This window comes from Ahaetulla prasina, chromosome 4, assembly GCF_028640845.1.
Source record: "Ahaetulla prasina isolate Xishuangbanna chromosome 4, ASM2864084v1, whole genome shotgun sequence".
NCBI classification, from domain to species: Eukaryota; Metazoa; Chordata; class Lepidosauria; order Squamata; family Colubridae; genus Ahaetulla; species Ahaetulla prasina.
The window spans coordinates 126,143,701-126,287,879 of record NC_080542.1 but is presented as its reverse complement, the minus strand read 5'-3'; the positions used below and the strand labels follow the sequence as shown (position 1 = coordinate 126,287,879).

Below are 144,179 nucleotides of genomic sequence, written 5' to 3'. Positions count from 1 at the left end.
AAGAACTAATGAAAGAATAACTCTTTACCCATATAATTTGGAACATCTTTCATTATGTTATCAGGTCCTTATACCCAGTTCTATTATGGATCATATTATATTGCATATCTGTTGCTGGTAGGTCAAAAAAAGTCAACATGTGGCCATAGCCATAAGATGGAATCCTTATCTGTTTTTGTGACCATTGTGCATGTAAAGCAGATGAGTGCAGGCAAAGCACATGAGATGCTCAGGGGAAGGTTGAAAATTCAGTCCTAGGCAGTAACAAATATTTCTTTCTTGGGGTGCAAAGAAAAAATATCTGCTGCGAACTCCATGTGATGTGAGGAAGGGCATCCAGCCAGTAAATGCTCAGCTCCATACAGTTGCCCTGACTCTACCCCAAATTAAAGGATTTTAGGGTAGTAAAAAAGTTGTTTAAAAAGGGAGTGGCTTTGACTGAATATTCACAGCCACTAACCTGATATTTGGGACAGCCCTTCCCACTGCTACGAAAATCATCAGTTCATTTCTTTTGATTACACTTTCCTAAACTAGTATCTTTAGATAACTTGGACTATAATTTACACCAAGAGCAGCTGAGAAGTTGAGAAGGTCTGTAATGCATTCATCCAGACCAGGATTCTCTTAACTTCAGAGAGGGACTTAGCAGATACATTTACATAACATAATTACATAATGATTTCCAGAGCTTGGGGTATGAACTTAATAGCATAGGTTGTAGGCTTAACTTTTCAGAGGTTTTACCAGTACATAAGGAACAAAAAGGTAAAGGCCAGCGTGTAGTGGAATTTAATGTGTGGCTAAAGGAGTGGTGTAAATGGGAAGGCTTTGGTTTTATTAGTCATGATGTCTGCAACTGGTCCAATGAAAAATTGTACAAAAGAGATGGATTGCATCCATCAAAGAAAGGGACTGAGTTACTTAGCAATACATTCACAGATTTTCTGGATAAACATTTAAACTGAACAGTGGGGACAGAGAATTAACTGATACAAAAAATTTCTGTCCCCAGCAATCGAAAACTAAAAGGGTTATAAGTGCATGTAACATAGATGTCTGTATGGGTAAGACTAACAGCCCTGCTATCAAGCAAAACCAAGCATTTAACAGTGAGTGCCATACCATGTGCACTAAACCAACAGGTGGCAAGAAAGTAGGGGCAGTCAACACAGGTTATGTAGACAGTAAACACAAGGTCAATCCAAATGGACTCAAATGTCTATACACCAATGCACAGAGTATGAGGAATAAACAGGGTGAATTAGAAATCCAAGTAAATGAGGGCAGATATGATATTGTTGCCATTACGGAAACTTGGTGGGATGAAACTGACAAATGGAACATACAGCTAGAGGGATATAAATTATTTAAAAGAAATAGACCAAATAAAAGAGGAGGTGGAGTTGCACTATATATAAGAAATAACTACATCTCTACAGAAATAGAGCACAACAATGATGAAAATCATCTTGAATGTATTTGGGTCAATATAAAAGGGGTAAAAAACGATATTGCCATAGGTCTATACTATAGGCCACCCAACCAAACAGAGGAAGTAGATGAACTTTTTGCTAGTCAGCTAACTAAGGTATGTAGGAAGCACATCACAGTAGTAATGGGGGATTTTAACTACCCTGACATCAACTGGGAAACAAACTCTGCACCAAGTGGAAGATCCAACAGGTTCCTAACAAACCTAGCAGACAACTTTGTTTCCCAAAAATAGAGAAGGCGACAAGGGGATCAGCCATACTGGACTTAATTCTCACTAACAGAGACGAAATGATAGAAGGTGTTGAAGCTACAGGAACCTTGGGGCAAGTGACCACTAATATTGGAATTCAACATTAAGCAAATACAAGTAGTAGAACAAAGTCAAACTAGAGTCTTGGACTTTAAGAGAGCTAATTTCAATAAACTTAGAGAGAGCTTGAGAAGGATTCAATGGATGAGAATCCTCAGAGGGAAAACAACTCAAGAAGCTTGGGAAATTTTGAAAAGTGAGATTATAAAAGCGCAGTCTAGCACAATACCAATGAAGAAGAAAAATAATAGATCTCAAAAGAAACCAGCATGGATGCATAAAGAACTATCTGACAAATTGAAAGACAAAAAGGACAAATATAAAAAGTGGAAAGGGGGGCAAATAACTAAGGCAGAATTTCAGCAAATAGCCCGAGCCTGTAAAGATGAAGTGAGGAAAGCTAAGGCTCACAATGAACAAAGGCTAGCGACAAAAGTAAAAAATAACAAAAAAAGCTTCTTCCAACATGTTAAAAACAAGAAAAAAGTCAAGGAAACAATTGGCCCATTGCTGGGAGAAAGTGGCAAGAAGATGACAAGCAACAGGGAGAAAGCAGATCTACTTAACTCATATTTTGCATCTGTCTTTACACAAAAGGAAAAAAACAGTCCAACCTATCAAAAACAGCACTACAAAAAACAGATTAGAAACACAAGTTAAAATAGGGAAGAAAATGGTAAGTGAACACCTGTCTACCCTAGATGAGTTCAAATCACCAGGACCGGATGGATTACACCCCAAGGTTCTGAAGGAACTGGCAGACGTGATCTCAGAACCACTGAACTATATCTTTCAAAGATCCTGGAGCACAGGGGACCTGGCAGAGGACTGGAAAAGAGCTGATGTAGTTCCCATCTTCAAAAAAGGAAAAAAAACAGACCCAGGAAACTACAGACCTATCAGCCTGACCTCAATACCGGGGAAGATTCTAGAAAAGAAATCAACAAATCACCAAACACCTAGAAGCAAACAAAGTAATAACCAAAAGCCAACATGGGTTTGTCAAAAACAGATCATGCCAGACTAATCTTATCGCATTCTTTGACAAAATGACAAAATTAGTAGACCAGAGGAATGCTGTCGATATAATTTACTTGGACTTCAGTAAAGCATTTGATAAAGTAGACCATAACCTACTATTAGATAAAGTAGAAAAATGTGGGTTAGACAGCACCACCACCAGATGGATTCGTAACTGGCTGACCAACCGCACTCAACGTGTAGTCCTCAACGGAACTACATCCACATGGAGGGAAGTATGCAGTGGAGTACCCCAAGGCTCTGTTTTAGGCCCAGTACTCTTCAACATCTTCATCAATGACTTGGACGAGGGGATAGATGGGGAACTCATCAAATTTGCAGATGACACCAAGCTGGCAGGAATAGCCAACACTCCAGAAGATAGGCTCAAGTTACAGAAAGATCTTGACAGACTTGAACATTGGGCGCTATCTAACAAAATGAAATTCAACAGTGAAAAAGTAAGGTTCTACATTTAGGCCAAAAACAAAATGCACCAGTACCGTATATGTGGTACCTTGCTCAATAGTAGTACCTGTGAGAGGGATCTTGGAGTCCTAGTGGATAACCATTTAGATATGAGCCAGCAGTGTGCAGCAGCTGTTAAAAAGCCAACACAGTTCTGGGCTGCATAAACAGAGGATAGAATCAAGATCACGTGAAGTGTTAGTACCACTTTATAATGCCTTGGTAAGGCCACACTTGGAATATTGCATCCAGTTTTGGTCTCCACGATGTAAAAAAGATGTTGAGACTCTAGAAAGAGTGCAGAGAAGAGCAACAAAGATGATTAGGGACTGGAGGATAAAACATATGAAGAACGGTTGCAGGAACTGGGTATGTCTAGTTTAACAAAGAATGACTAGGGGAGACATGATAGCTGTGTTCCAATATCTCAGGGGCTGCCACAAAGAAGAGGGAGTCGGGCTGTTCTCCAAAGCACCTGAGGGTAGAACAAGAAGCAATGGGTGGAAACTGATCAAAGAAAGAAGCAACTTAGAACTAAGGAGAAATTTCCTGACAGTTAGAACAATTAATAAGTGGAACGACTTGCCTGCAGAAGTTGTGAATGCTCCAACACTGGAAATTTTTAAGAAAATGTTGGATAACCATCTGACTGAGATGGTGTAGGGTTCCTGCCTAGGCAGGGGGTTGGACTAGAAGGCCTCCAAGGTCCCTTCCAACTCTGTTGTTATGTTATGTTTATGTTTATGTTTATGTTTATGTTTATGTTTATGTTTATGGTTATGTTATGTTATGTTATGTTATGTTATGATGTTATGTTATGTTATGTTATGTTATGTTATGTTATGTTAACAATAATAATCAGTTTTGGCCAAATTCTAGATACTAAAAAATCTTAAATTCCACTTGAGGCTTGTCAAAGAATTTTATATTCTGAGTTTCTCAGGTTTTCTCCAAAACACTTTTTTAAAATTTCTAAAAACATTAATTTTAATTAATTGATTTAACATTTCTAAAACTAAACACTAGCACATTGAAATTAAATCATGGAGGCAAAGTTTGATTGTTGCCCTCTTCTACTTTTCCCCACTACAAGAGCCAAATGTGTGCACAATTATGCCTATAATTGTAAAAATTGTGCTCTGAAAAAAGAGTAACCCAGGAGATGTAAGATGCCCACTGCCTTGTCATTGACTTTGCATTTGTCATCAAGAATAAAGTTATAAGAAATATGAGCAGATGAGTCTATTGAAAATCCTATGCAAGTTGAACCAGCAGGATCATAAATACAGAGTCAAGATGCACATTCCAGGGCATGAAACTATGTGCACTCTTAGTTACAGATACAATAGTGAAAGTAATCCATTCCGCAGCAGGGAAATAAAAGTCTTACTCAACAGCTAATCAGATAAGTTAGTAACACGGTTGTTAAGTAAATCTGGCTTTCCCATTTACTTTGCTTGTTAAAAGGTTGCAAAAGGTGATCGATCACATGATCCCAGGACACTACAATTTTCATAAATATGAGTCATTTGCCAATTTTTATCACCTGATCATGGGGCTGTTACAAAGGCCGTAAATGTGAAAAATGGTCATAAGTCACTTTTTTCAGTCCTGTTGTAACTTTGAACGGTCACTAAATGAATAGTTGTAAGTTGAGGACTATCTGTATTCTACCTATTTGTATAAGCAAACCTTGCACCTGTGCGAAAAACATTAGGAGGTGGAGGTGAAGGATTCTGCCTATTTGCAAGACCTTACTACATTCTTATTTTATTATTATTTTTTACAATTTGTCCAGGAAATTCATTGGATATTATTAGCATACCGATATTAGGAAGATAGGAAGCAAGCAGAAAAGGAAAGAAGCAGATTGTTATACATCTTCCAATCATATGGTTGGTTGCTTCTGGCTGTGTTATTTTTGGTCTGGTAATCTATTGCTACTTCAATCCACAATAAATTATTCTTTTATTATTTAATAGTGACAAAGCAGGAAGAAATTGGCAAATTAATCTCTACCAGCTAAGCCTAAGCAGTATACAAAGAACCAACATAAATTCAAGGGAAAAGAGATTGCTATTTTTAGTAGGAATGTTATTAATTTAGGCTTCCTATATATTCAAAAGCTCATACTTTGCATTTGAATCTTGTACAGGTAGTCCTCAATTTACAACCACAATTGAGTCCAAAATGTATGTTGCTAAGTGAGAAATTTGTTAAGTGAGCTTTGCCCTATTTTACGATTTTTCCTGCCACTGTTGTTAAGTGAATCACTGCAGTTAGTAATCTGGTTGTTAAGTGAATCTGGCTTCCCCATTGCCTTGACAGAAGGTTGCAAAAGAGGATTACATGATCCAGAAAACTGTGACCGTAATAAATGTGAGTCAGTTGTCAAGCATCCAGATGTAAATAATGTGGCCATAGGAATGCTGAAACGGTCATAAGTGTGAAAAAATGTTATAACTCACTTTTTTCAGTGCCTTTGTAACTTCGAACCGTCACTAAGTGAACTGTTGTAAGTGGAGGCCTACCTGTACTAAATAACCAAACTGCATGATTCAAGTACAAGTTATTCATTGGACAATATGAAAACCCAGTGAAGGAAGGATATTTTCCGTTCTTGTTCAATGGCAAAGTTCAACCTCAATGCGTCTTCTCTTTGCTAAAATCGAAGATAATTCTCTTACATGTGCAATACTCACAGGCAATCACACATAAATCTAGTACTTGTCTTCATTTATTTGTATCTTGCTTTTAGTTCCAGCAGCTCGGTGAAAGCCGCCCGAGTGAGTTGCAGTCTTTGTACCGAGATGGAAGGGCGCGAAGTAGCCCTCGGTGCTCAGCTTCTGCACAGAAAAGCCATGAGCGTCGTCAATGCGCCTGCAGGAAGCGCCGATCCTTCTTGGCCGGGACCCTGCTAGACGCGAATTGCCTCTCGAAGTCATTATCTACACGGAAGAGCAGAAACATGGTTGCCAGAACGCCCGAAAGCAGCAAAGGCACCGGATGGAAAAGATCGAAATCCCACGGAGATGTCCAAAGCGCGGGGCGCACATAACAAAAGACGGCGCACGCCATTGGTATGGGGACCACAAGGCAGCATCTCCTCCTCTCTCCCAGGGCGCGTCTCTGGGCTGCTTCCGGAGCTTCCCATCTCTTTCTAGAGACGGGACGCTCTCCGTTGCCTAGCGGACCTTCTTCGTTTGTTCCTCCGCCGAGAGGCGAACCCGCCGAGAGGCGAACCCGCCTCCTCGGGCAAATCACGCAGCGCAGCTTTTCTCTCACTTTCCTATCGCTCCATGATCCCGGCCGCTCGAAAAGATCGCCATCCTTTCCTACCTATTCGGGCCTCGTGCTTGTCCGCTTTGTGATCCATCCAGTTGTGAGGTTGCTGTCTCAGATGGAGGCATCGCACTCTCGCTCTTCTCTTAAAGTTTTCGCTGACCAAAATAAAAAGACCAGCCCGCCGAAGAAAACCCACTTTTTATAAAAAGTGAGGTTAAAGTGAGCAGAATCACAAAAGTAAAACTTTGGGATCCAGTTTTAGGCTCTGTTTAAAAGCAAGCTTGTGAGCTTATCCCTACATTATGTGGCCTTGCGCTTTGGAAAGGACCTGCATTCACCCTATCACCTTTTTTGCCAAATCCCATTTAATATGGACTAATGATTAAAACATTTCTTAAAAACACCATTCCCAGCCTGTTTGTGTGTTTATGTGTGTTTGTGTGTGCGTGCGCGCGCGCACACACATACACAATAGTGAGAAGTTTCAGGATGCAATACTTTTTTCTTAGCTCAGTCTCAGAAGAGAAGACACACAGATAGGTCATTTTCTCTCTCCAGTATAAGATTTTGTTAAGTACTCATTATCTTGAAGTGGGGGGGGGGCACTAGAGGGGCTCTGAACAACTATATAGTTTTTTTCTTCCCCCTTTTAAAATGCAATTGATACTTCCTTTCCTCAATTTCCCCTAAGTGACAGTAAAACCAGAGGAGGGAATTACCAACAGATCCAGACCAAAGAAGCTCTACTCAATTTCCACTTCCAGTGTTGCAATTTCAAATCTAGAGCCCACAGATTTGGGAATTATGGGAGGGGTTTCCCATCCTGACAGGCAGAAGCCTGTTGGCCTTAGCTTTCCTCCTTATTGTGTGACATTCCCATGATTTCAAAAGGAAGAGGTACCAAAGATTTTGTCTGAAAATAGAAATAAAATGCTGTCTTGATTCTTTTCGGGAAAGGAAAACCTGGCAGACTTTCATGATTCCATTATATGTTATACCATACAAAAATAAAGTAGTTTTTCTAGAATTCTTGCAGGCCTCATCTGGCCTGCCTTGAAGGGCAGAGGAAGCACATTTTCAATTCCTTCCAAGTAAAAGAAAGGAAGAAAACACATCAGCATAGCTTGATAAAGAACCCAATGAATATTCCAAGTGATTTTGTTTATTTGAATGAATTCCCAATTTATTATTTTTTATTATCACAGAACCATAGAAAACCGACAGCAGAAAAGGACCTCGTGATCCATTGTGTCTACGCTTTGAGCTTGTGGCTGTTGTTTTTGTTTTCTGTTTAATTAATTTATTGTTTTAATTATTTTTAACTTATTTTATTTTTAATTTTTGTTGGATGAAGGACGTGCTTACTCCAAGTATGTTCAAACTAGATTATTGATAATTTACCCACTACCTCCATTGGTAATTGGTTTTTAAGTTTTCACTACTTTCTCGCAGATTCAACATTCCCAAGTCAGAAACACATCACAGTATCTTTTGAACAGAAAAGCCCCTACATCTTAGTGAACTTCTAAACAGATTGAACATCTTCAATGTGTGACAGAGGTTTTTTTAATATGAAAGACAATTAGAAAGGAGAAGGTAAAACTTGAACTTTTTTCAAAAAATGCTTGGCTAGATACAATTCTATACTCATTTCCTGCTGTAAAAAATGAAATATACCTTCTGTATCTTTTTTTCTGCTAAAACCTTCAAAATTGTATTTTTCCCTGCACAATGCGTAAGACTCATTATGTGTTTGAAAAAAGCCACCTTGCAAAGGTATAGTGTTTTATCTCCACTCTTTCTGAATAAAAGTAATTTTGACAACAGAAATATTTATACCAATATTTCTTAACTTTTCTTTCTTTAATATGGTGTTTTTTTTAAAGGTTTACCACATTAAAAATTAAAATGGATGCATTTGATGCCACTTCTCAAAATTGATTGATTATATTTTTATGTTATATTATTTTGCAACAGACTGGAAAATCAATTTAATTTCACAGACTCCTGAAAAAGGATGTCGAGATACCCACACTTCTTAGGGCACATTTTAAGAAACACATGGAGATTCTGACCCATCCAGGTCCTGGTTGTCCCAAAGGTACTTTTTTTCCCCCCTCAAGAGGCACCTGGACTTTCTGGCTTTTCTTTGAAGACTTTTCGCTTCTCATCCAAAAAGCTTCTTCTTGGATGAGAAGTGAAATGTCTTCAAAGAAAAATCAGAAAGTCCAGGTGCCTCTTGAGGGGGGGGGGAGCATCTTTGGGACTGCTTTATACTGCAGCCAAGGCAAAACATTATTCTTAATTGTGATTGTCCTATAATTAGTGTCACTGAAGTATGAATTTTTCCAGAGGAGCAGAAGTTAAGATTCCCTTGCCTGGGCAATTAAAACCTACACGGTAGTTGTACAAGAACCGCCTAAGCAGGGAGCAGAGAGGGGCTACAGGCTCCTGCTCTCTCCAAAGGGTCTCAGCTCAGGAACCTGCCCCGCGTATTCACGAGCGCGAGGGCAACTGCGCCAAATGGAATGCGCTCAGGTCCCGCGAATAACGGTCGCTCAGCCAGAATTCGATCGCGGCCGGGCCCTGTGACGAGAAGACCGAGGTGGCGATGGCGATTCGTTTCTACCGCACCGACTGCCTCCAGGAGCCCCTCTCGCGAGCGGTCCGCGCCTTAGGTGCCTCCGTGGGCACCCACCCGTGGCCTTATCTCCTGATGCCTTTGGTGCTTTCGGCCGCCCTCTCAATCGGATTCATCTTCTTACCCAGCCGCCAACCGAACGACCTGGAAGAGCAATTCACGCCCATCGAAGGCCCCGCCAAAGTCGAGCGAAGTTTCGTGCAGAAGTACTTCCACACCGACGACGCCAATCACTTCTCCGCTGAAAGACTGAGCACCGAGGGCGCTTATGCCACTTTAATCGCCGTGGCTGCCCGACATGACGACTCGGTGCTGACAAAGGCGGCTTTCGCCGAGCTGATGGTGCTAGACCGGGCGGTGCGCGGCATCCAGGCGGCGGGGCTCTCCTTCGACCGACTTTGCGCGCGCAACTACGGCAACTGCCTCAGCCCCAACCCTATCCTGAGCCTCGTGCACGACAACCCGGCCCACATCGAGGTGTTACTGCCCAATTTAACCTTCCCGCTTTTCCGCGACCGGGTGTTCCTGGGCTTCTCCTTGGGGGGCGTCACGCTGGGCCGGGGCGATGACCCTGCGCGCCAACTTCTCGAGGCCCGAGCGGTGCGCCTCATCTACTTCCTTCAGGAGGACAACTCCACGAAACGGGAAGCCAGCACCCTCTGGCTGGAGGCCTTTCTGGAGCGTATCCCCCTAATGCTGGACGCCCTGAACCTTACCGTCCTGAAGGTAGGCTTCGATTAGGAAATACTATTTTCAAAATTTCCCCCTTTCTTACATTTCAAAGGAAACCTACCTATTTTTTTTTTTTTAGTATAGGCAGGTTATGAAAAACACCAACAATTCCTAAGCAATATTCTCGCAAAGCTCCCTTGCCTACAGCATCACTTTCATACAAAAATTCTGTAAACTTCTCACCTCAGTCTCTTGCAAACTTTCTTGTCCTTTCCAGCCATTCACTTGACTTGCTTTGGCCTAGTCACTTTTTCTTCATGTTCTTTTTTATAATTCTATTCCATTTATTGTCCCTATATAATTAAATTATCTCAGCATCCATTTCTTTAAAGCTAGTTGCTTGGAGAGCAACTTCTCATACTGATAGGAATGTTGCTTACCAAATAGTAAAGAGATGTAAAGTAATAGTAAAGAGAATGTTGTTTATCCAAATAGTAAAGAGATCTAGACTGCTTCTCCTTCAAAAAACAGATTTCCACTCCTGCATACCTGATCAATATATGAAACTTTATCAAAGCATTCCTGATAGAGTATACCTACTCCTGAATATATTCAACAGCAACATCCTTGTTATATTCTCTGCTTAATGTCATATATTCACTAGTCCATGTAATCCTAAACACTCTATTAATTTGAAATTTAATTCAATGCCTTATTTTTATAATTCCAGCATTCAGAGACCAAACAACATTCTATTTATACAAGTGTTGGAAACATAGAATATCATAGTTGGAAGGGACTTTGGAGGTCACCTAGTCTAATCCTCTGCTCAAGCAGATCATATATTATTTCATAGACATGACTGTCCAGTCTTCTTAAAAGCCTCCACTGATGGAGCACCCATAATTCCAGAAGGCAAGCCATTCTACTGGTTACTTGTTCTCCCTGTCAGAAAATTTCTTCTTAGTTCTTGGATCTTTCTTTAATTAGTTTCCATCCCTTGTTTCTTTTCTTGCTTTGGGATATATTGAAATAGATTGGAAATTGATTGATTCCCTTTTCTTTTTGATAGGCCTTCAAATATTGGAACACTACTATCATGTCACCCTAGTCCTTCCTTTCACTAGACTAGACAAATTTCAAGCGTGGTCTCACTAAGGATTTATAAAGTAGTACTAGTACTTCACGTGAACTTGATTCTATTCCTCTGTTAATGCATTGTAGGATCCTAGAGCTGAAGAAGCTTCTTGGATGAAGCAAAACGTCTTTAAAGAAAAACAAGGAAGTCCAGTTGCCTCTTGAAAAAAACACCTTTGGGACATTCTAGGATTGCATTGGTTTTTTGGTTGTTGCTGTCACTGCTACCTCATATTTAAATGACTGTCCACTAAGACTCCAAGATCCCTCTTGCAGTTACTGCTATTGATTCCCTCATCTAAATTACCGTATTTTTCAGTGTATAAGATGCACCAGAGTATAAGATGCACCTTAATTTTGGGAGAGGAAAACAAGAAAAAAAGAATTCTGCCTAGCAGAGCCATACTAGTCTACTTGCCTTTTTTTGGAGCACACCAGTCTACCTTCTTTAAAAATAGAGGCACCTGTCTGCTAATTGCCTTTTTTTAGGAGCGCACCGATCTACCTTCTTTAAAAGTAGAGGCACGGTCTACTAGCCACCTACAGTGCTGATCAGCTGTAGTGCGGCCCTTTGAAGGGCCCAGCAAATGCAAGACCATTTTCATGAGGATGCATGGCTGTGCAACACACAGAAGCCGACAACCTCTGAAGGGTGGGGGGTGGCAGGTGGGTTGGGCTACATTCGGTGTATAAGACGCACCCAGATTTTCACCCTCTTTTTGGGGGTAAAAAGGTGCGTCTTATACACTGAAAAATACGGTATTTATGAAGATATTGAAGAGCACTGAACCTAAAACAGAACCTTGGGGTACTCCACTGCTTACTTTCCTCTATGTAGATATAATTCCAGTATGGAATACATGTTGAGTATGATGTTATTGGTGATGCTGTTTATCCCACATTTTTCTAGCTTACCAAGAAGGAGCTTTGGTCTATTTCATCAAATACCTAACTGAAATCCAAGTATACTATGTCCACTACATTTTGCTGGTCCACTAATTTAGTCACTTCGTCAAATAATGAAATAAGATGTATTTGGCAAACTCATGTGAGCTTTTGGTTATAATTTGATTGCTTCTAGGTTTTCACAGATCTGTTGCTTGATTATCTTTTCCAGGTATTAATGTCAGGCTGATTGGTCTGTAGTTTCATGGGTCTGGTTTTTCCCTCTTTTTGAATGTTCCATCATTCAATCTAAATATGCTTCATCTAAACTTTCTCACATTCATATATTTCTCAATGAGCTCCTAAAAGCCAAAATCTGTATATCTCTTGACTGACCTAATGTTATAGTGCAGGGGTATCAAACTGGCAGCCCACAGGACAGATGTGTCACGTGCAAGCCACGGCCACACCAGCTCCGCAAATGGGAAAAGCATTGTGAGATGTCATGTGAGGGCAATGTGACATGGCGAGTTTGACACCTGTACTATAGAGGGACGATAAGAGCACTCTTTCAATTGCCAGGTACAGATGTAGTCTTTACACAGCTACTTTATCAAGAGCCACAATCAAGACAAAAAGAAAATAGGTCAGTAACTTCAGGCTAGCCATTTTCTCTTAGCCTAAACTGCCTCATTGGATTGTTGATGCAGAGAAAAATAAGACTGAGTGCTATGTATGCCATCTTGAACTCCTGAATAAAAGAAGGATGTGTATGCATGAAAACTCATGCAGATAGTCCTCAAATTATGACTGTGATTATGACAAAGGTTTGAAGTTATAACGGATTTGGAAAAAGTGACTTAGGACTTATTGTCAAACCTATATTGGTCACATCACACACACACATAATCATGTGATCGCAATTCAGGTACTTTCAACCAACTTGAATTTACAATGGTTGCAGCATCTTGTGGTCACATAATTGCAATTTGCAGCCATCCAACAAAGCTGGATTCACTTAATGACTTTGTGATTCACTTAACCACTGTGGTAATTTATTTACAAGAAAATGGTCATAAAATTAAATCCACTCATCTGATGACTCACTTAATAACTACAACACTTAGCACTACCAACTCCAGTCCAAATTGTGGTCATAAATTGAGGACTACCTGTATGCTTAAACCATTTTTCCAAATGAGCTTTTTTTCTATGCAGATAATTTACTAATTACCATCCTCATTCATTCTTAGATTTCCAAATGGCCCAGTCATTTCTTTTGTGTTTTCTTTCCTTCATCAATGCCATTTAAGAGAATACAATTTCTCCCAATACGTTAACTCTGAGTGTCATCCAGGATTTACTAATGTTCACTCCAAATCCTTTCATTTTCACTATTTGCCAGAGCATAAATGTAACTGTCATCTGTCTGTGCACAGTAATCTGGATGACATCAATTCACACTTCATGATTTAAAAAGTTCTTTTATTCATAATTAAATTTATATCATCATTTCTATATCTACACTAACTTCTATCTACAGCAACTTCATTCATCAGCTTCATTTTGCAGGATTAAACTATCCTCATTTATCTGTTATATCCACCTCTGTCTTGGTTTCACAAACGTATATATTACTTTTCTTACTATTGTTTCATTGTTAATTCACAGATATATTTATTCAAGGGCGTATTTATTTACCTTACATCCCAAATTGCAATATTTCATATGTCATGGCCATTACCAAATACACTTATGGATATTGACTTCTACTGTCCATCTTTGCTTGAGCCATTCAGACAATATTTTTTAGTATTATGGAGAGGGCATAGAGTAGTTCACCACTATTATTCACACCTGTGCTACATGTAACCAGTCCCTACTAATGGAATGTAAATTACTAGTCAATTATTATCATATTTTAGCCATTATATCTTTAGCTCTGCCAAATCCAGTTTTTTCTCAAGTATGTTCATATTTTATGCAAGCTAGGAACTCTAATTTAGAGACTATTTTGTGATTCAGCATTCATGCCACTTACTAAAAAACATACTCAGGAAATTAGGCAATATCAGAACAACTTACAGTATACAGAATGTTTTAAATATTATAATATTACAGGCATTTTTTGCTTGAGAATTATATGGGTAGACCTTAATTTAATGATCACTTTTTCAGCAACCATTTAAAGTTAAAATGGAGATAAAGAAGTGGTGGATTCTGACACTCCCACAATCAGGTGATTGTGATCTTACTACCAGTTGCAGTGTTCTACAATCACATGATTGTTACTTGTGACCTTCCCTTCTGGCTTCTCTAGAAAATCAATGGGAAGAGGACTGGGAAGTAGTTTATTAAGGCTTTCCCATTACACAGCCTTCCCAATTCTTCTGCCACTATGCCACATTGGCTCATTGGACACCCTTGTGCAACCTTGCCGTTCCTTCCTTTCAGACTCCTCAATTCTTGCCGTGCCACCCTTGGGCACCCTCTCTAACTCTAGCCTTGTCTTCTATACACCTTGCACACCCTCCTGGAGACTTGCCACACCTCCCTCACATCTTCACTTATTTCCTACACACCTTCCCCAAATCTTGTCACATCTCCCTTGTATACTTTCTCTGACCCTTGCTGTTCTTCCCACTAATCTTTCCCAGCCTCATTGCATGCTCGTTTCACTCTTGCACAATGTTCCCAAGCTTTGCTGCATCTCTCTTGCATTCTCATGTGTTCACTCCAGCCCTTCTTGTGCCCTCTCAATACTCTAATGCCGTGATGGCGAACCTATGGCACGTGTGCTAGAAGTGGCACGCAGAGCAATTTCTCTGGGCATGTGGAGCCATGGCCTGTTGCTCTTCCGGGTTCCGGTGCATCGGCCAGCCTGCCGAAAACTAGAAGAGCAGCTACCCATTGCACATGCGCGCTCCAGGAAGATGATCCTTCTGTTTCCAGAGTGCACATGCGCTCCGGCCAACTGGTCTGGTTTGTGGCACAAAGACGAGCAACAGGCGTGTGTGCCAAAACATGCAGAGAGAGATCCCGACTGTCGCTTCCTAAGGGAGCAGAGCAACGTAAGCCAGGGCTTCCCTCCCTCCGCGGGCTTCTTGTGCGGTTCCAGGTGGTCCGGAGCACCAGTGGACCAGCATCCAGTGAGGGCGGGATGGTGGTGGTGGGCTGCCTGCGCAGATGACCCCATGGCCTGGATTCCTCCCTGCTGGAAGCTGTCATTCTCTGGTTGGCAGCAGCACTCTCGGACCCGCCACCTTGGCAGCACCATGCACCAGCTGGAGAAGCTCAGACCATGCTGGCTTGCCTGAGCTCCTCTCCCCTGGGATTCACAGGCTGTCGTGTCCCACTCCTCCGCTGACGGCTGGGTCCGGGAAATCCGAATCAGGCTTGCCTCTGCAGCTCTGCCCAAAGTCCTAGCAAAGTCCTCAGAGCAGGCAGGAGACCAGTAAGTGACTTCAGCAAGATAAGTTTGACTTTTGCCTGACTCAGAGACTGCCAGAAAGTAGATCCTTTATATAGGCCATGGGGTGTGGCTCCATGACTCAGCACTCATTAAGGCCTGCCCTCCTTCCTTCTGTTGCCTCCGCCTCTCCAATCTTCTGATGCGAGGGTCACTCCAATCAGCTGTTCTTGGGAGTAAACCCTCCTCAGGCTCACCTGCTGTGGAGGAGGGGGAGGGGTCTAGCTGCTCCGTTTGCCTGGGCATGGAGTCAGGGCTGGGGCAGGGAGATGCTCCTTCTTCTGCAGTTTGTGGGGGCATGGAGCCAGGACTGGGACCGGGAGGCATACATTCCTCAGTGTGCGGGAGCAGGTAAGAAGGCCCCGGCTGCTCTGAGGGCGGGCAAGACACAACACAGGCTGAGCAGGTGTGGCTGGCAGGGCTTTGGCAGCCAGTGAGGGTGAGGTGGTGGTGGGCTGCCTGCACAGATGATCCTATGGCTGCCATCAAAGCAGGGCCGAAACGCTCCTCTTGGCTCACTCAATCAGCCACGTGGGCCGCCTGGGCTCCGTTCCTCCTGCGCAGCTGTACTGCCCCAGAAGAGCAACAGCAGTGGCAGCTGCAGGGGGAAGGGAAGAGCAACCAGCCGGCTCAGGCGCATGGGGCAGCATTTGCTGACAGGGCAGGCAGCTGCCCCGCCTCTGGCTCCTTCCCCGGCGTACGGCCAGAGAGCCTGGCTTGGATGGTAGCGCAGCAGCTGGGGTCGAGTGCGGATTGGGCCCGTCACCAAGTCCCCGCCATGCCCAATGCCACCCCAAAACAATTACAATTCTTGCTTGCCGCGGCTGCGAATACCAAGGCATAGCTAGAATTGGAAGAAAAGTCTGCATGGCTATGGCAGAAAGAACTAGAGCAACACCCGGCAGCTTGGATGTGAAGGCATCCAAGCTGCTGTCACCGGTAACTGAGCCCACCACGCCAACTTGCGGGCTCAGTTACCAATGAGAGCAGCCGCTGCCTTGCTCGTGGGTGCAAGGTGATGCTTCGCTCTGAGGCCAGTTTGGATAGGGACCTGAGAGCTGCGCAAGGACGGCTCGCCTGAAAGAACTATGACAGAGCCTTGCAGCTTTTATCTGCCGCCTTGCCTCTGGGTAAGCCCCCTCCTCCTCCTCTCCCCTTCCCCTTCCAGCAGTGTACTTTTGCGGCTTGCATAAACCGATCACTCCCCTTTCATAATAGCCACCCAGGACTTCCCTCAGGTGCCTAGGGCCGGCAAGCAGCTCTTCTTCTGAGAAGCATGTGTTGGGCGGGAGTAGAGGCAGGTGTGCCGGCGGAGACGGGTTTTGATTGTTTGTTCTCCTGCGACCTTGAACTCCTCCCCGCTGGGTGCCAGGCTTCCCCGGATAAGGCACAGAAGAAAGGAGAAAGCTAGGACTCGATAGGGGCAAAGGCAGGAGAAAGCTAGGACTTGATGGGGATGGGGGAAGTGTTTCACTTGTGACAGGTAGCAGGGCTACAATCCTCTCCCCAAATTTCAAAAGCAGATCTAGCCAGGAGGAAAGAGAAAGTGAGTCTGCAGAGAAGGAGGAGGAGGATGCCCAGCTCTGCAATATGTATTTCCAGGGAGGGAAGTTTTCTCCTGCCTTCCCTGCCTTCTTCGATCTCCACACTTCCCCCACCCCCATCAAGTCCTAGCTTTCTCCTGCCTCCTCCCCCATCGAGTCCTAGCTTTCTCCTGCCTTCTCCCCCTTCGAGTCCTAGCTTTCTCCTGCCTTCTGTGCCTTCTCCAGGGAAGCCTGTGGGGAGGAGTTCAGGGTCGCAGCAGAACAAACAACTAAATCCAGTCTCCGCCGGCGTACCTGCATCTACCCCCCCAACAAACGCTTCTCAGAAGAAGAGCTGCTTGCCGGCCCTAGGCACCTGAGGGAAGTGCTGGGTGGCTATTTTGAAAGGAGAGGGAGCAGTTTATGCAAGCCACAGGATTCAGCCTGAGCCTCCTCTATCAGGGTGCCTCCCTGGGAATTGCTGCCCGGCCTGGCCCGGGGGTTTGGAAAAACAGTACATTGCTGGAAGGGGAAGGGGAGAGGAGGAGGAGGGGGCTTACCCAGAGGCAAGGCAGCAGATAAAAGCTGCAAGGTTGTCATAGTACTTTCAGGCGAGCTGTCCTCACGCGGCTCTCAGGTCCCTATCCAAACTGGCCTCAAAGCGGCCAGTTTGCACCCACGAGCAAGGCGGTGGCTGCTCTCATAGGTAACTAGCCCGCAAGTTAGCATGGTGGGCTCAGTTACAGGTGAGAGCAGCTGCTGCCTCGCTCGGGCCTTCTCATCCAAGCTGCCAGATGTTTCTCCGGTTCTTTCCGCCATAGCCATGCAGCCTTTTCTTCCAATTCTAGCTATGCCTTTGCACTCGCGGCAGGCCAGAATTTTAGTTCCTCTCACTCCAACCAGCAGCCTCTACTTGCGTAAAGGAAACAGCAGCCGGGCAGGAGGAGGACAAGGATGGGCACAAGGTGACACCCTGCTTCCAGCCCAGTCCGGCTGGCGGGTGGATGAGCAGGCAGCCCTAAGAGAAGAGCGCTGCACTGGGTGACACATCTCACGGTTGCAGGCTGCATGCAAGGCCCGAGGTAGAGGGGTGATCTTCCCCAGCTGGCGCATGGCGCTGCCGAGGTGGTGGGGCTGAGAAAGCTGCTGCGGAACAGCTGTCACGCCAGGGAATGGGCCAGTTGTCTTCCGTTATGAGGCATACCGGCCCTCTTAGAAAAAGTGGGGCGCGCACATGCGCAGTGCGGGGCGCATGTGCCCAGGGAGTGTGGTGGGCAGTCATGCGCGCATGCGCAAATGGGGACGCCCATTGCATTATGTGTGCTGGCACACGGGAGTGCGAGAGCGCTCGCGTGCTCGGACTTTTGGCACGCAACACCAAAAAGGTTTGCCATCACTACCCTAATGCAACTTCCCCCAATTTTGTCATACCTTCCTTGCACCTCCCCTGAGCCTTTTCCACATGCAGCCCTTACTTCACTGCAAGCTACTTGGGACTTGCAACTTCCTGCCAGTTTCTCCCCTTTGACTTGATTTGGTGCCCCCTGCCACCTAATAGGATTCAGTTAACAACAGCAACCAAGATGCTTTATAATCTCATCACTTTGAGATGAAAATTCAATTCCAGTTGTTGTTGTAAATCAAGGACTACTTGTAAAAATTTCCATTAACTTGTCTTTGTAATATGTTAAAGCATACAAAAACTGGATAATAATGAAATATATTTTTATCTCAGCTTATTTTTAAATAGATAATTAAAATACATTTTAAGGTAAAATAATTGAAAGATTATCTTCTTCCTTCTCTCTCTCTCTCCTTCCCCCTTTAACCTGGCAGGTAGCCTATTTTACCTCACTGTCAAGACAGAATGAATTTGAAAAACTTGCTAAGGGTGTGATCCCATTGGTCTCCCTCGCATATCTTTTAACGATAGTATTCTCAATTATTTCATGTACAAGGTAAATTTTCCCTCTCACCCATTTTTATTATCTAACTTTATATATTTTTCTTATAGAATAAAAAGTTTTCATATTCCAAAAAGTATATCTACATACCAACATGCACATGTGGCAAGATAGGCAGCAAATAAATGTAACAAATAAGTATATATATAAATCAAATTTTATTACTGTAGGTAATCAGTTATATTAAAAAAAGGAAATGTAAAAACTGTCAAACTCTACTTGCTTGGGAGAAAAGAACACACTTTCCATTAAAATTTTTCAATAGGAGAAATAGATCTCGACTTACAATAATAATTGAGCCTGGAATTATGGACATAAATTGAGGCATCACATGAAGAAACCCAATTCTTTTTGACATTTTTTGCTGCAGTCACTAAGTGAACACCATGTTTGTAAAGTGAACATGTTAGTTGTTAAGCAAATGCTGCAGTTATTAAGCAAATCAGTTTTCTCCAGTGAGTGATTTTTTGCCAGAAACTGGAAATAAACATTGGAAACCAGAAAAATGTATCATAAATTGCAGTCACATGACTGCGGGATGTTATAAACAACCATAAGGGTGAGCTGTTGCTAAGCTTCCAAAATGCAGTCACTTAACTGTAGGGGAGGGAGGATGCACCACCATAATTTTAAAACAGATCAAAAGGACTTTTTGGAGGTCCCTTGTAACTTTAAATGGTCATTTAAATGTTATAAGTCAGGAACTACCTGTATGGCTAATAAAAAATGTCCTGCTAGTACAGTCTAAAATGCTGCACGACTACTTTGAAATAAAGTCAGTCAGAAATAGAATTCAATATGCAGGTAGTTCTAAACTTAAAACCACAATTGAGCCGAAAATTTATGTTGCTAAGTGAGAAATTTGTTAAATGAGTTTTGTCCTATTTTATAACTTTTCTTGCCACATTTGTTAAGTGAATCATTGTAGTTGTTAAATTAGTAACACTGTTATTAAGTGAATTTGATTTCCCATTGACTTTGCTTGTCAGAAGGTTGCAAAAGTAAATCATATGACCCCGGGACACTGCAACTGTCCTAAATGTAAGTCAATTGTCAAGCATCCGAATGTAAATCATGTGACCATGGGGATGCGGCAACGATCATAAGTGTGAAAAACTTTCATAAGTGACTTCTTTTAAGTGTCGTAGCTTCAAAAGGTCACTAAGTGTAAGTTGAGGATTACCTGTAACTTACTCCCAAGGAACTACACAGGATGCAATCTTAACAGTACGTAATTCTCTTTCCTCTAAAAATTTAGAGTATTCCCCAGTAATGTCTATAATTATAAACAAAAGGACTGCATCGATTGGTGCAATTACTGACCTAGCTCAGGGATGTCAAACTCATGGCCCGCGGTCCAGATGCAACACGCGCTAGCTATGGTCACACCAAGTTTAGTGAAGAGGGGGAAAGTTGTGATACATCACGTGACGATGCCGTGACGATGCAAGTTTGAGACGCCTGACCTAGCTTGTCGGTTAAATAGCAGGTGGTGCTTGTTAAAAATAGGCAGAGAAATTATGCATAGGCAGATAATTGTCAGCCCTACTAGGTAGAATAAACCAAGAAATAGAGTGAAGATAAAAATTACATTTATGATGAAGGTAAAAAGTATGTTTGCTACTGTTATTGCTATAATAACAGAAAGTTGCAAATCTGATTGCAAACACAGTTTATATTTATTTTTGTTTCTGTTTACACAGTGTCCTTAAAAAAGAATGTGTTTCCCAAAACATGTCATGCCATTTACACTTATTTACTGGTCTTTTGGATTCTTCCTTCTTTTATTTAATGTGAGTCAAGGGAAGAATTTCCAGTTCATCTTTTGGAACAAAAATGTAATTTTTTTACATTTCTCCACAAGAATTTACTTTTGGAACTGTTACAGATGGGTGAAATATGTATTGTTAGTACGATTCTACATAGATATGTTTAAAAGTTGGTCCCATTGAAATTAATGTTGTTTGGTTCCAAATGCACAGCCATATTTTTTGATGTAGTCAGCCGATACCTCTTCTTATCAAGAGATCAGTGGATCTCTTTACCATAAACCTATGTGAGATTGTGTGAATTCTGTGCATGGAAATAATGTCAGAAATACGGTATCTGTGAATTCTTACATGATCTGGATTGCAAATGCTTACTATACACACTAAAGGTAAAGGTTCTCCTAGCACATATGTGCTAGTCATTCCTAACTCTAGGAGTTTCAAAGCCGAAGAGCCAATGTTGTCCGAAGACGTTTCTGTGGTCATGTGGCCGGCATGACTAAACACCAAAGGCGCACGGAACACTGTTACTTTCCCACCAAAGGTGGTCCCTATTGTTCTACTTGCATTTTTTATGTGCTTTCGAACTGCTAGGTTGGCAGAAACTGGGACAAATAATGGGAGCTCACCCCGTTATGCAGTGCTAGGAATTTGAACTTTGATTGACAAGCTCAGCATCTTAGCCACTGAGCCACCGCTTCCATCTCTAGACACTACACTATACACACTATACACACTAGGGGCTACAAATAATTTTGTGAAATACTTTCATTACTTTAAGCAGTTTGATACATTTTTAATACAAGTTTCCATTTCTAAAATTAAGTATATTTCTGCTTATACAAGTTCTGCAATTTTCTTTATTATATAATACCTGCATGTGTGTTCTTTGTTCAATTTTGAAGACATTAGAAATGCAAAATGAAATTCACAATCTATAGTACTCAATTGTTCTTCATCCTTTTTATAGGCTAGATTGTGTCCGAACAAAACTCTGGGTTGCATTTTTTGGAGTTTTTTCAGCAGGCTTATCTGTCATCAGCAGTTTTGGATTATTGCTGCTTTATGGGGTGCCATTTGTCATCACAGCTGCAAATTCACCGTTTCTTATACTTGGTAGGTAATAAATATATATCTTCCTTTGAGCTTTCAAAGGAATACTGTACGTATGAGCTAAAAGTTCCATCTCTCCCAGTTATATTTCTCCTTAGTTCTGAAGGTATTCTAAATTTCTCTGTAGCTCTTTCTAAGATTGCCTAAAGTTACAGTCTTATATATGAAATATTTTTCCCTGACATGATATAATCCCTTTTGAGCTCACTGTACACACTTCTCACTCAGCGTGAGATTACTGTTAATCACTGGTGAGTTCTTATTTTTTTATTTGCCTACCACAAAGTCTGGCAAACTGGTCTTTTTCTCTTTTATACCATTAATCCAAATTTTCCTTTTTACTTACTGTTCACTATTGAAATAGATTTTTTTCTTCAATATCAAATTGTATTCAGATTAGTTATATATGTTGATTGTCATCTATTCAAATTTAAATTCAAAAGAACCTTAAAATTTTACAATACTATGCATATCCAGGTGTAATTTGCAATTTTTTTAGAACTTCAGTAAAATAAAGGCAGACAGACATAAGTGCATGATCCAGGATAAAAATAAATTGTATTTCATTTGTATTTAATTATATCACTTAAATATAGTTATATAATTACTCTGTATATGTTTATTAATTCCAATAGTTTCTTATGTCATCTCAAAAATTACAAGTCAGTGATAGCTAGAGAGAGAAACAGAAGCCTCACCTAAGTCTGATCAGTAGTATGCATTAATAGAACTGCAGATTACGTACACATCTTTCTGATTTTTTGCAAAATATAGAACAATAATTATTTTGCCTTTATTTATTGCTAAATAAATAAAGTATTGCTTTGAAAGCTAGGTATAAATAAAATTAAATATTTATTCGTTTCTCTGATATTTTTCTGTTTCACACAAATGAACTGACTCTATTTTACTATTCTCAAATTTATTTCATCACATATTTATCCTGCTATCATCTTAGTAACACTAAAATTGTTTGGAATCACAGTATCTGAGGAGTCTTGCTGCCTGTTTATACAGGTAGTCCTCGACTTACAACATTTAGTGACTATTCAAAAGTTACAATGGCACTTTAAAAAGTGACTTATAACCATTTTTCACACTTAACGACTATTGCAGCATTCCCATAGTCACATGATCAAAATTCAGACACTTGGCAACTGACTCATATTTATGACAGTTGCAGTGTCCCAGAGTCATGTGATCACCTTTTGTGACTTTCTGATAAAATAAATCAATGGGGAATCGAGATTTACTTAACAACTGTGTTACCAACTTAAATGTGATTCACTTAACAACTGTGGCAAGGAAGGTCATAAAATAGAGCAAATGTCTCCCTTAGCAACTGAAATTTTGGACTCAGTTCTTTTTGTAAGTCGAGGACTATATGTACCACATGACAGAGCATACAAATGTGAGACAGGACCTTCTTGGGTATGAAATGTTTTCTTCCCTATAATTAGATAACTATTCAGGTTGCTTTCTTTCCTGCACCAAGTGAAAAAACTGGAGCTGTTGAATTGATCTCAAACAGGTTGATGTATCTCAGGATTTGTTATCTTAAAAAGAGATGAGTTGCTGATCATGTTCCTTGTGTAATTTGTTCTTTTTATGTCATGTGAAAACTGACTCCTCTTTCTACCATTATCCAGGAATTGGTGTTGATGATATGTTCATCCTGGTATCCTGTTGGCAGCATACAAAAGTAAAGGATAGTGTCAAAGACCGGATGGCTAACACTTATTCAGAAGCAGCTGTATCAGTTACTATCACAACTATGACAGATGTTTTAGCTTTCTACATTGGAATTGCAACTTCCTTTCCATCAATTAGATCATTCTGTATCTATACAGGAACAGCTTTCATTTTTTGCTATATATACAACCTGACATTTCTTGGGGCTGTTTTAGCTCTAAATGGTAGAAGAGAAAAAAGTAACAGGCATTGGCTGACATTCATGAAAGTGTTTTCGGAGCCCCAAGATTCCCGGGGCCCTATGTATAACCGATGTTGCACAGGAGGACTTTATGATGAAATTACTGGAACTGAGATTGAACATCCCATGAATTTTTTCTTCAGAAAGTATTATGGTCCCTTCCTTATGCACAACTGGACTAAAGTGTTTGTGGTAGTGCTATATTTAACATATCTAGCAACTAGTGTATTGGGATGCTTTGCACTTCAAGAGGGCATAGATCTTCGAAACGTAGCAACAGATGATTCTTATATCATTCCATACTACAACCTTGAAGATCAATATCTTTCAACATATGGTCCAAGGGTTATGGTAATAGTTACTAAAAGTATAGCGTATTGGAATGAATCTGTTCGTGTAGATCTTGAGAACTGTATGGGTATTTTAGAACATTCATACTATGTGGAAAAGAATTTTTCAGAGTCGTGGCTAAGAATTTATGAAAATATTGCTAAAAGCATGTCTCTAGATTTAAATGATCATGATGTATTCATTACAAATTTACCTGCTCTATTCAGAGTAGATCCCAATTCTCAGTGGAATATTAATATCAGTGCAAAAGAAATAATAGCTTCTCGGTTCTTTATACAAACCATAAATATTAGAAATTCAATGGACGAGAAAAACCTTTTAACACAGCTAAGACGTTTTGCTGACTTCTGTAGGATACCACTAATGGTTTATCATCCAGCTTTTATACACTTTGATCAGTATCTTGTTATAAATCAAAATACCATTCAAAATGTTCTGATTGCAGCTGGGGCTATGTTAATTATTTCTTTGCTGCTGATTCCCAGTCCTGTTTGCTCTTTGTGGGTTACTTTTACTATTGGCTCTGTGATTGTAGGTGTGTCTGGTTACATGGCCTTCTGGCATGTGAATCTTGATTCCATATCTATGATCAATCTTGTTATTTGCATAGGATTTTCTGTAGACTATTCTGCTCACATATCTTATGCCTATGTTTCCAATAGTAAAATCAGTGCACGTGAAAAGGCAATAGATGCTCTTTTCCACCTGGGTTACCCAGTTGTGCAGGCATCTGCCTCCACCCTTGTAGGAATTTCCGTTCTCTCTATGGCAGCCACCTATGTCTTTAGGACTTGCTTTAAGATAATGTTTCTTGTTATTACATTTGGGACTCTTCATGGTCTCATGTTCATCCCTGTGTTTTTAACATTTTTTAGCTATTGTACTTGATTCTCAAATAGATAACAAACAAAACAATGGCCAATGCTATGGAAATACTCAGTGTAATAAGAAACTTGCTTTAAATGAAAACATGGGACTGCTAACTACTAATAGAAAAAAAAGTAAGCTAAATTTTCCCCCATGTCAGGAAGATCAAATTGCTCATAATGTTCTAATGAATTGTTGAAGGTTAATCAGAAGAAATGAACAGATGAAGCCTGTTTTATAATAAGCTATTCAAGATTTATTAGAACAATTCTTATGGTGTATTTATTTAGGCATTCATGATTAATGTAAAATGGGATCAGGATTGTTCAGATGCTGATAAAATGAAACCATTCTATTTAATGCCATGTAGTGGTGATTGCCACAAAGTACATGTGGAAGAATGCAATTAAGTACAAAAAGAAGTGTGGAATCGCTGGCAGTATCATGATCATAAGGCATGGCAAATCAGATTTGTAAAGAATCTTGACTCATTTGATATTGAGGTAAGGCTTTATAAATAGAGGGAGTTTTCTCAGTTCATATTTCATGCCCATCAGTAATGGGAAGAGGACAAGCAGGCTATATTGTAGCAACAAAGCAAGCCTAACTTTAACGCAAATATTACTAACAGCTGCAAACTACCCATATGCTGTATTATAGTTTCCAGACAATCAAAACGTCTGGATCATCTAAAGTGAATCGATCCATTCTTTTACATTTCTCTTTGCAGTTTATCTTGGCTGAAAGAAGCATTGTACCATATTTAGGTAATGTAACTCCAAATGAATTACAAATTGATAATTTATGGCTACAGAAATTGCAAGTTGGACTTTCAGGTGCATTTATATGTAATTCTATTGTATACAGACTTGTTATATTTTCCCAATATGTTCTCTGGACAAAATGGCTGTTAGCAATATTGGCAAGCATCATAGATTTGATTCCTTATATGTTGGAAATACTACCCTATGCAAAATAGAGCCTAATATCTATAAAATAAAATTTTACAAAAATCTGAAAGCTGAGATAAATTATTCAGATCATCATAATAAAATTCATTTATTTATTTATTTCACTGATACTTAGATTTTCCTTCCCTTTTTTCAAAGGTGAACATTGGCTATCTAAATGGAAATATCACTAAATTGTACTGTGGGATAAAGATTTAATTGGAGCAAAGGAATTAATCTTTAGCTGATTTTTAGCTTCCCCCCACCCCTCAGCATTACATGTGCCCACACTTCCTATTTAAATAGGATTTTGATAATGGAGGTCTGCCTCTTCATTACCAAAATATTTTACACACTGTAATAATGATTCCGCTTCAGCAAAAATTGCAACAGCTTTTGTATAGGTTTTGGAGGATGGGAAGAAATGAATCTTGATGCATTGTGGTTTCTATTAGATGCCTTACACGGTAATGTTGCTTCGTTATCCCCACAATAGAACCTTATGATTTAGATTGTAGTAAGAGTATGATTGGTTCAAAGTCACTCTGTAAATTTCCCTGATGAAAGATGGGTTTGAACTTGGGTCTCTGAGTCCTAGCTCCAAACTGTAACCAGTATACCGTGCTGACTATCACCATTTATCAGTATTTGTTGCCTGACAAATACAAAAGAAAAATTAACGAACTTATATAGTTCTTGAACATATAGCCCATAATAAACTGGTCACGCACTCACAAAATAAGAGGCTTCAGCTAAATGTTAAGTAGGACAAGTAAGCCCTGTGGTATCACTCAAGTGTGGGCCCTGATCCATTTCAGCTAGCACATCTACAGGATTTACATGTTCAGAAAAGAGAAGAATCACTGAAAACAACTCAAAATGCTTATCTTTTGCAGATTTCTTAATTTAAGTCAGGAATTGTTTTGCTTTATATCCCCAAAATTGGCAATTAGACTTGCTGATTTCATTTATTTTTTCCATAAAATTTTTAAAAGTTAATAATTACTTTAAAAAATAAGAATGAGATTGTAAAATAATTAACTTTTGCTTCCTGTAAGACAATTCTTCTATACAGTAAATATATCTGCAAATAAATGGTGCTCAATTCTTGTGGTTTAAAAGTAATTAGCAGAGGGATTAGAATGCATAGTTTTCTGAAGCTTCTCTACAGAAAAATCTTCCGTTTTATTTATTTATTTAGTTATTTTTATTTGTCAAGAACTTATTAGGTAATAAGTATAAACATGGATTGGATACATAAAATAGATACAAATAGAGGAAACATTAGGACAGGGACAGTTTTGATTACATAATCAATATTTTCAAACTCAAAAAATCTTGTGTTTCTCTTACTTTCTTCTTAGTTCACTCCGAATCTTCTATTCAAGTCTAGTGAAATCTCATTATACTGAAATATTTAAACAATTTGACTCCATTTGTTCTCCAGGATAAATTTGAGCAAATTTTGAAAAGCTGTTCCTTTTTCAGAACTTGTTCAACTTATTTAATTAACATTAGATAAGTTTATCAGCAAACATTTTGCCTCCATAAAATGTTGGCTGAAAGTTAGGACAGTTAGAACTTTCATTAGCAGGGAGTAGAAAGCACCATACAGAAGGCTCCTCCCAAGAGACAAACATCTGCTGAGCAAGGGTTGCTGCCACAGGCCCAAGAAAGCTCATTACCTGGGACAGGAAAGGTTTATGTTGGTGCTCTGATGTGCTTCCCATATCTTCCTTCACAGAAGTGGCAACAACACCATTCATCCTCCAACTGGCCATCTACAGCTCTATAGAGAACTGCCCCTGGGTACAAAGAATCAGCTACTCCGGTTAGGAAACTGGGAAAAGAGAGCATAAAGTACTTGGCCTAATGCAACATTCATCCAGGTCCACCATTGAAAGCTGTTTTATTTTACAAAATGATAAGATCAGCCTCCTGTAGAGCTTAAAGCTTAGGCAGAATCATAAGAAACCATGATCTAAAAACAACTTCATAAATGAGAATCAACTGTAAGCTTTGCCTGTTAAAAAAACCCCAGACATTAGTCAAGCTAAGTTGCATGTCTAATTTAGCCATGACATAACTAGGACATCTATTGCCATGAGTGCGTATGACATTTCTGGAAATATACCAGTTAGCACACTAGCCTTTGCTGTATGATGCAGGCTTAAAGCTTGAGAAGACTTCTCTGGCACTGTACATATGTGTCTGTCATTTAGGGATGGTTGCATAGGTCTTTTTATACGTCACCAAATTTTAATGTTCTGACTAAGAAATCCTAAAACAGCAAAGCACAGAACAGGAAGTTGGATCAACCAATCAGCATGCAAGACATGCACCTCCACACAATAGGCAATTGAGATTTGGGAAGTGTTTGCATTGGCCTGTCTGCAATCTTCTGCAACATTTTATTTTTATTTTATTTATTTATTTTGCCACAACAGTATATTTAAATATAAGCATGAAATAACTATACAATGTATAAGCATATATATATAAGCATAAGTATGTAATAACTATATTAATTGGCTATAATGAAAGGAAACAATAGGACAGGAACGGTAGGCACTCTTGTGCTCTTATGCACACCCCTTACAGACCTCTTAGGAATGGGGTGAGGTCAGTGGTAGACAGTTTTTGGTTAAAGCTTCGGGGATTTTGGGAAGAGACCACAGAGTCAGGTAGTGTGTTACAAGTATTAACAACTCTGTTACTGAAGTCATATTTTCTGCAATCAACATAACATAACATAACATAAAGCAACGCTCACCCATCACAGCATAGTTATGCAGCAATGGCTATGGACAACTATGGGCAAGTCTAAATCAGTCTTTATTCAGCATCAATGAATTCAGACTAAGCTGAATCTAATAATATCTTCCAATTATGAACATGACTCTTACAGAAAAGGGGCACATACTAATGACCGCTACAGCACAGATTCCTTGATTTGATTTCTGGCTTACAAGAAGCATTCTTGTCTTACATTCATTTAGCTTCACATAATGTATATAACATTAATTGAATTACAATGGAATCTCAAACCTAGAAAACAAATGATCTCTCCGTCCTTTATGCCTGACTACAGTGAAATGCCATGTCAAGTGGTATTTGTATTCTGCCATGGTACAGAAAAAACAGATGGATGTGAAGGAATAATTTTCTCTGCCACATGCTTCTCTATACACAGTAGCCAAGTGAGTTCCTATCTGTATTCTAAAGTTAAAAAATGTCGAGAAACAACTTTTCTAGTTTAATAAGCACCACAAGGACTGAAAAAACAGAAAGCATCAGTTTTTAAAGTTAGTTTTTCCAAGTCTAAATGGCTAGGAGAGGTACTGATTAACCTAAACAGGGCCAGAAAGGAAGATGAAATTTAGAGAAGATTACATTGTTGTTGTTAGTTGTGAAGTTGTGTCATACCAGGGGTGGTATTCACTTACCTTCACTACCAGTTCGCGCACCTTTTCCACACATGCGCAGAGCCTTTTGCACATTCACAGAGGGTCAAAACCAAGACATGATGACATCCGGGTGGGTGGGTGGAGCCTCCTGCCGCTGGTGCTACAGAATCATGCGATCCGGATAGAGCCGGCTGAATTTCACCACAGTGTCTGACCTATCATGATTCCATGGACAATGTTTCTCCAGGGCTTCCTGTCCTCTACTATCCCCCGTAGTCCATTTAAGTTCATGCTGACTGCTTCAGTGACTCCATCCAGCCACCTCATTCTCTATCATCCCGTTCTTCTTTTGCCCATCTTTGAGGGAAAAAGATTACATTAGATAAATATAAAAGGAATATTAAGTACAATTTCACTATAGGAATTGGTCTTCCTCGTAGGGTGTCAGCCAATTCTGTCTGGAATTATATTCCCATTAAAAGAACATAATCATCGCTTGGAAACACTCTTTAAAGTAAAGGAAGCCATGCTGTTTCTCTGGCAGATATTGTGCAAGAAGGCCTGATGTACTGCGGCATCCTGATATTAACAGCATCTGATAACATATTGTCTATTTCAGTTAAGGCTTCCAAATGGGGAAAAAATAGTCCTTTTAACTAGAGTAAAAATGCAATTTCGTTTTGGATTTCCTGGGAAATTTCCTCAGGAAAGTTAATTCCACCAAAGGTGAAGGAGAAATTTCCCCAAATGAACAGTGAATTAGTTCAACTTCAGCTCCCTCTTCCCCATTTCTGACACATCTACAGACTACTAATTGAGTAATTCCCCAAAGATGAAGATAAGGCTCAAACCAGCAGCCTAGTTGGATTTTCCTTTGCCTATCACACAGCTCTGGGCTGTTTCATGATTATAGACAGCAGGTTGCTTCCTCCACCACAGCCGGTAGATGAAAATAAACCTCACCCGGGTATTTATTCTTGAAAAGCTACTTGATCTTCATTCAACTGTGTCCATGTTAATTTTGTTCTTGAAAGAAAATTTACACAAAATAATTTTTAGTGCAGGTGAAGATATTGATGCTGGAACTTGGTTATAAGAATTCTTTTCCTGGGCCATTTTTTATAAATTAATTGAGCTATGGCTAAATTAATGTTTTGTCAATTGCTTAAATTTAAACCTCAAGAATATCTTGATTGTGACTTCCGGTTGACGTTGCAGCAGGAACGGACTGAAAAATAGCAGGTTCTGATGAGCCGCATGAAATCCAGCCAGATAAACTGCTGCTGGGAGGCTTTCGAGCCATAGCCATCTTGCAGGGGCAATGAAGAAAGGAAACGCATTTCGTGGACCATGAGGAATTCACAATTTCCTCACTGGAACAGAAACAGCTCTCCTGAAGTGGCAGCGAGGGCACAACCATCTTATGGTAACCATCTTGAAGCTGGGACAACCGGACCAAAGAATTGTGCAGGAGTGGTGATTGGACAGAGTGCTAGAACTAGGTGAGATAAATGCCAATTTATACTTAAAAACAAGTGGAAATTGAAGTTTTAAAAGCTTTCCCGAGCTTGGACTAGTGGCTATCAGGCTTTTGAGGGGGGGAAAAACATACACACACACACACACACACACACACACACACACACACACACACGGAAACAAAAGAAGGCGTGGATGGTGCTATAAAGAAGCTAAGACAAATTTGGTGGATTATGCAAAATATCTTGAAAAAGAAGATAAAGTTTACTCCGCAGTTGTTTTTACTGGGTATAATTACGGATTGTATGGCAACAGAGAGTAAACTGATTTTAAATTTAATATCAGCAGCTAGATTATTGGTAGCACAATATTGGAAGAAGGAACAATTGGCTACTATTGATGAATGGACATTAAAAGTAGCAAACTTAGCAGAGATGGCAAAAATTTCAGCGTTTTTTTTTTGTTGTTGTTGTTTTTGTTTTGTTTTTACATTTATATCCCGTCCTTCTCCGAAGACTCAGGGCGGCTTACATTGTGTAAGGCAATAGTCTCATTCTATTTGTATATTTATATACAAAGTCAACTTATTGCCCCCCCAACAATCTGGGTCCTCATTTTACCTACCTTATAAAGGATGGAAGGCTGAGACAACCTTGGGCCTGGTGGGACTAGAACCTGCAGTAATTGCAGGCAGCTGTGTTTAATAACAGGCTTCTTACAGCTTGAGCCACACCGCGGCCCATATTTGAAAGACTACTCACGAAAGATACATATTGAAATGGAGAAGATGGATTGATTATATTCAAAATAAGTATCAGACTAAGAAGTATCAAATAGCTTATGAATGAATAGAATGTAAGAATTGTACTGGATTTAAAATGGCTTTTGCAATATACAAAGGAAGGTGAAACTATAAAAGGACAAAGGAAGAGAAGAACATAACAAGCTACTTTTTAAATGGAATGAATAAGAACTGTTAATGATTTTTTTTTCTTTTTACCTTTTTCTTTATCACAATGTTTAAGAAGAAAAGTTTATTGAATTTTTTTTTCTCTTTTTGGTAGATTTTACAGTTTAAGAATGGCTATTAATATATATATATATTAATCATATTTTTATACTGCACCATCTCCCGTAGAACTCAGGGCGGTTCACAGGCATATTAAAACAATATAATAAATAAGCATTAAAAACCCAATTAAAACTAAATATTATCATAGCCAAATCACTAAAAACGGTAAAAACCCATTAAAAACCCTTAAAATTTAGTTAAAACATTTTATTCTTAGGCTAGTCCAGCACGCTGAAATAATAAAGTCTTCAGTTCACGTCTGAAGGTCCGGAGGTCGGGGAGTTGTCGTAATCCCGGAGGAAGCTCGTTCCACAGGGCTGGTGCTGCCCCAGAGAAGGCCTTCCCCCTGGGGGTCGCCAACCTACATTGTTTGGTCGACGGCACCCTGAGGAGGTGTTTATAGGGTTTAATTTTTACAACTGACTTTTTTTTGGTATAAGGTGTTACTATTTGATATATGTGAGGTATAAAAGAATGGGAAGATGGAATATTGTTTAACTTTTGGAGGACAGATAGAAAAATTTATGGATGTAATGTTGGTATTTGGTTAAATAGAATTTAATTGTTATAATTGATATATTTTGGATATAAGTTATAATTTTAATAATGTTATTTGACAGATGTAAATTGAAGAAATATTAATATTAGCAATGTTATTTGATTTATGTAAGTGATATTAAAGATATGAGAAGATAGAATATTGTTTATTTTTGGAGATTGGATAAAATTTAAGAATTTAAGCTGGAAATATGAATTATATTTGGGAGACTGTTTAAGGAAGAAAGGTATATTATAAAAGAATTTCTGATGAATACTGGAAGATGGAATATCGTCTTGGTCTTGATCGATGAAGATTGGATATTAAAAACTATAATATTCTGAAGACTTCAGGAGTGGAATGGATTGATATATATTTGGTGTTAATTGATGAAGATTGGATATTAAAAACTATGTATTTTATTGATGAACTGGAAATACTAATTTAATTGGAAGATTCTGAAGATTTTAGGAGTGGAATGGACTGATATATAATGGACTGGAAGAAGAATGTACTTTTTGTTTCTGGAAGGGAGTTAAGGTCTTAGAGAGGAGTGACTATGGATTATGACTTATGTTGTATTTTAATTTATGATTGTTAATCTTATACCCTGTACTTTGTTCTGGGAAGTCTTGGGGGTGGGACGGGGAGGAGGGAAGGGGAGAGGAGGAGATGAAGGATCAATGTAAAGGAATGATTGAAGATATGTAATTAAGAAATAGAAATAATTTGAAATGAAATCGGGCTGCTCAGCTGCCATTTCAGAAGGAATGGAAAGGAGAGGAGAGAGTGAAGGAAGAAAGTAGGTAGGAAGAGAGAGGTAGAAAAGGGGGAAAGGAGAGGAAGATGAAAGGGGAAAGAGAGAGGGTTAGAAAGGGTGGAAGAGAAGAGTAGGGAAGGAGGAGAGGATGTAGAAAAGCGAAGGAGAGGAAGGATGAAGAAAGTAGAAAAAGGTAGAGAAGGGAGGAGGAAAGGTTTGTTAAGGAAGGAAGTGGTAGCTGGGCAGGTCCGAATAAGTAACAAATGAAAGTTAATGACTAATGTTGAATAAGAGACTGTATATTGAATAGGTTGTTGGAAAATGGAAATAAAACTTTTTTACTAAAAAAAAAAAGGAAAATTGGGAAAAGCAAAGATTGTTAAAAGAAAAGAATATGATTTTCGGAAGAAAATAAAAATTTTTAAGAGAACTTTGGAAAAATTATCAGACATTTTGACAAACAAATGGATAAAAGAATCAGCTTTGTAACCGAGTAGAAACAGAGAGTGTCATCTGCTGGAGTGAAGAAAAAGCTTTGTAACATCCTATTTAAATAGACAAAACAGAAGAAATAAAGCAGGAAATTTTGACCTTGGACGTATAGAAGAAAGGTGTGGATACCGTGTGAAAAATTAAGGAGTGACTGTGTTTTACATCTGGGTGGTTGTTTTTACTTTCCTTCTCTTTTGGATGATAGCTTTATATTTGGATTTGACTGTTGCTGAATTGGGACAATAATTAATAATCGAGAAGAATATTCTGGCTGTAAAAAATAAAGGAATAATTGAAGCAGAAAAGAAGAGGAGAAATAAGAAAATTAAATAGACTTAAAATTTGGACTAAGTGTATAGAGATATAATTGGAAGGAGGTATTAGTAATATTTCAAATTGTAATAAAATGGAATATGAAGAGTTATTCTTGATGCTTAAAAATGTGCATGAATCTCTAATAGGCAAAAAAGAAATGGAAAATTCATCTAAATATATAGAAAAAGAAAATGAAGAGAAGCTGGAAGAGGGAAATTTGAATGAGAAACAAGAAACTAATAATGGTGAAGAGAAAATATTAAAAATAGAAATAAGACAGTGAACATGATAGAAGTGGATGGGAATACAAAAAGAGTAGAGAGGAAAGGAGGAAAACTCCTCCTAAAAAAGAAACAGGAAAAAGGAAAGAAGGGGAAAATCTGGAAGAAATGAGGGAAAGCTTTGGGGAAGAAGGTTCAAACAACAAAAAAAGATAAATAGAAGCCAGAAGATAAAATGTAACATATTTTTAAAAATGAAAAAGAGAACTGAGAAGTTAGAGTGAGATAAAGGGCCGTGCAAAAAATTATTAGTAAAGAAGATACTAAAAAGATTTAGAGATGATGGCTAAAGATGAAGAATGATGGGGTAAAATAGCAAATATAGACAATATAATAATAATAGTATTTTTGATAATTTGTTAAATTAGAATGAAATTTTAATTGTTATAGTATTGGTAAGAGAGAAGAATTCTAGGAAATACTGTGATATGAACTAGATGAAAATATTGAAAATGAAATAATGAAATATGCAAGAATAATATGGTAGAAGTGGAAAAAATAAGATATGAATATGAATGAATAGAGTTTGTCTATGTTAAATTTTAATAGAAATGTGAAAATAAGTAATTTGATAATATTGTGATATCAACATAAAAAATGTTAATTGTAAAAGAAAAAAAGGGCTAAAATCATGAAAGTGACTATTTATGCCAAAAAAGAAGAAATAGAATTATGACAAACCGCAGCAGATGGGAAAGTGAAAATAAGTAATATAAAAATATTATTAATTCTGATAATTATATAATTAAGATGAATATTTTATTGCTCATGATTGGGAAGGGAAGTAGAGAGACATTTCCGGAAATGAAGGAATAATGTAAACAGCTGGAGTGATTGTAAGAGAGAAGAAGCACAAAGCATAAAGATATATTATTTAAAAATAAAATTGAACAGAATAAAAATGATGTAAAGAAAATAAAATGGCAGAGGTTGAAATAAGAAGAGATGGAGAAAAATGATAAATGCGTGATAAAGGATGTATAAAAGAGATAAATATTGAAAAAATGGGAAGATAAAGATATATTATAAGGATGATTTTGACTATATACAAAATGTGTAAGATGTAACCTGGTCAGCACTCTGTTCATAAAATATGTATGATGAAAAGAAAAAAATCAATAAAACTTGGTTTTTTTTAAAAAAAAATCTTGATTGTCATGCAAATGGTTACTGGAGTGGAAATAAACCTCTGTGCATGATAAAATCATATAAATAGGGATAAAACCCAAGCTCAAACCAAGGACCAGTCTTCCTATAAAGTCAAGTCCCTAGACCCCTTTTCTATGTACTCTACTCCCGAAAAGCAAATCTTTGTATTCTTGGGAATAAACAAATCTCCTTTTTCACAGTTTGTCTGGATTTCATTTTTTTTATTTGTTCTGGCATACCACAGCCAATGGAAAGAAATTATTCTTCTAAAAGATTTAAAAAACAAAACCCTCTACATTATAACCCCTGACCAAGGATATTTGAAAAAGCTCTTTTGACAAACAATATATGCAGTTTATCTTCAAATAAAGCTAAATTCGAATAGGGGAATTGTAAAAAATGTGTGCCAATTATTAACTTTAAGAGCAAAGTTTTATTTAGTGTTTTATTTTGCTTATTATGGTTAATATATTGGTTCTAAGGTTGGGGTGGAATCCCACTGAGGTTAAAGAAGACAGGCCCTTCCAAGGTCATTAGCCAAATCAGGGTCTTTCATTCTTTTTTTTTTTAATAAAAAAGTTTTATTTTTAAACCTCTTTCATTCTGAAGGTGTTGAAAGAGATTCCTTCCAAGATGTTAAGAGATAGGAAGGAATTTGTTTTTTTTACACAAGAACTTAAAAAACATCAGATTCAATTCAGATGGGAGGTGCCAGTTGGACTGACAGTATTTTATCAAGGAAGGAGATACAGAATTGACACTGTTTTAAAGGCAAAAGATTTTCTTTCTACAGTTTTGAAAGTTGAAACAGAAGTTATAGAAAAACTTCAAGAGATTCAAGAAGGCGTGGTGATCCAAGAGCCTTTATTGCTGCCAGCATTAGAGGAACCACAAGAGCAAAGGGTGACAAGAGGAGCTCTTAAACGTAAAGAAGAGCAACAGTCTCAAAGTAAAAGTCAGGACCCCAGTATGGAATTTGGCTGAGATGGCTAAAATCTCAGCTTTTTTAAAAGACAATACGCAGGAAAGATAGTTAATTGAATGGAAAAAATGGATTGATTATATACAAAACAGATATCAGATTAAGAAATATCAGATTGCCTTTGAATAATTAGAAAGTTATTTTATGTAATGGGGAGGGGGTTGGGAGATGAAAAGCTTTGGATGAGGTTAATTGGATTGGAAGGGAAAATTTTATTCTATGTTTGGTTTATGTATAACAATACCTTGTGATTGACCCGGGAAGCCGGGGGGGGGGAAGGGAGGGGGGAAGGGGGTTTTTTGGGGAGGGAGGGGGGAAAAAGGGGGGGGAAATGTCTTTGTTTTTTTTTTAAACTTTTTCAATAAAAAAAAAATTATCATAAAATATTTTATGACTTAATAAAAAGGTCATAAAACAAATCCACAGGTGTTGTTTGATTGTGCTATACAATTCAATATGGATTTCTTTCAAGGCAGATAAATCTCTGGAAATTTTCCTCTATTTAAGAATTTATCCAGAACACTAGAACATCTGCCATTGCTGAAGACATTGAAGAATCTGGCAAGAAAACAAGTCTGAAATGATGAGTCAAGAATTGTCTAGTACAGTAATAAAAATAAACAAGAGTTTAAATAATTAAAGCATTTAGGGATCTTGTTTTTAAACCACGCCAGCAGTAGCTACAGCTGGCCAAACCTGCCTTGTATTGGAAGTTAAACAGGATTGGACATAATTAATTGAACATAATTAATATTAAATGAGATTCCTCCATAAAATAATACAGGTAGTGCACCTGCTAAGTTACCATCAAACTTATGATGGTTTAGAGGAGCAGTATTTACAATATTTCTCTATATTGTGCCCATCACAGCATCTTCTCAGTCATGTGATCATGATTCAGCTACTTGACCACTGACTTGTAATTAAAATGTTGTAGCATTCTGCAGTCATATTTACAATATTCACTACCAAACTCAGTGTGGAAGCTGGCAAGAGGCTATAGCGATAGCAATAGCACGTAGACTTATATTCTGCTTTTTTTGGGGTTTTTTTTGTTTACATTTATACCCCGCCCTTCTCCGAAGACTCAGGGCGGCTTACAATGTATAAGGCAATAGTCTCATTCTATTTGTATATTTTTTACAAAGTCAACTTATTGCCCCCCCAACAATCTGGGTCCTCATTTTACCTACCTTATAAAGGGTGGAAGGCTGAGTCAACCTTGGGCCGGGCTCGAACCTGCAGTAATTGCAGGCTTTGTGTTCTAATAAGAGGGCTTCTCTATTGCCTGAGCTATCCCGGCTTCACAGTGCTTTACAGCCCTCTCTTAAGTGGTCTATAGAATCAGCCTATTGCCCCCAACAATCTGACTCCTCATTTTACCCACCTCGGAAGGATGGAAGGCTGAGTCAACCTTGAACCTGGTGAGAATCAAACTGCCCAATTGCACAGCAGCTAGCAGAAGTAGCCTGCAGTACTGCATTCTAACCACTGCGCCACTGTGGATTACTAGAAAGAGTGATCACTTGACTACAGGATGCTATGACCACAATAAAAGCTGGCAAGCGCATTGCATAGCAACAGAGTTCCTGTTCCCAAATACTGTTAGTAAGTAATGAGTACAATGGTCGAAGTCCTTTGATACTTGGATCTGACCTTAACTCAGCTTGAGTATAATTCCCACAAAACAGTACATAAGACTATGCAATAGTATTTAAATCAAGATGTTATGATCTCCCAACAGTGACACATGCATTATGATATCTAACTGGTAGCGGAAATTTTGAGTAGTTTGGAAAACCGGTAGTAAAAATTCTGACTGGCCCCGCCCCCATCTATTCTCTGCCTCCCAAGTCCCAGCTGATTGGGAAGAAATGGGGATTTTGCAGTAACCTTCCCCTGGAGTGGAGTGGGAATGCAGATTTTACAGTATCCTTCCCCTGGCGCGGGGTGGGAATGGAAATTTTACAGTATCCTTCCCCTGGAGCGGGGTGGGAATGGAAATTTTTCAGTATCCTTCCCCTGCCACGCCCACCAAGCCATACCCACCAAACCATGCTATACCCACCAAGCTGCATCTACAGAACCAGTAATAAAATTTTTTGAAACCCATTATTGATCATTATGCAAAGAATGCTACTTAGTATTTATAACACATTGTTCAAAATGAGTATACCATATATGTTGCATCATTTGCAACATAATGCACCATTTGCCAGCTTTTATTCCCACTTTCCCTTTGCAAAAACTAATTACAGAAACTAAGATACATTCTAAACATGGAATACTGAAAGTATTCATTTATTTCTGTAAAGCCTATCAGGGAATAATGTGAACTAATTAATATTGTTTTGTGTTACAGAAGCAGATTGGTAGAGCATAAAAGGGACTGTTAAAGATCAAATAGCTGTTTTTTTCCTTGAGCAGAAAACACCACAAATTGTGATCACCATTATTATTATTATTACAACTATACAATATTCCAGCATTATTGATACATGATAAGCATTTGCTCAGATTAAAGTCATTATTGTCTGGTTTATATTGCATTCCTCTTGATTTTATCATAGGAAAAGGGAATTTTCTTGTATACGGTACAACGTGGCCATCGACAGTTAGAAGGTTATTTCCATCTATAAAAATTCCTACTCCTTGGTGTCATTACGGCTATTAATTGGAGTAATGATATTGATTGTTGTTGTTAGTTGCAAAGTTGTGTCCAACCCATCACGATCCTCCAGGCTTTCCTATCCTCTACCATCCTCTGGAGTTCATTTAAGGCCACTCCAACTGCTTCAGTGACTCCATCCAGCCACCTCATTGTCTGTCGTCCCCTTCTTCTTTTGCCCTCAATCTTTCCCAGCATTAGGCTCTTCTCCAGTGAGTCCTTCTTTCTCATTAGGTGATCAAAGTATTTCAGTTTCATCTTCAGGATCTGGCCTTCTAAAGAGCAGTCAGGGTTGATCTCCTCTAGGACTGACCAGTTTGATCACCTTGGAGTCCAAGGGACTCGCAGGAGTCTTCTCCAGCATCAGAGTTAAAAGTCATTTTTTTAGCACTAAGCCTTTCTTATGGTCCAACTTTCACAGCCACACATTGCAACTGGGAAAAGCCTTCACTATGCGCACTTTTCTTGGCAGGGGGATGTCTCTGCTTTTTAGTACACTATCTAGATTATGATCTTGATTAAATAATTACAAATTTAACCCTGGATTCATTAAGAATATTTTGCTATAGTTAAAATTGCAGAAATTGTTTGAGGTAACCTCATTCTGAGGTCAACTGAAGATTTAATAAACAGATGCAAATTTCAGGTTTTAAAATTTATTCTATGACTTTTTAGCAGCTTCTTAAAAATATTTCTTCAATATTTATTTGGATTCTAACCACCACCACCACTTACTGCTCCAAATGGTAAGGTTTATTTTTATGTAAATTACAGGTTACATAAAAATCTATCTATCTGCTAGACAAAGAATTTATTATAAGAATCAATCTGCACAATGAGATCACAGCAGTTCAGGAATGCAGTGGATCAGCTTGGCAATAATAGGAAAGGAGGGTAACCTTCATTTTGGTGTAATTCATAGGGCCTCTTCTTATCCTACTGATTAACAATTACAGTGTAATTAAATTGGGAATTCTGTCAATTCTCAGGTTTTAACGATAATTTTACAGGAACCTAAGAGTTTTCAGCCCAATGATTCATCACCATCAGAATTCTGTTTCAAACCATGAGAACCTGATGCTTCTAGGTAATTTACAAACAAGATGTTTATTAAAGACAGACTTTGGATTTAAATTATAATCACAACGTATTCTGACTACTTTTTTCTTTACTTTACTCGGCAGTGGGGGGGCATTTGACATCGTGGACCCCCTGGACTCCTGCCTTGATGGTGGAAGACTCAGGCATTTGGAAGATGGGTGACTTGGAGCTGGGCGTCTTCGGGGGCAATGGGAGGAGCCCCGGAGGGGCTGCGCCCCAATGGAGATCTGGAGGGCCGCCCGGGCTTCCGTCAGCCTCTTTGATCTCCCGGTGGCGGCGGCGGCGGCCTGGTTTTCCTTCGTTGGGCGTTGGCGCCGGTGGAACCCCGGGACTGCTGGCAGGACTTGACGACTGGTGTCCCTTCCCGGATGGTGGGGATTTCGGTGGCCTTCTTGCGGTGGCGATGGGGCTTTTCCGGCGGCGATGGCCGGGCGGAGGTGGCAGGCGGTGGCGGCCTGCCCCGGTGCTTTGAGGCGGCGGATGGCCCGATAGGCCCAACGTGGTTGTGGCCTTACCCTAGCGGGTGGCGTGGATACCTGGTGGTGCCTTGAGGAAGGCCCATGGGCCCAGCGGATACCCCTCCAATATTTAACATCTTTAAATAACATCTTTATCATCGTTCCTCCCCCCTTCTTCCATAGTCCACCCCTGGTTGTTTGTATGGGGTGGCGAATTGACTGAGTTAGCGGTTTGGTCATCTACCGCACAAGGATTACCACTAACTGTTTCCCATCAGGATAGACTGGTCGTGGTCATTTTATCATCTGTTTTATCATCTGCTATCATCTTGACCAGCCCAGGATGGGCCTTTTGCCGGACCTTCTCTGTGATGCGAACATTTACCGCGGCTGACCTACTTGCCCTGCGAGATGCCCCTCTCTCGCGGGTTTGGCCCTCCAGATTATCGAGGGCCCACCTTGAGGACGGGCTTTGGAGCCCCAAGAGATGGCATGCGAAAAATAGGAGGCTTAGGGGTTTTTTAATTAGTTGTTTTAATAGATTTTTTAAGGGGAGTTTTAGAGGGGATTTTAAGGGTTGGGAGGGGGGAGGGATTTGACGGGTAGGGGAGAGAACCCGTCGGGGAGGGATCCAGCCCCTGTGCTTGTTCGCGACATTATTACATCTGGTCTGAAGGCAGGGGGGGAGGGTTCTGTTCCAGGACTAGAGGCTCGTTCAATCTGTACGGTAAGTGAGAGAGGCAGATATGGCGGAGGGGGAGGGCGTATCGAGAGTTGGGAGCACGTGCTCGATGTTTGAAGGCGATCACGTGCTCCGGCCCCTCAGTCCCTACCCGTTCCTCGGGCGGCCATGATCCTCAGAGCTTGGATCTTCGGTTGATGTTATGTAATGCTCGGTCCGTGGCTAATAAAGCTCCCCTGATTTGCGATCTTATTCAGGGGGAGTCCGCGGACTTTATGGGCATTACGGAGACCTGGTTGGGTCCAGAGGGGGGGGTTCCCCTTGTTGAGCTGTGCCCTCCAGGTTTCCAAGCATTTCATCAGCCGAGGGCCCAAGGTAGGGGTGGGGGGGGTGGCGGTTGTCATTAAGGAAGATCTAGAGCCGAGGGAGGCCACTGTTCCTCAGATTGCCGGCTGTGAATCCCTCTATGTGAGGTGGGGCCATAGGAATCAGTTGGGCTTGTTGATCGCGTACCTGGCTCCTTGCTGCGTGACCACAGCCCTGCCCGAGCTGTTGGAGGTACTTGCCTCTGTGGCGGTTGAGACCCCCCAGACTCATAGTCATGGGGGATTTCAACCTGCCGTCAGCTGGGTTGTTATCGACTACAGCTCGGGAGTTCCAGGCTTCCATGACGGCCTTGGACCTGATTCGGGTAAATGATGGCCCCACGCACATGGGGGGAGGCACGCTGGACCTGATTTATATCTCTGGACAGTGGTTAAATGATCTGGAACTAGATGATTTAGTAACAGAACCGATGTCATGGTCCGATCATTTTCTCCTTCGCCTGGACTTCCGAACCGCCATTTCCACCGACTTCCGAACCGCCATTTCCACAGTCATGAGAAGGGAGGCCATATAAATTTAATGAATAAATAAAATAAAAAATATTGTGTAGGGAATAGTTATGCAACAAAATATGAAGCAAAATATTCTATCCAATTTTAATTCTTTGCTTTTGCAGGAACACACATATGAAACTTGCTAGCAAGTTATTCTCACCATCTCAAAGCTTAACAAGGTTTCATGAAAGAGAAAAATGCATTAGAAGTTACAGGATTCCATAGAATCTAAATACTGACAATGTGAAATTTATTTAACAATTCAATTTTAAATTGTAAAGTCTCCATATTATGTTATGAACAAGTAGAGTAGCAGCAACAAAGTAGCAGAAATTCTCACAAAAAAAGGATTTATGGAAATTCAAGCTATTAAAAAATTACACATTTTGCTTAACTCTCAAATTTATTTACAGATTTAAAATGTTTTATACACCTCAATTTACATATGAGGGCAACCAGATAAAAGCAGTTTTACAATAAGAGGAAAACTTTAAAAAGCACTTTGCGTAATTAAAATATATGATTTCCCAAATGTGCTAAACATGCTGCATTTGCACATCTTTTACTGTTTATTGCTAAAAAAGTATATATTTGTAATGGAACAGCATAGCAGTTTGGAATTCCAATAATGAAATGAACTTGAGGTTCTTCCAAGTTTACTATATGGAAAAAGCAGAAAAGAGTTCCATTGAAATACTGGGATTGCTGAAAGAAAATGAATTATCTACAAATTCAAATGAAATTGGACTATCAACAAAGCACCAAAATGCCTTATAAGTCCTAATTCAAAATCCAATTATTTGCTAAACTTGTTTTATTTTTTCACTGACAGAACTTTCTCTCCTTTTAAAAATTAGTGGAGGACTTAAATTTGTGGAGAGCCGTCTATTAAACACTTAATCCTCCCCTGCAAAACAGTGTAATTGTGTAGCTATTCTAAATTGCTAGTCAATCCCATCCTAATCTCAGTTTTTTAGAACATGTCTTAATCATCATTTAATATCTGAATGGCATGTGCTTATAAAATATGTTAAAATTTTGAAATTAAAAAAATGTATTTTATTTTAAAAAGGGCCAGCCAAGTACACAATGACGGACCCAACTTTCCATAACTATTCTCCATTTAAAAAGGGGCACTAAAATCACACCTCCATAAAATAGATTTCCCCAACACTAGAGGTGACAATGCAATTTTTCCAGTTGTAACAAATATGATGAACTCACTTGTTCACTTACTCTTAAGTTCTATCCAGTGGTGAGATTCAAGTAATTTAACAATTGGTTCTCTGCCCTAATGATTTCTTCCAACAACCAGTTCACCAAATTGCTCAGAAATTTAACAACCGGTTCTCCCGAAGTGGTGGGAACTGGCTGAATCCCACCACTGGTTCTATCTCCCAAAGAACACTATTATTGTTGTGCCCATTAGAGTTCAAACTCCTTATCACTGAAGGTCAACTGGAGGATAGAGCACTATTACTATAGTGCCTGCCCTTAAGTGCCTGTACTATGACAAATAATGAATAAAGGCTTTATAAAACTTTGGTTTAGAAACAGAAAGGTTACTTTCCTGTATGTTCTGCACTTTCAAATGCCCCAATTCTCAGAGTAACATCAGCAGCTATCAGTTCTTTTTCCTATCCACTGGAACAAGTTAGCAGTGAAATATATCAATTCAGTCTTTTGTTTCTTTAGAACCCTTGACAAATTACTTTTATAACCTTGCTTCTAAGAAAAAACAAAATTAAATATAGGTAATCCTTGCTTACTGACTGCCTTGTTTAGCAACTACTTGAAATTACAGTTTCAAGTAGCTGGAAGAAAAATAGCTTTGCAACTAATCCTTGCATTTACAACTGTTGCAGTATCACATGATCATGTGGCCACATTTTGCAAGCTTCACAATCGACTTTTAACCAGCAGAATTAATGGAGAACATAGAAGTGAAATTGCAATACCCAATCAATCACATGATGCCTCGCTTAATAAAAGCAGTGAATGTCAGGCACGAAGAATCATGATTATTCATAAAGTTGCAGCATAGAGGATTTAGTCCAACCTATAGAATAGAATCTGGTCAACTAATGATCAATACTAAATTAGTGCTACATAAAGATCAATAGAATTCAAGAAGGGCTGGACTTGGATCTCTTGTTGCAAAGCATGAATTTTAAACTGATGACATGTTTAACTCCACCTCCCAGGCCTGCCTTTTCCTCTCCTACATTGTTTACAACCAAAAATGGAAGTCATCATAAATCATAAATCTGACACAGTCATATGATTTTTCACATAGTGCACTTAGCAACAGAGTTGTTGGTCTCAACTGTAATCAGTAAGCAAGGACTACTTGTAAGGGGAACAAAAGCTCACAAGACAAGTTGTTTATCTTCAAGAAATATGATTATAATGCACACATACATCCAGCAGGAAAGAAAGTTACACCATATAAAGTGGCCACTACTTTGACTGACAGCTTGAGAAGAAGTTATCTCACTTCAAGTTTTTTCCCTTCTAAAACAATCTGAATTTCTTTGGCATCCAAGGTCTCGTAGGTTAATAAAGCTTCTGCTAAATTCTTGTGTTCTTTTGCATGGGCCTTCAAGATACTCTTTGCCCGTTCATATGATTCCTAGCACAAAAAAGGTAAATTAAAAAAGATAGCAACAAAACACTGGAAATGAAAAAAAAGCTAAGATTATCCACTAACATTATTTATAATTAATCTAAAATCATTTGTAGCTTATTCAAATACACTTCATACAAATACATCAGATCCTCTTAACGTATATTTCAGCAGAACCAAGAAATACAAGAAATGGAATAAAAAGTATAAAGATCCATAAAAATAATTTTAAAACTAGCAGAGAAACAAGCAAGTTCAATAATTATGTAATTTTTGAACTTACATAAATAGAATCTCAACTTTACTTAAATAATTTATAATTTAATTTAATTTATAAGCAATAAATTAAAGAAGCAACAGCCACATAACATACTGTATTAGATCCTTAGCTGATTAATTTTTATAGCAAATCATATTAATACATTCAACAAAATTAAGGATCTAGAAAGTATCCATTTTTTGAATCAGAGAATTAAAATTTTTACCTTTAAAAGAGTTCTTATTTCTTGTTCAATTGCTGATTGGGTTTCAGGGCTGAAATTTGTTGCCTCTCTGTAGGTCATAACACCAAGCTTATGGAAAAAGGAAATGATTTGAGAAGAAAAAGAAAATGCTTATTTGTTTAGCAAAAAAATAAATTTGACTTTCAAAAAATGTCAAATGCAGCATTAATTGTTAGATAATTTGATCACCTCACATCTTGTAAGAAGTATAATTTTATCACCGTGAGTTCTGAAAAATCTGACCACTGGGTCTTATTCATATTTGACAGCAACACATCATTTCAAAACTGACTTGTTAATTTGAACAAACACCCTCCCCACCACCACCAATACTGCAGTTCCATATTTATGTAATAGTGTATCTGTGGGACTTTTCTCTTTTGTGTGACTAGAATTGCACAATGATGGTGGTTATTTGATTAACAACAGATTCCATCTGCTCCCATCCTGCTGGTCCCCATCTTTTAATTGGGTTATAGTGTTTGGATTTTGTATTAATTTATTTATGTTTTAATTTATATAGTTTTTATCTTTGATGATTGTGAGCTGCCCAGAGTTATCTTGAAGTAAGATAAGCAGCCAATAAATAAATAAGTAAATAAAAAATAAATAAATAAAGTTATATGCTTTACAGGAAGAAACCCCCATATAATTAATTTTAAAAGAGGTTTATGAGTCATCCTTAATAACTTATTTTCATTTCAGAAACTTTCAAAGACTCATGCATTTAAGCCATCTAATTATAAAATAAATGCAAAGAAAGGGAAGATAATATTACTGAGAAGTTCAACGATATCTATTTTTATTTTATCCTAGCTTATGTACCTAGTCTGAAATGCTGCAGGTAAAATGGGTCTACTATCAGTCAAAAGCAGAAGTTTGAGATGGGTGGAAGGGAACTAGCCATTAAGTTAATAAATGAGTTGTGACCTGTTTGCTATAGGATTTGAAAGAACCCATCAGGTGCCAGCACAACTTTTTTGGTCTTCCCCATCCTCTCAACTCATTCACTTCTTTTTCTTCCTAGCATATTCCCGCAAGTGCAGGGTCTGCTTTTTGGATTATTAAATACCACTTTGCACAGTCAGCTCCAGGGGACAGGCCTTCAGCTTGCATATTTTTGTCGATGGTGTCTTCCCATCTCAGTTTTGGGCGCCTGTGAGGTCACCAGCTATTGACTTCTAGTTGGTAAGCAGTCCTGACAATAGTGGAAGGTGCTGCTCTCTGGACATGTCCATACCAGCGGAGCTGGCCTTTTCTCATCTTCTCTATAATTGGTGCCACACCAAAATGTTGACAAATGGTGTCATTTGTGATATGGTCAAGAAGGGAATGCCCGATATCCAATGGAGCATTCACATTTCCATGCCATGGAGATAACTTTCGGTCCCTGTTGTTGCTGTCCATCATTCAGTGCCATACAGTGCAACAGGGCGGACGGTGGTCTTGTAAACATTAGATTTAAGATGGGTTGGCATCTGTCTGTCAACCCATTCACTCTTCTTTCATATATCTCTTTTGCAATTTAGTCCACATTCATTCTTTTTATATGAGCAAATCCCCTCAATGTATAACTTATGCATTGGTCACTCACTTTTGTATTCAATTCACATTCATTCATCACCTACACATATTACTATTTTTAAAAGTCATTTCTGTTTTCACCCACAAGCATTCATTAATTGACTCAGGTAACATGCCCCTCTCTAACTTTCTATCTTCAATCACAATTAGCAAGGAAAACTGCCTATGGCTTGGTATGACTACAGCTGATATACAGCCCACACCTGGGCTACATATTCTCTATCCTATTAAAAAGCATTAACTTTTATGTGATTCCCCAAGGTTGATAGGTTTCTCTTAACAACTCTATCCTAGAAAAGAGCATCAAACGATTTAATATATTGCTTTTATAAGTTGTTGGATATATTCAGTGGTGGAATTCAAGTAATTTAACAACCAGTTCTCTGGCCTAATGATTTCTTCTAACAACCAGTTTGTCAAACTGCTTAGAAAGTTAACAACCGGTTCTCCCGAAGTGGTGCGAACTGGCTGAATCCCACCACTGGATATATTTATTTTTTTCAGCATCTAGATAAATTGGTAAGAGCACTTGCTGATGGTTATTTTCTATTGATAAAAACAATTTGGTAGAATAAAAATATCAATATTTGAACCAAATTAGACAAGGGCCTGTATGTATCTAGAAATTAACATTATTGGATGTTTCCATCTATTAACACTGTATCTGCTCTGAGTTGATTTCTTCCTCCTGCTGCTGTTACTTTAAATCTGTCAATCTGAGTCTTGCATCTATTCGTCATCTATTGTGCTTATACCTCCACAAATGTCCCTGTTCCTCTGGCATCCTCTTCTTTCATATTTAGTGATTCCTGACGTTGAAACTTGTTGAAATACTTCTTGTACTATTTTCCTTTGGTATTTAAAAACAATCTCATGTATTCAAGTTATACTATATTTACTCCATTAGAACAAAACTTTATTTTTTATAATGGGAGTATTTTGTACATACAATGCATTCAGAAAGACCTCCTTCACATTTGTCAAGATGCATCCTGATTCTACAGTTGTTGAAATTCATTTTCTTTCTCATTAATCTACACTCAGTACCGCACAATGACAAAGTGAAAACAGAATTTTAGAAATGTTTATAAATTTATTAAAAAGAAAAAACGGAAATATCACATTGGCATAAGTATTAAGACCCTTTGCAACAACATGTGAAATTTAGCTAAGATGCCTCCCATTTCTCTTGATCATTGCTGACATGTTTCTGCACTTTGCTTAGAGTCAATCTGTGGTAAATTAAATTGATTAGACATGATTTAGAAAAGCACACATCTCTTTATAGAAAGCCTCACAGCTGACAATGCGTACTATAGCAGACCAAACGCCATGAGGTCAAAGGAACTGCCTGCAGAGCTCAGAGACAAGATTATTGGAAGGCACAGATCTGGCTACAATGAAATTTCAGGTGCACTGAAGGTTCCTAAGAACAGTGACCTCCAAAATTCTCAAATGGAAGAAGTTTAGCACAACCAGGACTCTTCCAAGAACTGGTCACCCAATCAAACTTAGCAATTGGCAGAGAAGGGTCTTAGTAAGAGAGGTGACCAAGAGCCCGATGGTCACTCTGAGATCCTGTGTGGAGATGGGACAGAGTTCCAGGACAACCATCACTGCAGCCTCCACTGATCTGAGCTTTATGGCAGAGTGGCCAGAGTCTAGACGGAAGCCTCTACTCAGTGGAAAACACATGAAAGCCTGCTTGGAGTTTGCAAAAAAGTACCTGAAGGACTCTCAGACTATGAGGAACAAGATTCTCTTGTCTGATGAAACCAAGATTGAACTGTTTGGCCTCAATTCTAAATGTTATGTCTGGATGGTACCAGGCGCCACTCATCACCTGCCCAATATCATTCCAATAGTGAAGCATGATGGTGGCAGCATCATGCTGTAGGGGTGTTTTTCAGGAGCAGGAACTGGGAGACTGGTCAGAGTTGAAAACCTGTTACACAGCACTCAGGAGCTTAGACTGGGCTGAAGGTTCACTTTCCAACATGATAATGATCCTAAGCACACAGCCAAAACAACGCAGTTGTCAACTCTGTGAATGTCCTAGAAGAGACCAGCCAGAACTCTGACTTGAATCTTATTGAACATCTCTGGAGGGACCTGAAAAGGGCTGTTCACCGATGGTCGCCATCCAACCTTGAGAGGTTTTGCAAGGGAGAATGGCAGAAAATTCCCCAATCAGGTGTGCAAAGCTTGTTGCATTGTACTCAAAAAGATTCAAGGCTGTAATTGTTGCCCAAGGTACTTCAACAAAGTATTAAGTGAAGATTCTGAATATTTATGCCAATGTGATATTTCAGGGGTTTTTAAATATAAATTTACAGACCTTTCCAAAATTCTATTTTCACTTTGTTGCTATGGGATACTAAGTATAGATTAATGAGAAAAAATGAATTTTAACAAATGTAGAATGAGGATGTAGCATAACAAAATTGACAAAAGTGAAGGGGGTCTGAATATTTTCTGAATGCATTGTATATTTGCACATCTACATGAAAATATTTCCTTGCAAGTTCATTATAATGAAGAGTAAATGTAATTGTACCTTGTCACTCATTCCAAATCTGGTCACCATGAGTTGTGCTATCCTAGTAGCATTCTCAAAGTCATTAGAAGAACCTAGGTAATTGTAAACAGCATAACATTAATTCATAAAAGCTAAACTCTTTACATATGAATTATGTATAAATTATTATAAAAAAACAACACAATGTACAATTAAAACAAAAACTTAAAACAAGCATAATCCATAAATGGCCGAAATTTAAAACGATCACATTTAAAACCCTTAAAATTCATAAATAATAATCCCGATTAAAATTGTTTAAGATTAAAAATTTAAGAATTTAAGCCAGTCCCGCTGAGAGAAGCTGCTGAGAGAAAAGCAGGAGTGATGCATACCAACCTTGCTTTAGTCACTCTGTCAGTTGCATCTAAAACTAAAGTGATCTGGGTTCTGGTTACGACCACAGTTAAGATCCAAATTTCCATTGCTAAGTGAGACAGTTGTCAAATGAGTTTTATGACCTTTCTTGCCACAACTGTTAAGGGAATAACTGTAGCTGTTAGTTTAGTAACACGTTTGTTAAGTGAATCTGGCTTCCCCATTGACTTTGTCAGGATGTCAGAAGGTTGCAATAGATGATCTCACGACCCCAGGACACTACAATTGTCATACATATGAGCCAACTGCCAAGCAACCAAATTTTGATACATGATCATAGGGATACTGCAATGATCATAAGTGTGCAAAACGGTCATAGGTTGTTTTTTTCCAGTGGCGTTGTAACTTTGAACAGTCACTAAACGAATGGTTGTAAGTTGAAGACTAACTGTATAATATCAGAGAAATAACTGTTTCAAGTTTGAAACAAAACACATTTTCCCATTTAGTGCACATCTTAATTTTGACTAACCTGTTGTGATGTGATCACTGCCAAATATGAGTTCTTCTGCTACTCTTCCCCCCATACTGACATCCATCTGGGCAAGCAGCTGAGACCTAGTTTCATTCCATCTGTCACTTTCTGGCAACAAAGAAACCTTTAATACAAAATTACACATTAAGTTGAGCAAAACCAATAAATCAGGTTTAATGGCTGCTAGATTATTTGTTCTGCTTGCTGAAGTGATAATGTTCAAGGATTCTAAGTGCCTGGACATTTTTGAGCCCTCTGCAAGATTTTCTTGTTTGTAAAATATGCTGTTTTCTCACAGCATATTTTGCAAGTAAGAAATCCATGAAGGGCTTCAGAAATATCACTGTCATGGTATCTCAAAGCGGTTCGAGATGAAGCTTTGTCACACAAAATCAAATGAGATGAGCAACTGCCAATATTCTCACTTATTGTCTTACCTCACCATTTTCTAAGAACCAAATCCAGCACATTTGATAGTGGGACTGGCAGATGTTTACAGAGACTCATAATACTGAAAAGGAACTAGAAAATACTGTAACTTTAAAGAATGTATAAAACACTTCAGTTTTCAAATAATCAATGTAGTTACAATAGATAACCCAATAAGAAATAATTCTTTATAAATACAACTGTTTACTGTTGTTAATAATTTTCAGTAAGTTGACTTGGTTAATACTATCATCCTTGCAACCTTGCAGTCCTACAGTGTTATACAAAATTGTGCTCAGGTAATTATTGTGCACCAATCTTGAAACAATCAAAACTAATGAAAAGCTTTCTGAAGCTTGCCAATAAAAACTACTATGATCATTTAACTTATTTTGCTTTAACACATAACTACTTTAGATAATGTGATTTAGTGCCCAAGCAACCCAGTTCTAAGGCACGGGTGTCAAACTTGCAGCATCACGTTGCTGTCATGTGACATTTCGTGATGTTTTTCCCAAGCTGGGGTGACCGTGGCCTGAGTGTGGCACATCCGGCCCGCGGATCATCAGTTTGACACCCCTGTTTTAAGGAGTATCTTACATAAAAAAGTATCTTCGTAGTCTTTGGCATCATTGTACTGAGAAGAAATTTCTAAGAATTTTTAATTTGTAAAATTGTTAAATTCTAGGCTATACACTATATCAGATTCAAAGGAGGAAAATGTATACAGTACAATCATATAACTCATCAAATTACATACTTTGTGAATCCCTTCAAACTTAAAGCACTGCACAGCCCTATTAAAATCAACAAGGGAGGCAGTGTTTTCTATTATTCAAAATCTTACATGTCCAAGTGTTGGTCCTCGTGGCATAATTGTGGCTTTATTGATTGGCATAGCATCTTTGGTATAATATGCAATAATGGCATGCCCAGATTCATGATATGCTGTAATTGTTTTATTTTTATCACCAATTTCTACACTTCTACGCTCAGGACCTGAAATTAAAATAAACCAAGAGAACTTTAACAACCTTTCAATTACAGTATTTTGACAAAAACTGAACAGTTTTTCAGGATTTTAGTGACTCACTTACATTGTCTTCATTCCCTTTCCTCTTGCTATCTGCCCTTTGTCTCTTTGCCAATCAGTATTCCATTAACAATGAACATCCTTAGTCTGCTTTTTTTCCACTTCCTTCCATTGTTCCATTTTTTTCCTAAGGTAGTCTACATTTCTACAAATCTCAGAGCTATATATCATGTATAAAAACTTTCATTTTGTATATGATTGATACTGACAATCAGAACTCAAAGATTTGTATTCACTCTGGATTTGCTGGATGTTTATTACATTTCAGAGGTTTCACAGTTGCATTTCAGGCTAGGTTCATTTTTGAACTGCAGCTATATTATGAAGCAAAGGTGGCAATGGACAGAGAAACACATGGCAGTCTTTTTGTTATAGACTGTGTTCACAGAAGATATTTACAACAATAATAACAAGAAACAATGCAGGTGTGTTAGGTTAGTTCCCATGTCTCCCTACCAGGGGCTTTCCCCCTCAACTTCTGCTACTTCCTCTCCCTTTTTGCCTGCCTCTTCCCTTTCTGGGCTTGATAAGAGGGTGGGGGGAAACTGTGGAGTGTGCTCAGCGCCGCTTGACTTGTGTCCAGCTCAGCCAAAACATCATCCATTTCTGTGCTAGGGGGAGAAACATTTTTAGGGTTCTGCTAAACCACAGTTGATTCTAAATCTTTCCCATTATCAACCCTGGCTAGCAGCTCACCAAGCCTCATGACAGCCTAGCTACCTTTCAAGGCCAACATGAACTTCATGTCTTCTTCACATCAGAAAAGTAGCACCCACGGCAGGCCACAAAATCTATATATGCCACACAGGCACAGCATAGAAAAGTCTTAAACAGAGCCTAAACCAAGCCCCTTATATTCCCGGCATCTCGCTCCCTAAATAGTGTTATTTGTAAGGTCTATTTAATTAAACTTATTTCTGAAGGTTATTATATAAATATATTCTTAACAGTTGTGTGATTTCCCTGAAAATAATCCTTGATGAAGGTATCTTTTCTTTTATGTACACTGAGAGCATATGCACCAAGACAAATTCCTTGTGTGTCCAATCACACGGCCAATAAAAATTCTATTCTAAAAAATTCTATTCTAAAAATAAAACTTTCTTTTAACTCACTAATTCAATTCAACATATGTAAGAGTTTCAGTCTCTGTAAAAATGTATCTCATACCCTCGCATCCTGGACATAAACTGTTTCAACTCCTACCCTCAAAACGACGCTATAGAGCACTGCACACCAGAACAACTAGACACAAGGACAGTTTTTTTCCTGAACGCCATCTTTCTGCTAAACAAATAATTCCCTCAACACTGTCAAACTATTTACTAAGTCTGCACTACTATTAATCTTCTCATCGTTCCTATCACCCAGCTCCTTCCACTAATGGCTGTATGACTGTAACTTTGTTGCCTGTATCCTTACGATTTATATTGACTGTTTCCTAATATGATTTGATTGCTTATGATTGCCTATAACTATCATTAAGTGTTGTACCTTATGATTCTTGATTAATGTATCTTTTTTTTTATGTACACTGAGAGCAAATGCACCAAGACAAATTCCTTATGTGTCCAATCATACTTGGCCAATAAAACTCTACCCTACTCTATTCTATTCTATACAGTGACTCTGTAAATTTTGATATAACATGATCACATGTAATGAACCAAATTTGGGGGGCAATTTATATCATTTCCATGATAACAACTTTGATGTGATAAAATCTCAGGTAACCTAATTAACATAATTATTTAACGGACATGTATGCACATCTTTTTTCCTGATTATTCAAATGAGGATTTATTATATTATACTATTTTATATTTTATTATATTAAAAATAAAAATTACTATTATGTTTGTCAAAAAATATATAAACAAGTGATTTTAAAATATACTACCTACCCATGACAATTTTGTCCTTTGCAAATTCTAGCTCCTTCATAGTAACCATGTCCTTTTCATCAATTGCTGCTTTTAATGCAGCTTGATTCACAAGGTTTTCCAATTCAGCTCCAGAAAATCCTACTGTCCCTCTGGCAATGATTTCTGGATTAATGGCTATGTGAACAAAGACACATTTTTGCATTTGTTAATCCAAATTGAGGTTAATATTCAGGCAAGTCAGCACACACAATAAACATAAAGATGCAGAGTTTTGCATTGCATACACTATTTATGATAATCCAGTTTTAAGAATTTATCATTTAATGTTTTAATAAGACCTGAGTCATGAGAAACAAATAGAATTGTTTAAATGATCAAACAATTTTTTTTCCTTTTCTTAAAAATATACAGCAGTTCTTCGGTGAAGCAAACATTGCATCAGGTTTTAATTCAGTTTTCACTTGATAAAATTTAGTTGTAAGGATAGTTATAAAATCCTTAAATAGCAGACCTCTAGCCTTTAACTGAGTATGTTCTATTAAGCACAAATATTCATATTAATGAGAAGATCTTAAATCTCAATCAGCATATACATGCATTTCTTTGCAGCCAGCCTGCTAGCAATTCTCTATGTTTTTATTTCAAAAATGCAGCACTTACACTTATCATATTTTATTTTATTAAGATACCATTTCAAAATTTCTGTTCGTCCCTTGACATCTGGTCTGGGTACTGTAACTTGCATGTCAAAGCGGCCAGGGCGTAACAAAGCACTAAATAGGGAAGGAGAAAAATATTGTGAATGGTTTAATAATCTTGGTTAATTTTTTTATATTCAAATTTTTAAAAGGCAATTTAGTAAGAAAAGTTGCTAATACATTTGTAATTTCCACTAAAGTCAGTTTGTACAATTAAATGATTTCCACAGAAAACCTCGCAATAATTGTGAGCACAAGAACCTCTTGGAAAACCACTTAGGAACCAATATTAAACTGCTACATTTCAAGTGTACTAATTGCACTTAAATCTGTATTATTTTCAGTTAAAAACTTCCATTTAGAATGGTGGCTCCAGAAAAATATAGCTATTTTCTTAATTACTTAATTATAAAGACAAGGAATACTGGCAGAATTATTAATTATCCTTATTACTGCCCTAAACTATCAAAGCCGTATTTGCAAAGTTGTATTTTATACACATATGCACATGCACACAGACATACTTATCTAGTGCTTCAGGGAAGTTTGTTGCACCAATGATGATGATTCCTTCATTAGATTTAAAGCTTCAAAAGACAAACAAAAAGTGATTAATATACTTATAGCGATATTTCCCTAGTTATTTAGATGTAGCAAGTCACATTCAGTTCAGTGGATTTGCAAAAAAATGCTTCATTTATTTTATAGTGCAAATCTAGTAGTAGAGGTTTTTTTTTTCCAGTTGAAGCCAACACTTCCTTGAGCACGTGACTTTGTGCATCACACAATAACCATTTTAGTCATATTCAGTGCATGCAATAGCAGCCAATACTAGTTGGATTTTAACAAAAGGATAGTTCAATTTTTAAAATGAAAGAAATAGGGGAAAAACCTGAAAATTAGTTTTTGAATACAGAAGTACATGTTTGGGGAATGGTTAGCAATATATTTTTCAGACCTTGTATGAATATAGGCATTGTTCAATGAGCAAATTTCTCAAGTATCAGAAAGCTGCTTTTCATATATAAGGTTCAAAATACTTAAGCTGAATCAATTTTGAAGAATGCATCATACTACTTTTCACCCATGTGTGATTTTAATACCACTCCCCCACTTGAATGTCTGCGCTATCTTTAATTCTTGAGTAGGATTTTGCCCTCACCCCAAATCCCCAAAATCTAGATATTTAAGCACAGAAAACAGTTTATAGATCCTATAGCAAAAATAAATAACCTTTCCTCCTAAGAAGAATAAAAAGATTTCTCAATATTTATGGGCCATGTTTCTCTTCTAGACGTACACAAAACATTTCAAATCCAAAATGTTTTTTGTACAACTTGGTTCAACACCCACTGCTCTTACTAAAATAAAGCTAAAATTTTAGTTAGAAAAAAATCAACTCTTACCCATCCATTTCAGCAAGGAGCTGGTTTATAGTCTGCTTTGAGTAGGGATGCATGGGAGATTCAACTCGTTTGCCACCAACCGAATCCAACTCATCAATGAATATAACACTAGGTGCATTTGCTTTTGCTTCCTCTAAGAAAGTAACATGTCAAATTCTTTAGAATCTTTGCCTCCATTGGTTTCCAGTGCAAAAGTCAGGATATTTTTCTGACTATCATTATGCATTTTCTTTATTCACAAAAGCTATTCTCTCAATAAACCCCACAAAGTGAGGTGTTTTTCCCCCCACTTACATTTTCATTTACAATGGAGACACTGCAAATAGTCTGAAAGTTAATACATTTGAATTTTTGTGATGTTCACTAATTTTTAACGTAGTTAACAAAAAAAAATAATGTTACCCATTTACTAATAAGGAACTGATGCTATTTACTAATAAGATGTTGAGGCATTGATGCTATTTTCACTAAAGGGAAACTTACTAAATAGATTTCTAATACGGCTGGCTCCCACTCCAACAAACATCTCATCAAACTCAGACCCAGAAGCGTAATAGAAGGGAACATCAGCTTCTCCTGCCACAGCCCTGGCAAGCAGAGTTTTGCCAGTACCAGGTGGACCTACCAACAGAACACCTAGAAAGATATACGAATGGAAAGAATATCAAGCTAAAGTATACAGACTGTTTTGTTGTCAATATTGGTTCTAAGTTCTGTAGTTTTTTAATAAGCAATTTTATTACTCAGTAACAAGTACAAGTAGTCCTTGCTTACTAACCATTTGTTCATCAACTGTTTGTAGTTACAACAGTGCTGAAAAAATAACTTTTTGGCCCATTTAAGGTTGCATGAGCAGTGAATGTTGCTCTGTGCCTGACCAATTTTTTTTTCTTTTGTTACTCCTTGAGGTTGAAAAAGAAAGAGGTTTCAAAAGAGTAAACTGTTTGCTCCCCTGTACATCAAAAGCAGTGTGATCACGTGGTAGCCTGATTGCAAACAGCAAATCTCTTTCTCTCCAATCTCTGCTGGGAGGGGGACAAAAGATTTCTATAGGCAATCTTTCCTTTGCCTGACCCTTTCGGTCCCCCCTCCAAGATTTAAAACCAACTCGATAATTCAGAATGAAAATAAATTATTTGAATGTACATCAGACATTATGTTAAGTTGTATCTGGTTTACAAAAATCATACAAGATTAGACTGCAATGCAATAGTAAGGAAAGGTTCATGCTTATAATAAGAAAAGGTTCACACTTACCTTTAGGGAGTTTACCTCCTAGAATGGTAAATTTCTGGGGATTTTTCAGAAATTCTACAATTTCCTGTAACTCTTGTTTAGCTTCATCTACCTGAACACAATTAAGAAAATACTGTTGTAGACTATCATAATTTCATATTAATATGTTTCTGACATGTTAATTATATAGTCGTACTACATAAAGTTACTTTTGAAGATATTTCCTTTAATGAAACTGTTAAATGGGATTTGACTTCATTATGCCATTTCATACATTAAGCATGACATTTCTGTATTATTCAAGGTGGTGTTTCTGGGCAAAATAAGAACAGAATGAATTATTTTTTAAAAAATAATTCCCCACTGCGTATTATCAGTATAATGGCAGTATCTGTGGCACATAAGAGCAAATTTGGTAGAAATATTTACTAGTATTAAAAATACTGTGAAAAAAATTACTCATGTAAACTTGGTAAAAAAGGGAAATTAATTGCTATATAACTTTTTGAACATAGTGCTGAAACAAAGTCAAACCTAGTGGGTTAATATTAATGCTTAAATAATTTTAAAAAGTGAAAAATAGCAACTTCCTCTCATTATAAATCCTTTTTTTAAAAAAAGCATTAATTATTCATTATTATTATTATACTTTATTGTCACTGCACAACGTATGTACAATGAGATTGGTTGAACTCCCTCAGTGCACCCCGCCCCAAACACAATACAACTCACAATGAAGACAGAAAATCCCTAGCCCAATAAACCATATTAACAAAACACCCAGTCCTATTGAACCAGTGTGAACATGTTACACATTGTGCCGGCCCTGCAGCCTGTCATACTACATGGTTATGATGTTATTTCTCATTCAGGAGTCTCACAGCCGACAGATAAAAACTGTTCTTCAGCCTGTTTGTGCGGCTGACTATACTTCTATATCTTCTTCCCAATGGTAGGAGGGTAAAGAAGTGATGACCAGGGTGAGAGTCATCCCTGAGAATTTTCCTCACTCTTCTAAGGCAATGAGCCCTAGCAATCTCGTCTAGTGGTATCAGGGAACAGCCCACAATGTGTTGTGCTACACTCGCCACCCTCTGTAATGTTTTTCTATCTGCGGCTATCAGACCAGCATGCTATACCACGATGCTATAAGTGAGGATGCTTTCTATTGTGGACCAATAAAAGGAGGTCATCAGTTGTTATTCCACCCTGTTTTTATGCAAGACCCTAAGGCAGGTATGTCCAAAATTGGCAACCTTAAGACTTGTGAACTGTAACTCCCAGAATTCCTCAGCCAGCAAAACCAGCAAAGAATTCTGGGAGTTGAAGTCCACAAGTCTTAAAGTTGCCAAGTTTGGACATCCCTGCCCTAAGGAAATGGAGTCTCTGTTGGGCCTTCCTGGCCACCTGGATTGTGTTATTTTTCCAGGTGAGGTCTAGCCCCCTCAATGTAAAGTGGGACAGGTTCCTCTCTTCCTCTGGAAGTCATCATCATCTCCTTGGTCTTGCTGATGTTCAGATGCAGGTTGTTTTTAAGCACCATATGGAAAGTTTTTGAGTCTCCCCCATGTACGCTGTTTCATCTTACTTAACTGTTCAAGTTAAACAGTGGATTCCATTATAAAAGAAGGTAACTGTAGAATACATCTGGGCAAAACTATGGTATGCAAATCTGAAGTAATTCTTAGAAAAAATATTATGCCAGATGCTTACCAGCACGGGAGAGAGAATGTACTGGCAAGTATTAATAGTAAAAAAATTCAAACACGTCATAATTCTGACAGCCCAACTATCAAATGTTCATCTTAAGTATAAAAAAATTAGGCCAGATCCTGCCATTTCAGATTTATTATATCCTTTTAAAATAAAAGTATCAGGTTTTTAAAAATTCATCCACAATATAATTCATTCACTTCACTTTTCTTGTCCCAGTAACATGTTTTATGTGAAATGACTTCTGCCCTTTTAGATTTATCGGGGTATTTTTGTTTTATTTGATTGTTTCAATTCTACTGCATAATCAGAAGACATCCAATCCTTTGAACTTACTCCTTTCACATGTTCAAAGGTGATATTTTTCATTTGAATAGGATCCACTGCTGCATCAAGCCCAGAGCTTGCTCGGAAACGAACTGCAAGCAAAATAATCTAATCAAATAAATTTTGTCATTTACTTTATTTTTGTACAATATATTGTTATTGCTGCTATTTGTTCTTGCATTGGTGTTTTAAAGCTACTTAGCTACCCACAGAGAGTTGGCCATTTAAATTACAATCTATATAAATACGTAACTAAGAAATTTTCATCTGTAACAATATTCTTCTATGATCTGGGCAGCTATATAAATTTATTGAATAAATAAATAATAAAATACCATAATAATGCAGAACTACTTGATATCCTTTAAAAACTACTTTCCCTTCTCTCTTACAAAGGATCCAAAAGTGACTATTATATACATATATATCAATACCTCCAGCTTTGGCAATGCTTCTGTCTCAGTATTTACACAAACCATTAGCAGCTGTTTACTCAATTAGAAGTTTTTCCACTCATATCAAATGTTGGACTCATAATCCAGGCATCTGATTTCTACAATAAGAACATCTTGAAATTTTCTATAATTACAATATTGATCAAAGACTTCCCAAATATTCAAGAAGATACAAAATATGTCATTAAAATTAAGATTCTGATATTGTTCAATATATAAGTACTGAAATGGTTGATGCTACAGTAAATAGATACCGGAATTCAAAGGAGGCATTACTATGGTATTACACCTGCTGGGATTATTTATCTGATCTGAAGAAAATACAAGCTGTGTTCTATGTAATCTATTAAAAAATACTTCAAACAGATGGATATAAAACAAAGACACAGATATAAAAGTAATCTCTTTTTCTTATCTCCATTATATTTCAGGCAACTCTTTCCTCTACTTAAAATATACACTTTAACAATCAGACACAGAATAACTTGACTTTTAAATTTAAATATAGCATAGAATAATAAAATATTAAATAATAATAAATTAAAAATTTAGAATAAAAAAATTAACAAACCAGCATCAGAAAAGGAGCCTTTAGGTAAGAACTGGCTTTTTAACACAGTATAAATCCCAAACAACACTGCTAGAAAGACAAATAATCGGGTTCGTCTTAAGGAATCTGAAAGGGGAAAAGGGAATATTTGTTTAGTTAGTTGATTATGATGCACATATAAACTAAATTAATCTGTGCATCTGACTAAACTGAAATAAGCACAACATAAAATATCACAAACACCAATTTAAAATAAAGTCAAGACTCCTTACAGATTCTCTGACAATACAAAAACCAAATATACATATTACACCTCTTGGCCTCTGAGTGAAGGCTTCCAGAATATTTCCAGGATCAGGGCCATCTGAAACTTAGGACGGAGAGCCTTTCAAGTGGCTGGCATTGTAACAGAGAAGGCATGCCTCCTGGGTCCTTCAAGGTGACAATGTTTCACACCTTCCAATGCTTTTCAAGGACAGCCCCCTCTCCCATACATTACAGTGCAATAATTCAACTGGATAATATGCCATCAGTGACTATAGGAAGGATCTCCCAGTGTAGGAATGGGACAAGTGATGCACAAGATTGTGCAGTGCAAAATGCCTGGCAATAGTTGCCATCCACTCCTTGAGCAGGAACCATGAGTTTAGACCAGGAGTCTGGACCGGTTACCCATAGAAAAAGAAAACACCAGGAGCCAATAATTTAACAACTGGTGTGACTGCGTGGGCATGACCAACTCGATGTCACTCCCACCCAGTCACATGAAACCTCCCCAGCCATGCCTACCCAGCTGGCCATTAGAGGGAGAAACAGTTGTTAAATTATTTGCCCCGCCCGGCCCCGCCTCATTCCTCCCTTCCCAGCCACCTCTTGCCACACCCAGCCTTGGGTGTTTTGTTCATCTCTCTCTCTCTCTCTCTCTGTCACTGTCTCTCTCTTTTTCTTTCTTTCTCTTTCTCTGTCCTGCTGCGTCAATCTCTGTCTTTCTGTCTTTCTCTTTCTCTTTCCCTCTCTCTCTCTCTCTCTCTCTCTCCCCCCCCCCATTCCCCACCTCCATTTCCCAATCCCCACACTCAGGGAATAACTATAAAGAAATTCGACCACATTCTCTGTCTCTGGAAAGATACAAAAATAAACCTTTAATTGCAAAAGGAGTGACTGTCAGGCTGTTACATCACAGTGCCAAGAGGTTGCCGCCTTAGATCACTGCATGCACTTCAGAGAAGCATCTCAAGCAGCAGCACACTCACACAGGCATAGGTACACATCCTGCAACTCAGTCCAAATTGGCCAGAAAATATAGTCCCTGGGTACCCCTGAAGATGCCTGGCAAAGTATGGGATGACACCCCACCAACACCAAGGCAGCCCCTGCTGAATCCTTGCAAAACTGGGCAATGGTGGAGAAAGGGGAGCAGACAGAGCCGAATCGGTCTCTCTCTGGCTGCCCGACTGCAGCAGGAAATGGCGGGTGGCTACTTTTGGCCTTTGTGTGTGCTGGACATGTGACCTGCTCTCTGCCCTAAGATATTGGTCTTCCCCGTGGCCAACGCTGCTGCCGTTGGAGCAGGGTAGCATTGTGGCTCCGCATCGTAATGGTTCCAGGAGAAAGAGGGGACCCCATCTCCCCCATTGTGAAGCACGTTAACTTTCACTGTGCTGCACAAGGTACTGTGAGAGCAGTGCGCAGGCCATGGAGGTTGCAGCAGCAGGAACAGGGAGTCAAGTTGTGCAAAATGTACAAACAAGAGGCTTATAGCTACGTATCTCCCCTTCTGGTAACACCAACTGGAACTGGCCTCAAAAGAACAAGAAAACTATTACAAACTGATTATCTTACATGTGATAAAGACATGGAGGGGAGATATACTTACCTATCACTAGACAAAACAGGCATAAAGGAATTAATTTTACTACATATTTAAAATATGTTCTCCCAATATTAAAAAAAAAAGGAAATTTATAAATGATTACAAAATTTGCTTTAACAAAACAGATTAACTGACCAATTGTACGCTGTGCAAGTGCCTGTGATTTCAAAAAACCCTCTGCAAACCCAGTTTTAAAAGCATCTTGATGAGCTTCAGGTATGTTTTTTCTTTTCATCAGTTTGTCTAAACTTTCAATGTCAGATACTTTCTCTCTCAGTAAAAGACCCTAAGAACAAAACAGGAAAAACATTATTTTTAAAAAACTATCAAATCTCATGTTAAAACACAATTTCTCTGGAAGTATTTATGGTTATTATATTTCTGTCATATGTAATTTTATGGCAATAGTCAAACCTTTGTTTTTAAAAAGCTTTACACAGGGTCAAGGACAACTCATCCTGGCCAAATCACCATAGAACAATTCAACATGGGATAATTCAAGAGAGAGACAAGTGAATTGCAGTGGACATTATCTTGATTGAATCTTCTCAAGTTAAAAAGTCTTGAGGCTGCGATGAGATGCAATTCTATTTGCCCTTCCCTTGGTTTATCTTGTGTTGAATTGTCCCTTGGCGAGTTGGTTATGGTGAGTCGACCATGGTGAGATGGCCATGGCAAGTTGCCTGTGATGTGACGGCCAGGAAGATTTGTCCAATTCCACATTAATTCCCATTCCACAGGTTAATTTTAGCCACAACAACAACAACAACAACAACAACAACAAAGGATTATACATTGCATAATAACAAAGTGATTTTTTTTTCTGAAAGTGCAGTTCTCCTACTGAACTTTTTAAGTTAATGTGTCTTTTGCCAAATAAACATTGGTCTTAAAACTATCAATTCGGGGACTGTGCTTGTCATATAAAATTAATAAACTAATAATAAACATGTAACTAAGAATGGATTGGCAATGCAGTTTTCATGAACACCCTATCACCCACTCCATCCTAGACCTTATTTTTGGGAATCCTTCAAAATTTTAAATTATTTTAAATAGACAAATCTTCAAAAATGTCAATAAACTCTCCCAAGATTTTAAGAGAACTATCAATATTTTATAAGATTTTAAAGCAAGAGTATTAAAATCTTACAAGTTGTGGCGATCTTATGATAATTTGGTCTTTAAGATGCAAAGATTACTAACTTTTGAATTAAAGTCAATATTAATTATGAAGCCTAATTATTTAGTTTTGCTTTTCATAAGCTGATATCCTTGGCTATGCTATTATGGTAGTAGAAGCCTAAAACATCAATTATCTATTCCAGGTATTTCACAGGAATTATTTTGCATATTTACTTATTTAAATATTTTCTTTCATTCTTTACTGCCTGTACTAATTATTTAAAAATATAATGAATCTAACCCTATTTGCACAACCAACTTCATGCATAAAGTCCCCAACACTTGGTAATGTTTCTATTTCTATGGAACTTTATAGCTGCCTGACATTTGACTACATTTGCTAACTTCAAATGTATTACTGTATGTTTGTGGAAGACATTACATGGTAACAGTCATCAGAGAAAGTGTAAGATTCTGTTATCAACATAATGTGTGCATTTTCATAATCACCTTTACAAATGAGGGAGCTACATCTTCTGTTTCTGCTGAATGTTCTGATGTGGACTGTAGCCGTCTTGCTCTTGATTTCAGAGTCTTAAAACCTCGAGACTGAATCAAAACTTAATACAGAAAAGGAGATATTATGCTTCAAGAACATGTGAGAGAAAACAGTGTGATGTGTTCAATAACATCTCTGGCATACTGCTTAGATATTGATCCTTAATTGACATTGTAATATAAAAAGTTGTATAATCATTTCTGAATGTGTAATCCTGTATGCAAAGTTCCAAATTTTCAATACTAAAATAGCTACCTAAGCATCATTGTAGCAGTGTGAGCTACCATATTTGAAAACTTGGGGATTTTTTTTTGGGGTAGAAATATACATATGCAGGTTAAAGGGATTTTTTTCCTGAGGGATCTGATGGTTGATCGCAAGGATATGAGAGCAACAAGGCAAGGAAAAGAAAATAAATGGAAATAAACTGCCAACCATCCTGTAAGCATGTTAGAGGTAAGCTGCATAAGAAGAAAAAATTTTAAACTCTGTATTTGTTTTTTGTTTGTTTGTGTGCGTGCGTGCGTGCGTGCGTGCGTTTCAAGTCCTGCAGGAGATGCTTGTGAAATAAGTGACCAATTCAGATCAGAACTAAGAAAGAGAGAGCTTAGAAGATACCCAGCTGAGGAGTAGGAAGGCACCAGAAAAGACCTACATCAGACAGGGGGGAAGTTAAGAACTGGTAAAGAGGAACAGAACTAAAACAATGATGCATAAGACAGCCCTTTGCAAATTCAGAACAAACATTTTTTAGAATGTTTTTTTTAAATGGTAAAAAAATACCATTTCTTTAATACTGCTTTTACATACACTTCTGCAGGAAGTTCTCAACTTACAACCATATAATGACTGCTCAAATTTGCAATGGCACTGAAAAAAATGAATTATGACCAGTTTTCACTTATGACTATGCAACATCTCCCCAGTTATGTGATCATACTTTGTGTGCTTGGCAACTGGCATGCATATTCTGTGGGTTGCCAAGCATCTGAATTTTGATCACGTGACCACGGGGATGCAGCAACATTCATAAGTGTGAAAAAAGGTAAGTCACTTTTTTCAGGGCTATTATAACTTTGAATGGTCACTAAATGAACTGTTGTAAGACAAGGACTGCATGTAGTGTAGTGTGCTATGAACTAGTTCTCCTTCTACCAAGTGAAATAGAGGGAATTCTTCTTCTTTGGAAAATCTTTTAGGAAGACATCTTCTACTCATGAAAACTCTGGATCTCTTACTTTGGAAAAAGAAACATTTTTACTTCCTACCTGGCCAATGTCGAAAACTGGAACATATACTCTGGGAAGGATTGGGATGCGGTCTGTAGAGGTAAGAGGAGCGCAAAACCCTAAATATATCTGCAAAACCTAGGAAAGAATAAAAATCTTATTTAGCATTTACTTAGGTCTTACAGGAATAAGATCTTGTGCATTTAAAGATATTAAATTTTACACATATATACATCCCAGATACATGAAGTTTGATATGATACTGCTTTGGTAAATTACACAATGTGCTAATGGGTACCTTAAATAAGCAATTTTGCAATGATGATATACAATATACAAAATCAAAGATCATTCTGAATATTTTATGCTTAGTTAAAATTATGATGGCTGAAGAAGAACAAAGAATAAGAGATTTGTGTATGAGTAAAGAGATTACTTTCCTCTCAAAACTCAGGAAAGTGAATAATGTTAAACATGATAAATACTACGTATTCCTTGTTTAGAATTTGGATTAATGGATTTAAGCCTTCTTAAGGACCAACTTCTACTATAAGTAGGACCAAACATGGGAGACAATATGGAGAAAATTAACTATATAGATCAATAGATCTGAATTTTAAGTAACTGCAAGCACAAAAAGCAAAAACTCTTTAAATTAATTACAATAGCAAGTGCTAATTTGGCTTTTAATATAGCTTCCCAAATGCTACTTACATGTTAGAAATTTGTAATATAGCAAAAGTTTATCCACCATTATGCGCCAATGTCATCAGATAAGTGCTTGCCTTTGTGCAATCCATATACATTTGAACAGGAACTGCACTTAGCAAACTCTAAACATGAAAACTGGAGTAAGTATAGATTTTTAAGTATCACTCGCTAGACATCTCAAGAGTAACTTGTACATGCAAATTCCAAAAATAATCGTGCTATGTAGCTGCAAATACTGGAAGATGGATAATGGATAATGGAAGAACACATGATAAAGGTTCTACAATTTCCTGTTTTAAAAACATTCTATCTTTAGTGAATAATTACAATTTTTATCTGAAGCTTCGATCATAACAAAAGCCATATAATTCTTTGAATTATAGTTCATCTTTCATTCAGTAACTGAAAGTGGTGTGCTATATTTCATCCTCTCATTTTACCCCACAATACTCCTGTGAGGTAGATTGAGTTAAGAAAGAGTGGTTAAGAGAGGACTATGTCTTATAAGTCACTCCAATGACAAACCAAAACTTTAGCCATGATATCACAGACTCATTGTACATGGTAGGATAGAATAAGTCAATAAATGAAAAATTATTCATTTACATTGTTAATATTTCAGTTCTGTCTTTTCTCTAAGAGTTAAGGGAGACATATTTCATCCTAACAATCGTGTCAAGTAGATTGGGATAAGGAAAGGTAATAAGGCCAAAGTAATTCAGTGAGTTTCAGTGTGGACAGGACTACTTGATCCCAAACAATATTATAATTAGAAGCAACAACATACAGTGAACTAGTGAGGGTTGTTCTGAAGGTTCATATTATCCATTTTTACATACACACACACACAAAATCTCCCTCTCTCTAGTATGTGTGTATGCGTGTGTACATTAGTGTAGCAGTTTTGAATAAGATACACAAATATGGTCTATTTAATATTTGGAAAATGCATATATTATGTTGAAGTCAGAATACTAATTCTATAAACACAAGGGATATTTCAGACCCAAGAGAATACAACAGAACTAGAAATAAGATGGATTAAGGAGCTAAGAGCAGACAAAATTTTGCCTGTAGGAAAGAGACTGGCCATGCTAGGGTCAGACAGTGGCATAGCCTAGAATTTCTATGTGAGCACAAGATGAAGTCCAACCCCTCTTTGAATGCTGTGGAACCTTATTTAGTATCACCCAGATGCAAATTGTCAATCTAAGAAAATTCCTGTGCATCTGCTTGAGCAATAAAGCAGCCAACTGGACTCTTCAAGTGTGTCTCCGGTTGTTTAGGCCTGACACTATTTATTTATTTAAAATAATGATTTTCTGTATTAATTCCTTATTTGCAAATTATAGTTAACTATGTTTGATATGATGACCAATGTCATCAAGATTAATTCCAGTATAATCAAGCTGTATAATGTAAACAAGTTAGTGTTGAATAAGCTGACCCTAGATGAAGAATGGCAAAAGCTAGAAATAAAACTAGCAAGAATTCTGCATTTTGAACTGCATTACAATGAAACAGCAACGGAATTAAAGCACTTTACAGAAGCATTATTTATGGGTAATAGTTTAGGAATACATTAAATTACTTTTCTGCCCAGATATGTTAAAATATCATCCCAAAGCATACCATATTTATTTTCAAAGAAAGATTCTGCTGAAACATATGACGTTTGCCAATGTGAGGGTATTTTATTTTCTTCACCAAAGCCAGGAATCAGTTTGTTCACTACTTCATCAAGTTGGCTAATTTTCAAATCATTCAGTCCTAGGTCTCGTAGATTAAGTAATTGCTGTAAAATAATAAAGGATTCAAATTATAATTAAAAATTGGATTATTTCAAAAATAACCTTTAACTTTTAAAATCTGACAATCATGTTTCTTATGTGTTTAAGTACCAGCTTTATAAAAAGCTGTGTTTTTGCTTATTCTCTTTGAAACATGTGTGTTAATACTCCATATCTATAAAAATATTATACCATTATTTTACAGCAGTAGGAAATTATTACAATATTTAAAGATGGAAAAATATAAACTACAAGTGTTCTTTAATAGTCATGAAACATGTTACCTCCTTCAGAGTATGTTATTAAATTAATGAACGTTTAATCGCAAAGATGTATTTAATTTCTTTGTGAATTCCTACTGAAATCCTATGAACACATACTTAGAGCTAGGCAGTCCTATCAATATAATACAATTTTTTCTCAGAGATGCATACCGTATTTTTCAGGCTGTAAGACGCACCATAGTATAAGACGTACCAAGATTTCAAAGAGGAAAACAAGAAAAAAAGTTTTTGTCCTCCGCACATCTGGTTTTTGTCCTCCCTGGCCCCCAGGAGCACTCTGCAGGCCTCCCAAACCCTCTGATCATCCCATTTTTGCAAAAAACGGGCCTGTTTTTGGCCTCTCAAACCCCCCACGCATCCCATTTTTGCCCTCCCCATTTTCATGAAAAATGGGCCAGTTTTTGGCCTCCTGAATTCCTGTGTCCCATTTTTGCCCTCCCTGGCCCCCAGGAGCAATCTGCAGGCCCTCTGAACATCCCATTTTCGTGAAAAAATGGGCCCATTTTTGGTGAAAACAGGATGCGTGGAGGAGGGGGGTTCGGGAGGCCAAAAATGGCTGTATTTGGTCTATAAGACGCACTTACATTTCCACCCTCTTTTAAGTGGGGGGGAAGTGTGTCTTATACTCCGAAAAGTACGGTAATTACAACCCAAGTCTCTATAACATTTTTGTATTATAGAAAAATCAAGTACACTTACTGATATTTTTGTAAAGTATAAATTATATGAAAAATATTCATAAATAAACTACACCATTCAAGGATTCTTACTTCAGGGCTCAACACATCGTGTTCAGGTGATGCTTCTCTCTGCACAGACTGGGTGGATGTTGGGATGAAAGACTGTGTTAAACTTTTGGGTGAATGAAATGCATTTATGAGGTGGCTCAAAGAAACTGTAACCTGGTAAAATACAAGGCATATTAAGTGATGTATTATATAATTATGGTTGTTCTTAAATAACTGTAAAATCCCTAAGCTTCCAGGAATAATGTAGAAATCTGTTTTTGCTTTAACAAGGTAAACAGCTATTGCTGTATATTCCAAAGTACAGTTTTAAACACAGAATCAGTATCACAGAATTTTTTAGTAACAGAAAGACTGAAACCATAAAAAACTAGTTTAATTTTGCATATATTTACAAACTTTTTAGAAGCAATCAATTCATTACTGCAGATTATATTGTATAAAAAGTTCCTTCCACTTAGAAAAACCAACTTTAATATTTTGATTTTGTGAAATGAGTTATTCTTGTAACTGCTCCAAAATTAGAAAACTGAAACGGAGAATATGCATAGCACTTATCTGCCATGTTTACAACACCTATCTGAAAACAAGCAAAACTTGTACTGCTATTATCTTATCTAATATGACAACATAACTGATATACATAACACCTATTGATTTTATTGTAAAAGATTTTCAAAACGGATTGTTACATTAAAAATAATTTTACTGAAAATGTTTACAATCTGTGAATGAGCCTTGAAACTGACATTTAGGCCAGAATGCTAAATTGCATAGAATGTGTTGTCCATAATTTGTATTTCACCTATACGGGGGGTGTCAAATTCACATCATCACAGTGGCATCACGTGACGTATCAGGACTTTTTCCCCCTTCGCTAAACCAGACATGGGCGTGGCCAGCACAGGACACATCTGGCCTGTGGGCCAGGACTCTGACAGTCCTAACCCATAGTAACTACCAATCTATTAAATGCACAATGTTATTCTTAGAAGACAATAGTTGAATAATGTAGATGAAGAATATTGATTCTATTTATTTAATACATGATGTTCAGCCAGGGTTCAGATCCAGTTTATGGGACAGAAACATATTAGTTACACTTGATGATATCTGGCAAGATTGGGATGGAGCCAGTGTATCCATCCTTGACCTCTCAGTACCACTGACCATGGTTTTCTTTTGGGCCAGCTATGGGGTTTGGAACTAGACAATCTTGTGCTGATTTGGCTCCTTTCTCCAAGAGGGAGCCCCTCGTGGCTCCCGTATAACACCCATCCTGCGCAGACTGCACTGGCTACCTGTGGCCTTCCGGGTGCGCTTCAAGGTTTTGGTGACCACCTTTAAAGCGCTCCATGGCATAGGGCCGGGTTATCTACGGGACCGCCTACTGCTACCGAATACCTCTCACCGACCCGTGCGCTCTCACAGAGAGGGACTCCTCAGGGTGCCGTCAGCGAGGCAATGTCGTCTGGCGACGCCCAGGGGAAGGGCCTTCTCTGTGGGGGCTCCCACCCTCTGGAATGAACTGCCCCCAGGACTTCGTCAGCTTCCGGACCTTCGGACCTTCCGCCGCGAGCTTAAAACATACCTATTTAACTGCGCAGGACTGAGTTAGATTTTAGTTTGTGGGTTTTAACTTGGGTTTTAATTTTTTATATTTTTAATTATTAAGCTTTTGAATAAGTTTTTTAATTGTTTTTAGATTGTATTTATTGCTTTTAAATGCCTGTAAACCGCCCTGAGTCCTTTGGGAGATAGGGCGGTATATAAATATAAACAATAAATAAAATAAATAAATAAGGCTAGTCTCAATTGGTGTTGCAGAGAATGAGAAGTCTAGTCCACGGCTGTTCCTTTGTGGTTTGCCGCAGGGTTCAGTACCCTCTTCACTTCTTTTTAATATCTACACTGACTGAGGTCACTGACTGAGATCATCCACCCCCATGAAGTACCACCAGTATGCTGATGATATTCAACTTTACCTCCATCCCTGGTGGCCTAAGTGTTGATGTCACTGCTCTCTTGCTGAGGCTGTGAGGCTTGGAGTGGGGAACAACAGATTTTGGCTGAACCCTGGTAAGTCTTTTGGACTGTGGAGTTTCAGAATTAGGACTGTAACAACTTTACTTTGGGATGGAGTGGCACCCCAGACAGATTCAATGTGCAGTTTGGGGGTTCTCCTGGAACTGCAACTTCTCAAAGAGCAGGTGGCAGCTGTGGCCAAGATAGCTTCTCCAACTATGTACTGTGCACCAATTGTGCCCTTTCCTGGATCAGGAATCCCTGCACTCAGTCACTTAAACTCTGGTCATCTTATGTTGGACTGTTCCAACATCCGGTACATGGGTCTACTCTATTTGGAAGCTACAGCTACAGCTGGTGCAGAAAGCAGTTGTGAAAACTTTTTGAGAGCCCTTTATGTTGTTCTGCAAGCTGCACTGGTTGCCAATTTGCGTCTGGGTCCAATTCAAGGTGTTGTTTAGCACCTTTAGAGGCCATCATTGCACAGGAATTATCGGAGGAAACACCTCACCTCACAGGAATTATCGGAGGAAACACCTCACCCTAATGCAGTGCTTCTCAATTATTTTCTGTCATGCCCCCCTAGGAAGAAGAAAACATTTTTCGCGCCCCCCGCGCGACTGTAAATAGTATCATAATAGTATGTAAATAGTGTTTGCCGAGGTCAAACGCACCCCCCTTTACAGAGCCTCGCGCCCCCCCTGGGGGGCGCGCCCCACTATTTGAGAAGCACTGCCCTAATGGGATTAGCAATTACACCTATGTGAATAGAATAGAATAGAATAGAATAGAATAGAATAGAATAGAATAGAGTTCTTTATTGGCCAAGTGTGATTGGACACACAAGGAATTTGTCTTGGTGCATATACTCTCAGAGTACATAAAAGAGGCATGCTATGGACCTGTTGGTTAAGGAATGCTGGTAGTTCCAGGAGGAGAGCCTTTTCTGCCATGGCTCTTGTCCTTATGAACATTGTGCCTTACCCCCAAAATGAGATTTGCACTCAACTCTTTGGCCTTCTGAAAGAACCTGAACATCTGTTCTGCCATCTGGCCTGGGGCCTAATAGGGGCATGACATTCTGGAGGTGAATAATGGATACAATGTCGTCTCCTCCTGTGTACATCTTGCTGTCTTTCTTCCCATCTTGTTATTAAATCAAGTAAATGTTATTACTTATTGTTTTAAGGTTTTATCTTGTTTTTGATTGGAAAGTGATACGGCTGACATATATGTTTACTAAATAAACGAACAATAGAGTTAAAGGGATTGTCTGTAATTTTTTGTAATTTCCATTAAAAATCATCTCATTTTTCATCAATTGAGATTAAAGATAACATGCAACTTGTCACAGTTTTTGGCAGTACATTTTTATTTATTTGTATCCCACCTTTATTACTTTTATTAAGTAATTAAAGGTGGAAAACATATCCAACACACCTTCCTTCTATTGTCCCTACCACCACAACCCTGTGAGGTGGGTTAGTCCGAGTGTGACTTTTGGCCATAACCAAACCAAATTGGCTCTACTGTTTGTTGCCAACTGGCCAAAATAATAAAATTGTTTAAGACTGAAAGATCAATCTTTTGCTGTAGTATAAGACGTGGATCTTTGAAAGTTTGATTCAGATTGTCTTAGTTTGTATCCTTGTAACCTCAGAAAATTTTGGTTCTATATAAAGCGAACTTCTCCAATTAGATAAGTCTATTGGGCTACAAATTCCACCCATAGCACTTTTGAGCAGAATTATGAGTGGTGGACTCCACTGGATACAAGATCAGAAAAGAATTAAAATGTTTAGTTACCATATTTACAGGTCCTCTATTGAATTAGCACTTTCTATGAACCTAATCCCAGAATTTATCAAAACTGCCCCCAGATCTCATTTGAATCTAAAATTAAGTTACTGTTCCAGTAAAAGGCAGCTTAATATAGTACTTCTAACATTTGGATAATGTGCTCAAAAACTCAAGTATTTACTTGGGAGATTTGAGATTATGGCGAAAATATTAAGTAAGAGCCTGTAACATTAAGAAACGGAACAATGTTCTTGAATGCATAGTCGCCCCAGTAAATTTGCAAATCGGGAGGCTCAGAACAAAAATATGTCATAGTTAACGAGCGGAAGTTATCTTCACAAAGCAACAGACAGCCAAGTATGTCTTTTCAAAATAAATAAATGAAATAAAGGATAATTAGGGAAGGCGTCGCCCTTCAAGAGCAGTATCCCTTTAAATTTCAGGGAAGGGGCTACCGTCTTGCGTGCTTTCATGGGCTTCGACTAACATCCGTTGAAGGTAAAATCCAGCACATTTTCAAAGGCTTTTTCTTTCCTTTCCCGCAAATTGTCTAATAAACTTCTTGGGCCAAAGAAGCCTCACCCTCCCGTCATCCCCCTTTCTGAGCCTCCCTCCCCAAACCATTCCTTCAGGATCCTGCGTCCCTTCCCGCCCCGGTTCTCTAACTACGCAGAACAATAGCGGCTCCCAGCTGCTCTTAGGGAGGCCTTCACCTGCGGCTGCACCGTGGTAGAAAAAGAAAGCATCCTTCTCGCCACTCAAGCGGCCTGAAACGTCGAGACCGAGGACGCCTCTTCCTCTACGGTTCCTCCGGCCTCGTTCTTCGCGGGGAAGAGGATTCGGTGGTTTATCAACTCTTCCCGAAAATGGCCGCCTCTCACAGTTGGAACTGGCCGGGCTGACCCCGCCCGGCTGCTGACGGTTGTCCCGACTACTTCCGGATGACTTCATGCCCCGTACATCTCCTAGCAACCGAGAGATTTGGCTGGGCCTGTGCTTTGGCGTAGGGCCAAAGAGACTGAAGCGAGCTGTTGTTTGGACTAGGGCAAAAAGCGACTAGACCGCTTCTTCTCTTCCTTTCTGGCGCCTGATAGTTCCTCAAGTGCTGAATCTGAGGGCATTTAGTTCCCTCTCCACCTGTGTGTAATCCAGTTTTATTTTCATCGATTATTTTAATTTGAAGCCCCGTTTAAAATGTGTTTGTGGAGGATGCAGTTTAACGTGCTGGTTTTTCGTCTTCTCTCCAAGCCCGTCCCTCTGATGATCGAACAGCATTCAACAGTAACAGAGTTGGAAGGGACCCTGGAGGTCATCTAGTCCAGGGGTCTCCAACCTTGGCAACTTTAGACTTGTGGATTTCAACTGCAGTCCACAAGTCTTAAAGTTGCCAAGGTTGGAGACCCCTGATCTAGTCCAACCCATTGCTCACGCAGGAGACCTGTACTAGGGTTTCGAACTGCCGACCTTTCTGATCAACAAGCTCAGTGTCTTAGTCACTGAGCCACCCAGTCAGTTTTGAGTTCTCATTTCTAGTCAGTTCTCAAAGCCACCTTCGAGGGGTTGCTATTACTGGACTGGCACTGGTGACTTTCAGATCCATTCTTATAAACCTCACTAGCGAACTTTGTGCCGCCGCAGTCTCCAACCCTGGCAGGATTCCCGTGGGATCTATGAAAGTCTTGAATTCCTGGATTAAATTCTTGCACACTGATAAAGAGTCGAAAGCTGGAAATAAATTTGGGGAGCAATACGAAATATCACGAGTAACAACAATACAATTTGACAGATCGCGCTGGTTTTTAATATGCTTTGAGGCGAGGGCAAAGATAAAATGACATCCAAAAACAAACAGCCACCACTTGCGTTATTTTTTTCTGAATCGTAGAGAAGCGACGCCGAGAGCGACAATCGAGCAGGCGCGAATAAACAGGAAGTGTGGATGATAAGTCCGCCCCCCTTGTGCGTTGCCTTGGTGGCTAATACGTTTTACGTCGTTTCGGTTGACGTGGAAGTGGCGGAAACGGGGGGGTGGAGCTTAGTTTGAATTGTCGCGGGGCGAAGCGGCTGTTTGGGCTGGGTGCAGGGAGTCTCGGAGAAGAGCAGGACTGTGGCGTTAGCGGTCGTGATGGCGGAAACTTCTGCACCCCAAACTGATGTGAGAAAGGAGGAGGAGAAGGGCGCCTCATGCGGGAAGCGCATCACCGTACCCCAGCCGCCCTCCATCGAGGACTTTACCATCGTTAAACCGATCAGCCGAGGCGCTTTCGGGAAAGTTTATCTGGGTCGCAAAGGCGGAAAACTCTACGCCGTTAAGGTGAGGCTCCCGCGGGTGGGGTTGCCCGGAGCTTCCCCTTTTCTCAGCAATTGTCGCGGCATACAGTTACAAATGGTTAGCCCAAAAAGTTCGCTTTAATTTTGATCGGCCCCAGGCTTCAGTGACAAAGTAGGCAAATGGCAATGCAGCTGAATTAAAAGTTGCAGAGCACCTGGAGTGAGGGGACGATTTACGGTTAGAAAAATGTGCGCCAGGAATATGGATCCTTCCTTTCAGGCTTCCTCCACCCCCGTCTCCAGCTGCTGCCCATGTCTAGTTACTTGTGCAGCATTGACAATCTTAAAGAAGTTAGTTGTGGGAGTCAAGTGGCAGTGGATAAAGAGTCAAGTGTATTTTCCCTTATGTAGCTTCTGTTTTGAAAAATTACAATCATCTCATGCCCCTTTATTTTTTTATTTTTTTTTATTATTTTTTTTGCATTTATATCCCGCCCTTCTCCGAAGACTCAGGGCGGCTTACACTATGTCAAGCAATATACATACATAATTCTTCCAATTTGTTTTCTAAAATATTGAATCCCTTAAACATTTAGATAGTTACCCTAGCTTCATTATTAGAAAAGGTAGCCAGTGGCAAATGATATATCATGGTAAATGAACCATGATATAAATGCCTAATCATTCCATGTAATGAGGTACAAACATCTTTATAATTAAGTTTATTTCCTAATTTTTAAGGGCTGGAGTGAGGATTTGCAGATTTTGATTGAAAGTTGGTAAAATCAGGACCCAGATTGTTGGGGCAATATGCTAACTCTGTAAACCACTTAGAGAAGGCTGTAAAGCACCGCAAAGCATTATATAAGTCTGTGCTATTGCCATAGTATAATTAATAACTAAATCATGTATCAGAATTTATTTTGCATTAAATGCATGGCGCGTTCTACAAAAATCCTTAATATGGAGGATTTATGAATTATAGGCATAAGGAAAAGTAACTTTGTAATGCATTTTTCTGCAGTGGAGAAATATGATGCATCTATAACTATAGGCCCAATTCTTTTTACAGGTGGTGAAAAAGGCTGATCTGATCAATAAAAATATGGCCCATCAGGTACAGGCAGAAAGAGATGCTTTGGCTCTCAGTAAAAGTCCTTTCATAGTACACTTATTCTATTCACTTCAATCTGCCAACAATGTCTACTTGGTGAGTAATCTACACGTAGTATCTTAGAAAACCCTGTATCTTTTAAGTGTACCTAGTTTAGCTGTTGTTTCAATCTATTGTTTATTTTAATAGTACTTTCTAATATCATCACCTGTTTGAATATCAACTTTAGTTACCAATTTTAAACCATTATTTCTGGAAATAATGGAAATAGCTTCTGGAAGCAAGCAGTTCTACTGATAAATTGTTCTCACTGTCAGAAAATTTCTCCTTAGTTCTAATTAGATCTCTCATTTATGGGTTTCCATCCATTACGTCTTGTCCTGCTCTCAGGCATTCAGTTCCCTAATCATCTTAGTTGCTCTTCTCTGCAATATTCCAGATGTGGTCTTACTAAAGCATTATAAAGCAGTACTAATACTTCACTGACCTTGATTCTATCCCTCTGTTGATGCAACCTAGAACTGCATTGCATTTTGTTTTTTGGCTGCTGCAGCACACTGCTGGCCCATATTTAAGTAATTGTCCACTAAGACTCCTAGATTCCTCTCTATTGTTATTGACCCATGTGCCACTTATTCCATACCGCTGCATTTGATTTTTCTTGCTTATGTGTAAAACCTTACTTTTCTTGCCACTGAATTGCATTTTGTTAGATAGGGCCAATGTTCAAGTCTGTCACGATCCTTCTGTAACTTGAGTCTCTTTGAAAGAATTGACTATTTCCCCCAGTTTGGGGTCATCTGCAAATTTGATGAGTATCCCTTCTATCCCCTCAAATAACTTATGAAGATGTTGAAGAATATTGGTTCTAAAACAGAATTCCTTCATGTAGATATAGTTTCATTGAGGACTACACATTGAGTATGGTTAATTAATCAATTAGGAATCCATCTGGTGGTGATACTGTCTGCCCCACATTTTTTTATCTTATTAATAAGTAGGTTGTGGTTACTCTATCAAATGCCTTACTGAAGTCCAAGTATACTATGTCCACAGCATTTCGCTGGTCCACTAATTTAGTCATTTTGTCAAAAAATGCAGTAAGGTTTGTCTGACATGATCTGTTTTTGACAAACCCATATTGATTTCCAGTAATGGCTTTGCTTGTTGCAGAATATAAATGAATATAAATCACCAGAGCCTGATGGATTTCATCCCAGAGTTCTAAAGGAGCTGGCAGAAGTTATCTCAGAACCATTGTATCGTATCTTTAAAATATCTTGGAGCACTTGAGAATTACCAGAGGATTGAAAAAGAGCTGATGTGGTTCCCATCTTTAAAAAAAAGCTGGGGGGAGGAACAGACCCAAGAAACTATAAGACCAATCAACCTAACATCAATACCTAGGAAGATACTAGAAAAAATAATAAAAAACATCTGTGAACAGCTAGAAACAAATAAAGTTTGGGTTTCCCCAAAAATAAGACCCTTATATTTTTTTTGAACCCTGAAATAAGCGCTTGGCCTTATGTTTGGGGATGTCTTATTATTTTGGGGCATGTGGATCAAAACAGGGCTCCACTTGCCGACTTACCTGATTTCCAGCTCTGTCTCCCTAACTCTAACCTGAGGAAATGGTGGGGATTGGCTGCCCATACATTTAAATATTTTCAGGGAGGGCTTATTTTGGGGAAACACAGTAGTAGTCAGCATGGGTTTGTTAAAAACAGATCATGCCAAACCAATTTTATTTCATTCTTTGACAAAGTGATTAAATTAGTAGACCAAGAAAAATGCTGTGGACATAGTATGTTTAGATTTCAGCAAGGCATTTGACAAAATAGAGCACAATCTACTTCTTGGTAAACTAGAAAAATGTGGGATAGACAGCATCACCACCAGATGGATTTGTAACTGGCTGAAAAACCATACGGAAGGAAGCATTGGGGTACCACCAGGTTCTGTCTTAGGCCCAGTATTCTTCAGTATCTTCATAAATGACTTAGATGATGGAATACAATGGGAATTCATCAAATTTGCAGATGACATTAAGTTGGCAGGAATAGCCAACATCCCAGAAGACAAGCTCAGAATTCAAAAAGATTTTGATAGACTTGAACAATGGGCCCTATGCAACACAATGAAATTTAATGTGGAGAAAAGCAAGGTTTTACACCTGGACAGGAAAAACCAAAGGTACAAGTACGTATTAGGTGAAACCTGGCTCAAAAACTGTAACTATGAAAGGGACCTTGGAGTCCTAGTGGACAATTACTTAAACATGTGTCAGCAGTATGCGACGGCAACCAAAAAAACCTAATAAAATCCTTGGTTGTATAAACAGAGTCATAGAATCAAAATCATGTGAAGTATTAGTACCACTTTATAAAGTAAGACCACACCTGGAATACTGCATCCAGTATTGGTCGCCACATTACAAAAAAGATGTTGAGACTTTGGAAAAAGTATAGAGAAGAACAATTAAGATGATTAAAGGCCTGGAGACTAAAACATGAAAAACGGTTGTAGGATTTGAGTTTGGCCAGTCTAGAGAAAAGAAGGACTGATGGATCATTCTATTCTATTCTATTCTATTCTATTCTATTCTATTCTATTCTATTCTATTCTATTCTATTCTATTCATGATAGCAGTATTCCAGTATTTGAGAGGCTGCCACAAAGAAGAGAGGGGTCAATTTATTTTCCAAAGCACCAGAGGTCAGGACAAGAAACAATAGATGGAAACTAATCAAGGAGAAAAGCGACCTGAAATTGAGGAGAAACTTCCAAACAGTGAGGACAATTAACCAGTGGAACAGCTTGCTTTCAGAAGTAGTAGGGTCTTCATCACTGGAGGTTTTTAAAAAAAGACTGGGCAGTCACTTGTCCGAAATATATAGGAACTCCTGCTTGAGCAGGGGCTGGACTAGAAGACCTCCAAGGTCCCTTCCAGCTCAATTCTGATTCTGATTCATAGATCTGTTGCTTAATTATTTTTTCCATAATTTTTCCTGGTATGGATATTAGGGTGACTAGTCTAGTTTTTTTAATCCATTTTTCCGCTTTTTTGAAATGGGAATCACATCCAACTCTTTTCCAGGATTAGGGTTTCCAGTCCTATAACCCTATGCTCCAGGCTCTTTGCAATCTATGGTTCAGTGATTCTAAGATCACATCTGCTAGCATGAATATTCTTAGTATTGCCTCTGGAATTTAGCAGAACAATTGGAATGGTCTCTAGGGCTATACAAAAATTGGGAGGATTCATGTCAGCCATATATTACCTATCTTTGTTCTTAACAAATTGTTTTCCCAAGTTTTACAAAGATATTTTTCTCTGGCAGGTAATGGAATATCTTATTGGCGGAGATGTTAAATCTCTTCTTCATATATGCGGTTACTTTGATGAAGAAATGGCAGTAAAATATATTTCTGAAGTAGCACTGGCTCTTGATTACCTTCACAGGCATGGAATAATCCATAGGTAAAAATCACGCTATGCTGGATTTCCTTACAATTTAAACATTTTCAAATAAGCCATAGAGTTTACACATATTTCAAAAGGCTGAAACTGAACTCATCACCTATAATAACTTTTGTGGTAGATCTGCTGCTTTAAGATTCAAGTATAATGGATTTAGATCAATTTCAAAAGAAAAAGTTTGGTGCACCTTTTATCTTAAATAATTTGAAATATAATTTCAGAAGAAAATTGAAATTAGTGTCCTCTGAATGCAAAATTATATACACTACATAAGAAGTAAATCATTTTAAGAAGTTTTATTCTGACTGCTTTGATAATAATAAACTATAGGAATATTGTTGGCACAGAAAACCTGTTTTCTACTAAAGCCAGGGTATCTGTGTCCTCTACATGTATACTTAATAAACCGGATCACTTTTTGTTTATAATAACTATTCGATACATGTTATTACTCTGAGCCAGCCTAGATGTTTAGGAACAATAGTTATGTTGTATAAAATTTATCTGAGAGTAGAGCATTGTTTGATGTCTTTAAATCATTATTTCATTCTCCAATCTAGCCTCCTCAATGTACTAGAATGGATAGTGAATGATCATAAATTTGGGGAGGTGCATCACACTAAACTATATATAAACTATATATTTATTAGAGCCAGTTTAGCTTTGCAGTGAAGGCCAAAGCTAGAAAGTGGGAAACCGTGAGTTCTAGTCCTGCCTTAGCCAGGAAAGCCAGCTAGATGCCTTAGGCAGTGATTCTTTCTCAGCCCAGTTCACCTCAGAGAGTTATTGTTGTAGAGAGTTTAAGAGGAAGAAGGTCTGTTGGATATATTTGCTGGCTTGAATTATTTGTAAAAGTAATAAAGGCGGGTTATAAATCTTTTTTTTATTACTAGAGATTTAAAACCAGACAACATGCTGATATCTAATGAGGGTCATATTAAATTGACAGACTTTGGACTGTCCAGAGTTACTTTGAACAGAGGTAAGCCCTACACATCTTGATATATTTATGCATCTGTATACTTGTCAGAGTTGTTGCCAAATAGACATTTAGAATTTATTGGCCAAGTGTAATTGGACACACAAGGAATTTGTCTTGGTGCATATGCTCTCAGTGTACACAAAAGAAAAGATATCTTCATCAAGGTACAACATTTACAACACAAATGGTGGTCATAGGATACAATTTAACACTTAATGATACAACACTTAATGATAATCATAGGTACTGTAGTGTAAGTTTACATGCCCAATTACAATGTTATTATTTCTTTGATTGCATGTTTACAAAAATCAAATAGAACCTAATGATCATACTTTTTTTCAGAAATAAATATGATAGATATTCTCACTACACCATCAATGTCCAAACCTATGCAAGACTATTCTCGTACTCCTGGACAAGTATTATCTCTTATCAGCTCTTTTGGTTTTGTAAGTGTTCAAAATAATGTATTTATACAGTATTGTTTACAACATAATGAATACACAGTATTAAAATTTATAAATGAAAAACTGTCAGCTAACACACCTATCTTCTTCCAACAATTAAGATCACACTGCTGATATAGTTGGAGATTACATAATGAAATACTGAAAATCTGACTAGGGCTCTATGAAATAGCAATGAGAATACTAAGTGGGAGAATACAAAAAAATACTACATTACATGAGGTGGTTTTTGCCATTTGAATAATTAATAAATCCTGGCATTTTGGCTGGCTTAGTGTCTGTGCATTGAAAGAAACTTCTTTAAGCTTGTCATTCACTTATCTAACATTCTGCAGTATGTCAGTGGAACTCTGATTGTTATAGTGTTAACTGATCCATGGGGCTTTATTTTGGGGGAAAGCTTGAGATTATGTATGCCTGCCTGCCTATCTCACAAAAATTTAGATACCGAAGCATATATTTGGGTTCAGAAACACCTATGATTAATTTTGATTTGTGTATCTACTGAAAAATATATCTTTATTTTGGCAGTATACTCCAGTTGGAGGGAAAGGGCCTGTGCAGAGTCCAAGCCCTGTTTCTGCAGATATGCCTCAGCTGTCTCGAGAATTTGTTTCTCCTCTATCCATAAATTGCAAAGATTATTCTATGGCATCAAGTAAGCTCTTGAGAGCATGTAAGTATCTAACTGGAAGGATTTGATCGTATCATCTATGGATATTCTCAGTCATCCAGGTCATAGTTGTCCCAAAGGTGCTTTTTCAAAAGGCAACTGAGCCTTTATTTTCCTTGAAGATGTTTTGCTTCTCATCCAAAAAGCTCTGACTGAATGGTGGAGGATGGAAGGATTTATAATCTTGCAGTCCTATGGTAATTACCACTGATTCTGATTTTGAGAGTCGTTGAGGTCACTTGGAAGTTTATCTGTGCCCTCAATAGTGCAAGTGGGTGTGGATCCTTCTTGGAACTGCTAAAAGAACTGTACTGTAAACAGGAGTTAGGTGGTGTCTTATCCCTCCCCCTCTGTTGAGAGAGGTCTGTTCAATCTTAATGTTGCTGGCCCCTCTTTCAAATCAGTGGTGATCCTATCCTTTTAAATAGATCAATTTGTATGGAAAGAGTCATTGAAGTGGTGCCCTGCCCGCCACTGGAATTCTATCCAAAATAGGCGTATCCATTATTCATCTTGATGACATTTCACTTTAAATTCTGAGCAATTAATTCCTGAATGACACTATCCTACTTTATGGCTACTGCAATGGAGAAAATAAATCTTAGCAAACAAAATGGAGACTGCACCCTTCCCCTCCCCCAACTGCCTTTTATATATGACACTATATATATTGTCGGACGAAAATCCTATGTATGGAAAGCGGCTGCTGTTTTGGCATCAACTTAGCCGCAGTAAGAGCGCTCTTTGCAAGCCAGGCTGCCCGAATCCTTTTGAAGAAGCTCGGCTCTAGAACAGCCAACAGGCCTCCCCTCCAGCTGGTAGGCAGAGGCAGAATTCTTTTTTCTTGTTTTCCACCCCCAAAATTAAGGTGCGTCTTATACCCCGGTGCGTCTTATATGCTGAAAAATATGGTATTTAAAAGAAATGCATTTTACATTACATTTTTTGAGCAATTTTACTTAATGGTTCAACTGAAAATTTGCTGTAAGATATTGTTTTATTAAACAGACAAAAATGACCTATTCTTTTTGAAGGCATTGATTCTTCAGCTGTTACGCCTGGAATGCCTATAAGAAGTTTAACACCAACTCTGCTTCAGTCCAGAAGAAGGTATGGAACATCTAGTGCCAGTAGCCATTCCCGGACCCAGCTGTCTAGTATGGAATCGGAGTGCTGCAGCAGCCCCAGATGGGAAAAAGATATCCAGGTTAGGATTGCTTTTTTTCTAAGAATTTGCTTCTTAACCTGAATGATTACGCAATAACATTTCAAAGGCTTTTAAAAATTGTTTTTCCAAATAGGATATTCTTGCAAGCAATAAATAGCATATTCTGATGAAGAGATAGAATAGTTAATTATTTTGTTTGCTATATTTTTGGAAGATTGTTCCTACTGATCCTGTTACAAAGGATAGGAATACACATTTTCGAAAAGTTGGTTCAAGTAATTGATAGCAATTTTGGGCTCATGTGCCCATCTTCTGACTGTTTTGTCCCCGCAACATATTCCATTCCTACATTAGTTAGTAGAGAATATGCCTATCCTGTTTCCCCCAAAATAAAACATCCCCTGATAATAAGCCCAATCGGGCTTTTGAGCACATGGCAATGAGGGCAAACACTTATTTCAGGTTCAAAAAAAATATAAGACAGGGTCTTATTTTGGGGGAAACACGGTATAGAAACAAGCTCCTCCAAAGTTAGCAAAACATGCTCTACTTTCAAATAGTATCTGAATGTTATGGTGATTCTGTCTTCAAATTCAATGGTTTATTTATTTGTTAGATTTATATTTATCTTTTTCCCAGCAGCTCAGAATATCATTCATAGGGTAATATTATAGTCTTCAGATTTATTCCTATGAAGATGGTAAATTGAGACACTTTATACATTTCATAATATGCAAATAAATACTGGCTTTTATGATTTGGATGGCATGTGAGAAATAAAAGACTGTCCTTTTGTAACGGGAGTTTCTATATGTGGATTCAAAGCAATGTCCTCTAAGTAGAATAAGAATATAAAAACAAGTATAACAATTTTTTTTATCTTACCGCATGCAATATTTTTGGAGTAGGGAACAAAATGTGTATTACTAAACTAAGATTCAAAGTAGTAGGCTTCTCAGTAATATGTTTACTAGTATGCCATTTTATTTTTAGTTCAGTGTTAACGCAATATGAGTTAAGAGTAATAAGTATCTTATATCAACTAACATGGAGATAGTTTTGTGATTGGATGTGAAATTGAACTAGGAAGCAGCTATGATTAGGAACTTTCTCTCTTTCCATTCAGTTTCAATTAGAGGCCCTTTCTATCTGAAATATGGCAGACTCAGAATCCAGAATGTACAGACATCTGTTCCTCAAAAACAAAGACTTGTCTCTTTCAGCTAAGGGGCTAAACTATACTTTTTAGATTTATATATTATTTATGCATCTTTCATTTCATTCTAATTTATTTTAATTTTTAGTTGTTCTATGTGTTTAATTGCTTTGGGCTGGATTGGAGTAATGTTTGTCTACTTAGTTTGAAATCGCTTGGTTTTCAGGAAGAAGACAATTTCTGTCCTGCAGCAGGTCAAATGAATGCAATGGAGAAACACGAGGCTACAGATATGCCACTTGTCAACAATAGTAAAGTCTTAAAGCTGGAAACTTCTATCTCTCCTATTAGTAGCAATGACTCTGCAGATAAGCATAATGGAAGGAGTGAATATTTTGACTCCTCGGATATTTCTGCAAGAATTTGTGGTGTGAAAGACCTAGTCAGAAAATGTCTTTCAGAGTACAAAGAATGGGAAGAAAAGCTTTGTAGAAACAACTCTGTTCAATCCAAGGAGGTAGCAAAACCTAACTGTCACTTTTCCCATTTGGGCTTGGATAATCTCAAGAAAGAAGAGAAGGAGAGACCAGTGTTGCAGAGGACTGGTATCAAAAGATGCTTTGAATTAGTTGACACTAGCCCGTCTCAAGATCGTATCCTTGTGAAAAAAAACAATAGCGAATATAAGCGTGGTTGTAAAATTATTGAGATCCCAGAAAAGCAAAGCACAAGTTTGACAACTGAAATCTGTTGCTTAAAACTTGAAGGGTGCATGCAAGAGAACTGCCCGAAGGAAAGTCAAACAAAGGATTCAAATGGTTTGGAAGAAAATAAAGGGAACAAATCAGGGACCCCTTTAATAGCTAAAAATCTTATGAATGAACTAGATGCAGATTATGAAAAGAATGGGAAACACACAAATTTCAGTTTTGTAAGCATTGATGATGAAAAGCCTTTAGCAAGCATGAGCATAGACTCTGATTTATCTCTTCCAGAGATCTCTGCTACGGAGAACCATTTAGAAAAACCCACATTTGATTTAAATGGGAGCATTAAAGATGTCCCCCTTGAAGAATCAAAATCAGAAACTATGTTAACATTACCTTGCTGTGCCAGAAGGGAAACCAAAGATGAGCCAATGATCCCTGTCCAGGAGAGCAAATCCCTGGATCACAATCAAGATAAGAGTTTGAAATATATTACAGAAAAGCACACCAGTGTTCACTCTTCACCAATGGAGATTCTAAAAGCACTTAAAAAAAGTATTGTTGCATTCCGAAGTTACAATAGTTCTATTAATATGTCTAATATGACTGAGCCTTCAAAAATCAGTATATCATCTGTAGAAGGAATGAATATCTCTGCCTGCAGTGGTTCTTATCCAATGACCATTACACCTGCACAAAAAGGAACACCCTACAGGATATATCAGGTGGGTACTGAACGAACAGATTGAATATACAATGCAGCATTATAGGACATTTCTATATAAAGAATTGCCTTAGATCCCACTGGTATACGTATATGACAAAAATCCCTTTTGATAGAAGCTTCGTGAAATTTGCAAAGGTGGTCATGATGAGTAACTCAATCCATGTTTCTTGGATCTTCAAGGTCTCTTTCTATTGGCCTTCCCTGGTAGATTAGATGAACTAAATACTGTATCATAAAGCCACATTGAGTCTTGCAGGTCTGAACGTTCAAATTTTCCCATCCTCTCAGTGAAATGTACCACGTGATAGGACACTTCTGTTTAGATAAAATTATATCAAAAATTATTATAGAACTTCTGTAGCACAAATACAGACTTTAGGCTTTTTCATATTTAAGTTGTTTAAAAAGTCACAAACGTTAGTCTGAAAATGGTTTGTATGTTGGACCACTCCCATTTTTAAAGGATGTAATTTCAATAAATCTAGAGAGAAAATTTCTGTACACTTAATTTATTTTTTATTGATGTCAGTAATTAGTCATGAGTTAAATCTTGTTACTGGAACTATAATTCAGTGTTTTCAAATTTCTTCAATGCCACTTGAAACTACAAAGAACAGACAAAATATTAGCAAATAAGAAGTGTAGCTTTGTTCACTTTTTAAAACAGACTGTTTTTACCTGGATATAAGGTAGTAAATAGAAGCATTTTTTTCATGAATTTACATGAATTGCATATAGAAATTCAACCCCAGAAGGCATTATTAAAACACACATCATTGCAAAATAAAGTGAAAGAAATAAAGTGAAAGAAACATTTCTATTAGCCTTCTGGACTCAGCTGTGCTGAGATTACAATTCCCAGCAATTCATGGAACCTTTCCAATCCATGAAATTCCCATCCAATCCATGAAAACTCCAGAATTATGCAGCCAAAATTAGACTCAAAACAATCTGGTTCATAATAATTATTTTTAAGACATTTTATTTGCATTTTTAAAAAATCTCCAGTCTTTCCCCAAAGAACTGAAGATCTGTCTAATTTTTCCAATTACATCCCTTTGATAATTAAAAGTAATAATAAATTATAGCTCCCTACTTATCAAAAGAGACATACAAGAAAACCTATTTAGTCTGAGATTATACTGAGTATTTCAGAATTGAGTAAGATGCTTCATTGCAGGTAAAGTAACCATCATACTTTTCAGAGTATAAGATGAGCTCCCCCCCCCCACCAAAAGAGGGTGTAAATGTTGGTGCGTGTTATACACTGAATACAGCCATTTTTGGCCTTTGAAGCCCCGTCCCGCACATTCCATTTTTGTGAAAAACGGACCCATTTTTCACAAACAGAGTGCACAGAGGCTTTGGGAGGCCTGCACAGAGTGTTCCTGGGTGCTGGAGAGGGCAAAAACTTCTTTTTTCTTGCTCTTCGAAATCTTGGTGTGTCTTATAGTCTTGGTGCTTTTTATAGTCCGAAAAATATGGTAGGTTCTTTTTTCGGCCACTAATCATTTAAATCAAGGCATAAAATGAATATAATCTGAGCGTCTTACATCTGATGTAATTATTTTTTGCATCAGACTCCTCAAGGAAATGGTACACCCTATAGGACCCCAAAAAGTGTGCGAAGAGGGGCTGCTCCAATAGACGGAGAACGCATTTTAGGAACCCCGGACTATTTAGCACCTGAGCTTCTCATTGCAAAGACTCATGGTAAGCAAACTAATCTTCACTGGTTATGGATAATTACATGTTTTCATCAGCTACATTTTTCAGTCTTGTTATAAGATTCTGACTTTTTAATTACCAACCTAATGAAATCCAAGATTTAATCTTAAAAATCTTTCCTTGAATCCAGAATATCATTTGAATTCACTTCAATTTAGTATATAGGTAAAGGGAAATGATTCCTCTGTCCAGTTGTGTCTCACGCTAGGGGCAGTGTTAATCTCCATTTCTTATCCAAGGGAGCCAGCATTGTCCAAAGACACTTCTCTGGTCATGTGACTAGCATGACCATACAGATGCACATGGAACACTGTTACTTTCTCACTGAACTACTTATTTATCTACTTGCATTTGCATGCTTTCAAACTGCTAGGTGGGCAGGAGCTGTGGCAATGAAGCATAGCACTTAGGTGTCAAACATGGAATGTCAGCTTTCCAACTTACAATGTCTTTAACCACTGAACCATCATGGCCCATAAAAATTTAGTATATAGTGTGATTCAATCTTGCAAGCAAAGAAAAAAGGAAGGACTGGATGAGGACTGTGGGGTAATAGTCTGTAGTTCTATATTATTTAATTTATGTTGCATGAACTACAGTTTACATTAATAGAAATAAAAATATTTCTTGAGTTCTGTTTTGACATTGCAAAATCTGCAAAGAGAGATAAGCATGCTTGATGTAACACTGGGTTTTTTTTTTATTTTAACAAGAAATTAGTCTACCTTCTCAAGCCCCATGTCTCAAAAAGTTACATAATATAGGTTGTTCTCAACTTACAGCCACAACTGGGACCAGAATTTCTATTGCTAAGCAAATTAAGTGATTTGTGCTTGATTTTACAAAATTGTTCATAATCATTGCAGTTGAAGTGAATCACATGGCTGTTAAATACCATAGTTGCTAAATGAATGGTTGTAAATTGTGGATTATTTGTATAGGTAGCCTTTGATTTAGGACCACTCAAAGTTATGATGGCACTGAAAAAAGTGACTTATGCCTTGCACTTACAACCATCATAGCGTTCCTCTGGTCATATGAAAATTTGAACGTTTGGCAACTGGTATATATTTACGACTTAGAGCATCCAGGGTCACATGATTGCCATTTATGACCTTCCTGGGGGTCTTCTGACAAGCAAAGTCAATGGGAGAAGCTGGTTTCACTTAATGACTGCAGTTATTTGGTTAACAACTACAGAAAAAAGTTGTAAAACCACACGACTCACTTAAGATCACATCATTGAGTTTCAGATGTTCCCATCCAATTGTAGTTGTAAATCAAGGACTCCCTCTATTTGCTCACCATAGTGCAGAAATAGCTTAATCCTTCTTGTGAATCAGGTTCACAGAGTACACCTAGTAATGAAGTCAACTATTATGATTTATTAACCATTCTGCATGGTGATATGTATAGAGTTAATTGTGGTTCATTCCATAAAAAATGGTTTAAAAAATTATGAACCATTTATGTTGCATTTTGAACAACGATTTAATTTATTGGGAAAGTTGTTTTTTTTAATACATAACAGTTTCATTATAGAAATATTTGAAATTAATGTGTTTCTATCTTAAAAAGGTAAAGGTTCTCCTCGTACATATGTGCTAGTCATTCCCGATTCTAGGGGGCAGTATTCTTCTCTGTTTCTAAGCCAAAGAGCTTGCGTTGTCTGATGACAATTTCATGGTCATGTGGCTGGCATGACTAAACACCAAAGACACTGTTACCTTCCCACCAAGGGGGTCTCTCTTTTTCTACTTGCATTTTTTACATGCTTTCGAACTGCTAGGTTGGCAGAAGCTGGGACAAGTAACGTGAGTTCACTCCGTTATACAGCGTTAGGGATTTGAACTGGCGAACTGCCTTAATAATAATAATAATAATAATAATAATAATAATAATAATAATAATAATAATAATAATAATAATAATAGTTGTTGTTGTTGTTGTTATTATTATTATTATTATTATTATTATTATTATTATTATTATTTAATTTATATACCGCTCTTCTCCCGAAGGACAGCCAGATAAAACAATCAATGAATATAATACAAATAAAAACGGTGCTAAAAAACTTATTAAATTTGGCCCCTAAATTAAAATACATAAAACCATAAAACCCCATTTAAAATTACAAATACTAATACTAATTCTATGCCAGTCCTGCGCAGAAAAATAAATACGTCTTCAGCTCGCGGCGGAAGGTCCGGAGATCAGGAAGTTGACAAAGTCCTGGGGGAAGCTCGTTCCAGAGGGTAGGGGCCCCCACAGAGAAGGCCCTCCCCCTGGGGGTCGCCAGCCGACATTGTTTGGCTGATGGCACCTTGAGGAGGCCCTCCCTATGGGAGCGCACGGGTTGGTGGGAGGCAATCGGTGGCAGAAGGCGATCCCGTAGATAACCCGGTCCTAAGCCATGGAGCGCTTTAAAGGTGGTGACCAACACCTTGAAGTGCACCCAGAAGACCACAGGCAGCCAGTGCAGCTTGTGCAGGAGAGGTGTTATAAGGGAGGCACGAGTGGCTCCCTCTATCACCCACGCAGCCGCATTCTGGACCAACTGAAACCTCCGGGTGCTCTTCAAGAGGAGCCCCATGTAGAGAGCATTGCAGTAGTCCAGGCGAGAAGTGACGAGAGCATGAGTGACTGTGCATAGGGAATCCCGGTCTAGAAAGGGGCGCAACTGGTGAATCAGGCGTACCTGAAAAAAAGCTCTCCTGGAGACGGTTGTCAGATGTTCTTCAAAGGACAACTGCCCATCCAGGAGAACGCCCAAGTTGCGCACCCTCTCCATCGGGGCAAATGACTCGCCCCCAACAGTCAGCCGCAGCTGCAGCTGGCTGTACCGGGATGCCGGCATCCAAGCCACTCCGTCTTGGAGGGGTTGAGCTTGAGCCTGTTCCTCCCCATCCAGACCCGTACGGCTTCCAAACACCGGGACAACACTTCGACAGCTTCGTTGGGGTGGCCCGGGGTGGAAAAGTACAGCTGAGTATCATCAGCGTACAGTTGATATCTCACCCCAAAGCCACTGATGATCTCACCCAACGGCTTCATATAGATGTTGAACAGGAGAGGCAAGAGAACCGACCCCTGCGGCACCCCACACATGAGGCGTCTCGTGGTCGATCTCTGCCAACACCGTCTGCGACCGGTCGGAGAGATAGGAGGAGAACCACCGAAAAACGGTGCCTTCCACTCGCAAACTCCCCAGCCGGCACAGCAGGATACCATGGTCAATGGTATCAAAAGCCGCTGAGAGATCTAAAAGGACCAGGGTAGAGGAATAACCTCTATCCCGAGTCCTCCAGAGATCATCAACCAACGCGACCAAAGCCGTTCTGTGCTATACCCAGGTTGAAAGCCGGACTGGAACGGGTCCAGATAGACCATTTCATCCAGGTACTGGGGTAATTGACGTGCCACCACACTCTCAACAACCTTCGCCACGAAGCGAAGGTTGGAGATGGGACGGTAATTTCCCAAAACAGCTGGGTCCAGGGAAGGCTTCTTGAGGAGGGGTCTCACCACCGCCTCTTTCAAGGCGGTAGGAACAACACCCTCCATCAAAGAAGCGTTAATAATCCCCTGGAGCCAGCGTCGTGTAACCTCCTGTGTGGCCAGCACCAACCAGGAGGGACACGGGTCCAATAAACATGTGGTGGCATTCAGCCTTCCCAGCAGCCTGTCCACGTCCTCAGGAGCCACAGTGTCAAACTCATCCCAGATGTTCTCAACAAGACTTGTCTCTGTCATCTCACCTGGATCTACCCAATTTTGGTCCAAACCGTCCTGAAGCTGAGCGATTTTATCGTGCAGATACTTACTAAAATCCTCGGCTCGCCCCTGCAGCAGGTCATCCCGAACCTCCTGATGCAGGAGGGAACGGGTCACCCGAAACAAGGCGGCCGGGCGGTTATCTTGCAATGCAATCAGGGAGGAGACGTAAATATGCTTAGCCCCCCTCAATGCCACTAGATAGGTCTGAATAAATGACCTAACTAGTGTTCGCTCAGCTTCAGAACGGCTGGACCTCCAGGCGCTCTCTAGGCGTCTTTTCCGGCGCTTCATTCTCCCTCAACTCCTCGGAGAACCGAGGAGCCGGTTGAGTTCTACGCCGGGTCAGAGGCCGCAAAGGCACGACACGGTCCAAAGCCCCAGCCGCGGCCCGTTCCTAGGCCAGATCCTCAGGGAACGGCCCAAGCTCCGTCAGGAACCTATCCGGGTCCATCAGGCGCCTGGGACGGAACTAACGCATTGGTTCCGTCTCCCTGCGGTGTTGAGTAGCGGTCCGAAAGTCTAGACGAATGATCCGACCATGACAAGGGTTCAGTGACTAAATCTCCCAATTCCAGATCATTCAACCACTGTCCAGAGACAAAAATCAGATCCAGTGTGCCTCCCCCAATGTGAGTAGGGCCGTTAACTAATTGGGTCAAGTTCATGGCCGTCATGGAGGCCATGAACTCTCGAGTTGTCATCGATGCCACACCGGTCGATGGCAAGTTGAAATCCCCCATGACCATAAGTCTAAGGGTATCAACCGCCATTCCGGCTAACACCTCTAACAGCTCGGGCAGGGCTGTTGTCACGCAGCAAGGAGCCAGGTACGTGATCAACAAGCCCACCTGCATCCTACAACCCCACTTCACAAAGTGGGATTCACAACCAGCTATCTGAGGTACAGTGGCCTCCCTCGGCTCCAGACACTCCTTAATAACGACCGCCACCCACCCCCACCCCTACCTTGAGCCCTTGGCTGATGGAATGCACGGAAACCCAGCGGGCACATTTCTATAAGGGGAACACCCCCTTCTGAGCCCAACCAGGTCTCCGAAATGCCCATAAGGTCCGCCCCCCCCCCTTGTATAAGATCACAAATCAGGGGGGCTTTATTTACCATGGACCTAGCATTGCATAACATCAGCCGAAGGTCCAAGCTCTGAGGATTCCGGCCACTCAGGGAACAGGAAGACTCTGAGGGGCCGGAGCGCGCGATCGCTTTTAAACAGCGAGCGTGCACCCCCTTAACATGATACGGCCCCCCGCTTCTGCCATATCTGCCCCTCCCACTTACCTTGCTGATGGAACAACCCTCTTGGACAGGAACGTCATTTTTTTAAAAATTTATTTACATTTATATCCCGCCCTTCTCCGAAGACTCAGGGCAGCTTACATTGTGTAAGGCAATAGTCTCATTCTATTTGTATATTTATATACAAAGTCAACTTCCCCTATTTCCTCCGAACCTGCTGGAATGCATCCGCAAGAGCTGGCCCCCTCCCACCCCGCAATCCAAACCCGTCAGTTCTCACCCTCCCCTTAAAACTCCCCTTAAAAATTCCCTTAAAACAATTAATTAAAAATCCCCTAAGCTTCCTATTTTTGGCATGCCACCTCTCCAAAACCCGTCATCAAGGTGGGCCCTCGATAACGTAGAGGGCCAAACCTGCGAGAGAGGGGAATCTCGCAGGGCAAGAAGGTCAGCCGCTGAAAATGTCCGCATGATGAAAACCCGGCGGGCAAACCCATCCTGGCCAGTCAAGATGTAGCCGCCAGCTCTCTGGGTGGGAACAGTCAATAGAAATCAGTCTTAGGCGGCAGATGGTATAATCACCGCCTTATCCAATCACTCAGCCTTATCCAGTCACTCAGAACTTAAGATGGTTCAAATAAGAATCAAACCATGGTTTCAAATTTTGATATGTTTAAATGTTCCTAAGTTGGCAACACTTCAGAATTCATAATAAACATAGGATTGACACTTCCTTGTGTAAAAATATCTTTCAGACGTGTAAAAAAAAGACATTGATGTAGTCTTATTCATCTCACTGATATGTACATTGTGGGGATGTTACATTCAAATATTCAGTACAATCCAGCAGTTGTAGCTTGACGTGACCCAAAAGTATTTTCATTTCATTCTCAGACATTTAATATTCCCACTTACGTTTTAATAAGTAGACTAGATGTTCTTCTAACTTCTATAAAAAGCCAAAAACTATCTTAAGAAGAACATTTTTATTTGGAAAACTGCTAATTGGCAATGAACTTGGTATGTTAAGCATTATCAGAATTTAATAAGTAAATGCAATGTAATAATTATAGTAACTGGTAAATATACCAAAATATTTACTTGATTTTTTTTACATACAGGAATTCACACCACTGGTAAGTTTTTTATAGCACTTCGCAAAACCAAGTTCGTATTGTTCAAGACAAGTATTGAAAGTCCTATACAATGAGTTAATGCAGTTTATATTTCCAAAATGATCATTTTGTTAGTCTAGTTCAACAAAAATAAGTATGGTTTACAGGGGCTAACAACAGGGAATTATTCACATTCCTTCATTTCAGAGTGTTTGTTTGTTTGTTTGTTTGTTTTACAAATGCAATGTTGGCTTTCCTTTCTTCTTCAAAATATGCTGTTACAACATAAAAAACGCTTTCACTTGTATTCCAAAGGTTATTTTATTCAACGATTTATGAAGGAGATGAGGAAGACAACCATGAAAATTTCTTTTATTAGTTTCCTATTACAGTGTATCACACAAAGGTTAAAATGCAATAGAAATTTTGGATTTTTGTGGATTTTGACTACATCTTTTAGGAAAATCTGTGTTTGGCTAGGAAAATTGGCCACTTCTGCTGTACAGCAGACATAAACCATAGGTTTTCTTGTATAGAATGTCAGTGCATAAGAACAATTACGCATTGACATTTTAATGCAGGGGAATATTCAAGTTCTTTAACATGCCTCAGTGATTACAGACTACAGGTTCATTAAAAATTAAACACTAAATTGAACTATAGAGCTAGGCTTTCAATATTTAGGTGGCTTTTTGCTCTTTTGGGGGCGGATTTCTAACTAAATATGGTTGAGATGGTTCAGACAAATTTCTTGGTCATGTGTGTGCTTTAAATTATTCTCTCACACAATGAGTGAATGAAATGATATAGTATTTATTGATTTGATTGCTGCCCATCCTTGAGGTGACTATGGAACTCACTGAAGGTTTTTAGCTGCGATTGGCATCCAATTTATCTGAACTATTATCTCTGATACACCAAAGGGATATATCTGTATGTGGACTGCATATAATTTGGCACAGCAAATGCATGTTTCATTTCCAACAAAATGAGCTGTCTGTGGCTTTGGTAACATAGCAGCTGGAAGATGTATGTTGCTTAATCGTGACTTTGGTGCCTCAGCAGCTTTGCTTGCTTTTGCTTCTGATTGCAACACTGAATTTCATGACATGAAAGCTATCAGAATAAAGACATTGATTTAGTCCTAAACATGAGAACTTGTTACTGAATCCAAGCTTCTCACTGGAGACTATTTTATGTATGCAGTTTTTAAAGAATTCATCACTCTCCAAAACAATGAGAAGTTTTTTAAAAAAATAAAATGAAATCTTTCTTATACAGTTCTGTGTTTAATTTTTGCTATTTGAGATCTAGCTGTAGTAATTGGTTTCCCTTTAAAGCCTGAGAAATTCAGCATGCTTGGTTTAATTTTCTGTTCTGCAATTGCCCTCTGGAAGTAACATGGCTTGCATCAATATGCCTTTATCATGAAGCGTTTAGACAAATATTACTATAATAACACAGTGAGGGGAAGTGTATAAAAGGAAATTGCTGTTTCTCTAGGATGTTTAGCTGTTACACATTATCTTCGTAGAATTCTTCCTGTAAGTACAGCGTGATTTAATGCATCTCCTGGAATCTTTGTTAATTTCTTTGAACTGCTTTTATCTCAGGTGCTGCTGTAGACTGGTGGGCCCTTGGGGTTTGCTTGTTTGAGTTTTTAACTGGAATTCCACCATTCAATGATGAAACACCACAGCAAGTATTCCAGAATATTCTTAAAAGAGGTAATTATCACTTCCCTCAAAATCAAATTCAAAGAATCCTTATTTGGCGTAAATATTGTGATGCTGATTTGTGTGGGTATGTCTTTCCAGATATCCCATGGCCTGAAGGTGAAGAAAAGTTGTCAGATAATTCTCAGAATGCGATTGATATTCTTTTAGCTGTTGACAGTGCTAAGCGAGCTGGGCTCAAGGGTTAGTTATCTCTTCTTAATCCAGTAATTTAGAGGATTATAACTTAATATTCATAATTTCAAGATACATGAGGCAGGGTGGGCATGGAACTCTTTATAAGCCATTGAGGGTTTGGAGGAAAAACCGACTGAGGAAAAAGCCAAACCATCTGTCCTTAAAAACCTAGTGATACAATTGGTCACAAACCTGTTCAGTGTAATACTTTACAACTAACAAAACAAAATCTGTTCAAGGACAACAGTCTTATTCCTTGAGTTCAGAATATCACATGAGATTCTTCTCTTGCTATTATAAATGTAAATACATTTTGCTTCATTACCTCTAGAATTCAGAAATTACAGGATTGCTTCCTGGAATTTCCAAGGTAATAAAAGGACTGACATAAGCATTTGATAAGAGATTGTGTTTGTTAAGGCATCATTTCAAAACTAAATACAAGACAAAATTGGCAAACATTCTTATTGGTTGTGTTTAAACTTTAGCCAGGGGACTGTTTGGGAGACTGAGTCCAGGTAATTAATCCAGACTGAATTCTGGAAACATCCAGAATCATGAATAAAAATAATTAGAACAGTGTTTGTTAACATTGGCAAGATGTCTAGACCTCAGTTTTCAGTGTTCCCCAGCCAACATGCATTAGAATGAGAAAGACACAGAATTAAATCTAACACATGCTTCAATTATTTATTCCAGAGCTGAAGCTTCATCCCCTCTTTCATGGTGTGGATTGGGACAATCTCCACAATCAGACTATGACCTTTATACCTCAACCAAATGATGAAACAGATACATCCTATTTTGAAGCCAGGAATAATGCTCAGCAACTAACAGTGTCCGGATTTAGTCTGTAGGATCAAAGAAAAAGAGTTGTGAAGGGGATTTCCTATTTATCATGACAAAACTTCCTAACACTTACTTTGCAATAATTTCATTTTTTTAAAAAGGATCTTCTTTTAATTCAATATTTTTCAGTAAAAGCTATATTGAACTAGTTTATACAAAAATAGTTTCTGACCTAATTTTTTACTTTGAATACTGCACTTTATGTTAATTGTATTACATAATGTAACTATTACTCTGACACTTTCCTACACAACAAAAATTACTTTTCTGCTGCTATGGATATTTATAAATATGGGGGAGATGACTGTCTTTGCTATCAGCTGTAACAGGGAAAGTTAAATGCATACAATTTAATTACCATTGTGCCTGTAATTATAACATGATGCCTCAATATTAGAATTTATTTGAAACTGATTTCAGGTCAATTTGGAGCTGTACTTCTGTATTTTCAGTGCAGCCCAAATAGAAATTAGCCTGTTTTCAGGCATTTGATATAAATTACATGTTAGTTATCCTGCTGTTTAAACTATCAGTATTCCCAGTGGTTTTTAATTTTATTGTCAATGTTTTCATTCTTAGTTTATCTATGAAAACTATGGCAAAAGCAAAGCAAGAAAAGGTTATTGCTATGTTTTGGATAAATTATATTGCCATTTTAAATATTGAAAATGAGATTTTTTTTTGCGTTTCAGTCTGGAGAAAAAAGAATCAGGCATGCTTATTCAATGTAGTGTAATCACAGTTCAGTGAACCAGAAGAGATAGTGGGTTATTTCAATTATATATTTAAAACTTTGAAAATAAAAAATATGTATATACTTTGTAGTGCATAGTTTCTAATTCTCTTTTGAATTAAGCATTGAAGATTATTTGTTTCAGATTGTATTATTGTTATAAGAATTTATTTAAATAAGCTCCACATTGAAATATTTCTTGATTTTCTTCCATGTCTCCTAAGGGTTGCTCAAAGGAGTTTAGTAACACAGAGTTGTTATAAAGTCCTCTATTAGGAGGACTTTAGGAATGGCTGCTGGACTGTTTGGTAACAATATTCTTTTAGTATTACAGGATCAACTTGGAACAGAGCTTCAGTCTCTATTTTAGTTGGTTTGGTTGCATATTTGAAATTTGATGGATAATTCTTCAATATCCTCAAGTAACTAAAAGCATATTTCCTCTTTTTCTCTACCTATTGTATCAAGATAGATTCCTGGCAAGAAACATAATTATATCTGATTCTCCATCCTATAAGCAGGACAATTATATTATAGACAGCTAGAAAATATTGGCAATTGTTATCTTTCACTGCCAAAAAACGGTCAGAGCAAATGTTAATAATAAAAGAAGTATTACATAATACAATTTAAAATAAGTATTTATATTATGAAACCAGTATCCTGTCAATGATATTTCCTAATCACTTATTCTTCACTTCTAATGTTAACTGTGAAATATGATGAATGTCTCCCTTTAGGCACATGTCCATTAATTTGACTATCTTAGAATGTATCAACTTTGTCAGTTGCTACTATATATTAATTAAAAATAGATATCCAGATCACATGTTGAAATATTTACTGATTTTTCCAAACAAATGCTTCTGTTAATTAGTCCTGAGTCCTTCGGGAGAAGGGCGGTATAGAAATCTAATAAATAAATAAATAAATAAATAAATAAATAAATAAATAAATAAATAAATAAATAATAATAATAATAATAATAATAATAATAATAATAATAATAATAATAATAATAATAATAATAATAATAATAAAAAAAAAAAAACAATTTTTGGGAGAGACAGAACTTTGTTTCTATCATTCACAGATACTTCCCCCCCCCTCCTTTCTTGGTTCACACTGGAACTCTGCAATGCTTTTTTTATTTTCAGTAGGTTGATTGTTGAAATTTAACTTGATTCGGGCTCCATTTAAACTCTTAACGTATGCATTTATGTAAAGACTGATAACAGTTCACCATTATTCTGGGAGTCCTGACATTTCCCAGTTGGCCTATAATACAAACTGGTATATAATTATTATTTTATGGGTTAGTTTAGTGTACTTTTGTCAATATTTTACTCCAGCAATTGACTGGACAAGCTAGTGTATTTTTCTTCTCAAAATGTTTTTGAAGTAGTTTGCCATTGCCTAAGGCTGAGAGAGACTGGCTCAGTGTCACCCAGCTTGCTTCGTGCCTATGGTAGGATTAGAACTCAATCCGCAAATGATGTTGTTGTTAGTTGCAAAGTCGTGTCCGACCCATCACGACCCCATGGACAACGTTCCTCCAGGCCTTCCTATTCTCTACCATCCTCTGGAGTCCATTTAAGCTCACGCTGACTGCTTCAGTGACTCCATCCAGCCACCTCATTCTCTGTCGTCCCATTCTTCTTTTGCCCTCAATCTTTCCCAGCATTAGGCTCTTCTCCAGTGAGTCCTTCCTTCTCATTAGGTGGCCAAAGTATTTGAGTTTCATCTTCAGGATCAGGATCAGGATCCGCAAGTGTATAATTTGTGCTTTAATCATACACCAAAACTGACTCTTAAAAATATACAAGACCATTAACAAATCTTAGGGTAATACACTCCTATCATTCCTTTATTTGAAATGTTATTTTACAATAGATTAAAGTGATTTATCTTAAAATTTAACTGTAAAACATGTTCTATATAATACAGCAGAAGTGTTTGACTTCTGCAATTACAGCATTTGTACATAATAGATATAAAGCTGATTTTCAAACTTAGAGACCTTAAAGAGCAGATTTTTTTCCCCATTATCTGATCAATTACAGTGTAGAACATCATTATCTGGAAATATGTCAGTTTTAGTTCATTTTCTTTTTCACTATAACCAGGAGGCAATCACTTTTAAGCTGCATTGTAAAACAGCTGAAGATCATATCAACCCAAAAAAGTTAGTTTCATTGTTTTCTGTCTTCTATCTTTCTAATTGTATTTAGTAAACTACTGTGGTACCAGCTTTTATATCCTAATATAGATAGGATCGATAGGCAGAAATGTAAAACGTGAATGCTAAAATGATCTCCTTAAAGCAATTGGAGGGGGGAAGGATGGACTACAAAAGCAAGGATTAAAACAAAGGAAAAGTTAAAAGTTTACTGTAACAGCTAAACATTTTGCTTATAATGTTATAACAAAGGATGGTTATAATGGTATAACAAAGGATGTTCTGGATTTAGCAAGATGCAAACATTACAGAAACAGCCAGCTGTGGCTTCATACAATATTCATATCTATGCAGACTGATAGAATTTATAAACTGTTGCAGGAAGGCAGGAGTATGTGGTCAAAAGAATGGCCAAAATGTGACCCAAATTTTGCCTAATTTTATACAAAATGTGAGCAGAACTTCAATCACTTGCATTGTTGCCAGCTTTAGTTTTCTGACCATATCCTGCAGATGCACCTGTATGAAGAGCTATCTGGCTTGAAGTATTTACCTTTCTTCAAGTTGACACTCAGACACACTAAATCTGCAATATTAAACAACTACAGCTGAAAGATTTACTGTTTTATAAATTCGAGAGAAATATCTGGACAAAATGCTAACTGCAGGGGATGTTTTAACCCTGAGGAACATTCAGTCATAAGAACAAAGCACCTTTTGAGTAATATAATGGCACCAAATTTAGGGTTCCCGGGGTATGTCAAGATTTGCTTGCATCCCCCTTGTACATGGCAGGGGTGAGAAGTGCCTCCTGTGGCCATCATGGCTGAAAGCTTCCTTCCATTCTGATGTCGGAAAGGGTTGAAAGCAGTCATATAAGCTTTTAAGACTTACATTTTTTTAAAAAAAAGAGCCTGCCTGCAAGTATAATTGTTCATTATTCATTTAGATACATTTTCTCCAGTGCTGAATACAATACAAGGAATTGCCCAGTCCTAATTAATCGGTGGGAGTAACTTAACAGCAGAGTTGGTTGCATAGCTTTAGAAAAGTTATAGCTGTTAACACCATTTTTCCATTGGCATCCATTTACAAAGAACAGCATCATAGAGCAAGTTTTTAATATGCAAAATCTATGACTAAGTGTTAATTAAATTGGATTTTTTTAAATAAAGACAGTACTTGTCTCTTTATTCAATAGATGTGTTCATAACTTGTTCATAAATGCCCTGAGGTTGCATTGAATTTAGTATCTTCAGGGCTGTTTTCCTTCTTAAGCATTCTCTCTAATGAACTACTTTGACTTGATCGTGCTTTTTGAGGCTCAGTTGAGTATTACACTGAGATGTATGGCTATGCATAGTTTTCTGGCTTTAAAAATATATAATTTTAGTGGCATCTGTGGAAGCAAAATCAACAGTCTCTAAACACTATTAAAAAACTTTCACATATAGTAACAGTTAGAAATTAGACTCCTCATTACTCTTAAATGCAATCGAAATAATCTTGTTTATTTGGCCTTTCAGGATGTACCATTTACTCAATATCTTGCATGTCTAATCAAAAAGCTGGCATTATAAAACAAATCATACAGTTACATGGAATTTGGGGAATGGGGATACGTGCTTTCACGGATTTTCCCCCTCTTTTCTAAAGACTTATTCCCCCCCCCTCCCAGTAGGAACTGAAAACTAAGACATTATATGAACTGTTCATCAGGAAGGTGTTGTCATAATAATTGTAGTTCATATGATTGGTTAATAGGACAGTTGTATTTATTCTATTAGAAATATAGGAAAAATGTCTCATTCAAGTATAGAATCTTCAGTAGTGCAAAAAGAAAAAAAAATGTTAAGGAAAAAGACAAGGATGTTTTAATCATTCCAGAGATTATAGTTCCTGGGTTTAACTACAGTATTTTTCAAAATCCTCCCATACTAGTAGTTTTTAAGTAAAATCAGGAATAGAAGGCTCAGTTCTGTTTTCTGAAAGAAAGAGAAGAGACAGAGATCAACTTCTGTGAAAACCCACGCATTTCTACTGAAAATACAGGCATATATATTTCTTCCAGTGAGATTATTCCTCAAAATTCATGCAAAATGCCCCCTTAATTTTTCTTTTATTTGTAAATAACAGAGCTAGACATTTGGTATTATTCCTAGTCTGTACTTTAACATGTAAGCACAGAATTAATAATTTAAAGTTAAATGTTATATATAAAGTTCAATTCATGCATTTTACTCTTAAAACGGAAAAGGTTTCTTTGCAACACAATTTCTGTTCTGTGCCCTTAAATATTTAACAAAGCTCTCAGGTTCATGTATATTCTTCCTTCTATACCTTCACTGATGAATGACCATAGTAGAGCCTGCCCATTAAAATAGAACAGAACAGAACAGAATTTTTTATTGGCCCAGTGTGATTGGACACACAAGGAATTTGTCTTGGTGCATATGCTCTCAGTGTACATAAAAGAAAAGATACCTTCATTAAAAATTCTAAGATACAACACTTAGTGATAGTCATAGGCAGCGGTGGGATTCAAATAATTTAACAACCGGTTCTCTGTCCTAATGATTTCTTCCAACAACCAGTTTACCACACTGATCAGTAAGTTAACGACTGGTTCTCCCGAAGTGGTGCAAACTGGCTGAAACCCGTTACTGGTCATAGGGTACAAATAAGCAATCAGGAAACAATATCAAGCAACAAAGTTACAGTCATACAGTCATACACTGTAAGTGGAAGGAGATGGGTGGTGGGAACGATGAGAAGATTAATAGTAATGCAGACTTAGTAAATAGTTTGACAGTGTTGAAGGAATTATTTGTTTAGCAGAGTGATGGCGTTCAGGAAAAAATTGTTCTTGTGTCTAGTTGTTCTGGTGTGCAGTGCTCTGTAGCATCGTTTTGAGGGTAGGAGTTGAAACAGTTTATGTCCAGGATGTGAGGGGTCTGTAAATATTTTCACAGCCCTCTTTTTGACTCGTGCAATATACAGGTCCTCAATGGAAGGCAGGTTGGTAGTAATTGTTTTTTACATTAGTCATAATTCATGATAGATAAAAGGGTCATCTACATGACCAACCTAATATGACATTTTTTGTAAAGTGACTGCGGCAGTCCTTAAGTGAATCAATTGATTGCTATGGGGCATTTTTGCTGAAAACTAAAATACCAGGTTTGAGCAAGTGGGGGCATCCATTGGAATTCAGAACCAGGTTGTAAGTATCCCCAGGGAAGTCTGTCGTAACTTCAGTTATTAAGCGAACAGTCATAAGTCTAAGACTACCTGTATGTTGACTTGGGAAGTTTCCATTATTTTTAATGGTATAAATATATGATTAGGGGAAGGAAGATACTATGTTAAAGAGCTGAACTTGCTCTTTTAAATTCGCAATCAACCTCACAAATCCTCCTTGAGTATTATAAAATAGTAGCTTTTGCTTTGCCTCAACCATAGGATAGATTTTATAGCCACAAACAAAAACCTGCATTCAGATTAATATAGTTTGAACTCAGCCAATATGTCTAAATTTTATTCCCCCTGCAAGACTGATGGATACTGGAAAATTCTGTATTGTACAGAATATCCCGGCATGTATCTCTCTGTCTTTTATTTATGAAGTAATTTCAAATATGTATCTATAAGAAGACCCTTTTCTTATACAGCAAACAATAATTCTGCACTCTTGTGAAAAATCCTTCTGCATTAGTGATTATAATCTGCCAGACTCAAAAACAGAAAACCAGACAGCACCCAGAGGTCTGATAAGGATTTGTTATTTTCCACTTCTAAGTAACTGATTCAATAACACATAGCAAAATCTTTTTGAAGCTTTAGTCTTATTTTAGACATCCTTATTATGGATTGCTACTGGAGGCCCTGGATGGGTGAAAGGGTTGTAACAGTGAAAAAGAATTCAGAAAGAGAGAAAAAAAGTGTATCACTCCATTGCTCAATAACAATAAGGTTCACAGCTGAGATAAAGTTGCGTATCAGGTTTGGCAAGTAGGGCCAAATCTTCTAACTCTTGTTCTAGTTACATTGGAAACCTGCAAATTCTGTGCTATTCCATTCTACTGATAACAGAACAGGGACTTTGCAAGTCTTTGAGTCCAACCATCTATTTAATCAGGAGACCCTATACCAGGGGTATCAAATCCACGGCATCCCAGGACGAATTGTGACTTTTCCCCCTTCATTAAACTGGACGTGGGTGTGGCCAGCACATGATGCATCCGGCCTGCAGGCTGTGAGTTTGACAGCCCTGCCCTATACCATTCCGGACAAATGGCTAGCCAATCTCTTCTTAAAAACTTCCGGTGTTGGGGCATCCATAACTTCTGGAGGCAAGCCATTGCACAGATTGTTCTCACTGCCAGGAAATTTTGCCTTAGTTCAAGGTTGGAATTCTTGATAAGTTTCTATCCATTGCTTCTTGCCCTGCCCTCGGGTGCTTTGGAGAATATTTATTTATTTATTTATTTTTATTTATTTATTTTGTCACACAGTATATATAAGCATAAGCATGAAATACTATACAATATATAAGCATATATATAAGCATGAGTATGTAATAACTATATTAATTGGATATAATGAAAGGAAACAATAGGACAGGAATGGTAGGCACATTTGTGCTTTTATGCACGCCCCTTACAGATCTCTTAGGAATGGGGTGAGGTCAATAGTAGAGAGTTTTTGGTTGGGGATTTTGGGAAGAGACCACAGAGTCAGGTAGTGTATTCAAAGTATTGACAGCTCTGTTACTGAAGTCATATTTTCTGCAATCAAGATTGGTGCGGTTAACATTAAGGTTAAATCTATTGTGTGCTCGTGTATTGTTGCAATTGAAGCTGAAGTAGTCTTCAACAGGAAGGACATTGTAATAGATTGACTCCCTCTTCCCTCTGACAGCTCTTCAAATATTAGAAGCCTGTTATCGTATCATCCCTAATCTTTGTCAGACTCGTCAGTGATATTAACATGTCATGTAATCTCATTCCTCTGTTGACGTAGCCTAGGACTGCATTGGCTGTTTTGGCTGCTGCAGCACATTACCAACTCATATTTAACAAGTTATCCATTAGACTCCTAGGTTCTTCCAACAGTAACTGCTATTGAGCCTTTTGTCATCTATTCTATACCTGTGCATTTGTTTTTTCTTGCCCAAGTTTAAAATCTTATTTTACTTGCCACCAAATTCAATTTTGTTGGACATACCCAGTGTTCTAGTCTGTCAAGATCTTTCTGGAGTATTGAGACTATCCTCTAAAGTCTTGTTTATCCCTTTGGCTTGATGTCATCTGCAAATCTGATAAGTTCCCCATCTATCTCCTTATTTAAATCATTTATGAAGGTGCTGAAGATATTGGGCCCCTTAGGGTACCTCCCTGCATGCTTCCCTCCCTGTAGTTGTAGTTCTATTCATGTCTACAAATTGACTGAAATTCTACCCTTTTAAAACAGACACATATAAAAAAGTTCAGAGCTTTAGTCCCAAAGTTGGATCCTGACTTTTTTTTTAACACAACTCAGACATATGCTCTTGTTCCTCATAAGGATTTATGGAGAGAATACAATTGTCCTCACTAATTGATCTAGCATAACACTGCTGAATAAATAAAAGAAAAAGAATTTTTTTTTAGAGAAAACAGATTGCTGTGATAAGAATCAGTAGAACCTTCTACAGAATTGTGTTGATGATAGATCTGTATGCAATTTTCATCCAGGAACTCCAGGCATGCCTGGAGGTAGGTTAGATTAAAAAACCAGGCAAATCTAGCCCAAATCTAGCCCATAATCACCCTGTTGATCCTCTGTAGCAGAAGATAGACTAGAAATTATTTTAGATCAGTCCTAAGCTAACACTTCAACTATACACAGTGCTTTCCATTACCAGTATTCATTAAAATGTGTGTCAATGTAATCTATAAAATCTGCATATAGGTTACATCTATAAGATGTACTAGTATACTCTCACTATTTTAGATATATTTCTTTATATTTTATTTCCACTTTTGTAACTTGCCCTGTACTCTGGATGTGCCCATCTATACAAAAAAACAATGTAATGAAACTCAAAGATTCTTAACCTTGGGAAACGCTGCCCATTCTCCACGTACTTCTTGCAGAAGGGCACTTAGCAAGTTCTCTCAATATGTTTGTATTAGATGGCTAAATGCAATCTTAGCTAGGTGGTGCCTAGTGTTTCCCAATATAGCACTGTCTGATTGACTGGAATTGATTTTTTAAGGTTTGTGATCTTAAGACCTAGATGCCAAGCTTTTGTATACAAAACATGTTTATTACTGTGATAGAATTTCTTATTTTCACTCCCAAGACTTGGGTAAGAATTAGGTTGTTCCTAAATGTTAAGACACAAAGTGTATATAACTCCAATCCATACCTTATTCTTACCTCCTTCTTCTTTGAAGATATAAGTGCACCAGCCATTGGGTAATAAAGGGCCATAAAATAGCAAAGGCTAAAGTACCAGGAGAAATCTCAAAGGGCCACCACGATAATTTCTAAATGGCATACAAAATTCATGTTCACCAATAAATATTAAATCAGCATCTGCTATAAAAATTCCAACATTAAATATTAAAATATCCCTGGTAAAATCACCTCTATAACGCAAAAATCATAAATAAGATGCCTATCAACTATTTAAAAACACTTCCACAAAGATGACCATCATCTCCCAAGACTTTGAAATAATTGTTGTTCTGACAAAAACCTTTAAGGATTACTGTATAAGTTTGCAACCAAACTTGGTTCACATGTTATCACAAGCTAAGCAAACACTGTTTTCCCACACTTCACTGTTATTTCTGAAGAGATTTTTTAATTTTATATGTACACAGTAAAATTACGCTTAATATAAGACTACTGAAATTGTCCTACAATTTGAGTATTTTCTCTGTTATTAAATAAACACTGAAAGATTTAAATTACTTGTCAGCAGCAGCCATTGTAGCAACACAAATTTGTTTCTTAACCTACATTAAAAAGTTCAATATGGCTTTTTAGTTTAATTTATTTTTTGGGGCCATTTTGGTCTGAATGCTGGCATGCAATCTTTGTACATACAGTTCTTGACCTCCAACTTATTGGAAGTCCAATTTATTGACTGATATTTTGAAGTTACAAAAGCCTCAGAAAAAGTAACTTACTACTTACTTACTACTCACTACTCAAGTTGAGTACTACTCAAGTAGTACTCAAGTAGTAAGTAGTAACTTACTACTTACTTACTCAAACGTTTGACTTTCATACCACCCTTGTTGGCAAATGATCACAATTTGGGTGCTTGGCAACCAGCTTGTATTTACAACAGTTCTTTGTCAGCAAATATAAATTCAACACAAATATAGTTTGTCGCGAAAGCAGCTACCTATGAAGGCTTCTGGATTGTAGCTGAAAGGCGAAAGTGGAAGCAGTATTTGGATAGACCAAGTTGCCTTGATAAAGAACAATCTCTCTCCTGGTATAGCTAACAAAGTGAGGAGAGTCTATGGCTTAAGAGGTTAATACATCTACCTAATATGCAAGTAGCCCAGGTCTGAATCCCAGAAGGGTATGGCTAGCTGACGAGAGCTAAATAGCTTGAAATAGATCTGTACGAGTCTCCCTTTATTTCTTTATCAGTAAATATAAATTCAACACATTTACAACAGTAGCAACAGTTGCACGTGACTGTAGTTTGCATTCTTCCCAGCTGACTTCTGATAAGCAAAGTCAATTGAGGAAGCCAGATTCACTTAATGACTATGATAAAAATGTCCCCCAAATCAGGTCCAATCACTTGATGATGTCATTAGTGACATCATTGCTTAGGATCCAAAATTCCAATCCTAGTTATGGTCGTAAGTTGTGAACAACCTTTCATTAGGTGAAATAATAAACACATTCATCTTTTCAATATAGTTAAAATAGCATTTAAAATGTTTTCTGGAATAGTTTCTTAGATGAGGTGGAAAAAACTCTTCTATTCTAATCTGTACAGTTTAAGAAAATCACAATAAAGATCAAAATTGATCTATTTATATATTAAGAAGTAAATAGAAATCTACCTTAACAGGTGCCTCAGGTTGATTATTAGACTGTAGGGTTGCCTACAAACACAAATCAAATTGAACTATTTAAAAACATCTTTCAAATTAAAACTTTATATTACGGCATATCTTTGGGGATCTTTCCAGGTATAATTTTTGCTCACATTTATTAAAAAACATGACATATAAGAATTTAGCTCAAGCAGTAGATCTTTTGCCTCCTTATGTGAACTTCATTGTTCTCTCTTTGTCCCTATTACATTCCAGAAATGTTCTTCCAACTTTCCATTTCTTGTCTGGACCTTTCAGATAGTTCTGTAACAAAATAAATTCTAAAAAAAATTTTTTTTCCACTTTGATTAAATAGTTTAGATACTGCAGTTCATAGAAGAATTAGAATAGTAAAGCTTGCCCTGTCCTTCAAAAATGTCTTCTGTCTCTATTTTCCTTTTGCTGAAGTATGTGGCTATAAGTGGGAAGTGGATTTCCTCAAAGGCAAAAATTTTCTCCGTTAAATAATTTACCTAATAAGCTTCCAAAATTTTAAGAAAGATTAGACAACCCATATCATGTTGGGTCATCGTTTTAGAAGTATTTCCTTTCCTAAACAGAGAAACAGAATGGATCAAGAGCCAAAAAATAATGGTAATGGAAGCAAGTTCCTACTGGCCTGATTGTTCTCTGGCAGCCGATGATAGGACCAGTCTACCCAACCCTCAGAGGGCTAGGGTGGGGCCAGTATACTAAACCTGCAGGCAGCGGGACATCAGCATGCCAGCACTGAAGCAGCTACAGATTTGCTAAATTTCAATCTCACATCAATCATGTTCCTGGATTTGGAACGCATTCTGTAAGCCCATTTGAGGTGCCTTGATTCAAAAATTATTGTCCTATGAGGCACCATTTTTCTCAATTGATGGTTACAGTCAAAGACGCATGAAAGTTTTAGTACTCTACTAGACCAGGGGTGTCAAACTCAAGGCCTGCAGGCTGAATCCGGCCCATGGGGTGCTTATATCTAAGCCGCAGTGCTGACCTGGGAATAGCAAAGGACTGGCCTGCGGTGCCTCTGGCAGCCAAAATGGGGCACAGGGAGGCTGCATGTGGCCTCCCCTGTGCCCCATTTTAGCCCAAGATGGCCTCCTACAGCACTTTTCCAGCCAAAACAGGGTGTGGGGGGCGCCCATACCCCATTTTGACTGACAGGGTGCTGCAGGAGGTATCCGTCCCATCTCCTCCCCTCCCCACCAGCCGGCCCATGGATGAGAACTATAATGCGGATCCAACCCTTGAAGAAATCCAGTTTCACACCCCTGTACTAGACCAGTGGTCACCAACTGGTGATCCAACTGGATCACTGATGGTCTGCGAGAAAATTTTCGTGGTCCGCAGAAAAATTGTTTGCATTTTTTATATTGCACTAAATCAGGGGTCCTGAAACTACGGCCCCTGGGACAGACACATGCATAAATGTTTGTGTTGCTGCAGAGAGTCTCCCACTTCGAGGTCTTCTTGTGTGGGTTGGAGATGGGCAGAAATTCCGACTTGGGGCCTGCTTCAGCCTCCTGGTGCGGGGTTTTGGGCAAAGTCTGGGGGGAAGAGTCGCTGGTGGCTAGAGGGCCTTGTTCCAGTAGGACTGCATCATGGCCTGGAACTGGCTGACCATCTCAGCCCACTGAGCCTCCAGGCGCCAGTTCCTGGCCTTGCACTTCCCTCTGCTTGGAAAGCCTATGCTCGTAGTCCTCAGTGAGGTGCTTCTGCTAGCTTCCTTCTCGGTCAAATCCATTCGGAACTGAGCCAGCTGTTTTGGCAACTCTTTCTCGTGGTGGCTGCTTAGCTCCAACAACTGCTTCCTGTTGGGACTCTAAAGAGCCCGGGTGGACAGGCGAGCGAGGTGGACAGGCGAGGACAGGCGAGGACAGGGGAGGGGCGAGTAGAGGCCGGTGAGGCACCCCTCGATGTGAGTGACATAGAGTTGCCACGCCCACCTAGTCATGCCCACCCAGCCAGTCTTTAGGCAGATCATATTAGTGGTCCACGGGATTTAAAATTATGAATTTAGTGGTCCCTGAGGTCCAAAAGATTGGGGACCCCTGTACTAGACAATCCATGGCCCATGGTTTCAGAGACATTTCTTCACCAGATTCAATAATGGCAGAGCTTCTAATGTATTATCTTCATTGAAAAACGTCTTAAAAATTCATAGGGATATTCAGAGATATACTTGCCTTATAAATACCCCATATTGAACTGTATGGCATTATATAAATAGGTAGACAAACAGAGAGACTTTCTTGGATACTAATCCACATACGTGTTTACCTGTGAAGTTGTGAGGGTCTCAAGTGCATGTAATCTCTGAAGAACATTTTGCATATCTTCTTGCAATCGTATGAGTACAATTGCAATCTGTTCATTGAGGGTGGTCCGTGGTCCTCTGTCTGAACCCCATCGTTCTCCATCTCCTCCACTGCCCATCTGTCCACCTTGGCCACCATCTCCTAAAGGGTACATTCTATGTCCTAAATTAAGGGGAAAAAAATAATTTTAGAAGGAAAGTAAATGAATCGAGCTACATATCTTTTCAAAAAGGTTTCATGATGCTTGTATCTTGTGCAAAGGCACAATAATTTTTCCAATCTTACAGGAAAATGTGAAAAGAGATGCCACTGCTTTAAAAGGATTCTTAAAGCTAGACTTGTGTAGAAGCCTAATAAAGATGTGACTGCTTTAATAAATAGCAGAGTTCCAAAGCTCTACTGTGAATCATTTTCAATGTATGCACAGCCCTAATAGTTCAGCTTCAACCACAACAATACACGAGCAAATAATAGATACAAACTCAAGGTAAACCGCTCCAAACTCAATTACCGAAAATATGACTTCAGTAACAGAGTGATCAATGCCTAGAATGCACTACCTGACTCTGTAGTTTCTTCCCCAAACCCCCAAAACTTTAAGCTTAAACTGTCTACTGTTGACCTTACCCCATTCCTAAGAGGTCTGTAAGGGGCGTGCATAAGAGCACAAAAGTGCCTACCGTTCCTGTCCTAACATTCCCTTTTTTGTTACTCTTTTCATGTATCCAAATTATGTTCATACTTTTACCTATTATCTTATATATGATTGACAAATAAAAAATAAATAAAATAAAAAAATAAATATGTATTATATATAAATATAATTTATGTATCAATCATACACAAAACCATTATTATAAAAACATTAAGAATGATTTTAAATATGCCTCATTTATGCAAGAGTTCCAACAAACTATATATTCCAATAATACCTCTTCCCCTTCGAACTCCATAGATGTCAACCTTTTCACCATTTTTCTTCTCTTTTTGAGGGCCTCCATCATTTTCTTTGCCATCTTCACCGCCACATTTGATTTCACCTTTTCCTTCACGTGCTGCTTCCTTTATACTTTCTGCTTTGTGATTTCCAAGTTCAAGAAAACCAGAAGTTTTTAGCAGATTGTTATAATCTACTTCTGAGAAAGTTAACGGATGTCTGGAAATTTCCTTGACTGATGAGCTGATTTCCAGGATCTATAAGTTAACAAGAGCAAAAGGCACTAGTTATTTATCAAACTTATATAGCTACCGATCTTACCCAAGAAATCTCTGGTGCATAAAAACAGGTAGAATCCCATGTAAAAAACACAGATTAAAAAAAAAAATGTAAAGAAGTCATGTTAACAGTAGGTATTATAAAAAACAGGTACAAACCCTAGCTGAAGAGGGAATAAAAATAACTAACTCACCAATGGAGCTATCAAAGCATGTCACTGAATCTTTAGGAATCCCGGATCTAATAACATAATCTGATCTTGAGAGCCTTATGCAGGGGGTGCCAAATTTGATTTCATTAAGGACCACATCAGGATTGTGTTTGACCTTAGCGGGGGGGGGGGGGGGGGCAGGCTGGGAGTGGCCAGCTTGATGTCACTTGTGCTGTGCCTGCCAGAGAAAACAGGCTCCCAAGAGCCGTTTTCGGCTGCGATGGCCTCCTACAACCCTCTGCCAGGGAAAGTGGAGCTCGGGAGGGCTGCATGCAGAGAGCTCCATTTTTCTGACAGAAGTACCACGGGCCAGTCCTTTGCTGTTTCCAGGGTGGCCCCACGGGCCAGATCTAAGAATCCTGTGGGCCAAATCCGGTCCTGGGCCTTGAGTTTGACACCCCTGGCCTTATGGAATATCAAAAGCAAGGGAACTAATCTAATTTTTAAGAGAATATTCCATGAGGCAGGTGTCACAGCAGAAAAGATATGCAAGCATGTGATCAAAATTCATATTTTGGCAATATGCATATATTTACAATGGTTGCATCATCCTGGGTTCATGTGATTGCCATTTGGAACCTTCCCAGCTGGTTTCCAACAAGCGAAGTCAATTGGGAAAGCTGGATTCACTTAATAACCATGTGATTCATTTAACAACTTCACTGATTTGCTGAACAATTACGGCAAAAAAAAATGTCATGAAATCGTTAGTGACTCATTTAACAACTGCTTTACTTAGCAATAGAAAAGCAATTGTGGTCATAAATCAAGGACTACCTCTATCTCTCTCATTATGTAACCTTAATTACTAGTCTCCCCCTTACTCTTTTTTAATTAAATGCAAAGATGCACAGATGTAAACTATTACTTTTTGAAAGCTAACATTAAGCTTCAGAAAGATTCAAAAGCTATTTAGGCTTTTGGGAAAGATTTACTATTGTTTATTAGAAATTGAAACGGATTCTGAGCTAAATTCTTTGACCAGGTGGGCAGTATAAGATGGTTACTGTTTACAGCCTCAAAACCATTTTGTGTATTTGTAGAATGATTACCATGTAAATATTTTTTTATATTACAATACGACAGACTGCAAATTTACCTCTTCTTGTGCAAACTGCTCCATTGAATCACAGTATATTTCACTATCTGAATCACTTGTCAAGAGTTGAATTCCAGACACTTCAGTGGCATCTTCATTTTGACCTATGTGTATATATGATCAAATACTTAGTAACTGAAGATATTTAATACTTAAAATAAAAGTATCTAACCAAACACCAGTACTGAGAATTGCATTTTTAACTTAGCAATTTGTAAAAGTTTAATGGTTTGCTGAAGAGCAGCTAGACTGAATCTTTTTTTGCAATGATAGTTCACAATAAAACAATGCAGTTATATATCTCTGTATCTGTGTGTATGTGTTAAATTAACTTAATCCCAATAATTTGGAAAAGAATATGCACATAAAAGGTAAAGGTTCCCCTCACACATATGTGCTAGTTGTTCCTGACTCTAGGGGGTAGTGCTCATTTCTGTTTCAAAGCCGAAGAGCCAGCGCTGTCTGAAGACATTTCTGTGGTCATGTGGCCGGCATTACTGAACTCCAAAGGCGTACGAAATGCTGTTACCTTCCTACCAAAGATGGTCCCTATTTTTCTACTTGCATTTTTTATGTGCTTTCGAACTGCTAAGTTGGCAGAAACTGGAACAAGTAATGGGAGCTCACCCCATTATGTGGCACTAGGGATTTGAACCACTGAACTGATGACCATTCGATCGACAAGCTCAGTGTCTTAGCCACTGAGCCATCATGTCCCTTATGCACGTAGGTATGCACATAGGTATATTTAAAAATCACAGTTCTAATGCAAAATCAAAAGTAGAAGAGTTAATATCTCAAAGATTTTTCACTCTCTGCATGAGAACAAATCACACATTTTTAATATACAATTCTTAATTTTTAATATACAATTCTTAATTAAATTGGCCCGATCTTTTTCTTTGTACATGCAAGGCTTGTGTATATTTACATTTCTGTGTTTTCTAAGTGGATAAATAGCAGAGATATGCTCACTCAGTCTTAGCTAATCTGGCCAATCTGGTCTAGGTGTGTACCCATGATCAGATTGTTTAATACACAGATGGGAGTATGCTAGATTGAGAAATTGCACAACATCTTGGAAAAGACTTTATTCCAAAGCAAGAAAAATCTGGGTTGAGCCCATGCAATCACAAAGAGCCATGCTCTATTGGAAAGCATCTTTACCTTTATTTGATCTGATTCATAGTTTCATAGTTTACACATATACACCAGTAGTGGGTTGCTACCGGTTCTCCCCAGTTCGCAAGAACTGGTAGTAAACATTTTGAGTAGTTCGGAGAACCGGTAGTAAAAATTCTGCCTGGCCCCGCCCCCAATCTATTGCTGCCTCCCGACTCCCAGCTGATCGGCTAGAAGGAAAAAATCAAGACTCACTTGTTGAAGAAGAGAAAGAAAAAAACAAGACACCATCCCTTTAAATTGAGAAACCAAGAAGCCTCCCAACTGATCGGCTCGCTTCTCAGCCAGGAGATCGCTTGGCAAAGAAGAAGGTATGGGGGAAAAACACTGTCGTTTTAAATTGACAGAGCAGCTAGAAGCTCCTTTCTGGGTCAGCTGAACAACAAATTGGATAAGAGGAGGAATTCTTATATGGTTCAATGTTTTTGAAGTTTTGGGGTTTGTGCAACATGGGCTTTGTGTTTCTAAAAGGGTTTGGGTGATTTCCATTGTGAAGTATCCTGTCTTGAAGGAGTTTTCTGCCTGCTTGTAAATGGAGCCGAACTTCCGGCTTCCACTTTATATTATCTGTAAGCACCAGTAGCTGTTTCCTGCTTACAAAGTTTCCTTTATGCAGCTGGCAGGAATGTGGAATTCCAGGCAGGTTCCTTGCTAGCAGCTTGATTGTTCCTTAATTATCTGGGATATTTTATTTGGGAAATGAAGAGGGGGGAGTTTGATTCCTTCCCAGAACAGATTAGTGGGGTGGGGAGGAAATGGGGATTTTGAAGTAACCTTCCCCTGGAGTGGGGAGGGAATGGGGATTTTAGGCTTGCTGTCAAACATCAGCCATAATACTAACGATTGTTTTGAACAATATGCAGGTTGTATTACCTGAATGGCTATTTTATATGTGAAATTATGACTGAAACCTATATAGGTTCACACTGTCAGGAAGCTTCCCCTTAGTTTTAGGTTGCTTCTTTCTTTGTTGAGTTTCCATCCATTGCTTCTTGTTTTGCCTTCTGGTGCTTTGGAAAATACTTTCCCCCCGCTTCTTTCTAGCAGCCTCTTAAAAGACTGTTGGTTATCACACTCTTGGGCAAAGCATGTGAGCCATTTCCTCCTTTCAGTGGTCCATGAAAGTGCATCTATAGCAGAGGTCTCTAACCTTGGCCACTTTAAGACTTTAAGACAGCAAAGCTGGCTGAGGAATTCTGGGAGTTGAAGTCCATAAGTCTTAAAGTGGCCAAGTTTGGAGACCCCTGATCTATAGTACGTAGATAATAAAGTTGAAAAAAAGTGAACAACATTTTTGCAGAACTATAGATACGTTGAGGCTGGGTGTGACAAGGAATGGCTGGGAGGGGAGGGGCCAGGCGAGGTACCCCTTGACATGAGAAACATTGAGTTGGCCATGCTTACCCAGTCATATGACCATCAAGCCATACCCACTGTCACATGACCATCAAGCCACACCCACAAAATAAGCCACGCCCACAGAACCGGTAGTAAAAAAAATTAGAACCCACCCCTGATATACACTTGTCATATTTTAGATTCATTTTAGCAGATAGATAGATAGATAGATAGATAGATAGATAGATAGATAGATAGATAGATAGATAGATAGATAGATAGATACACACACACACACACACACACACACACACACACACACATATGTAGGTCTTGGCGTATTCAGTTTTTTTCCCATGTAAGGTTGAGAGTATCTTGACGACATTTCGACAATATCTCACTCATCATCTTCAGGCTGGTGCTTATGGCCTCGTGCTTGTGCGAGCAAAACGTGGTTGGAGCTGCTGTCTCTCTATAAATACCGGTGTGTGTGTGTGTGTGTGGAGTGTTGGCTTTGTTGCTGTAAGCAGATTGGTTGGCTGTGTTGTTACATCTTGATTGGTAGATGGAGTGGATGTTTGCAGATTAGTCAGCTGTTTCGTAGCATCCTGTGTGGGTGTGGTCCTAGTTGTGTGCCCATTAATCTTCTTTGTTGTAATAACCTGGTAATGGGCTGTGTGGTAACATCGTGAGCTCTGGTATTGTGTTACCCAGGTCGTTAGAACATAGAAGACTAATGGGCACACAACTAGGACCACACCTACACAGGATGCTACGATACAGCCAACTAATCTGCAAACATCCACTCCACCTACCAATCAAGATGTAACAACACAGCCAACCAACCCGCTTACAGCAACAAAGCCAACACTCCCCACACCCCCACCAGTATTTATAGAGAGATGGCAGCTCCGACCACGCTTTGCTCGCACAAGCACGAAGCCGTAAGCACCAGCCTGAAGATGACATCGTTGAAACGTCGCCAAGATACTCTCAACCTTACATGGGAAAAGACCCAAATATGCCTACATACCTATATCCGTGAAAACCTACGAAAACACACACACACACACACACACACACACACACGTGTGTGTGTGTGTGTTTTCTGAGGTTTTCGCGGGTGTTTGTATGTAAGTCTTTGGTTATTCGAGTTTTCTCCTGCATAAAATTGGAAGTGTCTTGGCAACGTTTCGACAAAGTCTCATTCATCATCTTCAGGCTGGTGTTTTCAGCTTCGTGCTTCACACAATGTGTGCAATCACTTATTACTGCTAGAAGCACGAAGCTGAAAACACCAGCCTGAAGATGACAAATGAGACTTCGTCGAAACGTTGCCAAGACACTTCCAATTTTACGCGGGAGAAAACCCGAGTAACCAAAGACCTATACACATACACATACAGTATACAATGTTCTATATGTAGACACTAGACTATTCTTATTCTTTCTTTTCTTCCACAGGTGTTGACATTGTTGAAGGGGCAAAATATTATGGGCCACCTGGAGTATTTTTACAGTATTTATCCACTCTAGGGTTGTATATAACACGGGTGTCAAACTCAATCGTGTCACATGATGTATTGTGACGTATTGTGACGTATCACGGTGTTTTTTGCCTTTGCATAGTTGGGGTGGGTGTGCCTGCGCATGACGCATTCAGCCCATGGGCTGCCAGTTTGACAGGCCTGGTATATAATATCTATAAATAAGCATATTTGCAGAAAAAAGCATTCATCAGCTTAAACAAGGTCCCTTCCAACTCTGTTATTCTATTATGTTATACGAACGTGGATTTGGATAACAGAAATATCTGAAGACAGTACCTTGATGGGTAGAATCCCAATTAGGGATGACTGGTAACTCAAGGCACTTTTCACTTGTCTTTATTTCATCATCCACACTGATGCCATTCAGGTTAGATTTGGTCTGTATGCCATTGTTCACATCAATGTTGGAAACAGCATGACAACTGCCATTAATAACCACACCATCTAAATCCTTATCTGAGGATGAATTTTGTTTCACATCTTCTTCTGAAAGTCCTAAGTAGATAAATTTGCAAACAGAATCTCATCATCACATACATTACTCTATTTTTACAAATACAGACAGCTTTTGGCTTATGACCACAACTGATCCCAAACTTTCTGTTGCTAAACAAGTTAAGTACATTTTGCCCATTTTATGACCTTTCATATCACGCTGTTAAGTGAATCAATGAATTCGTTTAGCTGGTAACACGGTTGTTAAGTGAATCTGGCTTCCCCATTGACTTTGTAGGTCAAAAGGTCACAAAAGATGATCACCAAACCCTGGGACACTGCAACGGTCATAAATATGAGTCACTTGCCAAGTGTTTGAATTTTGATCATAAGGATGCTGCAATGGTCATAAGTGTGAAAAACATTCATAAGTCACTTTTTTCAGTGCCATTGTAACTCGAATGATCACTAAACAAATCAAAGACTACCTGTACATTTTTATTTGTTGAACAATACATACAATATTTATGAACTAAATATTTCACAGATTAATCTAATTGGTCATTTGTAATAAAAGGTCTTAAAACAGTTTGTTGTTTTAAAAAATCCATCAAACTGCTATCTATTTATATTATATCTAACAATATATGTGTCACCGATTTTTCCAGCTTCTCTCATTTCTCCCACAACAACTTTAAATGTTGGGTTAAGAGCACATGAGAACCACCCAAATTGGCTCTGAATTTCCTTGGCTGACCCATGGATCTGATTTCTCCCAATAACTTGGTGTTTATACATTTTCATTTTGTACAGGAAAACTGAAATTTTAATTGCTATTAGAAAAAAAAGTGGGTACAGTATTCTACTTCCAGTTACATTTACAGTAACTGGGAGTAGAATCTTTGTAACTAAGAACAGAATAGAATAGAATAGAATAGAATTTTATTGGCCAAGTGTGATTGGACACACAAGGAATTTGTCTTGGTGCATATGCTCTCAGTGTACATAAAAGAAAAGATATGTTCATCAAGGTACAACATTTACAACACAATTGATGGTCAATATATCAATATAAATCATAAGGATTGCCAGCAACAAGTTATAGTCATACAGTCATAAGTGGAAAGAGATTGGTGATGGGAACTATGAAACGATTAATAGTAGTGCAGATTCAGTAAATAGTCTGATAGTGTTGAGGGAATTATTTGTTTAGCAGAGTGATGGCCTTTGGGAAAAAACTGTTCTTGTGTCTAGTTGTTCTGGAGTGCAGTGCTCTATAGCGTCGTTTTGAGGGTAGGAGTTGAAACAGTTTATGTCCAGGATGCGAGTGATCTGCAAATATTTTCACAGCCCTCTTCTTGATTCGTGCAGTATACAGGTCCTCAGTGGAAGGCAGGTTGGTAGCAATTATTTTTTCTGCAGTTCTAATTATCCTCTGAAGTCTGTGTTTTTCTTGTTGGGTTGCAGAACCGAACCAGACAGTTATAGAGGTGCAAATGACAGACTCAATAATTCCTCTGTAGAATTGGATCAGCAGCTCCTTGGGCAGTTTGAGCTTACTGAGTTGGCGCAGAAAGAACATTCTTTGTTGTCCTTTTTTAATGATGTTTTTGATGTTAGCTGTCCATTTGAGATCTTGCGATATGATAGAACCCAGAAATTTGAAGGTTTCTACTGTTGATACTGTGTTGTCAAGTATTGTGAGAGGTGGAAGTATAGAAGGGTTTCTCCTAAAGTCTACCACCATTTCTACGGTTTTGAGTGTGTTCAGTTCCAGATTGTTTTGGTTGCACCACAAGGCTAGTCGTTCGACCTCTTGTCTATATGCGGATTCGTCATTGTCTCGAATGAGACCAATCACTGTTGTGTCATCTACGAACTTCAGTAGCTTAACAGATGGATCATTGGAGATGCAGTCATTGGTATACAGAGAGAAGAGAAGTGGGGAGAGCACACAGCCTTGGGGGGCCCCTATGCTAATTGTACAGGTATTTGATGTGATCTTGCTTAGCTTCACCTGCTGCTTCCTGTTTGTTAGGAAGCTTGTGATCCACTTACAAGTCTGTTCCGGTACCTGTAGCTGGTTTAGCTTAGTTAGAAGAATGTCTGGAATGATGGTATTGAATGCTGAACTAAAGTGTACAAAAAGGACCCTTGCATAGGTCTTTGGAGACTCAAGATGTTGTAGGATGTAGTGCAGAGCCATATTAACAGCATCATCTGTTGATCTATTTGCTCGGTATGCAAATTGCAAGGGGTCTAACAGCGGATCCGATTAAGTACAACTGAATTCCAAGAATCCAACTACCCGAGTACAGAATTATAGGATTTACTTACAAGCATTAAAAGATTTCTCAATTGGAATCAGCTTACCTGAAGAACCATCTTGTCCCAATTACTTCAACCTGTTCCACCCAGCTAGGCAGGGAGGAGGGCATGTTACAAGATTCCTTTGATTAAAGAATTTTGGTTGGTGGGATCTAGGAAGAGAGTTGCTCTACTCTATGGAAAACCTTGCATTCAGAGTGACAATGGTCCCCACTTTTACCGCCTTTTGGAACAGTGTGAAGACTTGGCACAAGGATTGAAGAATAGCATGCAATCCCAGGTCTAGTTGGCTTGAAATGTTCCTTCCCCGTTTAACTGTCTCCAAATTTGTTTCTAGTTGTGTTATGGATTTTCAAATGGTTTTATGATTTTTACCTGTAAACCATCCAGAGTCACTCAGACCAGGGTCCCCAATCCCCCAGTCCATGAAGTGGCACCAGTCCAAAGTATGGCAGAAACCGGGCCACGCAGACAAGCAAAGCCCCATCCATGGGATGCAGGCCAGAGGTGGGCTTCAGCAGGTTCTGACCAGTTCTGGAGAACCTGTAGTGGAAATTTTGAGTAGTTCGGAGAACAGGTAGTAAAAATTCTGAATGGCCATACCCCCATCTATTCTCTGCCTCCCGAGTCCCAGCTGATCAGGAGGAAATGGGGATTTTGGAGTATCCTTCCCCTGGAGTGGGTTGGGAATGGAGATTTTACAGTATCCTTCCGCTGTCATGCCCACTAAGCCACGCCCACCAAGCCACGCCCACAGAACCAGTAGTAAAAATTTTTGAAACCCACCATTGATGCAGGCTGCACATGAAACCACCTCCAGTCCATGGAAAAACCTCTTTACAGAACCAGTCCCTAAATGCCCAAAACATTGGGGGCTTCTGACTTAAGATACTGAGCGGGGCAATATCTAAATTTGATGTAAATAGTTTCTTTCATTTTAAAAAGAAGTCTGGATCTAATATATTGATATTAAGGCTGCATAGCCCAACTCTATAATTGCTTCTTTGAAAAAAAAATGCTTTTTTGTGTGCAGTGAGATTAACTCATAAATAAGTGACAAAGAGTAACATTATGAATTATTTATTTATTCAGTTCATTACTTTACCTGCATTTTTACATGGCAAGATTTCAGAAGCTTCTGGAATCCATTTAATCAAAGAAACCCAAAGAACACCAACTCGGCCACTTTGGATCTGCTAGGCAGATACTATGGAAGACAGGTGGTCCCTCCAATAACTAGAATCTACAATTTAGAACAGGGGTCCCAAACCTTTCGGACCTCGGGGACCACTAAATTCATAATTTTAAATCCTGTGGACCACTAATATGATCTGCCTAAAGACTGGCTAGGTAGGCATGGCAACTCGATGTCACTCACATCAAGGGGTACCTCACCGGCCTCTACTCGCCCCTCCCCTCCCAGCCACTCCTCGCCTGCCCACCCGGGCTCTTTAGGGTCCCAACAGGAAGCAGTTGTTGGAGCTTAGCAGCCACCACGAGAAAGAGTTGCCAAAACAGCTGGCTCAGTTCAGATTGGATCTGACTGAGAAGGAGGCTCAGCAGAAGCACCTCACTGAGGACTACGAGCATAGTCTTTCCAATCAGAGGGAAGACCTGCGGGAATGCAATGCCAGGTAGCGATGCCTGGAGTCTCAGTGGGCTGAGATGGTCAGCCAGTTCCAAGCCATGAGGCAGTCCCACTGGAACAAGGCCCTCCAGCTCTTCGCCACCAGTGGCACTTCTCTCTAGCCTTCGCCCAAGGACCCACATCAGGAGGCTGAAGCAGATCCCAAGCCAGAATTTCTGCCCCCACGACCCACACAAGAAACCCCCGAAGGGGGAGACTCTCTGCAGCAACATAAACGTTCATTGCACATATCCGTCCCAGGAGCCATAGTTTGAGGACCCCTGATTTAGTGCAAGATAAAAAATGTGAATAATTTTTCTGCGGACCACCAAAATTTTCTTGCAGACCACCAGTAGTCCATGGACCACCAGTTGGTGACCACAGATTTAGAATATTGAAAATCTAATATAAATGAGAATCATGCTTTCTCATTATTGTTAGGAGAACACAACTTTTCTAACAAAATTTGCCTTTTTCTTTTTGCCGTCCTGAGAAGCAGCTTTATCAAAAATTTGTGAAAAGGTGTACAGTGTACTATTCTGAAATAAATATGTACCTTTATCAATCTGATGGCCATCTCCCAATTCTTCCGGTTGTGGCTCTTCCTCTGATTCTGCTCCACTGTCATTGTTTTCTGATTTTCCATTCACAGCTGGCACAGCTTTGTGAGGATCTATTAAGATAAATTTTATTTAGCTAAAAACTGAACTTATAAAATAATCATTTAGGTACCTAATTTTCATGGGGCATGATGTCTCAATGGTTAAAGATGCTGAGCTTGTCAGCTAGAAAGTTGACAGCCTGGGTTCAAGACCCGAGCGCTGGGGAACAGGGTGATCTCTTGCTGCTTGCCCCAGCTCTGGCCCACCTAGAAAGCACACAAATGCAAGTAGATAAATAGGTATCACTCTGGTGGGAAGCTAACAGCGGTTTATGCACTTTGGCATACAGCCATACTGGCTACGTGATCACAGAAGCATCTTCGGACAATGTTGGTTCCCTCAGCTAAGGAAGATGAGCACTATGCCTAAATCCAGAGTCAGATTTGACTGGATGGGAAACGTTTACCTAAATTTTCATTTGGAATAACGCAAGTCATTTTTCCTTCCTCTTCAAATCCACATTCTGTGACACTTCAAGAGGGGAATACTGTGTCAACAGTGGCTACAGCAAAAATCTTATTAGTATTATTCTAACTTGTACATAGGACCAGAGGTGAGCTGCACTTACTTCGCTGGTTGTGAGCGCGCACGCAGTTGCTTTGCTCACACACGCCCCTTTGGGAGAGAAACGGAGCTGCAAACATGCTCCTAATCAATTCAAGCAGCTCCAGTGAGTACAGCAGGGGCAGCACAGATCACAGATGGGCCAACCAATGAGCCAGAAAGTTAGTTATAAATGGAAAGCGTAACACAGGCACGGGTGGGCAGGCCCAGCCAGCAATCAGAGCTGAGGGTTTGCCCAAACCCTTGCAACCATGCAGCAACACACCACTGCATAGGATATGACATTTCCTCGGAAATGGTAGCTGATTACTTAAAAACACAAAATTTGCTAAAGTCTATGGAGAATCAAAGACAGATTATGAACTGATCTATAACAATAAGTGAAGTTTCTGAAGCTAACCACATTGTCATTAAATGAATCCAGATTATCCAATGGATGTTTTTTAACATTTTTGTTACAAATTATGGTCACATTACTGCAAGAGGCTGCAACCAGTCATAAGTGCGAGCCAGTTGTCAAATACTCAAAATGCTATCCCATGACTGTAGGTGTGTATATGGCAATTGTAACTTTGAGAACTGGCCATAAATAGCAATTTTATGTCCATCATAATTTTGAACAATCCTTAAGTCATTAACTGAGGATTATCTGTATATAGTTCTCTATTGCTTTCATTCATTAGAATAGAATAGAATAGAATAGAATAGAATAGAATAGAATAGAATAGAATAGAATAGAATAGAATAGAATAGAATAGAATAGAATAACAGAGTTGGAAGGGACCTTAGGGATCTTCTAGCCCAACCCCTGCTTAGGTAAGAAACCCTACACCACTTCAGACAAATGGCTATCCAACATCTTCTTAAAAATTTCCAGTGTTGGAGAATTAAAAACTTCTGGAGGCAAGTTGTTCCACTGATTAATTGTTCTAACTGTCAGGAAATTTCTCCTTAGTTCTAAGTTGCTTCTTTCCTCTATTAGTTTTCACCTTTGCTTCTTGTCCTGTTCTCAGATGCTTTTAGCTTGACTCCCTCTTCTTTGTGGCAATCCCTGAGGTATTGGAACACTGCTATCATGGCGCCCCTAGTCCTTCATTTCATTAAACTAGACATACCCAATTCCTGCACCTGTTCTTAATATGTTTTAGCTTCCAGTCCCCTAATCATCTTTGTTGGTCTTCTCGTTCTAGAGTCTCAACATTTTTTTTATATTGTGGTGACCAAAACTGAATGCTGTATTCCAAGTATGGCCTAATATAGTGGGATTTATTTCTACTACTGATTTTAGTGCAATTTGTGCAGGGCTGTTATGCAAGTCACAGTCACTGTTCACAGATTGACAGATTTCAACTCTGTAGTATAACTTGACCATCTACTATGCATGTGTAAGTTACATCTTGGATATTGTGTATCATCTTTTGCTATCCGTTTTTATTCAGAACCCAAAAGTTCAAATAATTAAGGAGTGGACTAGCTGATAATATTTTGTGCCTTAAATATCAGAGCGAAAATTGTTACATTGCCTTGGGCTCCTAGAAGAAGGGTGAAACGTGACTGCATCAATCAATGTCATGCCTTCCCAAATACATTAGCAACTCAGAATATTTTTACAAATATATCTGTTGGAAACAGCCCTGGTGTTCTGGAAAAAAATTTGTTTTTTTCTTAGAGTCTTCTCTGATAAAATAATTAATACAGTATTTCACTTTTGTTGTCCTTGCCTAATGCGATAAAAAATGAGCAATGAAATAAAAATTACATTCTCACAAGTAGATGTGGAAGACCACTACTCTGTCCAATTGCAGAAAAACTAATTTAATTTGAAGCAAAGTACATAATGTATATAATACCAATAAATATATATATATAACTGTGGTTGATTATATATATATAATTGTTTTACCTGCTCCCATTTTCCCCTAAACTATCATTGTCCAGTCTGCAAATTCTTGACAATTAATTTCAAGTGATTCATTAAGCAGAAGAAGAAAAACCTTAATCTAGGCTCAACACTAATTTATAATTACTGAAAAATTCACGTGCATTGATATAATCATTTACTGATCTTTTTCTCAATTAGCACTATTGCCAGAGCAAGTGAGAATGTTATTTCTACAGCTTTTTAAATCAGTAACAATATTTCACAAGAAGCAGGGACTCATGGTAAAAAAACAAGGATTATGATAATTTAATATGGCATAAATGTGTATTTCTTAATTCACTTCATCAGAAGCTGTAAAATATTTCATGCCTCTGATAAAATACATTTTCATCCATGAGAATGTTACCACACTAAAACTGATACCATTAATGCTTATGGCAGTGTTTCTCAACTTCACAACATTAAGATGTGTGGACTCCAACTCCCAGAATTCCCCAGCCAACCTTGCAGGGATTTGAAATCTACAATTTTAAAGCTGCCATGGTTGAGAAATATTAGCTTATGCTAAACTAAGACTTTTAAGATGCCTTAAGACTTTCCATTATATTTGTAACTTCATCACTTGTTGTCAATCAAAGAAATGTGGATTCAAATCATGCCTTACTTACTCCATATTGGAAAGTTTAGCAATCTCTGTAAGAATCTTGTTGTTGCTGAATACATCTCATGAACACAATAGACATCCACTTACGGAGTCATAAGAGCATTTGGGTAGATCAAATGTATAATAGCACTATTTGACAGTCATCTTTTTCCAAAATATTCTATTTACATTCAGAGACAAGTGCTAAATTTCATACCAGGCATCCATATATAGCTAGGGGTTTTTTTGTTTGATTTTGTTTTCAAGAAGATAAATAACCTACTTATTTTTAAAGAACAGGTTCTTGATATACATACTGATTTTTTAACTAATGATCAAGCTGCAAAATGCTACTTTGGCTAATGAAATTGTTTAAAACCTTTTTTATATATAACAACTGCTTTGCAAATATTCTGCTCAAGTTGTTTTGCATCGTTTAGCAGAGTAAAAGAAAGTAACGTTCTTAGAAGTAAATAAGACCAAAGTCCCTTTGACTTTTTTGCCAGGATTTTTTCATATCACTATAATATTGATAAATCAAGACCTATTTCCTGTGTGTGTTTGTGTCTGTATATCCTAGATAATGTAACTACTTGTGGCAAATTAGGAGAGAAGGATAAGAGAATATTTTAACTAAATGCCTGAATTTGCAGATTTTCTTTGAACTACTATCTGATTAACTAGCATTGACTTTATGCGCTACAAAAGCTACACTGTGTTAGTATTTACACAAAGAATGTAGCCAGCATCTCTTCCACATTTTTCCCATTGTACTACTTGGAAATATAGCCATTAGGCCAGTGGTTCCCAACCTTTTCTTGTTTGAGGCACAACCTTTTCTTGTTTGAGGCACCCTTGGAAAGCCTTTCAAAAGTTCCCGGCACCCTTATAAGGAAATAGATATTTAAAATCTCCGTAGCTCAAAAGTTCCCGGCACCCTCAAAAGATCTCACGGCACCCCTTAGTGCCGCGGCACACTGGTTGGGAACCACTGCATTAGGCATTGCATAGCAAAGAGGTATCACATTCCCTCATTCTGCCACGGCCGAAAACCTGCAGCTCTGTACAGGGGAGATGAGAAGGGCTAAAACCCATAACCTGAGCATTAAAAGTGATTGCGTTTATACAACTAGATGAGTTAATAACTAGCTATTCAGTTAATTTTTAATCCTCCATTGTTTTTTAAATTGTGCAAACTCAGCTTGTGTCTTTGGTTGTGAGCCAACCTCTTCCGCAAACCTGCAAAACAAAATATTGAATCAAGCTAAATATGTTATGTAAAATCCTACTCACCTGAGGCATGGAAAGGAGAATTGCATGATATCAAGATTGCTATTTTTTTTTGTCACCACATGCAAAATATAACTAGCTATTAATAATAGAATCTAGATCTCATATTTCAGTTCATATTAAGTGCCTTTTCAAATATTATATTTTCTTGAAGGAAAAAAATGGATGCATATTTGAATAGACTGTGGGTGTCCAACTTTTTGGCTTGCCCAAGCCACGCTGAATGAAGAGGAATTGTCTTGGGCTGCATCTAAAATATATTATTCTTAAAAATTTGCAACCTTGTGGGGCTGACTGCTAGTTGTTCGGAGCCACGAGGGACCTGCGGGCTGCAGGTTGGGCACACCTGGTTTAAACATTATGAAAAAAAAAAGCTAGCCAAGACAAGCCAGAACAAAGCAATGGAAGTTAGGTCATGGTAATAGAAATAAATGCATTTTCACAGGAGTTATTAGCAGTCTTATTTTTCTGATATTTATAACTTTATATATTAGATTGCAAAAACCCACACAAGATGTAAAATAATCATTAAGTGGAAGATCATGAAAGTCTAAATTTTTGCTGCCATTTAGGGGGAATTCCAGAACTTTGCAACTCAAGTATAGTAACCCTACCATTTACATCTCTTTCAATATTCAATATAATTTATTATAAAACAAATACAGATAATCCTCAGTTAGCAATGGCAATTGGGATGGAACTGAGCAACATGTAGTAAAGTGCAATGTGAACTAGCCATTTAGTGATTGAAATCTCAACATTTCTGATTGCCATTGTTAAGCAATTCACTGTGGATTGTTAAGCAAGGTCACCACTGGTTACTATTTGATTTTATTTGTAGGAAGTTGGTCACAAATGGTGGTCATGTAAAAAATGGGGATGCTGCAAATGCTAGAAATTTGAGGACCATTCATTCAATGTCCTTGCAATTTAAAAATATCCTGAATGAGTGGTTGTTAATCTGTATCACAAAAAAGCTTTAACATTCTTTTAAATCACTGGTAGCACAAGCCAGAGAAACAGCATTCAAAATGTTGCGTAATGTAAAATTAAGCAATTTAAAGCTGATAAGAGAGTTGTTATGTATTCCCACCTGTGATTAGATCAGATCCTTTATTTTTTTTATCCTCTACAATTTCGTAAAATGGGCCTAAAACATGTAGCAGTTCCTCAACTTTGTCTGTCATCGGCATTGTTTCAAGAATCTGGAGAAACACAAAACATGAATGAACCACACACCTTTCAGTGCTAAATTTGACAATCTCTGTGATGCTTTTGCTATGAACCAGTCCCACAAGAAGAATCTCTTCTCAAGCAGATTTGGATTGTAGCCAGCAGTTATCAAAACTAAATCAACAAACTTTCAATGTTTGCATTAACCAATTTTATCTACTATTTACTTTTAGAAGGGTTCCCAAAATTTCTAAGATGGCAGCATATTTGCAGTGGAATCTCCAGCTAGAATGGGAGGAGGAAAAGACTAGCTAGCTTAGAATCTTTGCACAGCAAGAAGCCACATGGACCCGACTACTTCCAGAATCCATGAATCCCTTAACCAGCTATTCCCAAGAGAATGGGGTGAGCCTGGCAAAACTCTTGTAAATAGGCACGCAACAATAAAGAAGTGACTCTGATCAATACACATGGTATTGTTCCGATTTCTTCCACCTGACTATTTTTTTTTGTTTATTCTTGTTTAAAAGAGTACACAGTAGTTTTTTAATTATAGCAAAACCTCAGTTTATTGTACCTCAATGACATAATTTTTGCATGCAATAGATTTCACTATTGTTTACATGATTGCATTTGGTTGTGGTTTCTAATTTTGTTTAATAAATATCTGATTATTATTATTTTTTTGCTTCTTGTGAACTTCTCTAAACAGTTTGGCCCTGGCTAGGAGTAAAACTTAACAGCTGTCCATTATTCATGAATGTCCAATAAATCAGAGATTACACTTCCATGTTATTTTTCATCATTGGTATAAGGACATTTTTACATAATCTAAATTTACATAATTGGTGTAATCTGATATGTCTTGCATAATTATGCCCTTACACAAATTTCAGCAATCCTATATTTCAAAAACAATCTCCTACATTGAAAAATAGTTTGACTACCTTTTTTCTTCCTGTTCTATACGATGGTCCATTTATCCCTCTCGTTTGAGTAGAATACTTGTCCCATCAAACTTTTTTTTTGCAACCATCCTATTTAAAATGTCTTTCATACAGCAAACTCTTCATCTCAATTTATTAAAAACAAGGTTTCACTACATAACTCTGCAAAGTAGAGTCTACTTACTTGAAAGATTCTACTGACCGTTAATATAGATATATGGTAAATATGAATACACATGCCATAACAAAAACACACAAAGACTTGCTTTTTATTCTTATATGAGGAATATCTTGTTTTGAAGATGGCACTAAATGATAGATCAAGATGTGTTAATCATTAACAGTTACTTTTACAATTCCTGTACAAACCTGATTGTTACTCAAGTACATAGATACTTCCATTCCATGTTTTCTGCTTACATTTGCCCTTCTATAATTGGGCAATCTTTAAAAACAAAACAGGTTTAGCTAGAAAATTATTAAGGATTTATCAACTTCTAGTCTTCCAGTCATGTGAATTCACACACTGTTTCAATATATATTAATATCTACTGAAAACGGTATATATTTAGAATGTAATGATACAATTTTTATTCAGTATCAAAAAATTGGAAAATGCTACATTTCTCTCTCTAATAAAAGTGGAACCAGACATACCAAAAATTCTGGAGAAGAAACAAGATTTGATAAGCCACCAAATTGTAGTGAGAGTCTTACATATTTTTTAGGTTTTTGCTGCTTCATTTTCAAGCCACCCAGAAACACATTTCATCCAGCAAAAAAACTGATAGTCTTTAACCACAAATTTAAAATGGCAAATATATAATTTTATTTTGCTATATACTAACTCCACCTCCAGCAATCCAGGAAAGGTTATTGCTTCACATTGTTGCAGGAGTTTTTTAAAACTATACCCAATTTGGTGAGCTGAAAACATAAAAGAGCTAATAACAGCACAGGCCCTTAGATAACACACACATACATCCTATTATTCACTACTCACTCTTCTCTAATCTTCCCCATGGCTACTACTTCTATTACAATTACTACTGCTCCTTGTGACTATTGCTAGAAAAAAAATGTCTTTCTTCAAGGATTACTGCCTTGTCGTGGTGAAGGGGTTTGCGTAGCTCAATGAAGCTATGAGCTATGCCGTGCAGGGACACCTAAGATGGACAGGTCATAGAAGAGAGTTCTGACAAAATGTGATCCACTGGAGAAGGAAATAGCAACCCACTCCAGCATCTTTGTCATGAAAACCCCATGGACAGCACAAAAAGGAAAAAAGATATGACGCTGGAAGATGAGCCCCTCAGGTCGGAAGGTGTCCAATATGCTACTGGGGAAGAACGGAGCACTAGTACTAGTAGCGCCAGAACAATGAAGTGACTGGGCCAAAGCCGAAAGGATGCTCAGCTGTGGATGTATCTGGTGGTGAAAGGAAAGTCCGATGCTGTAAAGATTTTTTCTCCATAGGAACCTGGAATGTAAGATCCATGAATCAAGGCAAGCAGGATGTGGTCAAACAAGAGGTGACAAGACTGAACATCGACAGCTTAGGAATCAGCGAACTAAAATGGACAGGAATGGGTGAATTTAATTCAGATGACCATCAAGTATACTAAGAATCCCTCAGAAGAAATGGAGTAGCCTTCATAATCAATAAAAGAGTAGGAAAAGCAATACTGGGATACAACCTCCAAAATGACAGAATGATCTCCGTTCGAATCCAAGGGAAACCATTCAATATCATAGTAGTCCAAGTCTATGCCCCAACCACTGGTGCTGAAGAGGATGAAATTGACCGGTTCTATGAAGCCCTACAGCACCTTATAGAATTAACACCAAAAAATGATGTCCTTATCATCATGGGGGATTGGAATGCTAAAGTAGGAAGCCAAAAGATAACCGGAATAACAGGCAAGTTTGGCCTTCGAGTACAAAATGAAGCAGGGTACAGGCTGATCGAATTCTGTCAAGATAATATGATGGTCATAGCAAACAATCTTTTCCAACAACCTAAGAGACAACTCTACACATGGACATCATCAGATGGTCAACACAGAAATCAGACTGACTATGTGCTCTGCAGCCAAAGATGGAGAAGCTCTATACAGTCAGTAAAAACAAGCCCAGGAGCTGACAGTGGCTCAGACCATGAGCTTCTCCTTGCAAAATTTAGGCTTAAATTGAAGAAAGTAGGGAAAGCCCTAGGCCACTCAGGTATGAACTAAATCATATCCCCAATGAATATATAGTAGAGGTGATAAATATATTTAAGGAATTAGATCTGATAGACAGAGTGCCTGAAGAAATATGGACAGAGGTTTGCAACATTGTACAAGGGGTAGCAACTAAAACCATCCCCAAGAAAAAAAAATGCAAGAAAGCAAAATGGCTGTCTGAGGAAGCTTTGCAAATAGCTGAGGAAAGAAGGGAAGCGAAAGGCAAGGGAGAAAGAGAAAGATACACCCAGTTGAATGCAGAATTCCAGAGAATAGCTAGAAGAGATAAGAATACATTCTTAAATGAACATTGCAAAGAAATAGAAGAAAACAATAGAACAGGGAGGACCAGAGATCTCTTCAAAAAAATTGGAGATATGAAGGGAACGTTTCATGCAAAGATGGGCATGATAAAGGACCAAAGTGGCAGGGACCTAACAGAGACAGAAGAGATTAAGAAGAGGTGGCAAAATTACACAGAAGAACTATATAAGAACGAGTTTAACATCCATGATAACCACAATGGGGTGGTCACTGACCTTGAGCCAGACATCCTAGAATATGAAGTCAAATGGGCCTTAGGAAATCTGAGCAACAACAAAGCTAGTGGAGGAGATTCCAGCTGAATCTTAGAAGACAATGCAGTGAAAGCGCTACACTCAATTTGTCAGCAAATTTGAAAACTCAGCAGTGGCCACAGGATTGGAAAAGGTCAGTTTACATTCCAATTCCAAAGAAAGGCAATGTCAAAGAATGTTCAAACTATCGCATCATTGCACTCATTTCACATGCTAGTAAGTTTATGCTTAAAATCCTATAAGCCAGGCTCCAGGATCGAGAACTACCAGAAGTACAGGCAGGATTTCGAAGAAGCAGAGGAACTAGAGATCAAATTGCCAACATACGCTGGATCATGGAGAAAACTAGGGAGTTCCACCAAAACATCTACTTCTGCTTCATTGACTATGCTAAAGCCTTTGATTGTGTGGATCGCAACAAATTGTGGCAAGTTCTTAAAGATACGGGTATACCAGACCATCTTTTTTGTCTCTTGAGAAACCTGTATGCGGGTCAAGAAGCAACAGTGAGAACTGAACACGGAACCACTGATTGGTTTAAAATTGGGAAAGGAGTCTGGCAAGGCTATATACTATCGCCCTGCCTATTTAACTTATATGCAGAGCACATCATCAGAAAGTTGGAATTAAGATTGCCGGGAGAAATATCAACAACCTAAGATATCTTCTGCGCGTGCGCGTTATGGCGGCGTTTTGAATACTCACGGAGAGTGCGGCTGGTGAATCCTTGGGCCGTGATGCCTTCCCATCGCCTGCCTAGCTGCTGGTACTCCGGCCCGGCTCTATCATCTTCTCGGCAGCCGGGAGCGAGGTCTTTGGGCCTCATTGGACTCTCGGTTGCCGAGTACGGGGCCGGAGTATGCTAATAAGCAGCGAACGGCAGCGAATGGCGGCCGCCATGTTGGGGGGGGCGCGAGAAGACGCCCGGCGCGACTCAGCTGTTCTCCAGCCGTTCTGGCCGGGGGAGGATACCGACGAGGCTGAGCAGCGTCCCGCCATGTTGGGGGGGCCCCGAGAAGACGCCCGACGTGACTCAGCTGTTCTCCAGCCGTTCTGGCCGGGGAAGGACATCAACGAGGCTGAGCAGCGTCCCGCCATGTTGGGGGGGGCGCGAGAAGACGCCCGGCGTGACTCAGCTGTTCTCCAGCCGTTCTGGCCGGGGAAGGACACCAACGAGGCTGAGCAGCGTCCCGAACATTGTTTGGGGCGTTGTTAGCCACGACTGCCGGGTTTGGGGCGTCGCTAGCCACGACTGCCGGGATGGGACTCGTACGGCTTGGACATCCCCCCCCTCCCTTTTTCCCTCCTTGGGGACCGGAACATCGTTTGCTCCCCATTGCTGGTTTCTTGCCACAGCCTGCCATAATCACCGCAAGTGCCATCTGCGGTCGATTTTTCCTCAGTCGTTTCTCCATCTGGAACTGAGAGATGGCTTCCATAACTTCATCATTGGCTCTGTGGCTTGTTAGGGCCATAAATGGGCCCAGGACTAAGTGGGCCCAGGACTAAGACCATAAATGGGCCCAAGACTAAGACCATAATCGGCTGGCCTTAAGGAGGAGACATGGATGGCATGAGGGCATGGACGTCGTTATTTCAATTAGCGTACTGCACGGGTCTTTGTCCCGTAACGGTGCGCAGCCGGGAGAGTGTGGGAGACCTTTTCATTCTTGTGGTCCCACGGACTCCTACGGACTTGGACCCATATGGTTGGCCATCTTTTATGGGCCTTTGGTGATCTTTGTTTACGACGGATACATCTCTGAACGGCCTAGGATGGACACTTTTACCGCGACTATCTGGACTATCGCTCCATGAGATATACACTCGCCGAACTACTACGATTGCGAGGTTCCCCGCCGCAAGAATGGCCCTCAAGCTATCGAGGGCCTACCTCAACGAAGGGTCTTGGGACCCAGAGAGGTGGCACGAGCAAGAAGAACTTATGGGGTTTTTAAATAGATTTTTAATAAGGGGTTTTAAGGAGGAGGGATCTGACGGGTGGGGTGAAGACCCATCGGGAGGGATCCAGCCCTGTGCTAGTTCATGCACTTTGCTATCTTGTCCAAGGCGGCGGGGAGGGCGATGTTCCAGGTTCAGAGGGCTTTTCGATCTGTACGGTAAGTGGGAGGGGCAGATATGGCGGGGGCGATCGAGAGTTGGGAGCACGTGTTCGATGTCTAAATGCGATCGCGTGCTCGCCCCCAGCCCCACCCGTTCCTCAGGTGGCCATGATCCTCAGAGCTTGGACCTTGGCTGATGTTGTGTAATGCCGGTCCGTGGTTAACAAGGCCCCTGACCTGTGATCTTATTCAGGGGGAGCCCGCGGACCTTATGGGCATTACGGAGACCTGGCTGGGCCCAGAGGGGGGGGTTCCCCTCGTTGAGATGTGTCCTCCAGGTTTCCGAGCATTTCATCAGCCGAGGCCCAAGGTAGGGGTGGGGGTGGCGGTTGTCATTAAGGAAGATCTAGAGCCGAGGAGGCCACTGTTCCTCAGATTGCCGGCTGTGAATCCTCTATGTGCGGTGGGGCCATAGGAGCCAGTTGGGCTTGTTGGTCGCACCTGGCTCCTTGCTGCGTGACCACAGCCCTGCCAGATCTGTTGGAGATGCTTGCCGCTGTGGCGGTTGAGACCCCCAGACTTATAGTTATGGGGGATTTCAACCTGCCGTCAGTTGGCTTGTCATCAACGGCAGCTCGGGAGTTTGAGGCTTCCATGACGGCCTTAGACCTGACTCGAGTAAATGATGGCCCTACGCACATGGGGGGAGGCACGCTGGACTTGATTTATATCTCTGGTCAGTGGTTAAATGATCTGGTACTAGATGATTTAGTAACAGAACCAATGTCATGGTCCGATCATTTTCCTTCGCTTAGACTCCCGAACCCCCATCCACCATGGCAGGAAGACGGAACCTATACGTTGGTCCCGTCCCAGGCGCCTGATGGACCCTGAGAGGTTCCTGACGGAGCTTGGGCCTTTCCCTGAGGATCTGGCCCACGGCACGACTGAGGAACTCGTCGCGGCCTGGGAACAGGCCGCGCGGGGCCTTGGACCGTGTCGCGCCTTTGCGACCTCTGACCCGGCGAGGTCTCGTCTGGCCCCTTGGTTCTCCGAGGCTGAGGGAGATGAAACGCCGCGAAGACGCCTAGAGAGCACCTGGAGGTCCAGTCGCCCGAGGCTGATCGGACACTAGTTAGGTCCTATACTAGGACCTACCTAGTGGCAATGGGGAGGCGAGGCGACTCACGCCCACCCTCATTGCGCCGGCAGATAACCGCCCGGCCGCCCTGTTTGGTGACCCGCCTCCTTCATCAGGAGGTGCGGATGACCCTTGCAGGGACGTGCCGAGGAGTTTAGTGGTTATCTATACGATAAAATCGCTCAGCTCCGGGACAATCTGGACCGAATTTGGGATGATCCAAGCGGGGAGAGGAGGCACGCCTTGTTGAGTCTGTTTGGGATCAGTTTGATCCTGTGGCTCCGAGGGCGTGGACAGGTTATTGGGGAGGCTCCATGCCACGACATGTTTACTGGACCCGTGCCCTTCCTGGGTGGTACTGGCTACTCAGGAGGTGACATGAGTCTGGCTCCAGAGGATTATCAATGCTTCTTTGTTGGATGGAGTCTTCCACGCCGCCTTGAAAGAGGCGGTGGTGAGACCCCTCCTTAAGAAGCCTTCTCTGGACCCAGCTATTTTAAGTAACTATCGTCCGATCTCCAATCTTCGCTTTGTTGCGAAGGTTGTAGAGAGTGCTGTGGCTCGACAGCTACCCCAGTACCTGGATGAAGATGTCTATCTGGACCCGTTCCAGTCCGGTTTCCGACCCGGATACAGCACAGAGACGGCCTTGGTCGCATTGGTGGATGATCTCTGGAGGGCCAGGGACAGGGGTTATTCCTCTGCTCTGGTCCTGTTAGACCTCTCAGCGGCTTTTGATACCATCGACCATGGTATCCTGCTGCGCCGGTTGGAGGGATTGGGAGTGGGAGGCACCGTATATCGGTGGTTCTCCTCCTATCTCTCCGACCGGCCGCAGACGGTGTTGACGGGGGGGCAGAGGTCGACCGCGAGGGGCCTCACTTGTGGGGTCCCGCAGGGGTCGATCCTCTCGCCCCTGCTGTTCAACATCTATATGAAGCCGCTGGGTGAGATCATCAGTGGCTTTGGGGTGAGATACCAGCAGTACGCTGACGACACCCAGCTGTACTTTTCCACCCCGGGCCACCCCAATGAAGCTGTTGAAGTGCTGTCCCGGTGTTTGGAGGCCGTCGGGGTCTGGATGGGGAGAAACAGGCTCAAGCTTAATCCCTCCAAGACGGAGTGGCTGTGGATGCCGGCATCCCGATTCAGCCAGCTGCAACCGCGGCTGGCTGTTGGGGGCGAGTTATTGGCCCCAAAGGATAGGGTGCGCAACTTGGGTGTCCTCCTGGATGATCGGCTGTCGTTTGAAGATCATTTGACGGCCGTCTCCAGGAGGGCCTTCCACCAGGTTCGCCTGGTTCGGCAGTTGCGCCCCTTCCTTGATCGGGATGCCTTATGCACGGTCACTCACGCTGCTACCTCTCGCTTGGATTATTGTAATGCTCTCTACATGGGGCTCCCCTTGAAGTGCATCCGGAGGCTTCAGTTAGTCCAGAACGCAGCCGCGCGGGTGATAGAGGGAGCTGCACGCAGCTCCCATGTAACACCTCTCCTGCGCAGGCTGCACTGGCTACCTGTGGCCTCTCGGGTGCACTTTAAGGTGTTAGTCACGACCTTTAAGGCGCTCCATGGCTTAGGACCTGGGTACTTACGGGACCGCCTACTGCTACCACATGCCTCCCACCGACCCGTACGCTCTCACAGAGAGGGACTCCTCAGGGTGCCGTCCGCCAAACAATGTCGGCTGGCGGCCCCCAGGGGACGGGCCTTCTCTGTGGGGGCTCCCACACTCTGGAACGAACTCCCCCCGGGCTTACGCCAGATATCTAACCTTCGGACATTCTGTCGCGAACTGAAAACATATCTCTTTATTCGCACGGGGCTGGCTTGAATGGAATTTTAAACTCAAATTTTTAGCAATTTTAATGGGGTTTTGGTTTTATGGTAAATTTCTTAAATTTTTCAGGCTCATTTAATAAGTTTTTAACTGATTTTAACTTTGTATATTGTATATTGCTCTTTGTTGGTTTTATTCTGCCTGTACACCGCCCTGAGTCCTTCGGGAGAAGGGCGGTATAAAAATCAAATAAATAAATAAATAAAATAAATAAAATATGCAGATGATACCACTCTAATGGCAGAAAGCAAAGAGGAACTAAAAAGCCTCTTGATGCGGGTAAAGGAGGAGAGTGCAAAAGTCGGATTGAACCTCAACATTAAGAAAACTAAGATTATGGCATTCAGCCTTCTCAATTCCTGGAAGATAGATGAAGAAGAAATGGAGGTAGTGACAGATTTTATTTTCCTGGGCTCCAACATCACTGCAGATGGGGACTGCAGCCAAGAAATTAAAAGACGCTTGCTCCTGGGGAGGAAAGCTATGGCAAATCTAGACAGCGTACTAAAAAGCAGAGACATCACCTTGCCAACGAAAGTGTGTATAGGGAAGGCTATAGTTTTCCCAGTTGCAATGTATGGCTGTGAAAGTTGGACCATAAGAAAGGCTGAGTGCCAAAGAATTGAGGCCTTTGAACTCTGGTGCTGGAGAAGACTCCTGCGAGTGCCTTGGACTGCAAGGCGAACAAACAAGTCAGTCCTAGAGGAGATCAACCCTGACTGCTCTTTAGAAGGCCAGATCCTGAAGATGAAACTGAAATACTTTGGCCACCTAATGAGAAAGAAGGACTCACTGGAGAAGAGCCTAATGCTGGGAAAGATTGAGGGCAAAAGAAGAAAGGAACGACAGAGAAGGAGGTGGCTGGATGGAGTCACTGAAGCAGTAGCCGTGAGCTTAAATGGACTCCAAAGGATGGTAGAGGATAGGGAGGCCTGGAGGAACGTTGTCTATTGGGTTCCGATGGGTCAGACACGACTTCGCAACTAACAACAACAAAGTTGATTGCTTGCTTACTTACACACATCATCTTCTCTCTCTCTCCTTCACTCACACTCAGTTGTTTTGCAGCTCAACTTTTTTTTGTGCTGATGCTGGGAAGAACACTTGAAGAGGAGAGAAGGGAGAACAGGTGCAGGCAATTTTACGGAGAGCCTGCTCTCTCACAGGCATAAACTTCTATAATGAGCTAAGCTAAAATTTCTCACTCATTTTTTGTGGCAGTAATTTTCCTAATGCTCTCCATATGAAGGCAGCTAGCTCTAAGATTTACATCCATTAAGTCACAGAAATTCCTTTTGAAATGTAGTTAAAAAAAATAACAGCTAAATCAGTCGGAAGGCTACAGAGGCTAGAAATAAAATCCCTGCAAAATATATATATTCTATCTATGTATATAAATCAGCTCTTACTTTTTTCATTTCTTCAACATATGCAATCATAGCATCTTCTTTGGGCATTGTGCCCAACGAACTCCATGCATCCCTACAATGAATACCACAGGAAGAACATCTTCAAAATACTGGGCTGCTTTACTATTATGTAATAGTAACTTCAATAATTAATATAGACTGTGGAATTTATGTGTCTTTATTTGTCTAAGAAACTGCATAGATTTTTTTCCCAGTGCAGAATCATACTGTTAGTTCACTTAAAAACAAAACAAAACAAGAAAGTGGTCAAGCTCTATTTCAAATATTACATATGTTCAATTTTTTGTAATAAAGTTTTTATCCCCCCCAAAAAAGTAGCAATAATAGGCAGAAGGAAAAATACTTGTATGATCTCCAGAGTTTTCAGGATCATAGTTTAGTTTAGTTTACTTTATTGTCATTGCACCTCGTATAATGAAATTAAATGCCATCTTTAGTGTACATCATATATAAGAAAACTATAAAAATAAAACAAAAAAACACATCCTTCACATTCTTTACAATTGAATTGAAAATTCCTGATACTGCATTAATATTACACTATACAGTAGAATTCAGTATAGTTACTTCTCTGGGATAGATAGCTATTTTTCAGCCTATTTGTCCTTATTTTAAAATACCTTTTCAGCACCATCTGGAGATAGCAAGGACAAAATTTGGACAAAGGATGTGCTGTAATTCCAAGACAAATACTTTCCATACAAGGGGCGGGGGGAATAAAAAAGGCATCACTTTAAATCATTAAAAACATCTTTGTTGTATACTATTTACCATTTGTATCTACCAATAGGATCCCAAAATCCTGGTCTTGGACTATTACAAGGTCCTTGAGTTGCTTGTTTATAAAAACTATAGAATTTCAGCATCATTTCATTTGTTGGCTGGAAAGAACCTATGGGAAAAGATTTTTAGAGTAAGAAAAAGTGATATGATTGCTTTAACAAAATAATTCTAGGTTATTGTAAAGGCAAAATAAAGAGAGTAGTCAATCATTTAAAAATGGTTTTATTTCCACTAATTTAAACTAAAAGATCAGTTATCTTGCCTGTTTATTTTGACTTTAAACTGTGAGGAGATCTAATGATGAAACTACCTTTACACAAATAGATAAGAACTAATCGATACGAATATTTAGGCAATGATATCAACACTGTTTTGTGTTTCTTTCATTAGAAAAAGCAAAATGTCCAGAGAAGCATAAAAAAGGATGGTTGCTGCTGTGTCTCATATTAGATCCAAAGTGGAATCCATAGGCTAAAAGCCATATTCTAGTAATAAACAAAACACTATAGAAATTCAAAGCACATTCTAGTAATATATGACAATTATTCTAATGATAAATCAGAATGTTCTTATCGCTATGACTTACCTAATAATGCTGAATCCACAACTGTCTTTAGGCAGTTTAGCTGTTTTAGACCTATCTAGGAGACCTTTGACCATTTGCAAAATAATTGCAAATTGGGCCAGTAAAAGAGATTTTAAAAATCTGAAGACTCTATTCAAACTATTTATTTTATTAAGCTACTGTGTTCTCAATATCTTAAAAATGGAGTTTATCACATCCAACTTGCTTATGGCAGATGTACTATATATTGATACAGTATTTTCCCTTTTACATTTATAGTTCCAAGAATTACTTGTGAGAACAATTTGACATATATACAGATAGTCCTTGACTTACAATAGTTTGTTTAGTGACCATTCAGAGTTAAAAAATTGACTTATGGCCATTTTTCACACTTATGACCGTTGTAGCATCCCCACGGTCTCATGATCAAAATTCAGTCGCTTGGCAAGTGGTTCATATTTATGACGGTTACAGTCCCTGGGGGTCATGTGATCAGCTTTTGCGACCTTCTGACAAGCAAAGTCAATGGGGAATCCAGATTCACTTAAGACGCATGTTACTAACTTAACAAATGCAATTATTCACTTAACAACTGTGGTAAGAAAAGTCATACAATGGGGCAAACCCACTTAAGAAATGTTTCATTTAGCAACATAAATTTGGGGCTCAATTATAGTTGTATGTCAAGGACTACCTGTATTGAAAAAGGAGCCTTTGAGTCCAAAACATGACTTTACTTAACAAGAAAATCAACCATTATTATTATTACTAATGAAGGAATAAATGATGGTTCCTCTAAATAAACAGAGAAATAAAGCACAGGCATTATTTTCACAGCTAAAATCATGTTTAGACTATTGCACAGGAAATCATTTTGCAACTATCAAGTGGTTGATTAATAAACAAAGCTGAAGAAATGGAAACAAAATTTTGTTCTTGATCTATTATTTCTTAAAATACTTTTTAAAATGTCTACAAATTATGTTTAGTGATGTGAATTGCTGTGCTGTTCCAGCGGTTTCAAAAAAAGGGTTGAGTAGAAATGCAAGAAACTTAAATATGTATTGTTACACCCATAAACCATCGCCTACACAAAATCTAATGAAAAGGGACAATGTATTCTTAACCTTAATGTGGACATATTGATGCTAGCCAAAGAAGGATTAGTTGAACCGTAAATCATTTGTTTAATTGTAAAAGAAGTTGTCAAAATTAAGGCAATTTTAGGTTCTGAGGAGCTGTTCTCATTTAGGGTTAACCATTTTACATTCTACAGACATTCCAAACACTCCTTGGCTTCACCATTGAAGCTTAATTCGCTTCCCCACTGAACTTTTTTCTGAATTTCTAACCATTTTGCTTAAGGGAAGAATTTCTGAAGCTTAACTTGTAACTTTAAGGTGATTGGATAAAAACATTTTTTTCAGTATAGGGAGCCCATACTTACAGGGACTCATGTAGGGAAAGGATTTAGGAGTTGAAACATTTACTCTCTGCCTCAGTACTTAACAAATCTATTCAGGTCAGGTGAAAAATGAAACCAAGCTGGAATATATATATGGAATTGCCCTAACTAATTTGCTAAGACGGAAGAAGCTACTTGGATGAGCAGCGAAAGATTCTTCGTAGGAACAGGAAAAGAAAAGTCTAGTTGCCAAGATTCAACTTCCTGACATTTTTTTAGTACAGATTTAAGATTTTTATTTTATGGTCAATACACATCTTTTTACTTTCAATAATATACAAATATCATTGTATATTTGAAGTTTCACTGACTTTAAAACCAATTGTATCGAATTATATTACAAGAAGAATCACTTTCAACATAAATTCTATCTGAACATAGAATATGCAGGATTCAGATTCAAGTCCATACTCAGCCTGGAAACACATATTGTAGTAATTATAAAAAGTTGGTGGCATCCTAACTCTGAAATGTTTGTCACCAATGGAAAAATTTCCAGCATTGTGGAAAAATCCTTACCCTGAATATAATTCTAATTGTTAATGCAATTCAGTGAATGTATGGGAATTTGTATAGCATATGCAGAATCATAAGTGAACGACCCTAACTGGATTGACTTAAAACACTAAGCTAAAACATGGCTGACTGATTTGTGGGCCTGAGCTTCTGTCATTCCAGACTGGAAGAGAGATATTTGGTGTGTGTTTTTTTTTCTATCTAGAGTGAGCAGTCTACCTTGAACACTCCAGATCTAACTTAAAACTTGACCACTTCAGCAATCCCACCGAAGTAGTTTGGTGTATCCTTTAACTTCCCAGTCACCATATTCTTTAAAGGGAGTCCCACAACCAAGTGCTGACCAGGTCCAGCTCTGCTTAGCTTTGATACTACACAAGGCTTACTAATCATTGGCATCATTTATTTCAAAAAGTCAGGGGAAAAATCGGACTCATCCACATCTTACAATCCCCACCACACCCCACTCCCTTGATCCAGATCTACCTCCATCGTTTTCCTCCTACTTACCATTTTTGGGCAAGCTCTGGATCACTTTCACGGCAGCTTCGAAGCGAGTCTCATGCACCGTGCTGTCTCCGCCGCTCTCCGTCTCTGCCATGGCCGGACTCCTGGTTCAGGCGAGCCGAATGGCGCTGCAGCCACTACCGCTTTCCTTGTCGGCTGAGGGCCCTGCGGCCGAAGCACTTCGGGATCATCCAGCAAAGAGCAAGGGAACGCGAAGGCCGCAGGGAAAACGGAGAAGAGCAGTCCGCTTAAGCCAAGCTTCTCACGTCCTTTGCCCAGCACCGCCCTCGGTTCTCCGTTTGGTCTTTTCTCGGCAGTATCTGCATCCCCCAGCTTTCAGACCACCCCTCTCCAAGACCCATGCTTCCTGGGGGTTTACATAGCTGATAGTCGTCGGAAAGCAACAGGGCGCAAACTTCTTACCCCCACCCCTTATAAACAGAAGATAATCTCGTCCTATTCCTGCACCATCCTGTATACCTAACTTCGGCAACTATCCCTACTCCAGTTGGCTAGAAGACAGAAGAATTCAAGGGTGAGGCAAGACAAGGTGGTCCAGGGCAGGCTAAGGAGCGAGCGCTATTGAATTCGATAGGATTTATTTCCCATACTTGATCCTGATTTCTCACCCAACAGCGTAAACTTCGTCCTCTGATTCTTCATTTATTACTGATGCATGGAGACCACCCTTCACCCCCTTACCAAATATGCAAGGAGAAATCCCTCCCGAAAGCTTCAGCAGAAAAGAGGCACGGAGGAAGGAATTACTGTGCTATCTCATTTCTTATGACAAGAAATAAGTATGGAATTGTACTAGCCAAGCATTTCTTGAAAAAAATATTACTTACCTTCTCTTTACTATCTCTACTTTTATCTTTGCATATTAAAAAAATATCTCCCCACACTCCGAAGTCATTCAATCCAATCGTATTCAGGTTTGTTTAGAAGCTCCACTGTAGTCTAGGCGGCTTTTCTCTCTGAAATTGTAGATAGGGGACTGCAGTTGTGCAGGTTATACAGACGACCCGTAGGCAATATAGATTTTTTTAATATATGAAGCTTTCCGACTTGTAAACAACACGCGCGTATTGCTTCACAATCGGTACTCTTCTGATTCGGGACTTGTCACTTAAATTCAATTCCCAAACGCACGGGAAAGAAAGTCATCTAGGAAAGTTTGATTCAACCTTTGGGTAGTCACCATAGCATAAAAGCAGTAATAAAAGTTGAATATAGACGAAATACATAAAGTGAGCTTCTCTGCAAATGTTTCCTTTTTTTTTTCAGGCAATCAACATTCTCCAAATTTCAGTACGTTCTACTTTTCCTGCCCACACTCCTGACCGAAACCAAAAACTTCAACGTAACCCTTATTCCCCACTCCTCCGCACCATCAAGAGTGCCATTTCACATAGTTAACATTAACCACCTCGCGGTGCAAACCTAAGCAATCGATTTCCCACGGCTGCTTGCATAGGGGACCAGACCTGTGTTCCCTTATCCTCACCAAGCTGGACGCTCCCAAGTTTTCTCCTTCGGACCTTCCTTTCCAAGACACCTTCGCGATCCGCTTACCGTAATACCTTCTTTATTCCACGAGTGATTGATTATTCACCTATGATTATGATCATGCACAGCTGGAGGGGCAGGGGTGTCCCTCTGTCAGTCTGCCGGCTCTACCTGTCTGTCCACTTGCAAGCAGATGGCAGTTATAAGGCCAAATTGCAGTAAAATGTCCTTCCTCCAACTTTCAAGACTAAACCGTCATCCTAAGAAGGCCGAAGGCCCGGCGGCATCAAGCAATAGCTAAGCTTCCATCCGATGTCCAGTATTCAAGGACTGCAAAGCGTATCAAGAGAAGACTGTTCCTACCTTAGGATGACAGGCTCCTCCAACCTTTGCCCACTGATCAAGAGCTTCTGTTATTGTCTTCCAACAGTAGCCTTCGACTCATTCTTGTCCCGCCTCCTAAGGAGAATTCTGGGTAATGTAGTCCACTTACTTACACTTCCTGTTGCTGACAGCCTGCCTGCCGTAGAAACCTCTTTTTTTTTAATAGATCAATCAGCGTGTGGATCTCTTTCGATGCTTATATATAATAGGAAACGTAATGACGGGTACTTATTAACTTTGGGCACGCAGTGCATTTCATTGGTGGAATTTATTTAATATTGTTGCTTGGAACGTAGGATGAAAGCAGGAACTGATTTGTGTTTCCTTTCTTACTTTAAGCATCTTTACGAATATAAGCCACACATTGTTACTATTCACTGAACCAACATTTAAGTGTATTTAATGAACTCTGACTGAAATTTAAAATCCTTAGCCAACCTGTATTGTTTTCCTCATTTTTCCTTAAAATCACCTATTTCCTTAAAATCACAGCAGATACAACATCATGGGAATTCCATTATTTTCTAGCTATGAAAATAAAAGCAGCAGCACTGGCCAATTGTGAAAGATCATGAAACAACAAATGGTGACCCAATTTTAGTGGAAGATGCCAAGCAAATTTCAAGGCATGTTGAAAGAACATTCTGGAAGATTATTATCCAGAAAACACTCTGGACATGTCCATGCAGTAAACAAGCTGAACTCACTTTGAAAGTTTCTTTAATGTTCCAATCATAATGTGCAACCTTTTCATAGCTGCTACCCAAAGAAACTATGTCAGTCTGACCTCTAAAACATCATTCAGCTTGAGTGGAGGATGGCACTGCAGATGCTTTTTTGTCCCACAAGAAAATTCCAGTCTTTAAAAGCCACTGGGTATGAGTTAATGTAGAAATTCACATATAATAGACAACCAGTTTGATGTAGTAGTTAAGATATTGGTCTAGAAACCAAGAGACTGTGAGTTCTAGTCTTGCCTTAGGCATGATAGCTTACTGATTTTGCACCGGTCACTCACCCTCAGCCCAACCCACCTAACAGGATTGTTGGTGTGGGCAAAATAGAAGGAAGTATCATTGTGTAGGTTTACTACAGTATTTTGAGTTACAGGTAGTCCTCAATTTACAATCACAATTGGATCCAAGATTTCTGTTGTTAAGTGAGACAGTTAAGTGAATTTGCCCCTTTTCGTGACATTTCTTGCTTTTAATTAACAGTTGTTAAATAAATCACTGCAGTTAATTATTAGTAACACAGTTGTTAAATCAATCTGGCTTCCCATTGACTTTGCTCATCAGAAGGTTGCAAAAGTAATCATGTGACCCTAGGACAAAGCAACTGCCATAAATATGAGACCATTGCTAAGCATCCAAATTTTGATCATGTGACCATGAGAATACTGCCACAGTCAGGTGAAATGGCTGTAAGTCATATTTTCAGTGCTGTTGTAACTATCTGTACTTATAAAGGTGGGATTAAAAACAAATCTAATAAATAGAAATGAGAGGAGTTTTTTGCTTCCAAAATACACAACAAAAATTGGGTTCAGCTTATCTGCAGAATAGACCTCAGTTGTTTTTTTAATCACAGTCTTTAAATGATGACATAAAAGTTTGCAGTTTTTTATATTTTGTTGTGTATATTTTTGTATGCAGGCAATCACCATTTCTGGAAATTGCTGATTGTTATATGATGTAGCTTTCAAGCCAAACCTATTAGTAGAGTAGAGGACATTAACATTTTGTTGTTGCCACAGAATTTGAGCTACATGAAAGACAAGTTAGTAAATGGAAAAAGGAAAACTATATGCTTAGTTGGTTACAATTTTTCAAGTCAGTTTATTCATGGATGGGTTTATTTCTTGAGTATATGCCATAATTCAGCACATTAAGCCATAATCAAACTACATACAGCTTGACATTGTATACAAAGTAAGCCATTTTAGAATAGAATAGAACAACAGCATTGGAAAGGACCTTGGAGGTCTTCTAGTCCAACCCCCTGCTTAGGCAGGAAACCCTACACCACTTCAGAATAGAATAGAATAGAATTTTATTGGCCAAGTGTGATTGGACACACAAGGAATTTGTCTTGGTGC

General features: G+C 39.0%; 4 protein-coding genes across 11 annotated transcripts; 2 read left to right on the top strand and 2 right to left on the bottom strand.

Moving 5' to 3' along the window:
* The first annotated feature begins 9,191 nt into the window (after nucleotides 1–9,191).
* Nucleotides 9,192–24,925, top strand: LOC131198270 (patched domain-containing protein 3). The gene is made up of 4 exons (XM_058182759.1): nucleotides 9,192–9,947; nucleotides 18,744–18,865; nucleotides 21,611–21,756; nucleotides 23,403–24,925. The coding sequence occupies exons 1-4, from the start codon at nucleotides 9,192–9,194 to the stop codon at nucleotides 24,923–24,925; spliced, it is 2,547 nt and encodes an 848-aa protein (XP_058038742.1).
* Nucleotides 24,926–42,209: 17,284 nt separating this feature from the next.
* YME1L1 (YME1 like 1 ATPase) lies at nucleotides 42,210–73,109 on the bottom strand. 3 transcript variants are annotated; one of them, XR_009154869.1, is made up of 20 exons: nucleotides 72,912–73,109; nucleotides 68,398–68,529; nucleotides 67,186–67,348; nucleotides 64,882–64,980; nucleotides 63,565–63,674; nucleotides 62,065–62,215; nucleotides 60,078–60,182; nucleotides 59,061–59,143; nucleotides 57,033–57,123; nucleotides 56,259–56,411; nucleotides 55,776–55,908; nucleotides 54,894–54,956; nucleotides 54,332–54,444; nucleotides 53,690–53,845; nucleotides 51,540–51,691; nucleotides 50,261–50,387; nucleotides 49,390–49,463; nucleotides 45,231–45,317; nucleotides 44,541–44,751; nucleotides 42,210–42,778 (listed from the first exon to the last, which is right to left on the bottom strand). XR_009154869.1 is itself a non-coding variant. In XM_058180675.1 (20 exons), exons 1-20 carry the CDS (start codon nucleotides 72,942–72,944, stop codon nucleotides 42,776–42,778), a joined length of 2,163 nt encoding a protein of 720 aa, XP_058036658.1. In that variant the 5' UTR covers nucleotides 72,945–73,109; the 3' UTR covers nucleotides 42,210–42,775. The 3 variants fall into 3 exon arrangements, 2 of the variants coding, with proteins under 2 accessions (XP_058036658.1, XP_058036657.1); XM_058180675.1 differs by having other exon boundaries at nucleotides 44,617–44,751; XM_058180674.1 differs by having other exon boundaries at nucleotides 42,210–44,751.
* A 1,149-nt stretch (nucleotides 73,110–74,258) lies between these two features.
* Nucleotides 74,259–97,228, top strand: MASTL (microtubule associated serine/threonine kinase like). The gene is made up of 12 exons (XM_058180673.1): nucleotides 74,259–74,512; nucleotides 75,542–75,679; nucleotides 78,928–79,067; nucleotides 79,961–80,049; nucleotides 80,395–80,501; nucleotides 81,051–81,195; nucleotides 82,227–82,399; nucleotides 83,743–84,948; nucleotides 86,531–86,663; nucleotides 94,442–94,555; nucleotides 94,646–94,747; nucleotides 95,441–97,228. Exons 1-12 carry the CDS (start codon nucleotides 74,324–74,326, stop codon nucleotides 95,596–95,598), a joined length of 2,694 nt encoding a protein of 897 aa, XP_058036656.1. The 5' UTR covers nucleotides 74,259–74,323; the 3' UTR covers nucleotides 95,599–97,228.
* Nucleotides 97,229–98,163: 935 nt separating this feature from the next.
* Nucleotides 98,164–142,184, bottom strand: ACBD5 (acyl-CoA binding domain containing 5). 6 transcript variants are annotated; one of them, XM_058180744.1, is made up of 14 exons: nucleotides 142,061–142,184; nucleotides 141,037–141,165; nucleotides 140,192–140,367; nucleotides 137,121–137,241; nucleotides 136,329–136,401; nucleotides 126,046–126,157; nucleotides 120,468–120,584; nucleotides 115,798–116,016; nucleotides 111,452–111,555; nucleotides 109,858–110,119; nucleotides 108,888–109,087; nucleotides 106,584–106,625; nucleotides 104,926–105,035; nucleotides 98,164–100,487 (listed from the first exon to the last, which is right to left on the bottom strand). In XM_058180744.1, the coding sequence occupies exons 3-14, from the start codon at nucleotides 140,280–140,282 to the stop codon at nucleotides 100,475–100,477; spliced, it is 1,464 nt and encodes a 487-aa protein (XP_058036727.1). In that variant the 5' UTR covers nucleotides 140,283–140,367; nucleotides 141,037–141,165; nucleotides 142,061–142,184; the 3' UTR covers nucleotides 98,164–100,474. The 6 variants fall into 6 exon arrangements, with proteins under 6 accessions (XP_058036727.1, XP_058036728.1, XP_058036730.1 ...); XM_058180745.1 differs by lacking the exon at nucleotides 142,061–142,184 and adding an exon at nucleotides 141,764–142,048; XM_058180747.1 differs by lacking the exon at nucleotides 142,061–142,184 and adding an exon at nucleotides 141,804–142,048.
* Nucleotides 142,185–144,179: the final 1,995 nt, after the last annotated feature.

Excerpts from the sequence above, each read along its gene's own strand:
- LOC131198270 (XM_058182759.1), top strand. The coding sequence starts at position 9,192 with ATGGCGATTCGTTTCTACCGCACCGACTGCCTCCAGGAGCCCCTCTCG. Across the intron at positions 18,866-21,610 it reads TCAATTATTTCATGTACAAG|GCTAGATTGTGTCCGAACAA; the intron begins GTAAATTTTCCC and ends TCCTTTTTATAG. Across the intron at positions 21,757-23,402 it reads TTCACCGTTTCTTATACTTG|GAATTGGTGTTGATGATATG; the intron begins GTAGGTAATAAA and ends ACCATTATCCAG.
- YME1L1 (XM_058180674.1), bottom strand. The coding sequence starts at position 72,944 with ATGCTTTCTTTTTCTACCACGGTGCAGCCGCAG. Across the intron at positions 51,692-53,689 it reads AAAGGACAAAATTGTCATGG|GTCCTGAGCGTAGAAGTGTA; the intron begins GTAGGTAGTATA and ends TTTTAATTTCAG. Across the intron at positions 50,388-51,539 it reads GAGGACCAACACTTGGACAT|GTTTCTTTGTTGCCAGAAAG; the intron begins GTAAGATTTTGA and ends TTTGTATTAAAG.
- MASTL (XM_058180673.1), top strand. The coding sequence starts at position 74,324 with ATGGCGGAAACTTCTGCACCCCAAACTGATGTGAGAAAGGAGGAGGAG. Across the intron at positions 74,513-75,541 it reads GAAAACTCTACGCCGTTAAG|GTGGTGAAAAAGGCTGATCT; the intron begins GTGAGGCTCCCG and ends TTCTTTTTACAG. Across the intron at positions 81,196-82,226 it reads AAGTAAGCTCTTGAGAGCAT|GCATTGATTCTTCAGCTGTT; the intron begins GTAAGTATCTAA and ends TTCTTTTTGAAG.
- ACBD5 (XM_058180743.1), bottom strand. The coding sequence starts at position 140,282 with ATGGCAGAGACGGAGAGCGGCGGAGACAGCACGGTGCATGAGACTCGC. Across the intron at positions 136,402-137,120 it reads CCTATTGGTAGATACAAATG|GGATGCATGGAGTTCGTTGG; the intron begins GTAAATAGTATA and ends TATTCATTGTAG. Across the intron at positions 106,626-108,887 it reads AGACCCTCACAACTTCACAG|GCAACCCTACAGTCTAATAA; the intron begins GTAAACACGTAT and ends TTGTGTTTGTAG.